This window comes from Notamacropus eugenii, chromosome 2 (genome assembly GCF_028372415.1).
Source record: "Notamacropus eugenii isolate mMacEug1 chromosome 2, mMacEug1.pri_v2, whole genome shotgun sequence".
Taxonomy (NCBI): domain Eukaryota; kingdom Metazoa; phylum Chordata; class Mammalia; order Diprotodontia; family Macropodidae; genus Notamacropus; species Notamacropus eugenii.
Window position 1 is genome coordinate 267762046 of NC_092873.1, and position 137211 is coordinate 267899256.

The window sequence follows — 137211 nt, forward strand, 5'->3', positions numbered from 1 at the left end:
ACATTTATTTAAACTTAGGTCTCACTGATTTCAAGCTCAGCACAAGTCTGGACCATTTAAATGCTTATTAAACATTTAACACTTAGTTAATTAAAAATTAGAAAGAGATACATTTATTGCAACAGAAGAAGAGAATACTAAAAAATTGGAATACACACAGTCTTCACACAGTTCCTTGTCATAGGAACTGACCTATTGGACATCATTTATTGGAATTATAGAATAAATTTGAAGGTAAACTACAATAACGTGTGTCTTCCACTGAATGTGAAAGTCACAAATCTAGACATGATGAAAGAGAATGAATGGAATGAGAAACTTTGGGGTTTTATTATCTATGACGAGGAGACGCTTCTGAGATGCAGAATTCTTCAAAGTCACTAGTGAAAGAGGTCCATTTTCATACTTTTGATAATAAAGAGAGTTAATATGCTAAAACACTCTCCACTTCTCTGAAGCTGTCCAGTTGTACTGTCTCTCCCATTCTCAAAAGCACGGTGTAGAATATGGAGTGATTTTAATTTTAAGGTAATTTAAAGAAATTTGTTTTACCAGAGTTTTGTGAGAAGCCTCACAATAAATGAAGATACTTTAAAATGCTGCAAGGTCAGCCTTGGGACTCACTACTCTAAGTGATTTTGTTGTTGTGTTTGTCCTTCGCTCTCGAAGAGGACCATGACATCAAGACGATGACATGACTTGCAGTTGACTTTGATGTGAGGGAGAGAGGGCTGAAGTGATTTTAAAATGAGGAGGTAACTGGACTGGACATTTCTCTACATGTTGTCAGTGCTAGCAGGGGACAGGAGGTGAGCTTTTTATTTTGTTTTGTTTTTAAGATTAATTATAGGTAGGGTTGTCATTGATGACGTTAAGATTTTGGGGGAGATTTGTGCTGTTGTAAAATGAGATTATAAATTATTTGGAATGTGAGGTCAATTTGATAAACTCATGAAGGGGAGGAAAGCCCCCTGTTGTCTGATGCTAGGTACTGCACCCTGATCAGTGCCTTGAATTTGTAGGATATATTGTTCTGTTTTTTTTTCTTTTCATTATTAAATTGTTCCATAGGAAAATGATCTTAAAGAAACAGTGGACCTTATAATAGAGTCTTTAATAGCAAGTTGTTGTTTCATCGGCATGATGGCTATGTGAATTATAAAGGGAATGAGACTGATATATGTCTGATACCTTCATTCCTTTCAAGGCTGAAACCCAGTAATCTGAAGAGGGTGGTGAACAGCTGGGTGGTGAGGCCTTTGGGGCAGGGGAGAAGGTTTCTGGGTTTATCTGTCTTTTGAGATTAGGGAAAGGACATTAGAAGACTAGGAATGGGGCGGAAGCTGGGAGTTGTTGCCAGGAGGCTGGGGGAATAAAAGGCAGACCCTACAACTTCTGGAAATGTCAGTGTTTATTAAACATTTAACACATTTGGGGAGTCTTAGGGGAAATATACAGAATGTAGAAAAACTCTAGGCATTCATTTCCCTGTGGCCGGGAGTGCATCCTATCTCTCTGTTCTTTTCTCTTTCCATTTTTGCTTCTGAGTTTAGTTTTCTAAAAGTCATTCCCCAAGGCCTTGGCTTAACTCATTCACCCTCCCTGCCCCCACCTCACTCCTCCACTTCCCCACTGCCTTCTCCATACAGAAGTCCAGCCCCAGAGCCTTGCTCCGAGGGGAAGAGGGAGGGCGCCTCCCCTGGGAACAGAGGACCTGGCTTGGGCCAGCCCACTGATTGACCTGGCTATCCCTTTATGGACTGAGGATAGAGTGGGGAGGGTTTAACACTGAACATTGGAAGCCTCATGACGTCATTTGTTCTCAGTCATGGTGGAGTGGGGAAGATGGGGTACTACAGGAGAGCAGAAGGGGTACAGATAAAAAATAGCAAATAGATTATTTTTTTTAAAAAAACCCTAAATCAACCCCCTAGGAAAGCTTGATCTAGGGTGTTAGCTGGGGATAGGGGATGGGGGACTAAAGAAAGGAGCTGGGTGATGTGTCTTGGAAAAGAGGGTAGAGGGAGAGGGGCTGGCTGAGTGGGAATGGGGGCCCCTCTCTTCTCAGCACCAAACACACAGCCATTATTAGGTTTGTAGATAGTGGGGAGGGGCAGGCACTGCTGGACTCCCTGAGAGCCAGAGTTGGAGGGAGAGAATGAGGTACCTGGGGACTATGGCTTGGAATGAAACTTACACCTTGGAGTGGGGTGGGGAGAGGAGAGGAGAGAGAGACTAGATAGAGATGGGGGCACTGGGCAGGGGTGGAGGGAACCTAGGCCCCCGTGTTCTGGCAGGGCCTGAGGGAGTGGTCACTTATCCGAGTCCAGGCCCATCATGGTCTTGAGGGCATTCTTGAGGCTGGTTCTACTGGGGGACTTGACCGCAGGCCGGAGCTCAGCACCCGACTCATCCCCTCGGAGCTCCATCTCAATGACCACTACTTGGGGGCCTTTGGAGGGCTCTGCCCCAGGCCCCCGGCCCCCTGCCCGGCCGGCTAACCGCTATTTCTTGTCTTTGCGAGACTCCCCCAGCCCCTTGGACTTCTTTTCACTAGCTGCTTTGGTGCTCCGGGTGTGGTCCAGCATGGCATACAGAACAGGTGTCTGCAATAGGATATATTGAACAGGAATCAGCTCTCCCCACCCCCATGACTGCCCCATTCCTTTCTTACACCTTCCTCTCTTCTTTCTCTCCTTATGGTCCCTTGCCCATCATTCCCTCCCTGATACCCCTCTCCCCCCAGGATCCTTGGAGTTTCCACTGACCTGCCGGCCTCGTTTAGAAGAATCCTTGCCAGGTTTGTGCAGTTTTCCTTTCTCCATGGCACTGCAATGAAGCGGGTGAGATAGCATTGTGACTGCTGTAGGGGAGGCCCTCCACTTGAGACTGGAGTCCCAGAGCTTCTGAGTTTTCCTTTCTCAGCTTCCTTTAACAAACCTCTCCCATCACCCTACCCCACTATGGCAGCCCTCCTTGACGGGCCTCAGGTCTTCTCACTGCCCCTTACCTGAGCCTTCTCTGCAGAGCGGCTTGCCTCCTCAGCCAACAGTACCGAATCAAGTAGAAGAGGAGTACCAGCAGCAGCACCAACCCTAGGACGCCTCCGATCACAGCACCCAGCACCACTCCATACCTGGTGGGCACTGAGCACCGGGGGAGAGAGAAGGAAGGTTGGGTGGGGCAGAGATCTTCTGCCTGCTGCCTCTTACTTCTTGAGAATCCAAATACTGCACCTCCCCCCATGATTAAGCCTCATTTTTGCAGTGTAAAAAGAGTAGGAGCCTTCTCCTTACAGCTTGTAATACCCAGATCAGCAGAGCACGAAGTGTACCTTTGCAGTTAGGCTCTCCTTGACTTTTTCTTTCCCTGCATCTCTGGGGTTCTTCTCCTCTCAGGCCTACATGAGGTACTACTCACCTCTTAGGCCCTGTGGACCATCATTCTAACTGATTCCCCAGTTTCCAGTCTTTTCTCTCTCTAATACATCCTGCAGAGCTGCCAAAAATAAATTTTCCTAATGTACCTATTATTCTCTTGTTCAAAAATTTTTGGTGGCCCCCCATTGCCTCCAGTACAAAGTAAAAATTCTTCAGCCAGGCAGTTAAATCTGAACCTACCCACCTTTCCAGCTTTCTTTCATATCAGTCCCCTCAAAAACTGTGTTCTAGCCAAACTGTCCCAGTGTTCCTGAATGTAATGCTCTTATCTTCTGCCTACATGAATTAGGACAAAGGCTCCACCATGCCTGGATGGCTCCTGGTGGGTGCTGCCAGCCAGATGCTTCCTCGCACTTCCTCTTATCTCCTTGGCTTCTTTCAAGGGTCAGCTCAAGAGCCAACTCTTCTTCTAGACCTTCTTTGACCCCTTTCTCTTTTGTTAATATTCCTCTCCCTCACTTTACTTTTATTATACTTGTTTGTGTATTTTTTGGGTGCTCCTAGTAGAGCTCAAACTCCTGGAGGATAGGAATTGTGCTTTTGGTTTTTGTCTTTATATCCCACTGTCTACCATGATGCCTAGTACAGAGCAGTAGTTTAGTAAAAGTTCATTAATCGAGCCCCATCCTTTTCTCTCTTACTCTGTATTCTCCCCATCCTCATACAACCCCCCTCTTCCATACCTTTGTCAAAGACATAAAGTGTGACCTGAGAAGTCTTGCCAACAATGTCAGGTGGGTTTTTGACATCACAGGTGAAGGTGCCATTGTCACTGTAGTCTAGATTGTGGATGACAATAGAGCCATCCTTCCACCGAGGGTCCCCAACCCACTGGATCCTCTCCTTGAAGGTACCCACTTCATCGATGTATGGCTGGCCTTTGGCGTAGTGAAAAATCTATGGTATGAAATTCAGATAGAAGTGGGTCTAGGGTTCTGGTACCCAGGAGGAGCACTGCCAAGATTGTATCTTCTCATCAATGACCTAATCTGGCAAAGGGACAGTGCTGGGGCAGAGTGGGATGGAAGGATAGTGGGAACAGGGAAGTTTGCCAGGAACGTGGGCACTTTGTCACAATGGCATCTAGGGGATGGACTGCCACCCACTGTTGCTATAATATCTCTGTCCCACTAAAATTAGGATTAGGGCCCCTAGCTATTTCACTTCAACCCAAATTTTATTTCTTCCTGCTCTTAGATCCCTCTCTTTCGAGTCTTATCAGCCTCCTGCCTTCCACTTTTTATTTGCTGGGTGGTACCCAGGCTCTCACCGAGATGGCATCCCGGCCTCCCTCAGGCTGGTAGCGCCAGGTGAAGGAGAGGTCATCGGAGATCCACTCGCTGGACCAGAAGGAACAGTGCAGTGTCACCTTGGAGCCTACTTCGCCATGGACCTCCCTGTCCGTATAAACCACAATAGCCTGGGCCGGGGACAACACTGAAAACACATGACCCCGCCCCAGTCAGAGCTGGTAGAGACCTTCCCTAAGTCCATGGTCAAGACAGGGAGTAATTAACATGAGACATGGGAAATCAGTGACCAGGGAACACATAAGGATGGAAAAAGTCAGGCCTGAGGAAATAGGAATGGCAGAAACATAAATTATCTGTTCCTACAGTCCTAAATCTCTGAGATCTCAACTGGATAACTCTACATAAGCTATGTATCTGTCTGTGCTTTTCTTTATTTACTATGGGTCAAAAGAAAGCAATCCAAATGAATCATTATAATCCTTTTCAAGAGATAAAGGATGGATTATGACTGCTTTCCTCTCTCTCTGTCTAGAGTCATATTTGCCTTTTTCCCTCCTCGCTCCATTTTTGTTGAGTCTAACTAAATGGGAGAGAAAAGCTAAAAATGGAAACTTATCCTCGATGAAAGTCAGAGCCATGTTGCCCCGATGTGGACGCTGTAGGACACAAACTTTCTAATATTCATCTACAGTAGTGTTTGCACCCAGCTGAAGGAACAGAGAAAGTGCAACAGCTCCTTTGCCTTTCCGAGGAAAACAATATCTTTGGCCTTGGATCTTTTAGGGACATCTTCTAGGTGTCTAGGCTAGGAGACCCTGAACCAAGCTCCCCTTCTGTCCAGGGAACTAGCTTTTGACATGTTAGCTAACTAGAGTCCAGAGAGGAAATCCATTAACTTCCTTTTTGCCTGCCTTGGACTCAGCATCTCGGGTGAAAGAAATGAAATGGGACCATTTGCTCTTGTCTCTCACTTAGCCCACCACCCAGCTGAGCAGAGACTTTTAGCCTGAGGGATGTTTAATCAGGACAAAGATGCCAACGTAGGCCCTGCTCTGTGTAGAACTCTTCTAAGACATCCAGCATTTTCCATCTGCCTTTGTAGATATGGAAACAAAAAACCAAATCCAGGTGCTCTGACTTGAAGTCTCTTTTAGGTACTGCACCTTTGCTTTCCCCCCTCCCTTAAAGCCCACTCTGGCCCTGTGCCTCCACCCAGGGCTGGCACAAGGGAGGTGCTGACAGGAATACTGTGTGTGGGCAGTACCCCAGGGGGTGATGGTGGCTGAAGGCCCCTTTGTTCCCTGTGCTGAATGATGGCGTGGGGTGGAGGTGGGGTGAGGGATTAACCAAGCACACAGTGCTCTATTGTCTGGCCCCAATGAGGGGCCTGGCATGGTTTGTGGACCCCCCCCACTTTCCCCAAACTTAAGTCCTCCACCTCAGCATATAGGAACACTATAGCCAGCCTCTGGTAGAACCTTGCACAATGGGGAAGTTCTTCCTCAGGTCCCAATTCTATCTCACCTTCATCAGTGTAGACCCTTGCCCCTCTGCTCACTCAACAAGAGGGTTGTTGTGAACAAAACACTTGTTAAATCTTGGAACTCCAAATAAAATCTTTATTATGATCACAATCATCTCCTCACCATCCCTATCTCTGCTACTCCCCACCATCAGCTTTTCCACCATGTTCCAAGATGTGAGACTCAGCACAACCTACTCAGGATGGCTGGAGTTCAAGGCTTCAGGTTCCTCAGAGACTGATGTTCTGATTTGCCCCCTTCCATCTTATTAATCTCTCCCCATTACCCACCCCCTTCTCCAGGCTCTGGGCCTCCAAGAATCCAAGGGATAGTCGTTCCTTTCCTTACCCACCCCCTATATGACAAGCCAAGGTGGGGGGAGGAAGAGAGGGGTGTCAGAATGCATAGAAAAGAAGACAACTCTATAAGAGCAGTCTAGAACCCGTATCTCTTCTAGCACACTCAGGCAAAGACAGGAGTCGTTCCTCCTAAGAACCTTGACAATTAATCAGTTCTAATATCTCTCCCCTGGGTCACACCTGACCTTTTCTCATGTGGACAGCTCTGAGGATACTTGTCAGAGTGTACTGAGGGGTGGGGGCGTCAGGCGCTGAGAGGGGGCTGGGAACCAGGCATTCTGATCTTGCTCTCTCCCTGACATCTGTCTCGGCAGACTCTCAGATCCAGTTCTGAGAGCAGCCTCTTTTCCCCTATCTGGGTTTCAGTACAGCCCAGTGAGCTCTGTATGAGCATCCATATATACCTACTCTCTCCCTCCAGACTATGTCTGTCCCCTCCCCACCCTTCTTCCCCACTCTGCCTTACACCACGTTCTTGTTCTTCTCTTGGAGATAGGGGTGGTGTGAGAAATAGGGAAATAAGGATATGAGGGCCTAAGGTAGGAAGGCTAGGAGATAATGGTGTAAGATACAAGGGCGTGTTTGAGGATGCCTTTGAATGTGTGTCTGCAGATGGAGGTATGGGGGTTGTGGGCGCATCTCCACTTACCCAGAAAGGAGAAGAACAGCAGAGTCAGGACGGGAATGGGGATGGCTGGGGAATCCCCAGGAGCCATGGCTGGGCCTGGGCCTGGGGTTGGGGCCAGGACGTCTGAGGGCCTGGGAAAGTCCTAGGAAGAACAAGAAACTGAGCAGGGTCTCCTGGAACCCGCTTAAAATCCCCTGGGGATCCAGCCTGGGTGGGGGGGCTGGCCTGAATCAGTGGCCAATTGCAGTATGGCATGTGCCATTGGGGGGTGGTGGGGAGGGAAAAGAGGAGGGGGCAGAGCTTAGGGTGGAGAAGGAGCATTGTGTGCCCTGGGTTGGGAGGGAGGGTGCATACTTCCCTACACAGACTGCTTTGTGTCAAATGGCCTCCCTTCTCCCCTATCTGGAATGTTAAGGGGGTGGTGGTGGTGGTGAAGTAGAGGTAGCAGCAGGGACAGGGGTAGAGACACACACAGTTCTTAGAGGAGGGACAATGAAACCCAAGTCCTAGGTCCCTGGGGAGCCTTTCTGAGGGGCTCTTCCCGTGTCCTCACCTTCCATCTATAAACTGGGGGATATGTGTGTATGCATATAAGAGTGAGGACATTTTAACCTAAAGATCTTTTAAGAAGATGCCTTTGTCTTAACTTCTTGGGAACTTTTGCAGCCATACAGACCTCTGGAAATGACTAGGTCCTTTAGGAGTTACTCATCCTCCTTGCTTCCAAGATAGCCTTTCTGAGCAGAAGGGGCATCTTCCTGGCTGGGGGCATCTCCTGGGGAGAACTCCTTTTCTTTTTTCTATTCCTCATGGCATATACCCTTCCCAATCAGGCAGCTCTTCCTTTGAGTAAACATCAGTGTTATATATTACCGCTGTTTTCTTTTCTTCTTTTAAATTCTTGTTGGCCATGACCTTGGGGGTTCTAACTCTTTAACCTCTCTTTATTCTTACCCCTTCTCCAGTTAGGCAGGGCCTCTCTAGTGTCAGAGAAGGTGCCATCCTATTTCCTTCCCACCTTTCCCATTTCTCTTTCTCTGCCTTATACCCTCCTTGTTCTTTTTCTAGGAGCAGGGAGTAGACAGTCAGGATAGAGTTGGGAATAGCTATGGGAATCCCAGGAGTCATGGCTAGGGCAAGGTTGAGGCCAGAAACACCTGAGGGCTTGGAAGAGTTTTGAGGGGACAAGACACAGAATAAGGGCTCCTGGAACCCTCTGGCCCCTAATCTTAGTGACTATGCTTACCCATCCTAATTCAGTTTGCTGCTACAGATGGAATTCCCCTCTCCTTGCTTTGTGGAGTCTTTTCAGTCAGTTTGTGATTGCTTCAACTCTCCCTACAACCTCTGGTTTGTGGCTGTGGCTTATTCCATGATGTATGTAAGGATATATTTGTTATTTAAGAGTTTTCAACTTCAAGTGCCATCCTTTTTAATACACACAAGATAATACAGCTAACCCATAGAAGACATCTATCTTATGTAGCTTTATGTATGTGTGTATAAATACACCTCTCCCCACACTCATACATCTCAGGTATGATACATTTGGTTGTTCAGTCATTTCCATCGTGTCTTTTTCTCTATGACCTCATTTTAGAGTTTTCTTGGCAATGATATTGGAGTGGTTTGCCAGATGTGACACAGATCCCAACTATCTCTAGGCTCTCTATCTCTCCCTTGAGTGGGGGCTGGTTGGATCACCCTACTTCTACCCACCCCAGAGAATTTGCATTGAGGCTATTACTCCAGCTCTCAGGTTCCTATGGGTAACCCTTTTGTAGGTTATTCCCACTAATTGTAGCTCATGAGCCTCCACTGGGGTATTTCCCATTCAATAAATCAGCCACTAAGATTTAATTGATTCTTTAAAAAAATTATTTTTAGGCTAGGCCTTCCTATTTTATTCAGGCTGAAAGATATGCAGTAGTCACTGATGAGTTTGATCCTACAGCTGAGCAGCATAAAAGTTTTGGCCTGCTATATTTCCATTCTGAGCTGTTTCATTCTTCCTTAGGCAGACTGGTTCCCTCTTCCCCCCTGTTCCAGGGGCTCCCCATACTGGTGCCAGACTTGGTGAGGATCTGGAAATCAGCTGATCAACTTTAGCCCTAGTAAGCTCAAAACTCCAGCCTCAGCCTCCCACACTAGCTGAGATTATAGGTATGTATCACTACTCAGTAATCTTAACTGAAATATTTACTGAAAATACAAAGCAGACAAATAGTATTTACATAACATTACACCCATGCGTGTCAATCACACTATCCTACCTATGCCTAGTATCTATGGGGAGAGTTAATATACATGCAAGGTTTTAAGTAGTATTACTTCCAAATAGCCAGCACAACTCACAACTCTGGAACTATGGACTTCAGTATCCTCTTCCTATCAAAGCAAATGAGATAATATTCGTAAATCGCTAAGCACAGTGCCTGACATATAGTAGGCACTTAAGGAATACTTATTCCTTTACCTTCCCTTATTCCCCCATCTCAGGGACTGTCAAAGTTCTTTGATGTGCATAGATTCTGTTTTATACAGGTGCTTCTGCTCCTAAGCAGAACTGATCTACATTGTGTTTAACTAACAACATCTTAGATTAGTCAATCCAATGGGCTGCCTCTCTGGCGCTCTGCTTCCAAGCTTCCCTCTGTTTAGCTTCTTCACAGCAGAAAATCATATTGGAGAATAGGGTATATTCTTTTATTCCTGAGGTGGCTTACTCCTAGGTAGTAACTGTAGAATCTGTCATTTTCAGCTTTGGAGATAGCTGATGCCTTTGACCAAAGTTCTGTTACGCTCTTTTAGGAAAAAGAAAAGACCATTATCCTGAAATTGGTAAGAAATCATCTTCTTTTCCTCCTCCTCTTCCTCCTCCTCCTTCTTCTCCTTTTTCTTCTTTTCTTCTTCCTCAACCTTCTCCTCCATTCCTTATTATTCTTCTCAGCAGCTGTTGACAGCACAGAGTACTCTAGCCTCTCACTGGTCAACTAATCTGCCTGACAAGTGACAGGAGAAAAATCTCTCACACTGTTCTGAAATCTGTTCTTTTACCTCTCACCTATTCTCTCTTCCCAAACCTGTTTGTTTGTTTAAAGCAGCTGGTTTTTCTCTAGGAAAAATCTCACTCATCAATCAATTTCTCATCTTCTGTCAAGAATCAAGTAAAGTACATTTGCTCATAATTACAGAATAGTTCTGGTATCCATATTTCCCTAGTTCTTAACCCAAAACTTCTCCACTTCTTCATCTACACACCACTAAAGCAGACCATGTTCTCTATTTGCTTCAGTGTTCCACTTTTCTCACTTGCAAATGAGCAACTGCCATCTCTGTCAGACTTGATTCAGTAACTGTCTTTCTTAGAACCCTGAGATGGACCTATGCCCCAGATAAGTAAGCTATCAATAACATATATGTGTATATGTGTGTGTGTGTGTATAAAAATGTGTGTGTGTGTTGTAGATAGATATACTAATGAGATATCCTGACCTCAAAGCTAGGAAGACCTGAGTTCAAGTTCCGTCTCTGAAATATACTGGCTGTGGGACTCTGGGCAAGTCATCTAGCCTCTCAGTGCTCCAAGTAACTCTCAAAGAGAAGATATTGACTTGTACTGACAGGCAAGATAGCCGAAGATCACATGGTCCCTGAGAGTACAAAGATGAGTATTTTGGCTCTTTCTGTGCAAGTTCTCTGGAGATCCACTGTGAAATTTATTTTTTGAACCCAAATGTAAAGCTTTACATTTTTCTCTATTGAACTCATCTTTATAGTTGGTCCAATGCTCCAGCTTGATGAAATTTTCTTTTGAATCTTGATTATTCTCCATCATGTCAGCTCTCTCTTTTGTGTCATCTGCAAATGATTGCAGATGGAAGCTAATTAGAGGTTGCTAATTATACTTGCTTCATCATGATGTTCTTGCACAGGACACATTATAGAAGTGATGTGTAATAATTATGATGATGAAAAAAATTTATTAAGCACTACGTACAAAGCTCTGTGCTAAGTATCGGAAATACATAAAAACAAAAGCTTTGTATGTAACATACAATATCAACATTTAAATGGCACTTTAAAGTTTGCAAAATGATACATATGTATGTATACACATATATGCATATATAGAGATTTTACATATACGTATATATGCCTGCATATAAATATATCATATAATCTCATTTGACCCTCACAACTCTGTGAAATAGGGGCTATTATTATCCCTATTTTAAGAAAGAGGACAGAGATTTCCTTGATATAGGGAACTCTCTGGTAAGAAAAGCTCCTTTATCAATGCAAGTTGGCACCTTCTCTGAAATTTATAACCTTAGAGGATAGCCTAGAGCACTGAGAGGTTGAGTGACTTGCCCAGGGTCATCTAGGTAATATATGGCAGAAGTAGTGGGTACAAGGCTAGCTCTATTTCCACCACACCAAGAAGCCTCACACACCCATTTTCAGATGAGGAAACTGAGGCTAAGAAAGGTTAAGTGACTTGTCCAGAGTCAAATAGCATTTAGTGTTTGTGGCAGTTTGAGGTCTTCCTGATTCCAAGCTCAATAGTCTTTCCATAGTTGCTGGGTTTTAGATTTTAGGTTAAGTTGTAAACACATGGTTCAGTTCCTACATCCACATATAGACCTAGGTTTGTTACTCTTCAGCTGCTCCAAACATTCCCACTTCAGATGATTTCCCTAACAGCTAAAATCTACATAGCATTTTAAGGTTTGAAAAACACTTTACTTATATTCTTTCATTAGTATTGGTATTTTTATCCCCATTCTACAGATGAAGAAACCTCTTTTTACTCAATAGCTGGGTTCTAGAGAATATTTTTGCTGTATTTAAGAGGCTTATCATTTAAATAATTCTATGGTTATTCCTTCTACAAAATAACTCCCCAATATAATTTATACAATTTTTCATTTTTACGTGCTAGTTAATAGGTTATAGTACATAAAAATCCAAATGTATACATTTTTGAAATCAACTTATTTTTCCCCAATTACATGTAAAAACAATTTTTAACATTGATTTTTTTTTAAGTTTTAAGTTTCCATTTCTATCCCATCCCATCCTCCCTCCCTGTGATGGTAAGCAATCTGATACAAGTTATATGTGTGTAATCATGTAAAACATTTCCATATTAGTCATTTTGTGCAAGAAAACTCAAACAAAAGAAAAAGAAAGGAAGAAAGACAAGAATAGTATGCTTTGGTCTGTATTCAGATGACATCAGTTTTTTCTCTGGAGATGGACAGCATTTTCCATCATGAGTCCTTTGGGATTGTTTTGGATAGCGTTATTAGTGAGAAAAGCTAAGTACAGGTTTTCACTGTGCAATATTGCTGTTACTGTATACAATATTCTCCTCGTTCTGCTTACTTCACTTTATATCTGTTCATGTAAGTCTTCCCAGTTTTTTTCTGAAATTGTCCTGTTTATCATTTCTTATAGCACGATATTCCATTGTAATCATATACCACAACTTGTTCAGTCATTCCCTAACTGATGGGAATTCCCTTAATGTACTGTTGTTAGCCACAACAAAAAGAGCTGCTATAAATATTTTTGTGCAAATAGGTTCTTTTCTCTTAAAAAAAAAAACAAAACCAAAAAAAACCCAAACCTCTTTGTGATATAGACCTAGCAGAAGTATTGCTAGATCAAATGGTACCCACAGCTTTATAGGCCTTGGGCATAGTTCCAAATTGCTCTCAAGAATGGTCAGATCAGTTTGCAACTCCACCACCAGTACATTAGTGTCCTAGTTTTCCCACATTCAACATTTATCATTTCCCTTTTTGTCATACTAGCCAATTTGATTGGTGAGGTAGTACCTCAGAATTGTTTTGCTTTGCATTTCTCTAATCAATAGTAATTTAGATCACCAAATATATCTTTTTAAAAGACCAAATTTGTAGGTAAGCCAAAGGGCAAAGGACAGAAACGTGGTTAATTGTCACATATGGGCAGGGTTTTGCTGGTAAATGTTTAATAACCAGCTCTCTAGGGAAAAAAATGTACATACATACACTTTTACGTTTAATATGAATTACTAATATTTTCTCCATCTCTTTCAAAAGTTTAAACAGTCTACAACATAATCAATCAAGACATGATTTGTAGTGTTTGCCTTTTTGAGGTGTAAATGCTCATACTGAAAATTTAATAATTGGCTCTGGATATCTGGTACAGCTGACTTCAGCACACCACTGCTTACATGCAAGCAGAGATTTAAGCTTTGTAAAGAGGCAAATGTATATCTGGAAAAGGATGTGGGCCAGTCATGTGAGAGTAAAAGATTATTAAAGCATAGAGTGTTCGCGAGTGTTTGTCCTTCGTTGCCAAAGAAGACCATGCCACCAGAGAAGCAATGACATGACTTGCGCTTGACTTTTGTTTTTTTGAGTGAGGGAGGACTGTGCAGGTCACCAGCCTCACTTCTCCTCCATAGCCAGCTGAATCCAGTGACCAGATATTCATCAAGATGACTGGAGATGACCCAGGATGAGGCAATTGGGGTTAAGTGACTTGCCCAAGGTCACACAGTTAGTGAGTGTTAAGTGTCTGAGGTGAGATTTGAACTCAGGTCCTCCTGACTCCTGCACTGGTGCTCTATCCACTGCACCACCTAGCTACTTCAAAACACACAGTACTGAGACTAGAAACCATGAAATGTTAAAAAAAAAAAAAAAAAAGACTTCCAGTACATTGAATAGCTCTGTTGTTGAGGATTTGTGAGAGAACACGGATGGGTTGCATTCTCTGAGGGAGATTGAGGGAGTACCCACATCAATGAGATTCACTGATATTTTTAACTATCACATTCATATAGCAGGGTTCATCATATTTTATGGAAATTACTTTGCTCATTTTCTTAAATGTCAGCTATTGGGGAATCTTGTGAAATTTTCAGGCTGAAATTCATCAAAACTGTGAGATTATCAGAACCTGGTAATCTCTCTGACATTTTGGGAAACACAGATGCATCATGGTGTTGATCATCTTCTTCCTCTTGATGTTCTCTTTTCTCTGTTTTCAGAACATCACTCTCTCCTCATATTTATCTTCTCTTACCTATCTGACTTCTTAGTTTTCTTTGTTGGATCTTCATCCAGGTCACACCTGCTAAGCATGGGTGTCCCACAAGGCTCTGTCCTGGGCCCTCTTCTCTTCTCCATTTGTACTATTTCATTTAGTGATCTCATCAGCTCCCATAGATTCAATTATCATCTCTATGCTAATGGTTCTCAAATCTTCTTATCCAACTCTAACCTCTCTCCTGATCCCCTCAGTGTCACATCTCCAACTGCCCCTTTGACCTCTCAATCTAGATGGTCTTTAGAAATCTTAAACTCAGCATATCCTAAACTGAACTCATTGTTTTTCTCCAAACTCTCCTCCCTTCCAATATTCCCTATTACTGTTGAGGGTACTACTGTCCTTCCAGTTCACCAAGCTTGCATATTAGGTATCATCCTTGATTTGTCAATATCTCTCACACCCTCTTATCCAATCTAATACCAAGGCCTGTCAATTTCACCTTTGCAACTTCTCTCCAACACTTCCCCTTTTGTACTCTGACATGGTCATAACCCTGGTGTAAGACATCATTATCTCACACTTGCACTATTTCAACAGCCTACTGATGGGTCTGCCTGCCTCATTCTCCCTACTCCACTCCATCCTCCATTCAGCAACCAAAGCGATTTTCCTAAAGAATAAGTTTGACCATGTCATCCTCCTACTCAGTAAACTACAGTGGCTTCCTATTACCTCCAGAATCAAAATACAAAATTCTTTCCATGGCATTCAAAGTCCTTCACAACCTAGCCCCTCTCCCCCCTCCCTTCTCTAGTATTCTTACACCTTCCTCTTCAATCCAGACATTGGTCTTCTTGATGTTCCTCAAACAATACACTCCATCTCTTGATGGGGCTTTTTCACAGGCTGTTCTCTATGTCTGGAATACCTGTCCTCACCTCTGTCTCAGGCTTTTCTTCAGATCCCAGCTAAAATCCCACCTTCTACAGGAAACCTTTCCCCATCCCTCTTAATTCTAGTGCCTTTCCTCTGTTATTTCCTATTATCCTGTAATAACTTGTTTATATGTAGTTGTTTGCATATTATCTCCTTCTTCAGATTGTGAACTTTTCCAGGAGCAGGGACTTTTTGTCTTTCTTTGTATCATCAGTATTTAGTACAATCCTCAGTATTTACTACACCTAGTAGGAGCTTAATAAATGCTTATTCACTAACTGGTGAAGTGAAAAGAGTGATGGCAGGTGAACTTGGGCTCCCAACTATACCACTTACTTTCTTTGTGACTCCAACAGGATCATTTACCCTAAGCATCTTAAATTTTCTCATCTCTAAAATAAGTGTCTAACTCTACCTTTGAAAGTTATTGTGAGGATCCAATGGTCTTCAATGTATTAATAGAAATATTCTTTCCTGATCAGAAGATTTGTGGACAACTGAGTTCAGTTTTGGGAGTCACATTTTAAGGAAGACATTAGCAAAATGGAGCAAATCCAGAAGTGGGTGACCTGGATGGTGAGAGGGACTTGAAACCATGTGATATGAAGAATGCTCACAAGAACAGAGGATGTTTTACCTGGTGAATAGAAAACAAGGGAGATGTTATAACTGTCTTCAGATATTTGAAGAGATTTCATTCAGCTCTTGAAATTTATGATTTTGTGCGGAATGTGATTTATTTTATGTAGCTCTAGAGGCCAGAACTGGGACTTAAGAGTAGAAATTACAGAGATGTGGACTTTAATTCATTATAAGGAAGTCCTTTCTAATTTTTAGAGCTATCTAAATATGTGTGTCAGCTGAAAAGGATTAGAGATCAGTCCAATCCTTTCATTTTACTGAAACTCAGGTTCAGAAAACTCAAGTGTTTTGCTCAGGGGGACATAGCTAGCTGGCAGAGCTGGGTCTCAGTTCAGGGAATATTCTTTCCACTTTGCCTTCTTTCTTTCTTTTCTCTCAACCTAAAGCTCAAAAATGTTGGACTTTGGGTGGTCCATTACATAATTCCCCCTTTCTCTCTTCCCCAGTTAAGGTAATGATTGAGTTAATGATTATCACCTTTTAGTTAATGATTATCACGTTTAGGTCTTTCCACCCATATACCACCACTGACATCTCCCTCATCCCCCAATACAAAATTGTCTTTATCTCACTAAAAGGTTCCTGTGCCTCTAGGCATCACCCACACAGTATAGAAACAAGGCACACAAGGAGGGTTTGGGACAGTGTGGAGTTCCATTTGAGGAGAAGCTATAATACACAGTAAGATGTGAAAAGCCATTAACTTAATGTCTGTGAAAGGTGGAAGCCCCAACATGATGATGTGCTAAAAAAATCATAACAGATACTGAATCATAACTCAGATACTGAGCCATAAACTTAGATACTGTGACTGTTACATGAAGAATACCCAACCTTAAGTGCCTGAGCATTTACTCAACAGGGCTGGGTTCTGGGTTCAATAGTCCTGGATGTCTGGTAACCTGGTTCAATACTAAGTATAAACTAAAATATCAGTCAAAATATTAACTAAGCAGAAAAACCCCAAATATCCACCAATCCACAATGAAGCACTCCTCCTTTGTCTGATTAATTACTACAGGGATCTGGGGAGATCTTCAAGGGGATCCACTAAATCACCTGGCAGCCACCCTGAATTGCCCCTGTATTCATCGCTATTGATTAAACTCATAACCAATCTGCAGTCTCTTGGCCTCTTCCTTTGGTATCAAACTCACCCCACAGTTATGGGGGAAGTACAGGGGATTCCAGCCAGGGGAATTCTGGACCTTACAGGCAGAATGGTGGGCATGTTGTTCAAGGGAAAGAGAAAGATGAAGGGAGAGGAGAGGAGCTATCTTGGGCAGGTGTTCTGCCCCTCTACTTCGCACTCTCCCCAATCTCCCCACCTTCCACCCTCAGTCTCATTCTAAGGTGAACTGGAGATGGATATCTCTTAATCAGGGGCCTTCAGCTGGCCCCATTCCTCCATCTCTGAGGAAATAGCTGATGGATGGGGAGGTCCCACCGGGAGAGCTCAGGCGTGGGCTGGGAGAAGAAACGGGGCTGAGTGAAGTGAGCGCGTGTACAGCGTGGGGTGGAAAGGGTTGTGGTGTACAGTTTGTCCTAATTACCTACAAGTGTTTTCTCCTGCCAGTGTGAGGCTGGGCAGAAAGCAGCTGCACTTACAGTGGATGCATGAAGGCGGGAAAGAAAGAAGGCAACAAATAAATGGAGTAGCCTGGAAGGGGGTGCAGAGGAAAGGAGACCGGAGGCATCCCGCGGGAGAAGCGCTGAGCCCAAGGCTTGAGTCTGGGCTGCACCGTGTGACCTTGGACAAGACATCTGACAGTACTAGCTGCTACAGTCACTGAGGCTGAGAATTTGATTTTACACATTTTACAGATAAGGAAACTGAGGCAGGCTGGTTCCGACTTGCGGCTGGTGCCCGGGGAAGAATCCGGTCTTCCTGACCTCGCTCCTGTACCCTACCCACCGCTCACCTAACGCCTCAGTTTCCCCACTTGGCACAGACGGCCTTTAAGCTCCAAGAGTCTTACGCCTATGCGCAGGAGACGCAGAATTCGTCCAGAAAGGTCCACGGCCCATTTTTAAGGAGGCGCAAGCGCCAGCTTGACCTTTGAACCTACCCTAAGGGCGGAGGGAGGACGAGGGAGCGACCCTGCAGGGCGGCAGAAAGAGAAGGCTACAGAGGTCACAAGCCCCTTGGAGGACGACCAGATCCCCACGTGACCAGGGCACGCCGAGCGCCGAGAGCGCGCAGCCGCGTTGGCGTCACTTCCGCCCAGTGGAGCTCTGCAAGATGGCTGCTCTGTTGCTGAGGTGACTTTGGCCTTGGGGTCTGGGAGCGGCGATTGCCGGGGAGGGAGGGGGTTGAGGAGGGGGTCGTCATGACCCCCGGGCGCCGCGTCGCTGTGTGAGTGGGTCGGAGAGGGAGGCGGGGCTGTGGGGGCTGCGTTCTTTTCCGTGGTCGGGTCCTTAGAAAGGGGCGAACAGGGCCCGGTGTGCGCGCCGACTCCCCCGCCCCCCGAGCGCGCTCCCGCGAGGTTCAAAGGTCACACCTGTCTTCCGCGCTGCCGCTACCCCAGCTCCCCCGAAATTTAGCCCGCGTTCTTGGCCGGGACCCCCCTTGCTTCCTTTCGTAATTAGCTTCGTATTAGACATAGCTGTGTACATAATTACCCTCCCCGTCCTCCGTGGCAGTGACTTTAGGGCAGGGGGCTCTTTGGTTTGTACGTTTGTGTCTCCGCTGGAGGCCTTTAATAAATGCTGAATAAATGCACAGCCACCGGAAAACCCGCAGAGGAGGAGGCTAGACAAAGCCCGGTGAAACTTTGGAGGAAGGAAGGAAGGTGGTGGCCGTCGGGGTTGAAGGTCATGCCCTATTGGAAGGGAGAACTTTGAGCAGGTGGGAGCAGAAGTCCGGGGGTGGGGGGAGGGGCGGCGAAAATCAGAATAGGAACAGTCCTTTAACTCAGCAAGCATGTTCAAATGATGACAGGTCTTATTTTGTGCACACTTTGAGAATATCCGAGGATCCAGGTGGAAGTAAGTCAGCTGACCTTGGTGCTTTCTGGGAAAGGGGTGGGGGGAGTTTGTAGTCATTTTCACGGAGGTGATGACGGAAGCCACGAGTGTGGATGACGTTGCCACGTTTTGGAAACATATGACCTTAGTGATAGCGTTGAAGGGCTGTTCAATCTCTTGATAACCTCAGATACTTTTTTCTTGGAGGCAGTTAGGGTTAAGTGACTTGACCAGAGTCACACAGCTAGGAAGTGTCAGAGGTCACATTTGAACTCAGGTCCTCCTGACTCCACCTGTAACTGCCCTTCCTCAAATGCTTTGAACATTTCCTTCCCACCTCGTAGTTCACTCAGTATAAAAACAATCATAAGGGTCTTTGATTTTTCTAAAAGAAGAAAAAAAGTATCTGTCCCTCCCTTTTTGCCCCTAGAAAATGACAGTCAGGTCTGCCAAAGATACCTATTTTGTGTGTGGTGGGTTGTTTCAGTGCTTGATTTGAGGTATGTAGCAGTTACCTAGTTTGCCACATTATTACCATGGAATTATGTTACTAATACTAGTACCAAGGAATTTTGACGAAATTGACACGTGGCCTTAATACACTGGTTAAATACTTAATAGACTGGTTAAATAAAAATGCAAGTTTTGTATCTTGATCCCCCTAGACTCTAGAGCTGGTTACAATGCTTCCAGGCAGTTCAGTTTGGACATTTCAGCCACAATATTTCAAAGCTGAAGCAGACCAGCAGCAGATATCTTCTGGCCATGTCATCCATCTTATGTAGTCCAGAGACCAAATAGAATTAATTCAGTGCCAATGATTTGTTTTCTATCATTTGACAATAAATTTCATGATGGCAGATAATGTGTCAATGTATAAACCTTTTATATAATCTCCAAAGTCAGGAGTGAGTCAATGCTTACATCATGGAAATATCAAAGATTGAAATCTGAAGACACAGAAAACACAAATGGGATGTGCTGATATTCATTTGGCATCACTAAAGAAACTAGATGATTAAAAGTTAAAAGATAGTAGTAATGGGAGGTAATAGAAGGTGAATAGAAAAGTGAGGCTTTCTTCTTTGTGTGCATGTGTGTGTTCGTCCTTCATTGCCAAAGAAGACCATGCCATCAGAGAAATGATGACATGACTTCCAGTTGACTTTGTTTTGAGTAAGGAAGGGCTGTGCAGGTCACCAGCCTCACTTCTCCTCCAGAGCCATCTGAATCCAGTGACCAGATATTCATCAGGATGACTGGAGATGACTCAGGATGAGGCAGTTGGGGTTAAGTGACTTGCCCAAGGTCACACAGCTAGTGAGTGTCAAGTGTCTGAGATGAGATTAGAACTCAGGTCCTCCTGACTCCTGCACTGGTGCTCTATCCACTGCACCACCTAGCTGCCCCTCTTTATTCTCTAAGAATAAGGACAAAGGTGCTAAAAGCTCTGAGTGAGCTGAGGCTGGTGAGATAAAACGAAGAACAACAAAAATGACCTGTGTTTTTCTTTTAGCTTTATTGGGGAAAATAGGCTCAGGGAAGGATAGAACTGTTTGTGATATATAGGAGAATAATCATGGATGACTAGAGAGGGGAAAGCATTCCAACTCTTAATATTGCTTCTGTTTTCTGTGCCAAGATCATTTGATTGGAGAGGAGAGCAAAAATGGTCAGTAGGCTGTTGAAACCCAAGATAAGGAAGGAAGATAGAGAACATCTAACCTTTGATGGGGTTCAGGTTACCATATTTAGATGAGATGTGATTGTTGAGCCATTGTTGGTGATCTTTGACAGATTGTGACTTGCCCAGGGAGGCATACTGTAGAATTGGAGGATAAATGTCCTCATTTTCAAAATAGGTCAGAGAATGGACTGTGCAAAGTATAGGGTAATGAGCATAATTTCATTTCCTAGCAAAATTGTAGAATATATTTTTACAGGGATGGTTAGTGAAAGGCAAGGGTCATAACAAAGAATCCATAGGGTTTCTTAAGAATTAAGAGATAATTGGTAACTTTGGAGTTGTTTCAGTTAAATGATAAGGTGAGAAGCCAGATTGCAGAGGGTTTAGAAGGGAGTGAGAAGAGAGGAAGTGGGGGTATTGAATGTGGATGGCTTTTTCGAGGAATTTGAGAAAAGATAAAGAGATAAAGAGATAGCTTGAGGGAATGGTAGCTTTTTTTTTTTTTAAGGAAGAGGGAAATGCAGATATATTTGAAGGCAATAGGGAATTTTTTTTTAAAAAAAAACAGGTCATGCCAGTAAAAACTTGTTTAAAAAAAAAAGAACAGGTCATGCAATACTAACCTAATTTCCTTTTTTAAAAGGGTTACTAGTAAGCAGATCTGGGGATTGGCATAGATCTAGTTTACCTAGATTTTAGTAAAGCTTTTGACAAAGTCATTCTATAAGGAAAAGATGGAGGGATGTGGGCTAGATGATAATATGATTAGATAGATGTGGAACTGATTAAAAATTTGTACCTAAAGAACAGTTTAGTTTAGTACTGTTTTTATTTTTAAATTGTTAAATAACAAAACAAGCATTTCCATATACAGAGCAGATTTTTAAAAGAGGACTTTACATGAAGCTACAAACCTTTATCACATACAGCTTTCTTTTCTTTTTAAGTATGTAGTAAATGCAGCATCTAATGTTCAAAGATGTCCTGTTATGATTCTTCTAGTCTTCCCTCTGTTCTCCTCTCTGCGTTTTAAGATGTTTAAGTGATGCTTTCTTTTTTTTCTTGACAATCCTACAACTAGATCTCCCACCTTCCTGACAAGTGAAATTTAAAAAAAAAGGAAAACAAAATCACAATAACAAAGAAGCATAGTCAAGAAAAATGAGTTCTCACAATGACTATGTCCAAAAAATGTATGTCTGATTCTTCACTTTGAGTCCATCACTTCTCTGTCACGAGTTTGATGGCGGGCTTGCCTCATTGGTTTTCCAGAATCATGACTTGTCATTTTATTGACCAGAATTTTTTGTTCTCTCAAGAGTTTTTAAAAAAAATAATATTATTATATAAATTGGTTCTTTGGGTTCTGCTCCTTTCACTGTGCATCTGTTCATGTCTTCTTAGGTTTCTTTTAAAACATTCCTTTCATCATTTCTTATGGCACAATAACATTACATTACATTCATATTCTATAATTTGTTCAGCCATTCTAATAGATGAATACTCCTTTAGTTTCCAGTTCTTTGCTGTGACAAAAAGAACTTCAAATGCTTTTGTACATGAGTCCTTTTCCTCTTTGTCCTTTTTGGGACATAAGCCTAGCTGATGATACTCTAGATTAAGGGGTGTGCACTCTTTTGTTACTTTTTGAACCAGAGTTCCAGATTATTTTCCAAAACAGTCCAAGCTGTATTTATGCAGTTGATTTTTTTAAAAACATCAGTAAAGGGGAAATTACTTTTATTCTCTTAATAAATTTCATTTTGTTAGATTTCTTCCATCATGCCAGCCTCTCTAGATCTTTTTGGCTACTTTTGGATATATCCAGCGTATTCTCCCTCTCTCCCAGGTTGGTATCATTTAGTCTTGGTAAGCATTACTTTTCTGTCTTGAACCAAAACATTAAGAAACATGTTAAGTAGGAGAGGGCCAAAGTATGCAGCATGGCCTTAAATATCTCCCTCCAGGCTGATATAGGTCCATTTAGTTCTTCTCTTGCCAAACTTCAGCCGGGATCACTGTTACTGTTTACTTCCTCCTTTCCAGTTCATGAGCTACTCAATACTCAAGGAAGCTAGGGAAAGTTGTTACAACTAGATTAACTGGATACATTATGTTGATTGGTTGTTGTCCTTCCATTTTTGAAGAGGACTAAAATGACATCACTCTACTAGAGTCAAGTTTCAATGTGTCTGACTGTGACTGATCAGACCAATACAAGCTCAGAATGCTCTCCCACAAGTCTGGCACAAATAGTCCATGTGAATATTTGGGGTGGATGCTCTAAATTTGCGCATTCTGAGTTTCCTTTGAGCTGTTTAAATTCTACTTTGCTCATAGAGCATAGCACTTTTTCTGATGTGGGCACACCATGCTGAGCAGTCCTGTGCCAGTGTCTCCCATGTCACACAATCAAGTTCAAAGTTGTTAAGAGAGCTTGAGAGTGTCCTTGTATCCCTTCTAATAACCACCATGTGAATTCTCCTTAAAACATTCTTTTTTGGCAAGTGTACATGTTGCATTTGAACAATGTGGCCAACCCATTGGAATTGTGCTCTCTGAAGCAGAGTTTGAATGCTTGGCATTTCAGCTCGAGCAAGGACTTCAGTGTCTGGTACCTTATCCTGCCAGGTGATCCTCAGAATCTTCCTAAGACAGTTCAGATGGAAGCCATTCACTTTCTTGGCATGTCCATGTTTCACAGGCATACAACAGTGATGTCAGCACAACGGCTCTGTAGACCTTCAGTTTGGTAGTCAGTCTAATACCTCTTCTCTCCCAAACTTTTCTTCAGAGCCTCCCAAACACTGAGCTAGCTCTAGCAATGTATGTATCAACTTCATTATCATTGTGTACATCCCTGGAAAGTACACTACCAAGGTAAATGAATTTATCCAGAGCATTTAGAACTTCTCCATTTGCTGTAACTGATGGTTCCACATGTGGACGTATCCCTTAAGTGAACCTTCGCTGCAATAAGTCAGTTATTCCTTTTATTTCTTCCTAATTGATGCTCTGTCTCATTGTTCGTAGAAGCTGTTCCAAATCTTCTCATCCCTCCAGTCCCACTCTTCTTCCTCTTGTTCCCTCCCCCCCAGCCTGAGGATTTTTACCTCTTACTTAACTGAAAAAAATGAAACTATTTGATGTGAGCTCTTTCTTCTTTGATTCTCTTCACCTCAAAACCCCTTGACATCATCTCCCACTCTTTCCTCCTTTCCACCTGTTTCTGAAAAAGATACTTGCCAAGGCCAGGTGCTCTACATGCTCTACAAGTGGACTTGATCCTTTATACTCCTGTCTTCTTCAGTAAGTTGCAGGTTCAGTTTTCCTCCCACCACTCACCCCCTTGAATCTTCAGCCTCTTCTTGTCAACTGATCCTTCCCTACGCCTTCAGATGTTTTTTCCATCCTTACAAAAGTTTTCTCCATCCTTACAAAATCTTCATTAGACACTACCATCTTTTCAAGTTATTTTCCTGTAGCTCTTCTCTTTTTTCCAGCCAAACTCCTTGGAAAAGTTATCTACTCACTGCTTCCACTTTCTTTCCTCATTCCTCACACCTTTGCAATCTGAGGTTATCAGTGATCTCTTATTAACAAATCTGATGGTCTTTCCTCAGTCCTAATCCTCAGCCTATATGCTGCATTTGACTCTGTTGACTGACCTCCTGGATACTCTCTCTCCTGTCTGAGTTTTTGTGACATTCTCTTAGTTGGCTTTTTACATAGATGAACTTGCGTTCTCACTTTCCTTTGCTGCTTATCATTCATATCATACCCCATAACAGTGGAATGTTCATCAAGGTTCTTTCTGGGCTGGATCCTCTTCTATTTTCTCTGTCTTGGTAACCTCATTAGCTTGGTAACCTGCAAAGGCAGATGACTCCCAGCCCTATGTATCTAGTGCTGGATAGTTGCCTATTGGATATTTTAGACTGGACAATTCATTTAAAATTTTCCGTCTTTTCCCCAAAACCCTCCCTACTCTCAGGCTTCCCTATTTTTGTCAAAGGAATCACCATTCTTCCATGTCAGGCTTGGAATCTCAGCGTTAACCTAGGCTCCTGACTCTTCCTCGCCTCATATATCCAATCAATTGCCAAATCTTGGACTCTTCTGCCTTCACATCTCCTTTTGCATCTGACTCATTTTATCTACTGACACAGCTACCGCTTAGTTCAGGCTCTCATCACTTCTTGTAACAGCTTCCATTTGGTGTCCTGCCTCAAGTCTTGCCCTCCTCTAGTCCATTCTACACACTGCCACTGCCCAGTGTCTCATATACAAGTGTAGCTGTTGTGACTCAGCCAACTCAGGTGGCTTTCTGTTGCCTCTTGAATAAAATATAAAGTCTTCTGTGTAGCATTTAAAGCTCTAAACAACCTGATTGCAGTGTACTTTTCCAGGCTCATTGGAGATAGTTTTGTCTACTGTACTCAGTGATGAAACCAATTGTCCACTTCTTTCTTTTCCTTACTGATGAGGCTTCCTTTTCTGACATGCCTTTGCATCTGCTGTCCTGTATGCCTGTAATGTATTCCCTCTGTAGCACACTCTCATAGAGTTCTCTTCCTTTATGGAAGGTACCACCTTCTGTATGAAATCTTTGTTGATCCTCCCCTCCTCTAAACTGCTAGTGTCCCTTCTCCAAAACTACCTTGTATTTAACTACATTTTGTTATGTATGTATTTTTTTCTTGACTGCTTCCCTTTTTTGATTAATTATTTTACTTTTAGTTTTTGACATTCACTTTTATAAGATTTGAATTCTACAATTTCCCCTCTCCCTCCACTCCCCCAAGATGGCATGCAATCTGATATAGGTTATACAAATGTGATTATATTAAATATATTTCCATGTTAGTCATGTTGTGAAAGAAGAATCAGAGCAAAAGAGAAAAAAACAACATAAGAAAGAGAAAGTAGTATACTTCAATCTGCATTCAGACTCTATAGTTTTCTCTGGATGTGGGTAGCATTTTCCATGCTCAGCCTTTTGGAATTGTCTAAGGTCCTTGCATTCCTCAGAAGAGCTAACTCTAACAAAGTCGGTCATTACAGTGTTGCTGTTACCATGCACAGTGTTCTCCTGGTTCTGCTCACTTCACTCAACATCAATTCATGCAAATCTTTTCAGATTTTTTCTGAAGTCTGCCTGCTCACCATTTCTTATGGAACAGTAGTATTCCATTACATTCATATACCACAACTTGTTCAGCCATTCCCAATTAATGGGCATCTCCCCAATTTCCAGTTCTTTGCTACCACAGAAAGAGCTGCTATAAACGTTTATACATGTTGGGTCCTTTTCCCTTTTTTATGATCTCTTTGAGAGTCCTAGTGGTGGTATTGCTGGATCAAAGGGTATGCATAGTTTTATAGCTCTTTGAGCATAGTTTTAAATTGTTCTCCAGAATGGTTGGATCATTTCACAACTCCACCAACGATGCATTGGTTATGTATGTATTTATTATCTTCATATTTATGTGATATTTGTTTTTATATGTACTTACTTTCAAATATAAGATCATGGGAAGTAAGGATTGTTTCATTCTTTGTTCTTGTATTAGAATTGCTTCATTCTTTGTTTTTTTATCTCCAGCACATAGCATAGGGGTTGATACATGCCAGACACTTGATAAATATTTGTTGATTGATTGTTTGAATAATTGTTTGAATAAGTAGTTGAGGGTTAAAGTTGCTCAACCAGTAAGTAATCCTTCTAGTCACACTAGATAGCAGGCCATAATTACTAATTTCAGCCAAAAGATATCTTGAGAAAAATAGGGACATGGATTTGTACTTATATTTCATGTGAAAATTAGTGGTTGTGAGGCTTTGTGTGACCAGTTGTTTCTGTAAGGGCCTTGTGGAAAGTTAACATTGCCATTTGTTTGGTGGAAACAATAGCACTAGACAGAGACAGCCATACATTCCAACCCACATCTGCAAACTCTCACTGGGTGACTGAGTGACCAGTCCCAGCTTGGTGTGAGGAATGCGTGCCCTGCAACTTCAGACTTACAATTACTTCAATTGATTTAAAAAGATTTGTTCCCACTTCTTTTTTCCTGAGAGTCTTTGGTGCATAATGTCATAATGTGCCCTTGTAGCTAGAGCAAAGGAAGATCTGGAGAAAGAGAAGTGTTCATTGGATTTTATTTTTCAAATTCTAATGTTGCAAGAGAATTAGGGAAATACTGGTGTATTAGATATTCATGGTGAGAGGGAAATAGGGCAATGTCAATTTTATTGGGAATCCTGTACTTTTTCCCCCATTATTCATGGTTAGTACTTGGACTTTACATCATTTTCACCTTGAAGTACTTTTCAAAGATGGCATATACTTTTGTGGCCAGAGTCAGGGTAAGAATCACATACCTTACTTAATGCTATACAAACATGAAATGAATTTTAATTTCTTACCTGCACATGTGATAATTTTGTAGTTTTTCTGGAGATGGTTTTATCCTTGGCCCAATAATAATAATACTTTAGTATAAGAATTGTTATTCTCATTTTGCATGTGAAGAAACAAACTCAGAGAATTGAAGTGACTTGTCCATCCATGGTCACTCATGTCATAAATGATAGAGCTGGGAACTCTCTGTGCTTGTGTATATAGAGGTAGCATGGGAGAGTGAACAGGATGCTGGGCTTGGTGTCAGGGAAATTTGGTTTCAGGTCTGACTTCTGACATTTACTGACTGTGATACCATGGCAAGTCACTTAACTTCTTTGCTTTCCTTTTCTATAAAATGAGGAGGATGGACCCTTTTAGCTTTTAATGTATTACCTTATAATCCTTTTGTTCTTTAAAAAAGTTTTATTGATGTTCCTTTTTTTTTACATTACTGTCACTCCTTCCCATCAGAAACCCTCCTTTGTCTCTAATAATTATAGTAAGCAAAGCAAATCTATATATTGAGTATGTCTGTTAAAGTACAACTCATTCCATGCCTCTAGTCTACCAACATTCTACCTAGAGAGTGGGATATATTTCACCATTAGTTTTCTGAATTTATGATTGATTATTACATTTGTTGATCAGAGGTCTGAAGTCTTTCAGGGCTGCTTTCCTTTATGTCATTTTGGTCATCTTATAGACTGTTCTTCTGGTTCTACTTTTTTCTGTATCACTTCATTTAAGTCTTCATGGTACAACAACATTCCATTACATTGAGTTTGTTTAGTTTAGCCACTCTCCCAATTGATGGGCACCCACTTCATTTCTTTGTTATTATGAAAACTACTGCTATAAATAATTTTACTGGAGAAGTAACCCCAGTATTAATCTGTAAATCTCAGAAATATGAGTATTCAGATAGAAAATTCATATTCACATTTTTTCTGTATTGGTAGAAGAAATCTTTTACACACATTCTTTCTTCCCCCAACCCAGTATTTCCCTAGGTATCCTTCTCTAGCAATCTCTTCCTAACCTTTTATCACATAGATTTTTATTTTTAATTTGTATGTATGTTGCATTACTCCCACTCTCCCACCTTCACCTAACAAACATTGCATTTTGGGTGCTATGAGAATTGAGATTTTGTTTTTAACATTAAAAGGATTGGAATTTAGGAGTACCTTGAAGGAACAACCTTCATCAATTAACACAGTATGATTTTTTTAAACCATAAGGCAAAGAAAATAGAGATAGTAGGATGAAAGTGTTTTGTGTCAGTTCACACTCTTGGTCCTTCTAGTGTTAAATATCCTTTTATTTCCCATAGTACTACATTAGGTACTGCAGAAAGGAAATATTCCATAAATACTTGTTGAAGTTGTTCCCCATCACACTCAGCTTGTTAGAGCCAAGCCATTTCTTGCTATTTTGTGCATATGTCTTATATGTATTGTTTTCCCCACTCAGCACGTCTTCTTTTCTACATCACCTTATTTAATACTTGACTCAAAATTTATCTCTTCAGTGAAGCTTTTCATGATTAATATCATGCACCCCATCTTATTCCTTTACTTTCTGTCTTAAGAATTCACTTGTGGTTTTGCACATATTGATGTTTATAATTATTCTCAAATTATTTAATGTTATATTAGAGGCTAACTCTTCTGTTTTCTTACTTCTTCTCCCTATGACCTAGTACAGTGTTGTGTGTTCTACAGGTGTTGAGCAAATCCTTTTGACTGATTGGTTATCTTTTATCTTGCAGATATGCTGGTCGTCGTTGCCTCCAGGCCCACCTGAGCCCCAGGCTCTGTGTCAGAAAGTAAGTGTTTGAGTCTTTAGGAGTTATCCCAGAAGAAAGAATGGATTGAAGCTAGTTAAATAATTATAAGAAGAGTTCAAATAATCACAGAATTTTGAAATTGGATGAAATGACAATATATATATGTATGTATACACACACACATACACATATATAACAAACTTTAAAATGTTATATAAATATGAAAGAGACTGAAGAAGATATTTAGTCAAACCCTTACTGAACAAGAATCTGTTTGACAGCATATCCAAAAAGTGGTTGTCCAGCTTTTACTCTCTTTGTATCTCAGTTTTTCTTGGATTTCAACTTCTTATTAATCACTTCTGTTCTTTTTCTAACGAACAAAGTTAGAAGTTTGCTTTTTAAGAATATTTCTTTAGTCTTTAATCAGTATCCCTCCTCATTTTTTCCACTGTATATGACATTATTGATTAGATTTTCTTAAACTTTGCTCTCTTGAATTCTGGCATTCTATAATAAAATAATGACTTATATTTCTGTAATACTTTTTGCAATTTTGCAAGTTACCACCAGTGAGATAGGCAGAGTTGGAAGTATTATAATTGTCATTATTACTCCCATTTTATACTTAAGGAAATGGAGACTCTAAATGGTTAAATATCTTGCCTAAAGTAATATAGTTTACAAGTGGTGAACTTGGCAATAAAAATCAGATTTACTTGAGTCTTAGTCTAGTGCTCTTCTTATTAACAGTGCCTGCTTCCTATTCTGGTATGTCCCTTTATTGTTTTTACTTTCTTAGTGCCTACTTCAATGACTTTTGCTCTTTTTATCCCTTAGCCCTGGACAATTCACAGGGCTCAGTCCTGGGCCTTCTACACTCATTTTCTCAGAGTGCATTCCTTTTCTTTTTTTAAAACAACATATTTTTTATTTGTAGTTTTTATTTATGTATTATCTACATTTTTCAATGTATCCTTCACCTCCTCCTCTGAAAGAGCCTTCTCTTGCAACAGAGAACAAATAAAAGAGGAAAAAAAAGTTCAGTAAAAAGGGCCAAAATATTGAAAAATATTATCCATAATTTTCCTTATCTATAGTCCCCTATCTCTGAGATTGTCCATAATGTTCCCTATTTGTAGTTCGCTGCCTCTGTAAAGAAGGGAGGGAGAGAGCCCATTATTTTTCTTGGCTGCAGCTATGATCTATATATCAGAGACTCCCAGAGTTTCATTTTTATCTCTGATCTTTCATCCTTCTTTGCTCTTACAGCTCCTACTATTCAAATCTACAACTAACTTGTTATTCTAGTGCCCCAGTCAAGTAGCCCAGAAGGTATCCTCAGTTTGTCATTTTTTTCTTTCTTTTTTCTTTTTTTCCCCTCAATTTGTCCTAAGAGAAATTCATTTGTGGTTGGACAGATCTTCACCTTAAGACACAGACCTTATGGAGGGAGAGACTCTCTAAGATACTGCAAGGGCTTCATGAGGAATGGAGTTGGGCTAATCCAGTCTCGAGAGGAACTCACTTAGAGAACCATTGCCTGGTAGCTTCCTATGTTAATTAATTCTTGCTAACCAGGTACTGAGGGCAGCTAGATGCTGTAGTGGATAGAGTGCCAGGTCTGCAGTTAGAAAGAATCATCTTCGTGTATTCGAATCAGCCACTTACTAGCTGTGTGACCCTGAGCAAGTCATTTAACCTTGTTTGCCTCCTTTTCCTCATTTTTAAAATGAGCTGGAGATGGAAATGGTAAACCACTCCATTATCTTTGCCAAGAAAACCCCAAATGGGATCATGAAGAGTAGGCTTGACTGAACAAAAACAACCAGGTGCTAAGGCCTCAGTATGAGGTGCTGGCAGTGTCTTTTAAAGTTTGGTACCCTAGGGCAAAATTCTTAGTCATCCTACTCTAGTTATGGCTCTGCTGCTATCTATCTATAGGATATTGTCATTTGTGTGTCCTAAATTCAATATGTCAAGAACTAAAATCGTTATCTCACATTTCCTCCCCAAACCAATATCTCTTCCCAACTTTAGTCAACTGCTATCAATTTCACCATCATTTTCTTAGTAATATGTAACATTAGCGTTATCTCAGACTTATCTTCAAATCACATAATTTCTCTGAGCCTTAGTTTCATCATTTGCAGAGGCTGAATTATAATAATTCTCCTGCTCTTTGTACCTCATAGGATTGTTTAGAGGACTGAATGAGGTAGTTGAATGTGCCTTGAAAATTGTAAAGCACTATACATATTCTGTTACTATTTATCTTACATAAGTAGTTAGCTGTTTTTTTTCCTGCCTGTTCTCTCCAGTTTCATCCTTCATTTCTTCTTTAGCCATTTTTTTACCTCCATCCTCTCCCTGTTATAATACATAATACACATTGTTGCCAGATTGATCTTATTAAAGCATTGCTTTAATTACAGTACTTCTCTGCTCTAACATCTATAGTGATGCTGCATTTGGGCCAAATCCAAATTCCTTTGTATGACATTCAGTTAGATCCACCTTACATAACCATATTTTCCATTCTAGTCGGTCTAGCCAGGAAGATTTTATTGGTCTTGTTGCTTCTTTCCTCCTTACCTTTAATCATATGGTTTCCTTAACTTAAAGTGTACTTTCTCTTCAGAAACTGCTTATTTCTGTATTATTTTTAAGACTCAGGTTATCAGGCTCAGCAATTCTTCTTTGACTAACCTCATCACTTGGAGAGGTAGCATGGTATTGTGGAGGGGATACTGGATATGGAGTCAGGATGACCAGGGTTTATGTATCGATCATTTCTGACACTGCTGGTATCACCACAGACAAGTCAGTTAATATCTCAGTCTGTTTCCTCATCTGCTTTACCTACTTTATAATGTAATGATGACCAAATTGGATGATATGTGTAATGTGCTTTGTAAACTTTGAAGGACTATATAAAAGTCAATTACTTTCACATAGTGATTGTTCACTTATTTTGAATTTACAGATACATGATAGGTCTTGACATCAAGAAGCTTACATTTTAATTGGTGGTAGGGGTGGGGGGGGGGTGGGGAGAAGTAACGTAAAAAAGACTTGAGAAGTAGAGAGTGGGAAAGTGGAGAAGCATGGAGAGTTTGGAGTGAGCAGGGCTGGCTTGAATACTTCCTCAGATGAAGGTTTGGGGTTGAAACTCACCAATGTATGCACACATGATTTCTGTGGTACTATTTCATTCTTGCTTATGCTGTGGAATTGTACTTTGTTCATGTATATATATCTGTCTCCTCTCTCCAACTAGATTTCTCTAGTAAAAATTCTTAAAGACTGGGGGAAAGGAGATGCATGTGTTCTACATCATACCCCATATAGTGCTGGGCATGCAAGCAATTGGTACATCCATCCAGTTGTTGAACAGATCTCACACTAAACCGAGTGAAGAAGAGAACTAGGGAAACTCTCAGAAATCATTAAACTGGATCTGATTCCTTATTTTTGAGACAAAAGTAAAAATATTTGGTAATGTATAAGCAATAGGTCCAGCTGTTGTTACTTGCCCTTTTGAGATCAGAGTCCTATTGTTGTCATAATGTAGTAGGCAATGTAAGGGTGGGTCGTTAGGAAATAGAAGATATATGAGTATGGAGATAGTGAGAAGGGAACATAAAGGGAACAGAGAGGCAAGGATAAAATTGGACTGTAGCCTGATGACTAAGTTCTGTAGCATCTGGAAGAGGGCATTTTAATCTATCAGACTCAGCACCCCACATTTAACTGAGTTAGATTGGGAGATGTTGGGTGGGATCTCCCTGGCAAAGAAATGTGTGGTATAGTTGTTTTAGAAAAAATTGTTCCATCTCTGAATATAGACTGTAAGTGGGTGCTTGCATCTGTGGACATCTGGAATAATACACAACCAATTCCTAATTACTCAGGTTATTTTTAGAGAATATTGATTTTTTTTTCTTTCCTCCCCAGAATCAGTAGTTTGGTCAGTTCTTTTGCTAAGTGGCAGGATCTTCAAATTAACTCTTTACAGAACTCCCCTGAATAATGAGTTAGGAGATCATTCAGAGGCCTTCTTCCAAGTAGGCTTTAGTTAATTATTTTTATTTCTTTCTAATTTCAGTAATTTTCTTTCTAGTTAATAATTATTTTTTAACTTCTTGAAATCTTATTTTCCCTGTCTCTTTCTTTGAATGTTGTATTTGTTCACACGCTGATGTATACTTCTCTGTTATCAGAAATACACAGACTTACATCTAAAGTGTTTTAGGTCTCCATCTGTCAGGAAACTCAAGGTTTTTTTCTTAGCTGCCTCTTTTTCTAGGATATGGCAACTAGTTCCCTCATTGCTGTGATTAACAACTTCTCACAGGATGTCTGGTTATTGAATACATAGAGAAAATTGTTTAGACTTGCTTCATTAATAGCGTTTACTGCCATATTTCTCATTCAGGGCTTAGCTTTTTTGTTCTTAACTATACTTCAGTACTAGTGACATGGATTTTCACATTTTGCACATTTTCTGCTCAAGTATTTTTAGGTCTGCATAATGATTACTTCTTTCACTTGAATTATAGAAAGAATTATAGAATTATAATTCAGAATTATAGAATTATAGAAAAAGAGAATTTCATACTTGGAAGAGACCTTGGCAGCCAACCCATGTTCCAACCCATGCTCTAAAAACAAAGTCTTCTAGCCTTTGCTTGAAGACCCTCAGTTTGGGGGAACCCCTCTATCTTCTGTTCCAATTTGGAGTAGTTCTGATTGTTAGGAAGTTTTTCCTTCAATCCTAAATTTATCTTTTTTTGTAATGTTAATGCATTTTTCTGAATTCTGCCTTTTGTGGCCAAATAGAACTAATCCTTCCATATGCTATCCTTTGAGGTACTTGAAGACAGTAGTCATATACTCCTGAGTATTCTCTTCTCCAGTTCCTTCAAATTATACTCATATGACATTGACCTGACCCTCTTGATTGTTTTCCTTAGAGTATACCCAGAACTGAACATAATATTCCAGTTGTAGTATGACCAAGGCAGTACAGCAGAACTGTCACTGCTTTATTCCTCATAATAATCACAAATATTGCATCACTTGTTTTGTCTGCCATAACACACCATTGATGCCTTTTAACCTTATGGAATGCTAATATTTCCAGATCTTTTTCAGGTAAATTACTGCCTAACCATGCTTGCTTCTTCTTGATGTAGGGTACCTAAGTTATACAGTGCATAGATTCCTGGACCTCAAGTCAGGAGCCTGAGTTCATCTGGCCTCAGAGACTTACTGTCTGTATCACCCTAGGCAAGTAATTTAATCTCTGTTGGCATCAGTTTCCTCATCTCTAAAATGGGGATAATAGTAACATTTACTTCCCATGGTTGTTGTGAGAGATTAAATGGGATAATAATTGTAAAGTGCTTAGCAGCTATAGTGCCTGGCACATAATAAGCACTATTTAAATGTTAGGTATAATAATTATCACTACTGCTACTTCTGCTACCTGTGAAATTGGTCTCTTGAGTCCAAAGGCAAGATTTCACATTTATCCTTGTTGAGTTTTATCTTAGATTTAGCCCTGGGTTCTAATCAGGATCTTTTTGGAGCCTATCACCTGTTATGCATAGCTGGCTTTGTGTTATCTGTACATTTAACCAAAGTATTGATAAAAAAAAAATGTTAAATAGCACAGATCTCTGAGGCATACTACTGGAGACTTCCAATGATATTCAACCAGTTCTGAATCCATCTCATTATCTCATCCAGCCCTCATCTCTCCGTTTTTTCCCCATGAAATAGCATGGAATACCTTAACTAACATTTTTGTTAAAATTTGGTTAAACTATAGCTACATTATTCTCCTGTTTTACCAGTTCTGTAACTTTTATCAAGAAGGAAATAAGATCTGGTGTGACCTAGTTTTGATTATATCATACTGGTTCTTTGTGATCACCACTTCTTTTTCTAGACGTCTGCTAACTTTCTATTTAACAATTTCTCCTAGAATTTTTCCCAGGGTTGAAATCAAATTCATTGACCGGTAGTTTGCAGAATCTACTCATTCTTAGGGATTCTCTTGGTTTATAAGTACTTGTTTGTCCATATTCCAGGTTAAAAATAAATAAATAAATAAGCTCCAAGATGGAATGAAATGGATAGAAAATAACACTTAATAATTTTTTGCTTCCTTAAAATAACGTCAGTACCATGAACATTGTGAATTATGGAGGATTCTTGCAGTTGTGTTGGTACACTGTAGTGAAAAGATTAATCTGTCCATTGTGGTTTTAAAAGATTGTAACTACCCTAATATCCATCAGAGGTGGGGGAGGAGAACAGAGAGATTTGGAGTTGGTTGGCTTGAGTGTTCAGAGAAGATGAGGAAGGAATTGTACTCCCTTCTTCCTCCTTGGGGCGAGTACAGAAGGGAAGTGAGAATGAGCTTTATATTTAGAGCAAGGGTTCTTGAATTTGTTGTTTGTTTTCTTAGTATTTTGAAAATTGTATTTCAGTATATTTGTTTTCCTTTGTAATACTGTGTATTTTATTTTATGCATTTAAAAACATTTCACTACAAAGAGGTCTGTGAAACAAGAAAGTTTAAGAATTTCTAGGATATGCTAATTAACTGGGACAGAATAAAACAATTAGATTTCTTGAATTATACAATAAAATTTTCAAGTTTTTTTCACCTTTAGAAAATTGTGTTCTGCTACTGCAATCATCTGTTTTACATGAATTGTTGTTGAGTTTACAATATTTTGATATATTCTTAAACTTCATCATGGAACTACACTTTTGTCACATTGATTATATGAAACACCTTTGACAGTCTATTTTTCCAAGTCTAGCTTTGATTATATCTTTTAGGTTCCCAGACCGTTGAACCCTCCTCTATCTGTTAACCTTTGATGACATATTTCATGGTATAAGCCCTTATTGTGATATCACATCTCCTTTGGAAATTTCTATAATTTCTGTAATTTTGCTTTTTATATTTATCAGAATTTATCACTCCTTCAGTTACATAAAAAAATCCCCCAAACAATTTTTTGGATGACTTATGGTATGATGAAGATATCATATAGAGTCACCTAGACTTCTTCTGACAACAGTTTTGGCATAGCTTTGAAAGAAAAAGTGAGTTTCAATAGCAAAAATTATCTTTTTTCATTGGGGCAAAAAAAAAAAAAAAAGACTATCTCTTTGTCTTACTCAGGCTGAAAGTTCAAGAGTGATTTGTGAGCCCATGACACTACTGATTCCTTTAACCTGTTTCCGTCCATAGGCAACCTGCTGGACAACCCCTCCCCAGTTGACTCTCTGGATCTCACCATATTGATGGTGAACTTAGTATGGACAGCTGATCAGCCTGCTGTAGCTTAGAGCTCCTAAGGTCAAGAGAGCCACCAGCCTCAGCCTTCCCAGGGACTGAGCTTATAGGGGTGTACTACTGTCCTAGGTCTTTTTTTCAATCTTTAGTATGAAAGTTTTTGCAATATCTTGCTTGTGACAAGAGGTCTTTTATTCATAGAAAAGATAAACAGCTGTTTTTGAAAACGGTCTTCTTGTTCTTCTTCCAGCATAAGAAGCATGCACCCTGATTTAGAGGAATCAGTAGCAGTTCTTTGGCAGTCAGGTCTCTTTGAAGGCCTTAGTTTGCCCTACTTGGTAATTAATTAGATAATGCACAAATAAGATAATGTCTATAAAGCATTTTGTAATGGAAAACAGTCTGCCAGAATTTAGGCTTAGATCAATGTTTTATACTACATTCCTTAATAAATTTAATATAAATATGACTTGAATATTAAAGATCATACCATTCAAAACTGAAAAAAAGCAGACCATATACCTTTTATAGTTATTGGTAGGAGATGTAGTGTTAATCAAACAAGAGATAGAGCTAGTTACGAAAGCAAATAATTTTGATTACCTGAAATTGAAAAGCTTCAGCACATATTAATGCATATAGGATAAGAAGGGAAGCAGTGGAATGGGAGAAAACTCCTCAGATTTCTCAGATAGGGTTTTAGTATCCAAGATATAAAGACAATAAATATTATGAAAAATCTATATATGTGTATATATCATGTGATATGTGTGTATAGAACAGGAATTGGCAAATTACAACTAAGGACCACATTTGATCTTTTACCTGTTTTTGTATGGCCTATGAGCTAAGAATGGTTTTTATGTTTTTAAATACAAATCATTCTTAGCTTTCAGGCCATAAAAAAACAGGTATTGGCCAGATTTGGCCCATCGACTGTAGTTTGCCAACTCCTGGTATAGAAAACCATTTCCTTGGTGATTAACAAACCCCCTCTACTTGGTCATGCCTTCCATGTCTGTGATTCTGAACCTTCAAGGAGGTTTCTCAGTTCCTTCTCTTACTGCTCATTCCCTTCAACCCAATCCTCCTGCCTCCCCAACCCCGCCAATAACTCATTCTAAAACTGTCATGCCCTTACACTGTGCTCATTGAAATGCCTGCTCCACAAGTAGCAAACTTACTTTCATCTTTCCCTTTTCCATTCTTTCTTCTGGCCCTCACTGAAAACTAACTCCCTCCTGATGACACAGGCTCCTTGGACTCCTTTTCCAGCACTGATTAGACTTTCACTTATTCCCCTGACTCACTGGACGAGTTGTAATGCCCTTTGCTCCCCCATTGCCCCCCCATTGCCTTTTCCTGTTTCTCCCTGTACCATTATTCATTAACTTCTCTTCCTTCACTTAATCCACATCTACTACTCAATCAAAAATCTGGTAGCTCTTATCTACCAACCTGCAGGGAACTTTACTTCCTACCTCAGTGAGTTCAGTGTCTGACTTACAGTCTTTTTCTCCTTCCTTGGGGAACTTCAATTTACATATTGATATTCCCTCAAATATCCTAACTTCTCAGTTCCTCAACTTACTTCCCTTGACCTCCTCACCCCCACTTCATTTACACACAGAGATGGTCGTAACCTTGATTTTTCTATCACCCACAAAAGTACCACTTCCACATACATGAACTCTCAAATTTCCTTATCTGATCACAGTCTATTGTCATTCTACCTCTCCTTCTGCCCTATTGTTTGACCACTATGTGATTGTGTAAGACCTCTTGCCCTGTTCTTATACAGGCCATCACCCCTGAATTGGCTATACTCTTCTCCCTTCCCCATCTTGATCCTTTGATCAACCAGTTCAGCTCTACATTGTTCTTTTCTTTTTAGTCCCTCATTGGATCACTGATTTTTTCTTACCGAGCCCCAGCTTTGGATTGCTCCCACCATCCACTGCCTCCATTCCTACTTACTTGCTACTGAATGAATCTGGACAAAATAAATAATCTGTGCTGACTGTCTTTCCTACAAATTTGTGATAAGTGATCTGAACTGGTTCCATACTAATGCCAAGACAGTGCTTTTATATCTCCCTAAATAATTCATCATGTTAGTTTTTCCATCCATTTCATCCTCCCTTAATTCTCCCATCATGCCCCCTCCCCTCACCTTCTCAACTCAGAACCTTGCCCCATATTTCACTGAAAAACTTGAGGCCTTTCTCCAAGAACACCTTCTCACTTCCTCTTAACTTCATGTCTCCCCATGTCTTCTGCCACTGTCTTCTCCTTCATCCTGTTTCCCATGCAAAGGTAGCTCTTCTCTTTTCCAAGGCAAACCCTCTACTTGTACAAGTGATCCCATTCCATTCCATTTTCTCCAGCAGATTGCCCCCTCTATTATCCCCACTCTCACTTATCTTGAATCTTGTGTCTACTAGCTGCTTCCTTACTCCCTAGAAATATGGCTATTATCTCCTTCATCCTCAAAAAATTTTCACTTGATCCATCTATTCCCTGTAGCTATCAGCCCACATCTCTCCTCCCTTTTATGATTAAACTCCTTGAAATATTCTTCGGTAATGGATATCTCCAGTTCCTTTCCTCACTCTTTTTAACTCTGCATTCTGGCTTCTGACCTCACATCATTCAACTGATCTACTCTCTACAAAGTTACCAATGATCTCTTAATTGCCAAATCTAATGGCCTTTCTCAGTTCTCATCTTTGTCTTCTCTGCAGCCTTTGACACTGTCAGTCATCTTTTCATTGATATCTTGTGCTCTCTAGTTTTCCATGACACTTTTTATCTTGGTTCTCCTCGTCCTTTTCTAATTGCTTCTCTGTCTCCTTTGCTAGATTTCCTTCTAGGTCATGTCTGCTAAAAGTGGGTGTCTCTTTGGGCTCTGTCTTGGTCCCTCTTCTTCCTCTGTACTCTTTCACTTAGTAATCTCTTCAACCCCCATGGATTCAGTTATTATCTCTTTGCTAATGATTCTCAGATTTACTTATCCTGGATAACCTCTCTCCTAATCTCCATACTCTAATCACCAAATGCCTTAAACTCAGCATGTCCAAAACTGAAGTCATCTTTCCCCCAAACCCTCCCTTCTTCCTAACTTCTTTATTACTGTAGAGGGCATCACCATTCTCCCAGTCATCCAGGCTATCAACCAGGGTTTTATTCTCTATCCCTCTCTCACCCTCCATATCCAATCTGTTGTCAAGGACTAATGATTTTATCTTAGTAACATCTCTCATGAATACTCCCTTCTGTATTCTGACACTGCCACCATATTTCTATAGGCCCTTAATAACCTCATACCTTGGTTATTGCAGTAAACTGCTGGTTGGCCTGCCTGACACAAATCCTCCCCCATTCTAGTCTATTGTCTAGTCAGCTGTCAAAGTAACTTTACTAAAGTACAGGTCTAGACGTGTTTCCTCCCTACCCTACCCCATTTAAATTCTAGTGGTTTTCTTTCATCTCCAAGATCCTCTGTTTGACCTTCAAAGCTTTTTATAACCCTACCTCCTCAATTTCACCTCTTCACCTCAGAAGTGGAATTTTATATCACATACAGTGGATTGGTTGATAAAATATGGGAATAATTGATTTTGGAGGAGTTGTCAGAGGATAGACACATTGTTACATTGTTAATGGAACTGTGAATTAGTACAGCCCAATCATTTTGGACAGCAGGTTGAAATTATGCCAATAAAGTGACTGATGTGTCCATTCTCTTTGACCAGAGATTCTCCTACAAGGCAATATCCCAAGGAGATCCTTGATAAGAAGAAAGTCCTCTTGTAAACCAGAATATTTCTGGTAGTACTTTTTGTGGTAGCAAAGAACTGGAAACAAACTAAATGCCCATTGACTGGGAAACAAACTGTGGTACTATAAGAAATGATGAATATAATGATGAATATAATGAATACAGAGAAGAATTGGAAGGAGTTTTATGAACTGATGCAGAATGAAGTAGGCAGAGCCAAGAAAACAAGATGCACCATGACTACAACAATGTAAAACTAATATTCAGCACCCACAAAACAATTAGTAGTGAATGTCACCAAATTACAAAAAACAAGCATGGCCCCAAAGAAGAGAAAGGAGAAAACACCTCCTCCTACTTCGTTGTAGAGGTAGGAGGTCCCAGGTGTGGAACATTGAATATGTTTTCATATTTTTTCAATGAACTGAATAGTTTTCCTATTTTTTTTCTCTTTTTCCTTTTTTTCCCCTTTAAAAAAATAGTTATATGAGATGATTCTCTGGACATTTGGGGTAGAAATACAGGGGAAATTTTAGACTACATAAAAACAAAATACTAGTAAAAATATATTTTTGAAAAGTAAAGTACTTTGTATTACTTAAAATACTGTATATGTCAACTATTTTTGTTATTATTTTAGTACACTTGTTTGGGCTTTTGGTTTATCTTAATGCTTTTGTCCACTTAATTGCTTCTTTTTTTATTCTAGTGCTATCCCTCTGGGAACAACAGCTAAAGAAGAGATGGACCAGTTCTGGAACAAGAACATCAATTCAAAGCGTCCTTTGTCACCTCACATCACCATTTACAGGTAGGAGGGAATTCTGAGATAGATTCTAAAAGTGATCGATCAAGGCTGCTTGGAATTAAGCCTTGCTTCTCCACATCACATGCTATACCAGGGCAAAACTAGGGAAGTCACCTCAACCACAATTATTAGCTTGAACACAGACATAAATGTTCTATATCCTCAGACCTTTTCCTATAGGAAATGAAATAAACACTCTCCCCAATTACTTTAGTTCTGTATCTCAGCTCTTATTCTTCAACTGGTCTTTCTCTCTTGATTTTCAGGGTCTTGCTAAGTAAAGATGGTTTTAATTGTGGACGGTTGTGATAGGAGGTCCTTGGAGTAGTAGGACTGAGGGGGTGTTAAAAGAAGGAAAAGTAGCTGAATTGCTTGATAGTAAAGCAGTTAGTCCTGTCCCCCTCATCCCCTTGGAACTAGATTACAATCTGGGATTTCTCTTTTTTCACTGGGTTCATGAATCACTAGACTCCCAAATCTTTTTTTTTTTTTTTTAGTATCTGTTGACATATTTTGCTTTTATGTCATCTCTGTTTCTCGTTGTATCTGTTCCTTATTCCCCTCTCTGAAAACTATCCATTATAACAAAGACTATTTTTAAAAGTTTAACAAAACTAAATCAGCACACTGGAAAATTGTCATTATCTGTAGTATCCACAACCGTGGTCCTCCAACTGCAAATAAGGAAGATGCCTTCTCACAGTTGGTTCTTTTTGGTCATTATAATTTCACAGCATTTAGTTTTGATTGTTGTGTTGCTAACTTACTGAGAACCTATATGTTCAGAGCTTTACTTCTTCATTTTGAGGTCACCTCAATGAGTGGAGCAAATTAATTATTTTTCAAGGAGTGGAGGGTGGCAGGGCCTGACGATGACTGATGTACTGTGATTGAAGGCTGTGGAGGTAAAAGAGATCAATCTTTAGTAGAGCTGCTTCTCTCTGCTGTTCCAGCAAGACCTCTAGGGCTATTGTAGCCTCCTTAATTAGCATTCTTGCCTGTGGAGCTGGCCATTCTTGAACCACCTCCACAAATACCTCAGCCCTTCAGATTGTCCTCGAGCCAGATTCCAGGAATAATTCTGGTTGGAGAAATAAGCCATTCTGCTCAAACAATATCAGGGTGACCTCAGTCTCTGTGTCTTAAGAGATCAGACACTCCTTTCTACCTCAAAAATAATAAAAGTTAGCTTTGAGGGGAGTGAACTTTGAAAACTCTCACATTGGTCTTGAACCTCTTTACAAGGCCCTTAAATTTTTCCCCAGAACAATCTCTCATATATAATGGCTTCAGGCTTGTGAGGTGCATCTGCCATTTACTGTTTGCTTCCATGGTTACAGGACCATAGGCATCTCTCTAAGTGAAGGAAATAGCAGGGGAGGTGGGGTGCTTCCACTGTTACCTGCCAGGCAAAGAGTGCTGTGATATTGAAAATCAGATTTGCCATTTGTCATTATTAATTATTACAGTTTGGAAGGGGAGCTTTGGGCAGTGAAAAATTAAAACACTATTCTTTGGTCTTTAAGGATTGAAGGATAAAGCTGTATGTATTTTTCATTAGGATTAAGGTATCAAGTTGAGAAAAATGACCATAACCAGTTGTTCAAAATGAGATAAGATAAAGACTTAGTTAAATTAACCTTAAGTTCCAAGTACCAGAATGATAAAGGGTTTTGAGAACAAAGGGTGAGTTATCTATTGAATAGCAAAAGATAGATACCTTTCCAGAGAAGAAATAGGTTGAATAAGTAACGGTGAATTGTTACTTATTCTGTCTTGTAGAGGAAGGACTTCGAATACCCATAAAAGATGAACTCATAGGCTAGGAAAGATTTTTTATATTCTCTTTTATTTTACTGTAAGTACTCATAAAGTTAGAAGGACACTAGGACACTAGAATCTAGTGAGTTCATTCTTAATTTATTCCTTTTTGACTGATTCAGTTCCATTTTTGCTTTTTATTTAGGGAGAAGGCTGCCAAGGGTTTGATGCTTCCTTCTGCTGGGGTTCTCTCAGTGTAATGGGTCATCATTTAGAGGCTCTCTTCATTGCTGTGTTTTGCTCTTGTTTTGCAGCTGGTCTCTACCTATGATGATGTCTATTACCCACCGAGGAACTGGTGTTGCTTTGAGCGCAGGTTTGTATTGAGTTTCTGAAGATCCATGGCTATCTTGATGGCTTCTGCCTCTGTCTCCTTTGTGTTTCAATATCCTTATTCAGAGAGAATGGTGAGACTTTTTGGCCCTGTGGTTAAATGTACTTTGTCATCCTCTCAGCTTTTATTATAACATTTAACTAGCTCCTTTGATACTTAAACATTAATGCCTTTGTATTGTGGAATATACTTAAGATCATAGAGTTTACAATAGCAAAAAAGCTTAGAAGTCATCAAATCTAACTTGTACATTTTGCATGTGAGGAAATTGAGGCCCAGATTGGTGAAGGGACTTTCCCCCAAATACACACAGGTCACAGAGAGCGACAGAGCCAGGGTTTAAACCTCAGCCCTGACTCCAAAGCCAGCATTTTTCCCCTTGTATCATGTGTCTTCACTCAAGAAAACCATCCTACAGAATTGGTAACAGATAGAGGAGAGGTGGTATCAGCCAAAAGTGTTTCCGATCATAGAGGGATTAGGAGTCAGAATATCTCCCCTGAGACACTTATTGATTTTATGCACTCAGCCAGGGACATCTTAGAGCAAAGGTGACATTTCTTATGTGTCTGCAAGAAGAATGGGCTTTGGCAACAGTTGTAAACTGAGAACTTTGAGGAGGTAAGGCCAAATGGGCTGTCTACAGAAAGATTTTCAATCAGAAGACTGCTGCAGTGAGGGCCTGGCAGCTATTCAGGTTAATGTTCCAAGATTTTTACTGACAGTATAAATGACTTGGTGACTTTGAACAGCATGCGCATCTCCCTCCTTTTCCTATTGCTAGATTCTTGATGTTTCTTAGTACTTCTGTCACCTTCTTCCCTTACAAAGAGTGTCACTGTCCTACCTCACCAAAGAGGAAGAAAACTTCTAGCCTAGAATTGGTATGTAAGCAGTAGCATTGCTGTAGCTGAAGGAAACTAGACTGAGCTTTTCTGGCTTCTTCTCTTGGGGTTCTTTAGCCTGGGAGCAGAGCCCATTCCTTATCTATCTCATCAGGCATCATTATTGGCCTGAGAGGCTCCAGCCCAGTCTGCATTGAGTAGAACAGATGGGCCCTATAGGAGCCCTCAGGGCCCAGCATGCAGCACTTTTCTCTACTGTTCTCTTGATCTGGAAATCTGCCTTTTGGTGCCAGCCAAAGCTATCAAGGGACTGGACAGGGCTGTTTCTTGTAACAGTTGTAGGTGAAAATGAAGAGGACTGTTTTTTTGTAGCCACTCCTTCTGCTTTCCTTTGCAGTCTTCAGGGGCTTTCTGGATTGCTTCAGACTCTCTGTTTAGAAGTCTTTATTGAAATGCTAACTGCTTTGCTGGCTACAGCTTGTGCCAGGGGAGTGACTGCCAAGCCATTCAAAGAAGTGAATGCTGAAACTACCTGCTGAGACTGACATTTCACTAGTATCCCAAGAGGACACAGTGTTTTATGTTAGTTAAGTCCAGATTGAGTACATATTCTTATTTGTCCCTTAATCAGTAGAGGGAAGCCTAAATCAAGGTATTAGTTCACCCCAGTCTTGATAAGATGGTTGATTGTCCCAGAATCCCTGTAGTTCTTTGTATGGAATACAGTACCTAGACTTTTGATATAATCAGAGATTTTATTTTGACATATTTCTTCTTCTGTGGACCTTGTTTCTTTATCGTAGCTTACTTCACTAGCATTGAATTGGAGACTTAAGTACCTTAACCTGATGCTCACAGTTGTCTTTACAGTGACTAAACTAGAATCACAGATCGTAAAGTTTGATGCTTCCCACTAGCATATGGGTAACATTCAGTAGAATACCATCTCTTGCTTCTTTCCTGATTCTGTCTACTATGCTGAAAGTTTGTTTCTCTTTAAATTTCCACTGAGAACTTTGACTGGATCTCTCTCTTGCCATTCTTTTTTGTATCTTCCTTGTTTGTGTACATGTTGTCAGCTGGGGTGGAAGATAAGGTTATAGAACCTGATTCATGATGTGAGACCTTAGTTCTTTGGAACCTCACTTTGCAATTCTGTGGTCTGTTAGATAGTTTAGAAATCTTAGTCATTCTAGACAGTGATTAATCTACTTGTACACCTCAGAAAGTGATTGGTCATGTCTGTAAAAGTCTTTTCCCATTTCATGATCGCCATGTCTTGGTTTTCTTGTACCAGTAAAAAGTGGGATAGGCTGAACACTTAATTTGGCATTAGAGAAGCAAACTATCTCTTGGAAATGCTTCACTTTACTTGGAAACACAGGTGCTCTGGACTCTGAGACTGATTGATTGGCAGAAAGTGAGCCAGTGAGATTGATGGGATTAATGCTGACAGCACTTTAGTAGAAAGAACAGTCAGGTGTTGTCGACTCAAAGCTTTAATTATCCTTTGGACAGCTTTGCTTGTTTTGATGTTTACAGTTCCATTGGCAGTAGGGTCTTCAAAGACTTGGAGGAGGTGATCTTGGTAAAATAGTCAGAAAGCCTCTGGAAATAGTTTAGGGACTTAATGACAACATCTCTTTTCGTGCTCTGCAAGTTCTGTCAATACCAGTTAACTGCAGTGGAGCCAGAGGGAGCTGGTCCTGGCAATTCATTGAAATGGCCATTTTCCTGTAGTGATTCGTCTGGGACAGCTGCAGCAGCATTATTTTCCTAATTTTAATCAAAATACTAAAGGAATCTCTAGAACATGGCAACTTAAGATTCAGTACTCAAATGGGATCTGCCTCTTAACTTCCCAACAGTGAGACTGAAAAGTGTTTTTCCCCTGCATTTATCCATATGTCTGCCCTTCTCAAGAGGAGGGAATTATGTGATCCTGTCAGTCTTTTGAAGTCAAGGTTGGACACTGAATTGATCAAAGTTCTGTCTTCTAGTGTTGTTTACCTTTACGTCATTCTGCTTATTATGAAAATTGTTCCCTTAGTTCTGTTCCTTTAATTCTTCATCAGTTCATACAAACCTTCTCAGTGTTCTTAGAATTCTTAATATTTGTTTATTATGGTGCAGTAAGTCTGTCATATTCATATACTGAATTTTGTTCATCCATTCCCCAGTTGATAAGCACCCACTTTGTTTTTTGGTTTTTTTGCCACTACAAAGAATGCAGCTACCATTATTTTTGGATATATAAGACCATTGCTTTTGTTTTTTACTTTCTCTGGTTACATGCCCAGTAGTGATCTTGGAGTCATACGGTCTATACAGTTTAGTAACTTTCCTAGTATAGTTTAAAATAGTTTTCTAGGATTGCTGGATTAATTTAGAACTCCACCAACAGTATATTAGTGTACTTCTCTCTCCTCAGCCCCTCCTACTTTACCATTTTCTTTCCTGTCATCTGTGCCAATCCAGTGGGTATGTAGGGTGTGTTCAGGGAGGACCAGTACCTTGGTGTGATGGCTGCTGAGCCCCTTTTGAACACTTTCCACCTTTGGTGTCCACCTGTTCTACCCAACTCTCACCTGTGGCTTCAGTAAGCTGCAGCATGTACAGAGGCCACACCCCGGTAAACCGTTTTGGCAGACAGGCCAAACCAAGTTGGCCCATTGGTGAGTTAGGGGGGCATCTACCCCAAGCATGTGAAGACTTCCTCTGGTGGAATGGGTGGATGAGAACAGTTTGTTCCAGTGGCCATGGAGGCAGCTGAAGCAGGAGATGTGGAGTGCTTAGAGCTTGGTTAGACACAAAGACACAAAGGTCATCCACTGAGCCAATGCCAGCCATCTTGACTCTGTCATGCCACTGGACTATGATGACTCTGGAGGAGAGAGTGAGACTGACAACTTCATGCAACTCTGCCTCACTTAAAACCAATTTACACATGAATCAAAAGACATCAACCATACCATCTTACTATTATGCCTCAAAGTCCTGTGGCAACAGGCAAGTGGTGAAGCAGTAGGTGCAGATACACTGGGAGCTGTAGTCACGACCCTCCACATAGGCAACCCAGGCCATAGGGTCGTTTCTCACTGGAACCAGCTGTAGGACTCAGCAGCCCTTTGGGTATCTGAGTAGCCTTTTAAGGATCTCACTGCTCACTTCGTGGTGTGAGAAAAGGGGCTGGAAAAGGTGTCCTAGAAATTGTTTGCTTACCCAACATTGGCCTGATTTCTGCGGTGGGCAGGGAATCCCACTATGCAGTTGAAACAAAAAAAAATGTACAAAATGTACAAAAACATCTGCAGAGATGATTCCACTCACCATCAGCACATGGAACGTGCTCATACTTACAGACAACACAAAATCCAGTAGACTTGAAAGAAGAACTGCTCTTGTTGCAAGAGAACTCAACAGGTATTGCCTCCAAATTGCAGCACTGAGTGAAACAAGGCTGGCAAATGAAGGCCAGCTTACTGAAGTTGGAGATTTTTTTTTTTTTTCTGGAGTGGTTGCAGTGAAGGGGAGCACTGTGAAGCTGACATAGGTTTTGCAATCAAGACTAATCTAGTCAGAAAGCTGGTATGCCTGCCAAAAAGGAATGAATGACAGGCTCATGACAATGTGATTGCCATTTGCAGGAAAATGCCATGCTACCATCATCATTGCCTATGCTCCCCCCCATGACAAATCCTGATGAGGTCAAAGAAAAATTTTATGAAGCCCTAGAGACCCTTATCATCAATGTGCCAAAAGAGGACAAACTTATAATTCTAGGTGACTTTAATGCTAGAGTAGGCTCAGACTACCAGACTTGGCTGGGAGTCCTAGGGAGGAATGGAGTTGGAAACAGCAACAGCAATGGTCATTTATTGCTGAAGATTTTTGCGTTGCCTGACCTTTTCATCACCAGTACTGTTTTCTGTTTACCTAAACTCAATAAAACTTCATGGATGCACCCTCACAGCAAACATTGGCATCTTAATAGACTATGTGATTGTAAGGAGAAGAGACAGACAAGATTTGAGAATGACAAAGGCAGTGTGTGGTGCAGAGTTCTGGACTGATCATAGACTTATCCTTTCCAAGCTAAATATTCTCATTCATCAAAAGTGCCACCCTCCCCAAGGCAAAATGAGTAGCAGAAGACTTAATGTCAACAAAGTAGAGCGCTTCTCTGAGCGTGAGCAGTTTGTTGCTAACTTGGAGCGAAAGTTGAGCCAACGCACAGTTAGCAACAGTGGAGCAGAAAAGGAGTGGGCAGCTTTCAGAGATTTAGTGTACAGCACTGCATTGCTCATCAGGGTCAGAACACTCACAAACACCAAGACTGGTTTGATGAAAATGATGGGGAAATTGAGAAGCTGCTAAACAAAAAACGAGAACTCCACAGGATTTACCAGCAGGATAGTTCATCCACCTGTAAGAAGGCAGCATTCAATTCCATCAAAGGAAAGTACAAGCAAAGCTTAGAGAGATACAGGATTCCTGGCTCAGTAAGAAGGCAGGTGAAATTCAGTTTTATGCTGATAGTAACAATCCAAAGCGCTTTTATGATTCCCTCAAAGTTATTTATGTACCAGAAACCTATGGTGCATCACAAATACTCAGTGCTGATGGAGCCACATTGATTAGTGATAAGGACATGATCCTAGAGAGATGTGCTGAACACTTACATAGTGTTCTCAACAGACCATCATCAGTCAATGCTGAGGCCACTGACCGTTTACCTCAGGTTGAAGTCAATCCCTCCTTAGCTGAACTTCCAACTGAAGAAGAGGTTTTTGAGGCCATTAGGCTCCTTTCATGTGGCAAAGCACCTGGTGCTGATTCTATTCCAGCTGAGATTTACAAGGTAGGGGGACCATTGCTCATGCAAAAGCTGACTGAAATATTCCAGGTTATATGGCAAGAGGAAGTTATCTCCCAAGAGTTCAAGGATGCCTCCATTGTCCATCTCTATAAAGGTAAAGGGAATCGATTGTCCTGCAACAATCACAGGGTGGTCTCTCTCTTAGTCATTACTGGCAAAATTCTTGCTAGAGTCCTTTTTGATAGACTGATCTTCACCTCGAAGATGGTAATATACCTGAGAGCCAGTGTGGCTTCAGAAAGGGCTGAGGAACAGTCAATATGGTGTTTGCTGCCCAACAACTCCAGGAGAAATGCCAGGAGCAGAACAGAGATCTGTACATGTTTGTAGGACTGACCAAGGCCTTTGACACTATTAGTCGTGAGGGCTTATGGAAAATTATGTCATTGGTTGCCCAGAGAAGTTCATCAGTATTGTACATCAATTTCATGATGGCATGTTTACCCGGGTTCTGGATAGTAGACAGTGGTCTCATGCCTTCCCAGTCACCAATGGAGTGAAGCAGGGCTGTGTGCTTGCTCCCATGCTTTTTAGCATGATGTTTTCAGCCAGGTTGTCAGATACTTTCAGTGAGGATGAACATGGCATCAAGGTCAGTTACCATACTGATGGTAAGTTCTTCAATATGAAAAGGCTACAAGCCAAAACCAAAGTAGAGGGAGTGTTGGTGCATGATTTTCTGTTTGCAGATGATAGTGCACTCAATGCAGCCTCTGAAGCTGTCATGCAACAAAGTATGGATCAATTTCTCTGCTGCCTTTGCTAATTTTGGCCTAATGATTAACCCCAAGGAAACACCAGCCACCACCACACCATCCATACATGGACCATTAGTTACAACAAATGGAGAAGTTTTGAATGCTGTGGATTAGTTCACTTACCTTGGTAGTGTACTTCCCAGGGTTGTACACATTGACAATGAAGTTGATACACTGCATTGCCAGAGCTAGCTCAGTGTTTGGGAGGCTCTGAAGAAAAGTCTGGGAGAGAAGAGATGTTAGACTGACTACCAAACTGAAGGTCTACAGAGCCATTGTGCTGACCTTATTGTTATATGCCTATGAAACAGGGACAGTCTATCAGTGCCATGCCAGGAAACTGAATCATTTCCATTTGAACTGTCTTAGGAAGATTCTGAGGATCACCTGGCAGGATGAGGTACCAGACACTGAGGTCCTTGTGTGAGCTGAACTGCCAAGCATTCAAACTGTCCTTCAGAGAACGCAACTCCGATGGGCTGGCCACGTTGTTCGAATGCAAAATGTACGCTTGCCAAAAAGACTATTTTATGGAGAACTCACATGGGGCAGGCAATCATATGGTGATCAGAAGAAATGATACAAGGACATTCTCAAGGTCTCTCTCAAAAACTTTGGATTTGACTGTGCAACATAGGAGACACTGGCACAGGACCACTCAGCGTGGCATGCCCACATCAGAAAGGGTGCTGTGCTCTATGAGCAAAGCAGAATTGAGACAGCACAAAGGAAACATAGGAAGTGCAAATTGGGAGTAACCACCCCAAGTATTCACACAGACTGTCTGTGCCTAGTCTATGGTAGAGCATTCCGAGCTCACATTGGTCTGATCAGCCACAGTTGGGCACACTGAAACTTCACTTTGTCTTGGTGATGTCATTTTCTTCCTCTTCGAGAACTAAGGACAACAACCAACCATCTGTGCCAATCCAGTGGGTATGAGGTAAAAACTTAAGAGTTGTTTTAATGTGTGATTTTCTTATTAGTGATTTATTCATTAGTCATTTCTTCATATTGATGATTTGTATTTTTTCTTCTGAGAACTATGTATTCCCATCCTTTTAGAGTTTGTCTGCTGGGATAATCAGAAGAGTATTAAAGAAAACTTAAATCTCATTTTTCTTACATATTTTTCTTTTTAAGAGGTCAGGCTCTGGCTTTGTCACCTTTGTTTGAAATAACAAGTAATCTCTTTTCTCCCAGTTCCCTCTTTTTTTCACTTTTTAAAAATGGATTTATTTTCAGTTTAAAATATTCAGTTCCACAAGCTTTTAAGTTCAAAATTTTCTCCTCTTCCCTCTACTTCCCCCCTCCTCAAGACAGCATGCAATCCAATATAGACTCTACATATACATTCACATTTTTCACATTAGTTATGTTGCAAAAAAAATTATAACCAATGGAATGAACTGCAAGAAAGAAGAAACAAAACCAAAAAGAGAGCAAATAGTATGCTTCAATCTGCATTCAGACTCCATAGTTCTTTCTCCAGGTAGCATTTTTCATTATGAGTCTCTCACTTGTCTCAGAAACTTGCACTGCTGAGAACATCCCCTTAATTTCCAATTCTTTGCACCACAAAAAGAGCTGCTATAAATATTTTTGTACATGTGGGTTTTTTTTCCATTTGTATGAACTCTTTGGGGTACAGCCCTAGAAGTGATATCTCTGGGTCAAAGCATATGCACATTTTTATAGCCCTTTGGGCATAGTTTCAAATTGCTCTCCAAAAGGGTTGAATCAGCTCACAGCTCCACCAATAATGTGTTAGTGTTCCAATTTTCCCACATCTTCTCCAGCATTTGTAATTTTCCTGTTTTGTCACATTAGTCTGTCTGACAGGTGTGATATGGTACCTTTGAGTTTGTTTTGATTTGCATTTCTCTAATCAATAGTGATTTAGAGCCCAGTCCCCCTTTTAAAGAACATTGTGGATAGGGCCAAATGGGACACAGCCATTTATTTTTTTGTTAATTATATCTAAGGAGGATGTGGGCAAGACCTTGGGGTCATATCTGTCTAGTAAACCCCACATTTCCTCATATAGCTTTTCTCTTGACTTCGAAATAATACAGTCACCCTATCATATAAGGTGTTTTTCATTAAAGACTAAAGATTTCATCCTTGTAACATCTTGATTTTGACACTCTGGAATCTTAGTCATCTTTTAAAAGTTTGATTAGAAAGGTACTACGATATAAAAACTGAAAAACTTTGAGATGAAAACTGTTTCTTCCCTCTAAGCTAAGTAGGTTCATTGGCAAAATTCACCAGTGTCTAGTGAGGCAGATCTGGTCTGAAGGAATTGTCTAGGCCTTAGACATCTTGACTTATAGGGATTGGTAGTGTTGTTACTCCAAGTGATACTAAGGTGAGGTAGCCAAATTGCTTCTTAGGCTCTGAGCTCCTTAAGAGTATCTGTTATTGGAACAACACAAGTGTTGACTTTAGGTTGCTACCCAGGATGTAGGTAACAACTAGACCTACTGTCATGTCTAGGAAATATATCCCCTGGATAGGTGGGGACAGTTTAGGTCTCAGATTTTTCATTTGGGCAACCACATTGCGAAGGTCAGTAGAGACACTTGTGGTTCAGATTCCATTTTTACCTTTGGATGTCTCTTCCTCCATTGATAAGGTGGGAATGGTTTTTATCTATTCATTTCACCTCTTTGAGAGCCCAGATCAAAATGGTTTTGTATCTGAGGACAGAATACCTAGAAAGCTCTTTTAAAATGGCTGCTAAGGCACTCCTTTAAAATAATTATAGTTAGCTTTTATTTATTTTTATTTTATTTTGCCCTTATAAATAATAAATTGTTTATAAATATATATTTATAAAAATTTATATATAAATATAAATTTATAAATTAAAAATATATTTATACATATATATAAAATATATATATATATATATATATATACACACACATTTATTTTCTTTTATTTCATTTATTTAGAAATAGCTAGCTTCAGAAAGTTGAAGAGCTCCTTGGGAGAGATTGTTTTTCCAGTCCTCACAGACAGGGAAGCTAAAACACAGAGAAGGTTCTAGTAGAGATGGAGCCAGAACTAAAATGGCCTTGACTCTGATAGGAACTTAATATTTGCCTTTTATCTGAATTCTCGAGTAAGAAATCTTATTATTCAATAATCTGCTCTGTTTTTGGCAGCCTCCATGAGAAAAATATTGACTTGTAGATTGGAGAAATGGGGGTGAGGCATAAACAATGTGAGGTGAGTGTGAGATGGGATGGGGGATGCAATTAGAGTGTGGAATATCTTCTGTAGTTGTCTTTTCTCATCTTAGAACTTATACATGTAGAACTGGCAGAGGATAAGAGTTTCTGCGTCAGAGCATGGGCAGTTATTTAGATTCATTAACTCTTGTTTAAGTTTCTTATGTCGGAAGAAAGAGTTGACTTGTCCTTGAATAATGGACATGTAAAAGAAACTCAAAAAGATATAATTATGCCTTTACATATTTTATGTGTATATGTATGTATTTCAAATATTAATGCTGCTTATGGCTTTAAAAAACAACATCAAAGCTACAAGGACTGGTTAAAGGATATCTACTGTTCATTTCTTATAGGAAAGCCATAGACCTTTCCATGTGTCATTGAAAGCTCATTTGATGTTGAGATTAAGTATTGCTCATATGAAATTCTTGTAAGAGAATTGCTCTTGTATCCAGCCTGGTGGTCTCTGGCACAGACTTGTGCAGCCAACTCAGACTCCAGCTTGCCTCGGTGCAGAGGCACAATCGGATTTGATTAGTTTAAGGGTAAATGCCTCATAGACCATGAAATCTGAATGGGTTCATTGAGCTGTGTGTGGCTGAATTCTTACAGATTTTCTGAAGGCCCTTGTAAGACTCAGTTGGTCTTTCAAATGTGCTTTATCTCTTTGTTGACATAATTTTTTGCCATGCTTATAAGTGAACTTCATTAGGGCAAAGCTGGTCAAGCAACTGAATGAAATCTTGGTGAGAAGTCTAGAAAATTGATGGTAGAAGGGGATGCCTGGGTGAGATTCTTGGATCAAATTCCCTGTTTTAACTAAATTGAATATTTGAATGTTACCAGTACTGCTACAGCAACACACACACACACACACACACACACACACTCACACACACATACACTCACACACACACACACAACTAGCAATTGTAAAACTATTTAGTTTATTTAATACTTCAATTTTCTCTTGGATTGTGTAATGAATGGTTGGAGGTACCCAGAGCATCTTTTATTTATCTTTATATTTTCCCCAGCTTCTAGCATTGTGCCTTACACATAATTTGTGCAAAGTAACTGTTGAATTAGTGGTGACTGTCAGGGCTATAAATCCTTTTACTTGGTACTTAGGGATTTAGCTATCTTGGTGCTTTCATTAACATGAAAATAACTCCCTTGTTCAGTGGTGCTGGGCTTGTGTCTGAGATCTCTACAAGGGAAGAGTATGAGTTATGTGTATTGGATGAAGGTGGTGAAATTGGAATAGAAAATCTTTCCCCTTTTATAGAGTGGAAAATGAAATCTTTTTCTCACTTGTCCCCAGATTGTGCCAAATGGGAGTGTCTTAAATTGTCTCTACATTGTTTAAGATGGTGGCTAATGGGAGTTTGTGAAGTGTTAGAGGAAAGCAGAAGGAATGACAACTTTCTAGTCTAGTGTCCTGAAGTGAGGGTATGTGAAGTTTTTGATAGGATAAAATTGTACATAACAGGTATATGACACTGTTTGTTATGCAGAATCCAGAAAAAGAAATTGTCCTTAGGCAGTTAGAAAATTTCTTTGAAGAGGAGGTCAATTTCCCCTTTCTAATTGTAGTTATAAAGACATTTTTTTTTCCAAGACATAACTGATTTATTTTTCTTGAAAATTTCTAGGAGGCATTGTGGATATAGTGGCTAGAGTGCTAGCCTTGGAACCAGGGAGACCTGAATTCAAGTCCCATCCCTGAAATATACTGTTTATGTGACCCTGAAGAGTCACCTAACTTCTCAGTGTTATAGAAAACCCTCTAAGGTTAGAAATTGCACAGGAGCTGCCAGCCTGCATTAGGAAAAGGAGTTTCCTCATCCAGGAGTGCCCTATGCCATTGAAATCATACGTTCTTTCTTTATCCTTTTTTTCCCCCTGTTTATTAAATCCTTTTCCCTAGATCTTTCTGCTCAATTTCTACTCCCACTTCCCCAGACTGCCTTGAAATACATCAGTTATGATAGAGAAAAGGGCTAGACACTACATTTAGAGGTCATCCTATTCCATTTTCTTTCCAGGAAGGCTGAACTTGAACAGCTGGGTAGTCTTAAAATTCTTCAGAGAAAAGATTCAGTACCCATTCAACTATGTCACAACTCTCTTGTGAGAAAGTCCCATGCCTACCTCATTCCTTTCCTGCCTTGATTCTGGTCATTTTCTCTTATCTTTAGTTGGTATAAAGAACAGTTGGATGCTGTACTTTTTACCTTTATTCAGGGTGATAAGCCTAAGCTCTTTTCTTGTGTGAGTTATAAAGTAAATGTAGACCCTCTCAAGATACAGACCTTTCAGTAAAGTCTGTGCTATGTACTAGAAATACAAAGTAAGAATAAATAGGCCACCCCTTTGAGCAATTTAAATTCTTCTGTGCAGATATGATATAGCTATAGATAAGTAATGATAATTTAAGGTAGGAGAGAGTACTAACAGCTTGAGTGGGGGGAGAGAGAGAGAGATAAAAGGACTTCCAGAAAAGGTGGCATCTGAGCTGAGCCTTGAAGGAAGATCCAGATTTTGAGAGTTAAGAGGTGAAGCAGTTATGTTTCATAATAAATGTTTGAAGAATCACATTGAAGTTGTATTGGATGTAACTGGCAAGAAATGATGGATTGCTTGACTTTCTCCCCAGGAGTATCTCTTTTTGGATTGGCAGCCTTGTTGCTCCCTGGGAATTTTGAGTCTCACTTGGATCTTGTAAAGTCCCTGTCCCTTGGACCAGCTCTGATCCACACGGCCAAGTTTGCTCTTGTCTTCCCGCTTATGTACCATACCTGGAATGGAATCAGACACTTGGTAAGTTTGGGTAGTCCGAGAGCCTGAAGAGATGGGGAAGCAAAATGCAGCCAATTGAGGAGTGGCCTAAATCTTGTCCCTCTTCCTCAGATGAGTCAATGGCAGCACAGAGAGCTTAAGTGATCAGTTTGAGGTCACATAGCTAATAAGTAGAAGAGCCTGAGATTTGGACCAGGTCTTTTGATTCCAAATCCAGTGTTGTTTCTGCTATGTCACACTACCTTTCTTTAACAGGGAAAGCCTGGCCTTAAGTGCTAGTGTCAGAGTTGTTCTGGGCTACACTTAGACACTTTAGATTTTAAGAGTGGACCTGCTTTTAACCCTTTGATTAAATGGTTACCACTTACCCAAGGACAGTTGAGAAGTAATGTCTTTAGTCTTGCTTATGGAGAGATTGAAGCCCAGCTTCTATTACTGTTGCTTCTGAGTAGGTCACTTTTGCTGTCTTCTCAAGTAATTCCCCTATTAATTTTTACTCTTTGTTGAAATCTTTAGTTCTTTCTTCCTTTTGACTTAAGACAAATGTAACCCCCATTGTTTTTCACTGTATATTACTGATTAGTTACTTTCTATAAGACTGAGTTTGTCTTGGTTTGTCCTCAGGAAACTACCGCTACATCTAAAGACAAGTATTATGTGGTAAAATTTCAGTCAGCCCAGAGGAGAGTTTTATAGAATTTGAGAAATGAGAGACTAAAGAGACTTCTTGTCAGGCTTTGGCCATCAGCCACTCCTGGAGGTTTTGCTCAGCTTGATTTGAAATGGTTTCCACTTTCCTTAGGGAGACCATTTCTGTTAATGACATGTTTTCCCACTGGGCCAGCTTTCTAGCAAAACTCAGCTGATCAGCCTTTTCTGCACATAGCCTAGAGGCCAGGGCTTGCAGATTTCCTCCTTTGGTCATAATATGTGAGAGCTGAAGAAAGCCCAAAGCTCACTTTTTGTCCTTGTTTCTGGCTTGTGAAAACCTCTGTAGACAGAGGTCAGGAGCCTAAGGGCTTTGCTTAAGTCTTTAAAAAACTATCCTTATTCTTGCTTTTGTCAGGTCCTAAGCTCTGCGGTCGGGACAGGATTTTCCTTTGCTGCTTCATAGCCTCACAGGCATTGTGCTCTGCTAATACATCCACATGAATGCAGTCCTCCTGCCCTCTTCTTCGTTCCTTTATCTGAGCTCTCTCCTCATCTCTATGAATGATCCCTCAGTACCTAGTGAGGCCAGTGCCCCAGTGAGCACCCTATGGCAGACCTGCACAAACTTGGTAGTAGGTAGGGGTCAAAATTAAAATAGGCTAAACTTCTTTGGACCACAGATGGGTTTTAAGCAGCTCACTTTCCAAGTAAAGATAACCAGAGGCAGATTAAGATGGTTGATTACCTCAAGTCACGTGACAAACAGGAGAGAGTGCCATGGCAAGCCGCCTGCCCAGTTACATGACGGGCAGAATAGTGACTAGGTCATAGACAAAGCACTTGTTGAATCTTTACTTTCTTTTACATCCTGTAAAGATTTCCTGCAGGCTGCCAAAAATACTTTGACCTGAGGGCTGTATATTGTGCAGGCATGCCCTAATGGTATATACTCTGAAGCTTCTTATCAACACCCTGTATTTGTTTTCATGCAAATGAGTGGTTCTGTTGTAGTCAGGCATTAAGTTGTTCAGCTTAGAACTAAGATCCTTAAGGTTGGCCCCTGTAGGTTTTTAAGGTGGCTTGCTAGAGGATGGGTAGGTTTCTGAGCATTCTAGGGGATGAGAAATGAACTCTGCTGTCTGGGTTTATGATATGTCATATTGGGCAGCTAGGTGGTGCAGTGGATAGAGCAGGAGTCAGGAGAACCTGAGTTCAAATCTCACCTCAGTCACTTGACACTCACTAGCTGTGTGACCTTGGGCAAGTCATTTAACCCCAATTGCCTCATCCTGGCTCATCTGTAGTCATCCTGATGAATATCTGGTCACTGGATTCAGGTGACTGGAGGAGAAGTGAGGCTGGTGACCTGCACACCCCTTCCCCACTCAAAACAAAGTTAAGTGCAAGTCATGTCATCATTTCTCTGGTGGTATGGTCTTCTTCGGCAACGAAGAATGAACACACACACACACACACACACACACACACACACACACACACACACATATCATATTGGAATGTAGGGGGTGTTAAGGAAGGACTAGGACCTCTGGTATTAGGACTTACCGAGACCTTTTCAGGCCTGACTTTGGAATGTCCACCTGATTCACCCAGCTCTCACCTGTGGCTCCAAGAAGCTATAGCATTTGCAGTGGCCACAGCTGGGTAAAACCACCTCAGCAGATAGGCAAAACCAGGTTGAGGTTAACTGACAGGCCTCAAACGCATCAGTGAATTAGGGGAATGTCTACCTCAAGCATGTGAAGGCCTCCCCCAGCAAAATGGGCAGATGAAAATAATTTATTCTAATGACCATGAAGGCAGCTGAAGCAGGCCCTGTGGAGTGCTTAGAGCTTGGTCAAACTTCGAAGGTGCCAAGGTTATTTACTATATCCTGGGCCATTTGTCCTGACTTTTGTCTTCTTGCTGGACCTAGATGACTCTGGGAAAGAAAGTGAGGTTGATAACTTTGTGTATCTCTGCCTCACTTGAATCCAGTTCACTCTGGAGTCAAGACGTCATCTAGTGATGTCATCAATCCTCTGAAAACGAAGATGAACAACAGTAATGGTATGGTCAGGACTCTATCTGCCTAAGGTTTCCACTTGGCCTCTTTTTGCCTAACTCAGCAGAATTTTATTCAGAAGTCGTTGCTTCTAACTGATGTTTTGATATGGCCAATTTTCAAAATTTTGATTTTACTAACCCTTCTGTTGTTTTTAAAATTATGATGTACTAATCCTTCTGATTGCTTAGTTTCTTTTTTTGTCTTTTTCTTTATAGATGTGGGACCTAGGGAAGGGCCTGAAGATTCCTCAGCTCTACCAGTCTGGAGTAGCTGTCTTGGTTCTCACTGTGTTGTCCTCTGTGGGACTAGCAGCTATGTGAGGGAATAAAGTATCTTCCATCTCCTCTGATGAAGGATGGGGTTTGCCTTCTCCCTTTCCTTCAGCCACCCTTTCCCTCAGGCCAGGTCAGAGCTCTTCTGTTTTGCTTAGATCTCAGTACGTTTGAAGAACTCCTTAGAGTCTGGGTCATGAGCATTGAAGCTGTGGGAGAAGTTCCAGTGTTCTCCTACCTAAAGAAAGCTGCATGATAAGGCTCCTAGACTCTTCCTGTTCTCCCCCTGCCCTCCCACCCCCTCCAACTACCTTTCTTGCCGTGGGTTTGTCCTCTTTCCTCAGGCCTCCTCAGCCTCTCTCCAAATTGGGCTTTGACTTGTGTTAAGGGTCAACTGTTGGCTGCCCAATCCTGAGACTGTAATAACAATGCCAGCTCTGTGGCCTCTGCCTTAGGGCTGGGGAGAAAGGCTTTGAGTGCCAGTGGCTGTGGGCTGCTGGCTTAAAGGACAAGGCTGCCCATTGGAAATGGCCCAGAGTCCTAAACCACCCACACTTTAAGAGAAAAGGGAACCAGCCTATCTGGGTGGGTGCAGGGAGAGAAGGAAGGGGAGGGTAGGTTGGCTCCCTGGAGGCTGCAGATGTTCTGTGGGGAGAGGGCAAACGGCTCTTCTGGCCCAGGAAAGGATTCAGAAGATTCTCAGTCAACACATTGGGAGTTCTCTCTTTCCTAGCACTTTGAGAAAAATAAACCTCTTAATTTCATATTTTCCAATAAAAATTCATTTGACATCTTTTTCTGTAATTAAATTTACCCACCCCATCTATTTTTCTCCTTGATATCTAGATAATAAGGAATAAGGGCTGGGCAAGTGCCAACAATCTCCACCCTCCAGCCAGGAAAGCATTTGTTCTGTGAAGAGTTTCACATTAAATGAAAAAAGGTACAGCATGATGTTAAATCTCTTGCTGAATCCAAGTATTGAAGGGGGACAGAAAAGAAACCCTGTTTGCTACAGGCTTCCAAACTCTGTTGAAGATTATGTTATCCCTCATGTTATTATTAAGAAAAGAGAGAAGTGGACAGGTGCCTGAGGGAAGTGGAGATCTCAGAGCACAGAACGTAAACTTTTGGGAGAAGAGAGGAGGAATTGAAGACCTAGGGAATTATAATGGGGAAATTTTCACCTTGTGTAGCTGGAAAGTCAGGCTCCTGTAGCCCTAGTACCATGAATTTTGAATATATTTTTATTTCATTAAATGTTTCCCAAATATATGTAAAAAAGTTTTTTTAAAAATTTTGAGTTCCAAATTCTCTCCTTCCCCTCTCCTTGAGAAGGCAATTTGATAGCAAATACACATGAAATCAAGCAAAATATATTTCCATATGTCATGTTGTAAAAGAAAACAAAAAATAAAAGTTAAAAAAAGTATGGTTCAATCTGTATTCAAAGTTATCAGTTCTCTTTCTGGTGATGGATAGTATTTTTAATCATGGATCCTTTAGAATTGTCTTGATCAGAGTAGCTAAGTTTTTCACAGTTGATCATCCTTCCAATATTGCTGTCACCATGTAGAAAAGTTCTGCTCATTTCACTTTGTAGTTCATAGAAGTCTTCTTGGTTTTTCTGAACCATTCTACTCATCATTTCTTATAGTATTGCATCACAATCATATACCACAACTTGTTTATCTATTCCCTAGCTGATGGGCATCCCCTCAATTTCCAATTCTTTGCCACTGCAGAAAAAGTAGCTCTAAATATTTTTGAATAAACAGATCCTTTCTCCTTTTCTTTGATCTCTGCTTATATTTTAAGAAGACTTTTTCTGATGACTACTAACTGGTCATGGGTGAGCTTTAGAAATATCCCATTTTTGATGCCTTACCAAGGGAGATTGGAGCTACAAGCCAAATAGGATATGGGGTGAGATATATCATTTAGTGTAATGTATGGCACATTGTGCATATTGCTTTGATAGGACTTCAAGGATCGTAATTAAGTGATATGTCTGAGGTAATATCAGTGGGATTGTGTTCCCTCAGCATTTTTATGTTTCAACTTTTTATGATGTCGACTCCTAAAAATCTGTCCTGAACCATTCTAGCTAGGACCTAATGAGATACTGTATCTTACTTACTAGCCAAACTATCATAGCAGAATGGGGAAGGCACTTTAACTTTTCCTCTAGCTTGAGTTATCCACTAGTGCCCTTGGCTCTTGTGGATTTTAATTTTCCATTTGATTGAGATGTCTCCAAAGAAATTAGGTAGATAGGCTGACCACATGGTGAATATAAGGACTCATCTTATATGGTAGCCCATATGCACTACTGGTAGTATCAAGGTGTCAAGAAAAAGACCCTTCTCACATTGGATGAATCTCCAGTGGTGAATTTATGAGAGCACATGGAGGGATTGTAATTTATTGTTAGAGGGAATGCCCACGTTGAGATTTACAGATTCATTGCATTATTTAACTTGGTGTGAGTTGAATAATTGTTACTTTGTTATTTGATATCTCCCCTTTTTCCATTTTTCTGAGCATTTAGTATTTGCATTATTTTATTCTGCCAAGTATTACTCTCATTTTCCTATATGTGTCCTATGTAGACCCTTAAATTTTAAGTTCTGCAAGGACAAAGTAAATGTTCTTACTATCTTCCCCCATGATTTAGTTACAAAGGTACATTATGAGTACTTTTATGGTATTAAATTGCCTGTTGACCTGAAGGCACACTTCAGGCTCTAAAGTTTTCCCTCTCAGTCCTCAGAACCTTGTCTGAGGTCAGTATGGTTAAATGATGTGATCCAGATCTTTGTTATTTGTGGGGGTTTTTTGTTTTGTTTTTTAATTCTTGAGCAACTGGACTTGTCTTTCCCTCTGGAATCTTGTGCTTCCCAAGCCTGGCCCAGTTAAAGGTAGAACCCTGTGCTCCTGAAGTTCCTTCCTTCTTCGCACCTGTATTAGCAATGGCAAATATAGAAGAATGGGAAGACCCAGATCAGAAGAAAAGTGAACATTTTATTTTTAAAATTTTCCTTTATCCACACCCCACATAAATTGGTTTGACAATCCTGAAGTAGAGTTAGGTTCACTCCATTATGTCCTTGGGACTTAATGGGGCTGGTACCTCTGTCTCCTGTGGAGGTTCCTCATTACTCTTTTCTACATTCCTCTCTTGGATTTCCTGACCCTCAGGCTTGTTACCACCATGGCAGGCCTCTGGTGTCATGGGACTGTTGGGTACAGTTTTTGAAGCTCTGGAGCAAGAGCAGGAGCATGAGCAGGGTCGGATTCTATTGGGGGGTGGAGGTGGGGCTGGGGAGGCATTGGGGAAGCCTCTTGAAGGTGGGGCATTTATGGCTGAAGAGGGATGCGGAATCTCTTGTACAGCCTTTGGAGTAGCAGTCTTCTCTGGAGGCTTTGGGCTCCTGTCCTTTCCACGTGGTCCTGGATCTTGGGGCTGTGGGATGACAATAGTTTGGTGGATCAGACATCCTGTAGTCAGTTATGGTCCATTGTAACCCACCCTCCTTTGAGATTAGACAAGCCCCTAGTATGGCTTCTACCACTATTTTAGCCTCCTCTCTGCCCCTCAAAGCTTCAAACTCATATTGACAACTATCTGTGTGACATTTCCACCTAAAAGTTATTGGTATCTCAAACTTGAGCTATCCAATGTCCAAATCATCTAAATTCCCAAGTATATTACTGTCTTCTGTATTTGAATGAACAGTAGGACCATCTATTCACCTTGGCTAAGAATCAATATTAAGATTTGAATTGGGTCTTAGATATCTTCTAGTACCACCCTTTCATTTTACAGGTGGGGAAACTGAGGTTCAGAGAAACCAGGTGACTTGCCCAAGATTAGCAAGCTAGTAAGTGGCAGAATTAGGACTTGAACTCGGGTCTTCAAAGGTTTGATTTTCTACTCCCTCACATTCTTCATTTCCATGATCACTCTATTTTGGGACCTCATTTAAAGGTTACAGAGCTAGTAAGTGGCAGAATCAGGGCTTGGACTCAGGTCTTATAAGGTTAGATTTTCTGCTTCCCCAATGTCTCATTTTCACAATCACTATTTTGGGACCTCAGAGTCTCCTGCAATAGCCTCCTTTCCTACTTTTTGTTTTTTTCCTTAATCCTTCACATGGCTGCCAGATTCATATTTCTAATGCACAGCTTCAATAATACTGCCTTTTCTCAAAAATCTTCAGTGATTCTCTCCCTACAGAATAAAACCAGATCGCTTATTTTGGCATTCATTGACCTCCAAACCAAATCTACCTTTCTAGTCTTTTTTTTTTTCTTTCACATTATCCTCTTTCATATACCCAACACAAGTCAAATGGGACAACTTAAGTCCCCTGAAACATAATCCTTGGCCTGGAGCTCTCCTCCCATATCTGCTCAAATATCTGTTCCTTAATGCCTAGTTCACTGCCTCTGAAGCTCTTTTCTTAAGAGGATTCCTCTCTACTGTGAACTCATAGCACTTTTTATCACGTTTATCTCATTACACTTTGTACATTACATTATTTTTCATGTCTCATCTCTCCAACTAAGCTAAGCTTCTGAAAGACTGTATATGGATATCCCCATGCCTAAAGCACAGTCAGTAGTAGTCAGCTTTGCTGCACTGAATTCGGAACTGGGCAGTAAATGAATAGGACTCGGACAAGGTGAAGCAGAGTTATCTAAAGGCTCCCCCTGCTGGGCCCAAGGATGTAAAAAAAGGATGGGTCAAGAAGAATCAGGGTATAAGTACATGACCCCGGATCACTGGACGCAGTCCGTTGGAGGCATTGAGCAGATCAGGATTTTTGTACACCCAGTTCATTAGTCGGTTGGCGGAAGCAGCGGAACGGGCAGTCAAGTTTATTCGAGCTGGTGGTATCTGCAGAGGCATTTGCCAGGTACCCATGAATGTGCCCCAGGGATTGGTCTGCAAGGAAAGGGACAAGGTTAGCCATTTGCTGTTACCTACACTCAGGGCTTTCCTCTGACAGCTCCTTCCCCTACCTTACCTCTTTAATCTCTTAGCACTAGAAAACCCCAGGTTAATGCCAGAAGACTGATGATGAAACATGCTACCTGCCTCCTTACAGATAATGAATGAACTTGATGCAGGATGAGACTTTTTTTTTTTGACATGGCCAACATAAGAATTTGTTTTTACTTGACAATGCATATTTGTTATAAGGGTTTTGTTTTCCAGTTGGGAGGGTGGGGAGAGTGAGGTGGGATGGAGAGAAACACTTATTAATAAATAGAAAAAAGTTAAGTTAAAATTTTAAAGAAAAAAGAAACCTTAGTTTCACTCTGGGTTGGATAACCCCTCACAGCATACATACACACTAATGGGGTCTGGCCAGTCTAATTCCTTCCTCTCTTTTGTGTCTAGTAGCTTAAGTTTAAATTCGAAGTGATTCAACATATTAGCAAGAACTCCCCACTATACCCTAAATCAGTGTCTTCATAAATACACATGCTTATACTCTTTATTGATTCTCCATTTTTTTTAGCCCTTAAGCTCTACGGAGGTCACTGGGGGTAGCCTTGATTATATTTACATTCTTTTGTTGTAACTAATTGAGGAGTTGGGGAGCACTCATTTTACTATGTAATTTAAAGACTCCGTCCTCAGGGTAATTGAAGAGGGTAGAAGGGCACTCTGCAGGAATAAGTTATCTTACCTTGGACCTGGGAACTGAAGGTAGCAGATGCCCACGGTTATCAGCGATGATCTGAGTGTAGCCATCATGAGTTTCAGGGCGCTAGAGGAAAGTCCAGGGAGTATGATAGTCAAAGAAGTAGAAAGTGAAAAAATGAAAATTGGCCAGAAGAGTTCACAAAAATTAAAGGTGAGGAAGAAGGACTTGAAGAGACATGAGGAGGGAATGATAAAGTCCTTGGGAAAGGGAATGAAGACATGATGAGGATAGGCATAAATTTAAGCACTAAGGAAGAAATGGGGAGGGAGAGAGGAGGAAGAAAAGATACCTTTTTGTCCTCTTTGGCTACGCACCAGTTCCGAAGAAGGTTTGGGGCAAAGGAATGTTCAAACTATGGAAAAATGTAAGTTTGTTGAGGTTATGAACTGTCTCATTTTTGAATTCTTAATTATATCCCTAGCGCTTTGTATAATATCTGGCAGACAGGCACTTGGTAAATGTTTGTTAATTGATTTGGTCATAGTACCCTATCCTGAGAACCCCCAGACCCAGAAAACACAGGGTACAGAGACCACTCTGGGACAAAAACCCTCACTGGAACTCCAAAAATCAAGGCATATAGCAGGCATCAACTCTTAAAAATTTAGAGGTGAGGTAACCCAATTCCTCCATTTTGTACCTAAGTAGTAAACTCAGGCATAAAACAAATGGTGTGCCCAGGATCACAGTAATAGAGCTGGGACCCAGGCCTCTAAACTTAACTCCTAGCAAAGTTCCTACCCCCTCCCCCTTAAACTGCAGAGAAGCCCTTGTGCCTATGGGGTAATCCTACATGCTCAGCCTTGAGAACTGAGACACTCTCCCAACTTGCCTCCAAACACCCACTGAGAGGGAGCAGCTAGAAGAGGTAAGGTGTCCGCAGACTTAGGAGTCCATCTGATGGATCTTTGGGGACATAATGAAGCCTCAGAGGAGGATCAGATTCCTATACGGTTACAAAGAGACAGGGAAGCAATGAAAGAAGAAAGTTTACCTGATTAGCACTGTAGTTAGAAGCCATGATCCTATGGTTGCTATTGTTTACATCTGTTACCTGGCAACCACAGAGAAGGCGTGCCTTCTGTTACCACCAATCCCTGGGGACTGGCCTTTCCTCTCACCTCAACTGTTCAATCCTTTAATTCCCCCCGCTCACCTCCCCCCTCCAGGAGTTAGACTCATATTAAACAGGGCACCAAGTGGTTGCTAAGTCCTTAAGGAGTTGAACATAAGGTGAACACAAACCCCTTTTTGGACTTACTCTTTATGTTTACATGTAACGGTTTTCATTCTGTGAATCTACCTTGCTCTTTCTAAGCCAGCTGTTCCTCTTGTCTGTGTTTTCTCTAGTGCCATCATCTCCACGTGATGAGGCTTAATTGGGCCTCTCACCAAGCTTTCTGTGGTCTTGTTTTTCCTTCCACTATTTCTTGCTGTTTTATGCTGATAATCTTTTTCTATTTTCTTAAATAATGTAACCCTCTTGCCAGCCTAGGAATCAAGATCCATGACTTCTAGGCACGTGAGGTTGAGACTAGTGAGGCCATCTTCTCTGTCTTATCCATTGTGGTTCATCAAGTCACTAGGACTTCAGAGAAGCCTTCCTGGGATCCCCAAAGAGCATCAAAAGGTGAATTCAGGGAGTGCCTGTCTAGCCCACTGCCCAGGTCCTCAAAGGTGCTGCCCTGGCTATGACAGCCTTCTCTGTGTGCCAGTAAAAGAAAGATGCTTAACATAGGATGGAAAACTGGAAGGAACTTTGACTTCTTCCCACCCCATAGTTAGTCCAACCTATTCTTATTACAAATGAGGAAACTGAAGCCCAGAAAGGTTGAAATCACACAGAGCACTTTTTTTTAAACTACTTGTTGACTATCTACCCCATCTCGAAAGTATTTTTGGGAATTGAGCTGTGTTTAGGGCCCCTAAAACTGACTGTCACAAATTATTTCATAGTTTTGGCTTCTGTGACCCCTTCTTATGTATAAGAATGTTTTCTTCTTAAAATTTTGTCACTGCAAATGTTATCTTTCCTCAGGAGAATATGTATTAGTTAATATTTTTGTTAGGTTTAAAAATTTCGTATATTTTAAACTTATTTTCCTTTCTCATAGAACAGAAGTTTCCAAATTTATTTGGCCTACTGCCCCCTTTAAAAAAAATTACTCAGCACCTCCCTGGAAATCTTTCTTTAATCGTTGTTTTTTTTTTTTTAATTTGCATCATTTCAAAAAATATATAATTTTTTTTTAAAAAATGACACTTCAATAATTTATTGTAAATTTCTGGATGTTTTCCTGAATTGAAATTTTGATGACACAATATTGTATCATATAACCATATAGTATTGTATTGTAAACAATACAATGTCATCATGCAGACATATTCCTGCTGTTGCATGCTGGACTTCCGAACAATGCGCAACATGCTTGCCTGCCAACACTTGCTTGTTAAGAGTTGTTGATCAACTTGATCACTGATCAGTTATAGCTTTCATTTTGTGTGTTTATTTGGAAAATAATGTAAGCACTACAACTTTAACTCTATTACACAACAGATAGAAACATGTGTGAATGGTTTTTCAAAATTTTCTTCTTTCCTTATGCTTCCACTGCCCCTTTATTTTTGTTCAGCACTCCCATCCAATTGCACAAGAGGCTACTACTGCCTCCCTGGATCATTCCAGCACCTCCCCCCCAGGAGTTGGTATTGCCCAATTTGGGAACTTTATTTCTTTTTTTAAAAATTAAATTATTTTATTTGTTTTCAGTGTTTGACAATCACTTCTTATCTTAGATTTTTTCCCCCTCCCTCCGCCCTCCCTGAGATGGTGTACAATCTTATATAGGTTCCACATGTACATTCCTATTAAATATGTGTTGCATAGAAGAATTAAAATGAATGAGAGAGACCATAAAACAAAACAAAATATAATACAAAAGAAAATGGTCTGCTTCTATCTCTGATCCAATTTCATAGTTCGTTCTCTGGATGTAGAAGGTGTTTTGCCTCAAGAGTCTATTGGAAATTTTTTTTAAGTCCATGCATTTCAGTGAAGTAGTAAGTCTATCAGAAAAATTCCTCTTACACTGTGGTTGTTGCTGTGTACTAAGTTCTGGTTCTGCTCCTTTCACTCATTATCAGTTCATGTAAGTCTTTCCAGGCCTCTCTGAAGTCTTCCTGTTCATTGTTTCTCATAGCACAATAGTATTCCATTACATTCATATACCACAACTTGTTCAGCCATTCCCCAATTGATGGGGATCCCCTTGATTTCCAGTTTTTGGCCACCACAAAGAGAGCTGCTATATATATTTTTGTACATGTGGGACCCTTTTCCATTTCTATGATCTCTTTGAGATATAGCCCTAGAAGTGGTATTGCTGGGTCAAAGGGTATGCACATTTTTGTAGCCCTTTGAGCATAGTTCCAAATTGCTCTCCAGAATGGCTGGATCAGCTCACAGCTCCACCAACAATGAATTAGTGTTCCAACTCTCCCACATTTTCTCCAGCATTAATCATCTTCCTGTTTTGTCATGTTAACCAATCTGATAGGTATAATGTGGTACCTCAGAGTTGTTTTGATTTGCATCTCTCTAATCAATAGTGATTTAGAGCATTTTTCCGTATGATTATAGATAGCTTTAATTTCTTCCTCTAAAAATTCCCTGTTCATATCCTTTGACCATTTATTGATTGGGGAATGACTTTTATTGTTGTGCATTTGACTCAGTTCTCTATATATTTTAGAAATGAGACCTTTATCACAGACACTAGTTACAAAAATTCCCAGTTTTCTGCTTTCCTCCTAATCTTGGTTGCATTGGGTTTGTTTGTACAAAAACTTTTCAATTTAACATAATCAAAATTATTCATTTCGCACTTCATAACGTTCTCTATCTCTTGTTTGGTCATAAATTTCTCCATTCTCCGAAAATCTGGCAAATACACTATGTTTTGCTCCCTTAATTTGTTTATAGTATCAATCTTTATACCTAGATCATGTATCCATTTGGACTTTATTCTGGTGTATGGTGTCAGGCATTGGTCTATGCCCAGTTTCTGCCATACTGTTATCTAGTTTTCCCAGCAATTTTTGTCAGACAGTGAGTTCTTTTTTTTTTCTTTTTTTTTTAAATTTATTTTTTATTTAACTTTTAACATTCATTTTCACAAAATTTTGGGTTCCAAATTTTCTCCCCTTTTGTCCCCTCCCCCCACCCCAAAACACCGAGCATTCTAATTGCCCCTGTCACCAATTTGCCCTCTCTTCTATCGTCCCCCTCTGCCCTTGTCTCCATCTTCTCTTTTGTCCTGTAGGGCCAAATAACTTTCTATACCCCTTTACCTGTATTTCTTGTTTCCTAGTAGCAAGAACAGTACTCGACAGTTGTTCCTAAAACTTTGAGTTCCAACTTCTCTTCCTCCCTCCCTCCCCACCCCTTCCCTGTGGAAGGCAAGCAATTCAATATAGGCCATATCTGTGTAGTTTTGCAAATGACTTCCATAACAGTCGTGTTGTATAAGACTAACTATATTTCCCTCCATCCTATCCTGTCCCCCATTACTTCTATTCTCTCTTTTGATTCCGTCCCTCCCCGTGCGTGTTGACCTCAAATTGCTCCCTCTTCCCCATGCCCTCCCTTCCATCATCCCCCCCCACCCTGCTTATCCCCTTCTCCCCCACTTTCCTGTATTGTAAGATAGGTTTTCATACCAAAATGAGCATGCATTTTATTCCTTCCTTTAGTGGGATGTGATGAGAGTAAACTTCATGTTTTTCTCTCACCTCCCCTCTTTATCCCTCCACTAATAAGTCTTTTGCTTGCCTCTTTTATGAGAGATAATTTGCCCCATTCCATTTCTCCCTTTCTCCTCCCAATATATTTCTCTCTCACCATTTAATTTCATTTTTTTAAGATATGATCCCATCCTCTTCAATTCACTCTGTGCTGTGTGTGTGTGTGTGTGTGTGTGTGTAATCCCACCCACTACCCAGATACTGAAAAGTTTCAAGAGGAATGTATACAGTTCAACTTTAGTAAGTCCCTTATGACTTCTCTTTGGTGTTTACCTTTTCATGCTTCTCTTCATTCTTTTGTTTGAAAGTCAAATTTTCTTTTCAGCTCTGGTCTTTTCATTAAGAATGCTTGAAAGTCCTCTATTTCATTGAAAGACCAGTTTTTCCCCTGAAGTATTATACTCAGTTTTGCTGGGTAGGTGATTCTTGGTTTTAGTCCTAGTTCCTTTGACTTCTGGAATATCCTATTCCATGCCCTTCGATCCCTTAATGTAGAAGCTGCTAGATCTTGTGTTATCCTGATTGTATTTCCACAGTACTTGAATTGTTTCTTTCTAGCTGCTTGCAATATTTTCTCCTTGACCTGGGAGCTCTGGAATTTGGCCACAATGTTCCTAGGAGTTTCTCTTTTTGGATCTTTTTCAGGCGGTGATCTGTGGATTCCTTGAATACTTATTTTGCCCTCTAGTTCTAAAATCTCAGGGCAGTTTTCCTTGATAATTTCATGAAAGATGATGTCTAGGCTCTTTTTTTGATCATGGCTTTCAGGTAGGCCCATAATTTTTAAGTTGTCTCTCCTGGATCTATTTTCCAGGTCAGTAGTTTTTCCAATGAGATATTTCACATTATCTTCCATTTTTTCATTCTTTTGGTTTTGTTTTGTGATTTCTTGGTTTCTCATAAAGAAATTGGCCTCCATCTGTTCCATTCTAGTTTTGAAAGAACCTCCTTTTCCATTTTCCATTTGGGTAATTCTGCTTTTGAAAGCATTCTTCTCCTCATTGGCTTTTTGAACCTCTTTTGCCAGTTGAGTTAGCCTATTTTTCAAGGTGTTATTTTCTTCAGCATTTTTTTGGGTCTCCTTTAGCAGGGTGTGGACCTGCTTTTCATGCTTTTCTTTCATCTCTCTCATTTCTCTTCCCAGTTTTTCCTCCACCTCTCTAACTTGATTTTCAAAATCCTTTTTGAGCTCTTCTATGGCCTGAGCCCATTGGGTGGGCTGGGATACAGAAGCCTTGACTGCTGTGTCTTTCCCCAATGGTAAGCATTGTTCTTCCTCATCAGAAAGGAAGGGAGGAAATACCTGTTCACCAAGAAAGTAACCTTCTATAGTCTTATTTTTTTTCCCTTTTCTGGGCATTTTCCCAGCCAGTGACTTGACCTTCTGAGTATTCTCTTCACACCCACTTTGCCTCCAGATCCACCCAGCCAGCACTTGGGGTCTGAGATTCAAATGCTGCTTCCCAGCCTCAGGGTTTTTGGCGGAGGCAGGGCTGCTATTCAGTGTGAGATTAAGTTCAGGTGCTCAGGTCAGGGCAGGGCCGCCTCACTGGCTCAGTTCCCTCAGGGGGTTTATGCAGAGACTTTCAACAATGGATCCAGGCTCCTGCCTACTTGGGGAGCCCTGGTCTTCTCCCGCCTCTGCTGCTGCCTCCCAAGGGGGCCTGAGTTATGGGGAGACCCCACTCCCCTCTCAGCAAGCTGAGAAGACCCTCTCACCAACCTTTGGGGCCCGTGGGTGGAGGGACCTGCGCAGCTGCTGGAGATTCCATCCCTGAAGCCTGCTCGGATCCACTCCTCTCGGTGCTATGCGGCCAAGGCAGGGCTGGGCTCAGTTGCAGGTCCAGGGTGACACGGACCTTTTGCGAGAGGTTTTCAGGGCTCTCTGGAACAGAACTCTCCTCCGCTCTGTTGTTCTGTGGCTTCTGCTGCTCCAGAATTTGTTGGGAGTTCTTCTTTACAGATATTTTATAGGCTGTGGGTTTGGAGCTAGCGTATGTGTGTCTTTCTACTCCACCATCTTGGCTCCGCTCCCCCCCCCCCCCTCGACAGTGAGTTCTTATCCCAGAAGCTGGGGTCCTTGGGTTTTTCAAACAGTAGATTCCTATATTCTTTGACTACTGTGTTTTGAGTTACCTAACCTATTCCACTGGTCTACCCCTCTGTTTCTTAGTGAGTACTAAGTGGTTTGATGACCACTGCTTTATAATATAATTGAGATATAGTAGGGCTAGGCCACCTTCTCTAACATTTCTTTTCATTAGTTCCCTTGATATTCTGGACCTTTTGTTCTTCCACATGAATTTTAATATTATTTTTTCTAGCTCTAGAAAATAATTATCTGGTAGTTTGTTTCTTATGGCATTGAATAAGTAAATTAATTAGGTAGAATTTTCATTTTTATTATATTAGCTCAGCCTACCCACGAGCAACTGATGTTTTTCCACATATTTAAATCTGACTTTATTTGTGTGAAAAGTGTTTTGTAATTGTGTTCATATAGTTCCTGGGTTTGTTTTGGCAGGTAGACTCCCAGATGTTTTATAATGTCTACCATAATTTTAAATGGGATTTATCTTTCTATCTCTTGCTATTGGGCTTTGTTGGTAACAATTTGGGAACTTTTGAAAGACTCTGAGTTCATTTCATGTATAAACTAAAGTGAAAAGGTTATGTGCACTTGTATTGGAAAGACTTAAATTCTCCCTTGAGAAAACAATACATTGTCATTCTCCTGACAAACGCCAAATATTTAGAGGTGGAATTGCCCATGTTAGTTGGCTGCTGTTCTGTATGAGGGGGCAGCTGGATGACACAGTCCATAGAGCCCTGGACCTGAAGTCAGGAAGACCTTAGTTCAAATGTGACCTCAGACGCTTACTAGCTATGTGATCCTGGGCAAGTCACTTAACCCCTGCCTGCATAAAACTGGAGAAGGAAACGACCACTCCAGTATCTTCACCAAGAAAACCCATGGACAGTATGACCCAAAGGGTCATGAAGAATTCAACACACCTAAACATGAAACAACATTCTGTGGGAGAAGTAGAATGGTTTGGTGAATCACTTTAAAGCCAGGGAATCCTGACTGTAATATACTGGCTATGTGACCCAGGGAACCTAGTCACTTGACCACTCAGGCAACTCCAAGACTATAAGTTGAAATTCTAAACTGTATTGGTAAAGGGATTTTCTTCAATTAGGAGTTCCCTACACCAATGAAATTATGAGTCCAGCCCTTATCTCTACTATTCTATCTATTATTGTAGTTTAATTGATTCATACATTCTTTTGCTTTCACTCAGCTGAGGATCCCCTCTTTCTCTTCAGCTTGATAGATTGTAACTTGCTAGTTAACATTGCATATTGGGAGACATTCTAATCCTATGTTCTCATTCTTCTCAACCATTTAAATATACCAGGTATTGACCTGGAGGCAGAGGCAAGATCACATCTTGCTCCTCACTAATCTTCATCTTGAAATCCCTGAAGAGGAGGGAGGAGGATTCCCTAACATATCTGTAATGGGATTTTTCCGGTACTAGAGAATAAAGCTAAGAAGCCTTCAATGAGAATACCCATCACTCCAATCTAGATGTAGATTTGGAGGATTACAACACCCAAGTTCCCATCTCTAACCCTCCCAAGGTCTTACTTGTCTGTCCAGAATATTCTTTAATAAATTTCATTTGGACCATGTAGGTTTTGTACATGGAGTTTTCTCCTTTTCTTTTCACCTAGTGTGAATACTGAGTTATCACATCATCCCTTGTATTCTAAGCCAGTTGCTTCTCTTGTCTTTGTCTTCTCTAGTGCTACGTTGTTTGTATGATGGGGCTTAATTGGGTTTCTCAGCTTTCTGTAATTTTTTTTTCTTTTGACTGCTTCTTGCTATTTAATACTCATAATTTTATTTTGTCCTCTTAAGCAAGAGTGGTATGAATGGCACTATACTTTTAAACTGGTATTGACCTTGGTGGTCATCTCTCCTTGGCAAGAGATCGAGTTCTTGCTGACTGGGGTGGTTTTTAAGCTCTTTTGATTTCCTTCCGGTGATGATTGATTTACATACACTAAAGCTGATTCATGCATTCTTTTACTATCACTCAGTTGAAGATTCCATCTTTCTCAAATAGTATTAATGTAGGAAATAGTATTAATTTGTGTACATGTTTGTTTTTTCATCCATTTCTAAGCTTTTAGCATCAAGATTGTGTTCAGGTCCTTTTGGAGTTCCTTTAATTTAATGCCATATGTATCATTTGTATTTTTTCTTCTAATTTGGTATTCATTTTTACATTTATTCTAACAAGAGTTGATAGTCTGCACATAGACAGCTAATCTGGAAATGATTCCCATGTTAGTAAATAGCCATTTCCTATCTGTTAAGATACAGTCAATTTAATTTTTTGTGTGGTGTTACTCAATACTCATTCACTATCTCCAAATCCTCTTCTTGAAGAAAATATTCATGATGTATAAGTATGTTTTCTTTTTAGCCTATTAGGCTCTTTTATTTCTTAATCCTGAATATATGTTCCAATATATTTTTCATTGTCATATCTTATGCCTACTTCTGTCACGAAGTCAACAAGAATTAAAGCATATGTTGAATTAATTTGAAGGATTTGACTGAGTTCTTTAAGTAGTATTTCCTATCTCATCCTCTGCAAGAAATGTAGAAGCATATTCTACAAATATCTTCATGATGGTCTTTTGCAAAATACTTCTCATAAAAAGCACTGCAATAAGAGATGACATCCTATAAAATTAGGTCTTTTTGTTTTCTTTAGAGATATGATAAAAACAACTCTGATAACTCCTTCATTTGATGTTTGAAGGATAACCTATGAGCCATCTTTCCATTTAGCTATTCTTTTGTCTTCTGGTTTCATTCAGAGGAAGAATGTCAATATTGATATGATTTAGTAATATGCTCATTCATTAATCATTGAAGATTTCCAACAGGCACGGTGTTTATAGGCCATCTAAAAATATGCTTCTCTGTCCCAATTCATTTTCCCCACCTTTACTATGGAAGAAAAAAGGAGTAGCTATATTCCTTCCTGTTCTCACTGATAGCCTAGTTTCTGGTAAATACCATTCCTAGGGAGAAAGACAGAGACAGAGAGAGAAACAGAAACAGACACACAGAGAGAGTGAGTGAGTTTTGGACAGGAAGCTGCTTGATAAGACTGGACGGAATAAGATTTTGACCACTGCCACAATTTTTTAAAATCTCATTTGATGGTGGGGCACACAGCCTTCTCTTGACTTTCCATTGCTTTCTCTTTGATGAAGTCTTTGACCTTCTCAAGGGTTGTCATAGATTAGACCTTGCACAGCCCAGGGAGGTTGTAGAAGGGGATTTTGGGAGGTGAATGGGTAAGCAAACACTTAAAAACCTCCCAGCCATTTTACTAATGGCTGATAAACCTCGTCATCACCAAAAAGTCTATTTCCTGTGTAATAACATCAATATGGAGGGTTATTAGTAAGCCAGGACGTTTTCTAGACAAGCAGGGTTGGGAGGGACCCATAGATATTTCTGTGTTTTGGTAATCCTGAGCCATACAATGCCCTGGATTCATTCAGAATCTAGCGACGAGATTTTTCATTGCTTAACTATTTGAAGTTAGATGTACATGGAATCTTTTGTGTCAAAAGCTATCAAGAGGATTGCTGTGTACTAGAAACTGAAATAGGACACCACCTACTGGGAAAAATTATAAACTGCTCTTCCTTGCTTGTTAATGGCTATCACTTTTCATCCTTTTTGGCAGACTTAGAAAAGGCAGGCCACAAGCTAGGGTTTGGCTGCTGTTGAGGAACTTCAGCTGTCACCTGGGATTCCTAGCAAATATGAATCAGTTCGTTATTAAGTTTATACTGTGGACTAGATAATGCTTACAGAAGCTTAAAAGTCAGGAAGACCTGCCACATGCTGGCTAAGTGACCCTGGAAAAGTCATTTAAACTTCTTTAGTTTAGAGCCCCCAAGCAATGTCTTAGACCTTAAGCCGTGAATGCTCTGCGGCTATGCGTGTATTCCTCACTGGGATCTCCCTGCACAAATCACTGGTCCAGTTAAAATGCAAAACAAAGTGCTCTGGGCTTGGTACTAGAGATACAAAAAAGGGTCTTCAAAAAACTTAAATTTTACTTCATTTGACAACAAATATAACCTCATAATGAAGCATGCTATCCAACTCCAGATAGAGAGGGGTAAACTGAGGTGTTTTGGGAGGTGTGGGGGTGTGGGAGAGAATAGCTAATGCAGGAAAATCTGTTTTGCTTAATTATGCATGTTTTGGGACTGAAAATGAAATTCAATTTAAAAAGCAACATGTATATTTTAAAGGAATAGCAAGTAGAACATAGTAGATTTGCAGTTTCATGGGCAATCGTCTTTTTTATTAAAATATGTCGTGGAAATACTTGTTTTATTTCATAAATTAAAAATAAAATAAAATAAGAACAAAACAAAAAACCAACAACACCATAGCACACACTAGGTGGCACAGTGGGTAGAATCCTAGACTTGGAGTCAGGAAGACCAGAGTTCAAATCCTATCTCAGATGCTAGCTGTATGACCCTGGGTGATTCGCTTAACCTCTATTTGCTTCTATTTCCTCATCTGTAAATTGGGGATAATATCACCTACCTCCAGGATTATTGAGAGGATCAAGTGAGAATGTTTGTAAAGGGCTTTGCCAACCTTAAAGCATGACGTAAATGCTAACTATTGTTATTATATAAGCTATATGCAAAATAGATCCCAGGGGGCTTTGGAGAACTAGGTCCTAGTAGCTGGGGGGCATCAGGAGAGACCTCAAGTATAAGGTGAACTAGAGATTCTAAGAGGCAAAGGTCAGGAGGGTGTGCATTCAGTCATGGGGAGACAGCCTGGGACAAGGCACAGAGAAGGGGAGGAAGTTGTATGTAAAGAGTAGCAAGGAGTCCATCTAGTTTAGCTAGTTTGGGGAGTCGTGTAGGATAAGGCTGGAGCTCGGAGTAACTGGCTTGTTTGTAAGGATGGGAGACACCTGGGTGTGTTTGCAGGCAGCTAGGTAGGAACAGCAGACAAGGGATACCCTTCATCAGAGCCTGGAATAAAAGAGAGAATGTCAAGGGCTTTTGAGCTGTGGTCTAGGGAGCTCATGGTGAATATCCTCTATGTAATTAATATTGCCTGGTGAACTGGGACAGCTCAATGGCACAGTGGAGAGAGCACTGGGCTTGGAATTAGGGAGAGTCATCTTCAGGAGTTGGAAGCTGGTCTCAGACATTTGCTAATTGTGTGTCTCTGGGCAAATCAATTAACCTTGTTTGGCTCAAGTTTTTCATCTGTAAAATAATCTGGAGAAGAAAATAGTGAGCCACTCCAGTATCTTTGCCAACAGAACTCCACATGAGTTATAAACAGTCAGACAACAATAATGGTAAACTGGTGAACAGGAAAGTAGAGGAGTTAGACATTTTATTCCCTAACCCATATTTGTATAGGTGAGACCACCCTGGGATTCACTCTTCTTTTGGGCTATGGTTTTTTTGTCCAGTTACTTCCTTGGCCTGTCTCCTGTGGGGCAGTTTCCTTTCCAACTCTGTCCTGTGGCAAAGGTATGTAGCCACTGGCTGACCATCCAAACCAGCATATCTACAACTGTTATTGCTTCATTTTAATGCTCAGAAAAACTCTAGTGAATGTGTTTTCTCTGTTCTGGGAAGCTGTTAAAATAAACCTATAATTGTTCTCTCTTGTCTGAATATGAGCCCCAAAACCAACAGAACAGGAAATACAATAGACCAGCTCTTCTCCCTTCAGTTTTTCCTAATCACCTTATTTAATATATTCAAACATAACTTGTTCAATCATTGGTATGTACAATTTGTCAATTCTCTTTTTAAAGAACAATTGAGCAAAATGAAATTATAGTTTATTGTGAGACAACAAGTTTCACACATATACAAATAGTCTCTCTCCCCAAATTTTTTCTTTTAAATAAAAACAAAACCCCCAAACCATCAACTTCCTGAACACAGAAAAAAAAAAAGAAATGGGGGAGGAGGGAGAAGAAAATCCTTTTATCTTTGGTCTTTTAACAATCTTTTACAAATTATATATTTTATAGCTAAGTAGAGATACACAAAAAAGTTATTGAAATGTTCACAATTAGATTGCATTTTTGTTAATTTTTTAAAATTTAATTTTAATTATTTAAATAAATATTTAAAATAATTTTAATTTTAAAATTAAAAAAATTTTTTAAAAGAAAGTTTAGTTACCTCCCTACCTTGCTATCATAAGAAACATGGTTATACAACAATGATATCCAAAGTAGGACACACCCATTTGAGATCATGGAACCATGGCTGGTTTGAATTCCCCTCCCTTCCTTCCCCCCAAGTAATACGTAGAGAAACATAAGTAAATTAAAAATTCAAACAGATTTTCCTTTTTGAAGTACTTTTTAGAAAAAAAATGTCTTACAAAATGTTGGTTCTGTTTTTTTCTTCCCTGTTGGAAACTCTTTTTGTGGTCAGTTTTATTCATCTATAATGTCATTTCCACTGATAAAATTGTATCTGTTTCTGATGTTGAACCATTTGATGGTAACAAGGAGTTGGGTGACAAGAATTTTCTTTTCTGGATCTTCACTAGATGTGACTGTAACATCTGCATCTCCACTGATGTTGCTTTCCAAGATGGTAGCTTTGGACATTACTCTGGAAGCAATAGCATTCTCAAGGCTCAAAGTCCTGGGGGCCAGGGGGAAAGGAAAAGAGTGGCCAAGCAGGTGATAGTGGTTTGACATGCTTAATGCATGCTTTTTCCTGTCTCTCAAAGAGGGTGCTGACTTGTATGATCTATAATGCCGTGGCTTAGGACTTCCTGTGGGTTTGTTTTGTTTTTTGCCTTTCTTTGTAAATGCTAGATTTAGACTGACACATAGTGATAAATTCCTGTTGACTGACTAGACTCAAGCCATTGTGGCAGCTTCCTCATTTTCTTTATCTTCAGCTCTTTCCACCCTCCTGCTTCTTTTTCTCACAAATCGTTGCTCCAAAATTTTATAGGAAGTGAAAAATTACCATTCTGGTTCACACTGATTTTTCTTTGTTTTGATTTTTGTCTCATATTACTTTTTTCCTGACCTTCTCTACAATAAACATTTTCTCTTGATCCTTAAGTATCACCAGCAATTGATCTGAAATAGACAAAAAGAGAGGTATTTCTCCTGGGAAATGGAAAGTCTATCGTCTGGCCTCTTTCCAAAAGGCATTTATGATTGAGAGTCCTGGGTGATCCCAGGTTGAAGAGAGAGCAGGACCAAGAAGAAACAACTTTCATTCTCATTCCAGGATCATAAGATTTTGAACTGAAAGCATCTTAGTGTCATCTGATTCAGCCTATTTATTTTATTGATAAGGAAAGCGAGGTTCACAGAAGTGAAATGATTCGCTCAGGGTCAGACAGGTCTTAGTGGACAGAACTAGAATTTGCACTCAGGTATCACTTTATCCAGTGTTCTTTCCAGTATACCATATTTGGTGTTTGCTTTCCTTCCAAGAGTCTGATCCATACCCTACCAACTTAAGTGTACTTAGGGAGTAATTCTTTCCATCTCTATTAAATGACCTATCTTTATTCTTTCTCTCTTTCTCTCCAGTGTTCTCTGTATGCCACTGGCATTCAGTAAACCATTGTCTTGCTGACCTGCAAACAGTTGCCTGTAAACTAGTTATTAATAATTCCATTGTACTCTATTTTGTTCTCCATTTTTTTTCCTTCTAATCCAGGACTCCCCCTAGTGAATAACAGGGGGAAAAACATCTTTTTCTGGTCTCCAAATAAAGAAATCTCTCAGGGTTGACCTTGAAAATTTTTACTTCAATTAAATTCAGTAACATGGTTCAGAGAAATGTTGGGGAGGAGGTGGTGGAAGATAATGAGCATTTAAATAGCAAAAAGTTAAGAACATAGTTAAGTTTGAGGGAGGAGAGGAAGAGAGTTTCTAGGGACAAGAAATTGTTCAACTCTTTTTTGAGGCAGGAATTTCAGCTTCAAATTAGTGGAGGACAATAAGGAAGCCAAGAAAGGGACAAGCTGTAGTAAGTTATCAGTGGCAAGATTTGAACCCAGGTCCTGTGACTAGATAGCCTGTGCTTCTGCCATGGTCCAAAGGCAAACATTAGTACCTCCTATCTATTCAGTCATTTCCAGCTCTTTGTGAGCCCATTTGGGGTTTTCTCTGCAAAGATACTGGAGTGGTTTGTCTTTTCCTTTTCCATCTCATTTTATAGATGAGAAAAATGAGGCAAACAGGATTAAATGACTTGCCCAGGATCACACAGCTGTCTAAGGCCAGATTTAAATTCAGGAAGATGAGTCTGACTCCTGATCTGGCATTCTATTCACTGTGCCACCTAGCAGTCCTATCTTATAGTGATTTTGTGTTTTATCCTATCATAACTTCTAGGATAAAATATAAAATCCTCTATCTGTTATTTAAAGCACTTTATAATATAGCTCTAACTTTCTTTCCTGGGCTTTTTTCATATTACTCTCCTTTGAAAGAAGGTAACATATAGGAACCTTTTAAACAAAAGACCAGATTTTTTATTTCATTATGTAACAGGGATGGTTTGATCAATGAAACCCAGGACTTGAAGCAAATATTCCCCACCTGGTTTGAGTCCTTAGACCAGAAGTTCTTTACCTTTTTTGTGTCATGGATACTGTTGGCAGTCTAGTAAAGCCAAGGTACTCAGAATAATGTTTATTGCCTAAATTCATAATTGTTCTTTTAAAAAATTTCCTAAATAGACCTGGACAGCTTGCCTTGTTAGAAAATCCTTATGGCTTCAAGGATCATTCCCCGTCATAACAGAGAGAAGTGCCAGCTTCTCTTTAAGCTCAGGAGAAAGCTATCTCTAGGGTTAATTCCTAAGGACTCCATAAAGGGAGAAGACGACTTCCAAAGTGAGGGGCTGGGAGATACTTCTTAGACATACACAGTCTCTACACATGAACCTCGCTAAGATGGCACTTTGAATTTGAACCAACTCTCCTTAGGCTTCTGATGTATGCAAGGAAAGAATGTGCCCTGGGTTTGGGGAAAATGCTTATACCAACTGGTCTTGCTATATCTTCTTGATATGGATTGATTCTCTGTTGTCTATGCTAATTTTGGCCTGACAACCAACACCAAGAAAACAGAGGCTCTCCACCAGCTACCACCACACTATCCGTGTGTGGAACCATTGGTTACAGCAAATAGAGAAGTTTGGAAGGCAGTGGATAAACTCGTTGAACTTGGATACTTTTTAGGGATGTATTCATTGATGATGAGGTTGACACATACACTGCCAGAGCTAGCTTAGTGTTTGGGAGACTCTGAAGGAAAGTGTGAGAGAGAAGAGGTATTAGACTGCCTACCAAACTGAAGGTCTGCAGAACCTCTGTGCTGACATCATTGTTGTATGCCTGTGAAGCCTGGACAGTCTATCAGTGCCATACCAAGAAAATGAATTGCTTCCATCTGAACTGTCTTAGGAAGATTCTAAGATTACCTGGCAGGATAAAGTACCAGACACTGAGATGCTTTCTTGATTTGAACTGCCAAGCACTCAAACTCTACTGTAGAGAGCACAACTCTGGTGGACTGGCCATGGTGTTTGAATATCAACTTATGCTTGCCTACAAGACTATTTTATAGAGAAATCACACAAGGCAAGAGTTCACATGAAGGTCAGAAGGAGAGATACAGGAACACTCTCAAGGCCTCTCTAAAGAATTTTGAAATCAATTGTGAGACATGAGAGACGCTGGCACAGGAGTGCCCAGCATGGTGTTACCACATCAAAGAAGGTGTTATGTGCTATAAGTAAAGCGGAATTGTAGTAGCTCAAAAGAAATATGAGATGTGCAAATTTAGAGACATCTCCATTCCAAATGTTCATATGGACCATTTGTGCCTGACCTGACACAGAGCCTTCTGATTGTGGCTAATCAGCCATAGTTGGACACACTGTACATTGACCCTAATATAGTGATATCTTTTTGGTCCTCTTCAAGTTTGAAGGACAGCAACCATCTTCTTAGCTAATCTCTTTTCTAAAACTTAATGGAGTTCAATTGATTTATTGATAATGGTCTACTGTTGGGGGCTCAGTAACTACAGTACTAGAAACCCTAACCCCTCAGTTATCCCTAGAACCCTGAAGGGAGTAGTAATCATTACCCTCTGGGGACCCAGTTGGTAGAGAGGACCAGAGAGGGCACTATAATTGGCACAGGGAACTCTCTAAGAGTTCGCACACCTCTATCAGTGCCCATCAGCAACTTACAGCCTTAAGAGAATCACCTAGAAGCACTTAAAGGTTAGATGACTTGCCTGATGTCACATAGTCAGTGTGTGTGAATTCAGGTATTCCTAATTCTGAGGTTAGCTCTCTATCCACCCCACCATGCTGCAACCTCTGCAATAAATTTACAGAGCAAAAAAATCAACCATTAGAGTAGGGGTTCCCACATTTCTGCATCATGGACCCCTTTGTAGTCTAGTTAAATCTGCTGTTCCCATCTCAGAATAATGTTTTTAAAGACATAAACTATATAGGATTACTAGGAAGCCCATTGTATTGAAAACACGGGAAAAAAAAAAGAGAAGTAAAAACAAGTTCATGGACCCCAGGTTAAGAAAACCTTGTTATAGAACATGGGAATCTCCTATACTGTCACTTATCGAGCCATGAATGGCTGACAGATTTCTGAGCTAACATCCTGGTCTCCTTATGAAGATGCCTTTCTCTAGTTCCATCTCCCTCATCTTCTGATTAATTTTTATTTCAAAACTAGCCCACTCCTCTGGTCCCTGTTTATTTATAAGATGTAGACAACCTGATTCTCTTGTTATATTTCTGTTCTAGTCCTATTGCTGGATCAACCCACTTCCTGAGGTTGATAAATCAGTTTGCTTTCCCTACTAAGAAAGATTTTGGTCCCTTATAGGTTTACAAAACCACATGCAGTAACATACAACATCAAGATTACTTCTTCACAAGAATTCACCCCACTGTTATTAGAGGAGTTGCTACTCGAATGTTAGCTGTAAACCTCACTCCACTATAGCAGTTCTAGACAAAGGGCAGTGGGGAATGGAGTGGCCATAGTTCCTAGAATCTGTGGTACCAAGGGGTAATGACTCACTGGGAGAAGTCCAGAATTCTATTTCCCAGGAGACTGTGATTCCTCTGGTACTGGTTGATTGCATCATGGTGAGAGGATGTGAGGAGGACTCTGGGAAGGAGAGAGAAGCTGGTAGTTGAGATCTGAGGGAGGGGGTGTCTAAGACTTCAGTGACAGTATAGAGTATTTCAGGAGTCCTGATATATTCCTGAGGCCCCAAGAACAAGGAAAAATGGATGCTGAGAGTGGAAAGGTACATCGATGCATCATCCTACCAGGAGAAACAGTTCTTAATATGCCAAGTTTGTATACAATTAATGCTTCTATTCATATTCTGTTCTAGAAAGAAAACTTTATTTCAGAGCAATGAAGAGTTCACATCTCACCTTCCTTATGTCTTCTTCCTCCCTCCTACCTCCTTCCCCCACCCCCACCCCCACCCAGTGCCTTCCCTCTTAAATTACCAGGCTCTTTGTAGATTCCTGAAGCTTTTTTTCCTCCAGGTATCTAATCTCCCTTCAAAACATCAAGGCACCATCAAAGAGAGACAGGAGAGAGCATGTACCGGGGAAGCAAAACCATCCCCACTACCACCTTGGCCACCATTTCCCCTCAGACTCTGACAGAGCCAGCCCAGGACCCTGAGCCCAAGAGCCTTGAGAATAGCAGCTATCTCCCAAGCCACCAGACCTGCTTGAAGGTCATCCCCCCATAGCCATTATAGAGGAGAGAAATCACTGTGAAGAGATGCCCCACCACCTCATCACCACCAGCAACAGTTGCTAACCAACTGCCACCAAGAGGCAGATAAGCAAAAGGAGTGGCAGCATTTCACAGACCACCAGTCTTGCTTCTAGCCCAGTCATCATCTGGGGAAGCACCTGCTGAGAAGAAGGGGCCAGCTGTCCTTACCACCTGTTAGCCAACTGCTAATCCAAAGGGCAGGCAGAGCAGCCTACCTAAAGCAGTAAGGCACCCCAAGGGAGACACAGAAAACCTCCTGGCATGGGCCAGTCAAGTCAAGCCCCTACTACCCCCTTGACCACTGTCTCCCTAATGGGCATAGCCTAAGAACCCAGTTCTTAGGAGTAGCCCAGTGCCCAGAAATCATCATGGAAGCAACACCAATGGAGAAGTGAGCTGGTAATTGCTTGTGCAACCGAGAAATGAAAATTCAAAGTCTTTGGCCCTATCGAACGGTTCAACAGCAGAAACTGATATGATCTTATCAGTGGAAAGGACATTTAAGAAGAAGAAGAAGAAGCATTCACATCTACTTTGCCACTACATTCTAAGGTCCATGGGGCTTTTCCATCCAGCTTTCAGCTGAAACCTTCTCTGTATGTTTTCTCTTTCATCACAACGTGAGCTCCTTGGAAGTAGGGACTGTCTTGCTTTTCTATTTGTATCTCCTGCACTTAGCACAATGCTTTGCACATAGTAAGCACTTAATAAATGCTTCATTCATTCATTTTAGCTCCTGGCACAGATTCTGCCATTAGAGCTGCTGTTCTATTCCCATTGCCAATGGAATATCCCAAGTCTTTTGGCCTTGCAAAGTTTGCAAGGTCTTCTCCTGGTCATGGTGGGAGAGAGGGGCACAGGAGGGAAGGAGATTTCTCTTCCTCCCCTACCAGTGCCCTCTCAGGACACTGGCTGAAGTTTCACCACTAAGATGGCCTGCTCTTCGAATGCTAGATTCTGCAACAGCTTGCTATTTTTAATCTAAGCCCCACAGAACATGGTAGACTCTTCAACCAATCCTTACACACTTTCTGTGTGGTCATTTCATTTCATCCAGTAGCTAGAAGCATTCTTTTTCTTCCCAACTTGATTCATGAAGTTGTCGATTCAATGGAGAGGTCTAAGCCTTGTTCACACCTAATTTATACCCCCCTGACGGACGGACGGGCTTTTGGGTTGATTGGGGTGGAGACCCATCCTTACACTTTGCTTTTCCAAAGAGCCTCCTTTATAATAAGCATGATCAAAGCCCTGTTTCTTTGTCCAGGTTCCCATCTCTTTCTGCCTTCCCCTTTCATTTTGAGAAACTTTCATTTGAACACACATGCCTAGTCTAGGAAGGAGCAGAATTTTACATGATTCTCTTTACTTGCTTTTGGAAAGACCAGAAACGTTTGTATTAGATATGAGCTGCATGTTTACACACAAATGCGTGTTTTAACAGCTTTCTGTAAAAGCTAACAGTGTCTTTATTTATTCTTACAGAATTAGCCAGTGCCTTACTCAAGTCTTCCCCCGACATCCCCGCCCCCCACCTTCTGCTACTTTGTTATGCTCAGGAAGCTGTTTTAGTATTTTAGTGAACCAGGAAAGGGCCTGCTTTCTGACCAAAACCTTCTCAGTGTAGAACTGGTAAAGTTAATAGAGTTATTTTGCAAAGATAGTGCATTGCAACCCCAGGAGATGGCACCTCCCACAGAGATGTTGCTATGGAAATTGGGTGTGTGGGTGGGAAATGTAGAGATGCAGGCTCATGGGCATTATCCAGAGTTCCCTAAGTTTCAAGTGCTTTTTGACCTTGAAGGAACTTATTTCCACTGAGAAGCCATGTGGAGGCTCAGATGGGGAAGCACAGCTACACACAAATCCTTTCTTGAGTGTAGCCACTCCAAGTCCTTGCTGATTCTGGAAGCTCCAGCAGGGAGCTTGCAATGGGTGCATTGGCTTCCGGTAGCTGAAAGCAGAAAAGAAAGAAAGCAAAACTCGAGTGGAAGTCGACTGGAAAAGCAAAGTCCAGGCCGCAGCTCTTTGCTCCCTGACCTTGCTTCCTTGGAATATGGCTGGGGAAGTTACTGTCTGACCATTTTTCCTTTTGCTTTACCCTGTGGATCTGAAAGGGGTGGGGAAGACAGAATGGACCTGGTCATCCCCCTTCCAGCCCCTCCCCTGCCATGCAATTCCTATTGTAGTCTTCTGTATACTTAGTTTTCATGCTTGGGTTTTATGCTATTTGATAATGTTTATTAAAGTACTTCACCATTATATATGACGTGTATCCAAATAAAGTACATCATTTGGGATTGAGAGAAATGAAGTTATCCCAAGGGAAAAGTGATTTTTTCCCAGTTCAGCACGGGTTGGCGTAGAATCAATTAGAAAGACAGTTTATAAACCCAGAGTCTGTTTATAAACCTTGAGAAAGGTCACCAGGAAACAAGCTTGTGAGCAGGAAGTTGTGGTTGTGTCCAAGTGACCCTTCTGGCATACACAGCCCTGTCTGGCATTAGATAGCCTCATAAATGCACACAGGGCCCAAAAGGACTCTCCCATTATAATATAAAGTAACTTCTTTCAAAACCCTTTCCCTTAGTTTTCTGGTGGGTCTTCACCTTCCCCAGGTAGTCCTCTAGATATCCAGGGTAGCTAGAGCTGACTCCTTGCCTTCAGGTGCAACCTTATTTTCCCATGGATTCATATAGTATTTAGGTTAAAAAACCTGGTTAAGGTTTTCCTCATAGGAGTATAAGGCTATTATAGGGAAGCGATCCCATTTTAAATTCCAAACCTCATAGTCCACATAACTTACAGTTCTAACGTAGGGCTAGGTTGCTGTATGCTCCTTGGCTCCAGTTCCTGTCTAGTCCAGAAAATCTTTCTCAGTATCGCAGACACTTGATCTAGGACTTCTGACAGGGTTCCTCTCCTCCAGGAAATCTCAGGCTGCTCTGCCAGCACCACCTCTGGGGTAGAAAGGGTCCCTGTGGATTAAGGGACACTGTGCAGATAGGTACATTTCTAGACCCAAGTCTTCCATTTGTCTCTCTCCAGCACTTATTTTTTTAAAGGTCTACCCAAGGGTGTGAATCATGGCAACAGAGATTTAGAGCTGAAAGGAACCTTAAGAAGCCATCCTAGCCGAATGCCCTTATTTTCCAGAAAAAGGAAACTGAGACCTAGAGAGGTTAAGTGATTTGTTTGTGGTCACATAGCTTAAAAAGTGCCAGAGGTGAGATTTGAACCTGGGCCTTATTTCCTACTCTAACAAGCTGGCAGCCACACCAAGCTGATCCTAATTAACATGTCCAGCAATATTGAAGACAACATAGGCATCCCATACAAGGCAGGGGTGGGGGTGGGGGTGGGAGTGGGGGGGTCATAGACCAGCACAAGGAACGTTGGTATCTTGCATAGGAAGAGGTCTTCAGGGCCAGAGCAAAGACTTCACACCTTAAACTTGTTAACAAGCAGTTAACTTTTTCCAAGCTCCTCCAGAGCCACTTTCTAGCATTAGTTAACTGTACAGTGGTATAAGGCGAGGATCTAAGTAATACTTGGTGCCTAAAGTGGATTTGGATCACTTATAATGATATCATCAAGTGACTTAATTGTATAGTGTCATAGCTGATGGTGGATATCGGTCTGGTCCTTTAAACAAAGCCAGGTGCTGAGTCATTCACTCAGACAATGGATTAATTGCCAGCAGCTGGGGGCAGTGTCAGTTCAAAAAAAGCTGGACTCTGACTCCACTCATTGGAGTTGTAATTATATAACTTCAGGTGTCATCTATACTTCTCTATCCTTAGAAATCCTCATGCCTACACTTAGCTATTTTTGTTACACCGCTGCCCCTCCCCCCAAGAAGCATAATCTTAGATAAAGGGAGTTATGGATGATTTAAATCGTGGGCTAGGCCGGGGGGGGGGGGGGGGGGGGGGGGGGGGGGGGAACCTTTGACCTCAAGGTCACAGGTGACACTCTAGGTCCTCAAATGAGACCCTTTAACTGAATTCACACTTCACAGAACAAATAATAAATAAAAATCCTTAATAAAAAGATTTGTTCTGTGAAGTATGGATTCAGCCAAAGGGTCTCATTTGAGGACCTAGAGGGCCACATGAGACCTCAAGGCCACAGATTCCCCATCCCCAGAAGAGGTAGAGGGACATCATCAAGTGATACGCCAATAAACATTTATTAAGCACCTACTGTGTGCCAGGCCATGAGAAAGATTTCTGGGTCCTCTAATCCAGCAATATCAGAGAACTTACTCTGAGCTGAAGGCAAACCTGAACAGTTTCACAGATTTTGTCAAAAGCCTGCCCCTGGCAAAAATATTCATGAACCAGCATTTTGCAGTTACTTCACTGATCCACTCCTGTGCTCTCATATCTCCATCCCTGCTCTCTGATTCCAGAGAGTGTACACATTCCCCTTACTAGATAGGGCTTTACAGCTGACTGCTTTCAGCTACTGGCTAGTCCAGCAGAAGGGGCAAGTGTATGTGCTTCACAGATAGAATTTACCGCAGGAGATAAATTCATAATAAAATGTTTCTTTCCCTGAGGCTGTTTCAATGTATATCTGGATTTGGGGCAACAACTTCAGATCAACAGCATCATGTTTTGGGATTTTTTTCAATGTGTGAAATACATGTGTAGGTGTATGTATGTATGTAGGTGATATAGAGTAGCCATCTCAATTATATGAGATGGTTAATTTATTTATACATTTATATTTGTATATACATGCATATAGACATATAGGTACATAAAGAGATACACACATACATACGATTGACACTGAATCACAAGATCTCAAGAATTGACTTAGCCAGTCCAGCCTAAAGATCTCTCCATACATTGGAGGTAGATGAGTTCAAAAGAAGTATCTCACTATCATCTAAGTCAGCTCATTGGACTTTTGGAAAGTTCTAATTAGAAAATATTTCCTAACGTAGAGAAAAGCTGTTTCTCTGATTTTTTTGTTCCTACCTATTGCTTCTAGTTCTTCTTTCAGGGGCCAAATGGAACAATTATGATTGCTCTTTCAAATGGCAGACCTTTAGATATTTGAAGATAGCTTACACGTTCCCCCTAAGTCCTTCCTTCTCCAGGGTAAGCATCCCTAATTACTTCCACCAGTTTTCGTATAACACTTTTGAGACCATTCTGTTTCCTCCTTTCTAGGAAGGATAAGAATTCCAGTTTATTAACATTCTCCTTGAAATGTTAAGCCCAGGATTGAGCATATTCCAATAGATGTAGCTTTGTAAAGAACAGTGAGACCATCATCTTCCTTGACTGGTAATTTACTTCACCATTTGGCATGTGAGAGGCATTATAGTATAGTGGTGAGATCTCTGAACATAATGAAAGACCTGAGTTTTCATCCCATTACCAAAACTTCTGAGCTGAACTTCTGTGAACAAATCTCTTCATTTATGAGTTGAATTAGATAACTTCTGTGCTCCCTTCCCACTCTTGAGATTCTATGGTTTTATAATACACCCTAATATTGTGTTAACTTTTTGAGTTTCCATGTCATACTAGTGACTCATGTTGAGCTTGGAAATCTAGAAAATTCCCCAGGCCTTTTTCATATGAACTATTTATTGAGACACATTTTCCCCATCATATACTGACTGTTTGAACCAAAGTATAGGCCTTTATATTTATCCCTATTAAGTTTCATCTTAGATTGAGCTTCATTCTAGCTTGTTAAAATCTTTTTGGCTCCTGCTTCTGGTTGGATATCCCTTCTAGATATAGGTTATTTAGAAATTTGATAAGTATGCCATTAATGCCTTCCTCCAAGTCATTGATTTTTTTTTTTTTAAAGCACCAAGGTTTATATCCAAGAGGAATCCATTAGAGACCATCCTCCAATCTGAGGGAGAAAGCAGTTCTCACCTTTGCAGCTCCCTCACCTCTGCCAAGTCTGATTTGTAGGGCATTAGACTGGACGTGAAGGCTGGAAATATTGAAACTACCCAGACTAGACTGTAAATTATTTAACAGACTGCTTTTTTATTCCTTTTAGAAGGGAATGATTTCTGGGCAGGGGAGTGCCAAGAAATGTATTTGGAAATGAAGGTGATGTAAAAACAAAAGATACAAATAAAAAATTCATAAAAAGATTGATTGACCCCAGTAAAATTATGCAAGGTCAGTCTGTTCTTTAGATAAGAATATGTACCAGAATATATTCCACAAAGCATTCCCACAGGGAATGCTTCCTCTCTCTCTTCAATGGTATGTCCTAGATATACATGCAGCTAGCTAACTCTCACTCAAGGAACAGTAATCAATCAATACTATAGAGTACGTCAACTGACTCCCCTATGGCTCCACTCAATATTCCTGTAACTTTCCAAACTAAAATATCCTTCCCTGATCACCATTGCTTTGTATTTTGTCTCCTTTTCCTAGAATGTAAGGTCCTTAAGAGCCAAGACTTTTACTTTTGTCATCTTCTGAGGACATGACACTTTGATGATCAACTCATTTTCAAGCCAGCATACCCACCCGCTCTGAGAGTTCTTGCCATTTTTGCAACCCCTTTCTTCATCCTTCACAGAATACAAATTCCCACTCTAAGGATAACCCAACCTATCTGCTGTGTTTTCTAGAATGCCTGCCCCATAGGTAACAAATAAATTTCTTCTTAAAACTTTCCACTCTTGCTCCCTCCATCTTCTTGTGCTCAGTGAAACCTGACTTCTTTCTGAAAAGAGAGCTTCCTGGCTCTCCCTTCCAGAACTAATTGCACTTTCACTCATTACTCACCACTCACCCACCCACCCTAATTTAGTATGTGGCTGTTTGAGAGACATAATATCTAGGTAAGTTAATCATTTTATTAGTAAGGCCAATACATCCATTAATAAAAGGATGGCCATTTGTCTGTCTCTCTTAGACTAAAAGACAATCATGTCAGTGGGCTTACAGTTTATATGCCCTCCAAAGAGTAGGTGTTCCCCTCCAGTAGGTGGGAATCAATCCTGATTGGTTAACAATTAATGAGAAAATAAATATTGCAATGAGGGGCTGCACCTGAACTTGGATTATGCCATCCATTCTAAATTCCTCCCAGCCTTGGGCAATCTATTTATTTATTCTCTACCAAAGCCTGAGGTAAAGTCTGAACAAGAAAGTCCAATCTCATTATCAGCAATGTCTTTCAAAAGACTGAACTTTTCAAAATCAGGACTTTAGAAAAAGGAGGAAACTCTGAATCTCCCCAAATCACTGGTCATTGATAATCATTTCTCTCAAGTGGTTGTGGTAGGGAAGTTAAGATGTCTCTTGGTCCCTATTGTCCCTTTCAGACTCTCATCACTCAGTAATGAATCTCTCTTCTCTTTTGAGGTTTATTTAATCCATATTTATTATTCAATCAAGATTCTGGTAGCTGTAGTCTGCAGATTTCCAGGACATTCTTCTTCCTTCCTTAGTAACTTCAGTGTCTGGCTTACAATCTTTCCTTTCTAATTTCTGTCCTCTTACTAGGGTACTCCGAAATACATATTGATACACCCTACAATATCCTAATCTCCCAATTTCTCAACTTGTTTACTTGTCCAACTGCACCATAAGTACACGTAGCAATGGTAATATCCTTGATCTTGCCATCACCCATAAACAATCCATGTCCACATTCATGAACTCTGAAATCCCTCTAGCTGATCATAATCCTTTGTGATTCCACCTCTTCCATCACTTTGCAGTTCTTAGACTGTCACTCTGTACACAGCCTATATTAATTTTCCTTCCCTATCTTGACCCCCAAGTGATCCAGTTCAGCTCTGTGTCCTTTTCCCCTGCCTCTGTATAGTATTGCTGATCCTGCCCTGCCCAGCTTCAGCTTTGGATTGCTCCCATCATCCATAACCATCACTTTATTTCACCTACTGCCTAACAAAGTTGCAGAGAATCATGTTGGCTAGGTTCACTACAAGTTTATGTTACATAATCTCAACTGGGCCTTCACTTCATCAAGGAAATTTTTTTTTATGCTTCCCTATTTCAGTATCCCACTTACTACAGTAGCTTTTCCAAAGCTTTTCATCTCATTTCTAACCTCCCATAGCTCTCCTTACCCCGATCCTCTCAATTGAAATCTTGCTTTATATATCATTGAAAATTTTTAGGATATTAGAGGAACATAGTAACATATTACCTATCAGATGTAGGGATAGGAGAAGAATTAGTGAATGAACATGAGATAGAGGGCATTGTGAGATGTAAAAAGGGTAATTTTGATTATATTAAATTAAAAAGGGATTGAACAAATAATACCAATACAGCCAAGATTAGAAGGAAAGCAGATGACTGGGGGGAAATTGTATAGACAGTTTCTCAGATTAATGTCTCATATCTCAAATATATAGAGAACTTTGTCAAATTTATAGGAATATGGATCATTTCCCAATCGATAAGTGGTCAAAGGATATGAATAGGCAGTTTTCAATGAAGAAGTCAAAACTGTATATCACCATATGAAATAATGCTCTAAATCATTATTAGAGAAATGCAAATTAAACGACTTTGAGATATCATCTCATACCTGTCAGATTGGTTAAAATTATAGAAGGGGAAAATAACAAATATTGGCAGGGATGTGGAAAAATTGGAACATTAATATATTGTTGGGGAACTGTGAACTTATCCAGCTGTTTTGAAGAACAATCTGGAATTATGCCCAAAGAGTTACAAAACTATATGTATACCTTTTGACCCAAAAATAACACTACTGGGTCTGTTTCCCAAGATAATCAGGGAAAAAAAGAAAAGAACCTATATGTTCTAAAATATTTATAGCAACTCTCTTTATGGTGGCAAAGAACTGGAAATCGAGAAGATGCCCATCAATTGGGGAATAGCTGAACAAGTTGTGGTATATGATTGTGATAGAATACTGCTGTACGATAAGGGCTGATGAGCTGGTTGATTTTAGAAAAGCAAGGAAAGACTTGCATGAAATAATGAAAAATAAATTGAGCAGAATCGAGAACTGTTGTATACTGTAACAGTAATATTGTTTGAAAAACAACTGTGAATAACTAAGTTATTCTGAGTATTTATAATAAATACTCAAATCAACTTAAAAAGGACTCGTAAAGGAAGATGCTATCTACCTCGAAATAAAGAATGATAAACAAAAGTATGCATAGCATGGTTTGAATATGTCTAAACTAATTATACATTAATGGATATATTTACATGATATACTATATAGTGCATATGTATTCTATAATATTGTGTATTGTATTATATATACATATATATCTCTATCTGTGTCAAATGATGGCCTTCTCAGGGCAATGTGGGGAAGGAGACACTTCAGAATTTAAAATATAACCCCCTAGAAGGAAAAAAAAAATTTAAAACTAAAATAAAAAACCCAGGAAATAAAAGAAAAGAAAATTTGAAGCTATTGATGATGGAGAGCTCCCTTTTCTCCCCTATTCCTCATTTTACATCACTCACAGACCTGCCATTTTATCCCATTTTAAATAAAGAGGTAGGCTTTCTTCTCACCAAGGCAAATCTCTTTACATGCACAAGCAATACCATCCCATCTTATCTTCTCTAGAACATTGGTCCCTTTATTATTCTCAGTCTCTCACTTCAATCCCTGTTTACTGACTGCTTCCGTATTGTCTAAAAATAGGTCCATGTCTTCCCTGTTCTCATAAAAGCCCCTCACTTGTTCTAGCTCCACTAGCTTCCTATATTTCTCCTCCCTTTTATGACTGAATTCCTTAAGAAGGCCATTTATAATCCATGCCTCTACATCTTTTCTTCTCATTCTCTTCTTAATTATCTACAGTCTGGCTTCTGACTGAAACTGCTCCCTCCAAAGTTCCTCATGATCTCTTAATTGCTGAATCAAATGACTCTTCTCACTCTTCATTATTCTTGACATCTCTGCAGTCTTTTACACTCTTCTCCTTAATGTTCCCTTCTCTCTAGACTTTTGATTCTCCTGTCTGACCAGTCCTTCTCTGTCTCCTTTGTAGAATCTTTGCTGTTCCCCCAAAGCTTTGTTCTGGGCCCCTTTCTCTTTCTAAAATATTTTATGTGGTGATCTCATCAGCTTCCATTGTTTCAATTATTATCTCTGTGCAGATGACTTTCAGATCTACTTTTTCCAGCCCTAACTGCTCTCCCAAATGCCAGTCTCATTTCTAGCTATCTTTTAAAAATCTCAAACTGGATACCTTGTAGCCATCAATATGTCCAAATCTGAACTCATTTTCTTTCCCTACAAATTCTCCCCTTTTCTTAACTTCCCTATTACTGCAGAGAGCACCACTATTTTATCATCACTCAGACTCAAAAGCTACGTGTCATCCCAGGGATTAGACAAAAATCTAATTCATTTAGGGGATAGAAGGAGGTGATTGCCTTTAGGTGGGTCAGTATTCTGATCACTATTCTTACCTAAACAAGACAGACTCCTTGTTAAGTTTCTGGTTGTCACCCTTAATCCAGTCACCTAATAAAAAGCCCTTTTTCCTTTTGGCCAGACCTAGTTGACCTTTCCAAGAGGGTTTCCCAGGAGTCTTAAAAGGACTCTAAAAGAAAAATATTCTCTCTTATTATTTCTAAAGAAATTTAAAAGGAGATTTTAAATATTTTAACATGCTGAATAGGTATTTCAACTTCATCTTGGCTCTACATTATCTGAGAAGCTCTCTCAAGTTCTGTCTTCTGGCAAGCCAGGTCAAGGGTTGGGTTCCTCTTCCTGTTCATTTTGTGGTCATCCTTTTCAAATAGTGAAAAACACAAACAACCCAGAAGTGACTGAAAGAGTTATTAGCTTCAGACCTCTCCAACTCACAAAATGGCCCCCAAAACTAGAAATATCCATCTCATTATTACTGTTTGGTCACAAATGCTCAAGCAAGGAAACAGAAAGTAGAAGAGGAAGCCAAGTACCAAATGGATACCTGGGAATTCCAAAAGAGATAGAGATAGAATGGATGGGGAGGAGAGGGAGATAGAAAAAAAGGGAGACAGCCAGACAGCCAGGTAGTCAAACAGCCAAACAACCAGAGAGATGGGGGAAGAGAGAGGTGGGAGACAGAGACAGAAACAGAAGAGGCAGAGAGAGAAAAAACTGTCTCTCCTTTTAAAATAATGAAGCAGTACACCTTCCTCACTGTCAGACAGGTAGAAAGAGTAGTGACGGAAAACCATGCACCCACTCAGGGTTTGCTGCATTCTTACAAAGTGCCAAGATAGAGCATAGGTGGCCTACCAGGAACAACTCAGGATCCTACAGATAGGAAAGAAAAATGGAGCTCACCTGTTTGCTGCTATCACACTATGATTATAACTAGAGTACAGTTCATGATGCCATGACTATACATGTTGCAGTTTGAGAACAGGGATGCTGCTAATTCTCAACCTACAATGTACACAGATAATAAATATTTTTTTATGTTTGATCAATTAGAATGGGACTTAAGGGGGCTGCTGAGCATTACTTTGTATCAGGATGAATCTGGTACCACCACCTCCCTCCTATTATATGTCCCAGGAGAGTAAGGAAAACCTAAATCACAAGATTTCAAAGTTGGAAGTTATCTTAGAGATCATCTATCCCACCCTATACCTGACCAGGAGTCCTCTCTCTAATTCCCCTGATAAGCAATCACCAAATTTTGACATGAGCCTCCCTCCCATAAGAGAGAATTTACTACTTCCCAAGATGACTTATTTTACCTTAAGATAAGACCTGAGTATTAGGATGTTTCCCTTACATCAAATCTAAATCTCTCTCTCCAAAACTTTCATTCATTTCTTCTAGTTTTGCCCTCTGGATCCAAGGATATGGAAATGAAGGTATTGCAGACCTCTACCTAAAAGGCTCTAACCATGAGGTTTACTCCTGTGGTCTAAAATAAGTATGGAAGAGACTGGAGTTTTATAGATTGGATTCCTGTCTGGAAAAGATGGAATAATCCTGAGAACCAAGACAATGAATGACTTACCAAAAAGTGGAGAATACCCTAGCCTACAGGGGATGGTTGATAGTAATTTTTAAGTATGAGGTGTGTAGCAAAGACAGCCCCTCATGAGCACAACATGTAGCAGGTTTAGGGGTCTGGGGCTTAACCACACTCAGGAGTCACCGACCTTCTCCCTGTTATTTGAGTTACTACCATATATTTAATTTATTAATTTGGAGCTCTACAGTGATTTAATGATATATTGGATAATTTATTTCCCATCAATAAATTTGCAGTGTCTTCCCATTAACTTATTATCTTAACCCCCACTCTAATTGAACAAATATTAATTATTCAATGAACTAAAAAAAATGGATTTTCCTGTTAGTAAATTCTCTTATGTATCTATATTTAAATGACTACCATATAACTACTAATGAATGGAATTGCAATAATTACTGTCTTATTAGTATTTCCTTATATGTCTCCATTTAAATGCCTAAATATATAATTATTAACAAATTGAATCTACAATAAGCATAAAGACAAATACACACACATATAAACTATTTACAATATTTTAGCTCAGACTAATATCACCACTTATGTTAAAATTATATCTTGGTCTGGTTCCCCCGCCTACCACTCCACCCTTTCTAGTTAGTATAGTAAGTTTATAAGTAGCCAATCTAAAGTAACAATAACAAAATGTAAGATTGCAAAGAGAAATTTAGAAGTCACTGTAGACTGTTTCATAGATCAAAGCATAATTTGCAAACAGTATAATTTTAACTAAAACTCATATTCTGAGACTATGTGCTAAATCCAGGGAAGCCACTAGACTTTTATGTCTTGGCCTTTTGGTGCTATGATCTGTAAACCTCAGATAAACTCCAGACATGCACAGTAAGACAACAGAACACCAGATGTTGTTGATAACTTTGACGTGATATGGGTATGTTAATGAAATAGCCCCCAGGTTAAGTTGTTAAGATGAGTTAGTTGGTCTCCCACCAAAATCCCATAAAAATGAGGCATCAAACTCCTGTCTCCTGAGCTCTTTTGTATCTCCATGTGAATCCATGTTGCTGAGTGCTCCCAACTCCAATCCATGATTACAAGAGTGACTCTCTCTGCCCTCTTCCTCCCCATTCTCTTCCCCCAGATGCCTGTTTTACTCCACAACCTCATCCCCATTCCCAACAAGTCTACCTTGGTACCCTCCCCTTTGCCCTTGTACCCTCTCTGCCTTACTAAAGTGTGATTGAACATGAGGTCCACAACACTCTTGAGTATATCCTGTAGCAAATTAAAATGTAGTTGGGAAACACTGAACATAAACAGTATGTGGTTTTCTAAGTCACTATGTAGTGCACAGGGATCCTTATTATAGTTCAATGATTCCCATTTTTATTTGAGTTTAATACTACTAAGTCACACCATATTTAAGGGGAAAGTTCATGAGGACCCCCAAAGAGAAAAGAACTTCCAAAAAAAAGAATTCCAAGAGCTGTGAGTTAACATGACTCTTCCCTTCATTGGAATATAAGCTCTATAAGGGCAGGAACTGTCTTTCTTTTAGTACTTGGCATAGTGGCACATAGTAATTTCTTAATAAGTAAATCACTTAATAAATGCTTGTTGCAGACCTGTTGACTTTTCACCAAAAGGCTGCAAAGCTGCCTCAGTGCCCAGCCAAGGAAACAAACCTGGGAAGCTCTTCAGATCCCAGGTCTCAGGTCACTATTTGTTAAGAGATAAAGAGTGCTTCCTGTTGGTGGAACTATGAACTGATCCAGCCCTTTTGGAGAACAATCTGGAGTTGTGCCCAAAGAGTTACAAAACTGTATGTCTACCCTTCGACCCAGAAATACCACTATTAGGTCTGTTTCCCAAGTTGATCAGGGAAAAAGGAAAAGAATCTATGTGTTCTAAAATATTTATAGCAACTCTCCTTGTGGTGGCCAAGAACTGGAAATCGAGGGGATGCCCATCAGTTGAGTAATGGCTGAACAAGTTGTGGCTTATCATTATGGTAGAATACTACCATGCTGTAAGAAATGATGAGCAGGTTGATTTTTTTTAAAAAACATGGAAAGATTTGCATGAAATAACAAAGAGTGAAATGAGCAGAACCGAGAGAACTGTTGTATATAGTAACAGCTGTATTGCACAATAGTCTGTGAATGACTATGGTATTCTGAGTACTATAAATATTCAAGTTGTGGTAATTTTTTTTATAGACACAAAGAGATACATTGTAAATGACTATAATATTCTGAGTACTATTTGTTGTGTTTGTCCTTCATTGTCGAAGAGGACCATGACATCAAGATGATGACATGACTTGCAGGTGACTTAAAGGAGAGAAGAGGGCAGGAGGGGAGGGAAGACGGGGGGGGGGGAGAGGAGAGGAGAAAGGCTACTCACTCATAGGTTGTATTTGTCCTTCATTCTTGAAGAGGACCATGACATCAAGATAATGACATGACTAGCAATTGACTTTGATTTGAGTGAGGGAGGGCTCTGCAAGGTCACCAACCTCATTTTCTTCTGATGATATTCTGAGTACTATAAATTCTCAAGTCAACTGCAAAGGACCCATGAAGGAAGATATCCCAGAAGAAGAACTCAAGAGAATGAATTGATAAATAGAAGTATGCATACTATGGTATGTAACAACAAATAAATAATATTTTAAAAAATTTTAAAGTGCTATGATGATTCAAGAATATCAGGGCTTTATCTAGCAGGAGAGAAGAAAGGCACGGAACAGGACTGAGCCTTCCCAGCAGATAATGAAGTGTAGATTGTTCCCTAAAGAGACTCAGGTTTATGAGGAAACGTTATGTGCTGATAATTATCACTTTGCCTTCTGTTGGTGAAAGTCTCAGGTTTAAGGGTTACTGTTGGCTCACCTTTTAAAAGAAATTCCACGCCCCCTTTCTCTCACCTCATGGTGGGGCTTGTGCTGCACAGAATGAACATGGAGTTATCTCTTCCCTGCCTGGGAGATGGGCGCCCAAACTCACCTGACCTTGAAGAGAGACTAAAATTTGGAGAAGCTACAGAAAGAAAACAGAGGTAATCTTCAGTTTGAGGCATTTGGGATCCACATTTTGTAGAAGAGAAGAGGGAGGAGAAGGGAAAAACAAAGTGGGAAAATATGTGGCTGTTTCCAATCCTCTATCACAAGGAAGACTTTGATGGATGATTTTCCCAAAAATTTGCTGAATGGTTGATTAGACTACTGTGCAATCAAGTTGTATTTGATAATGTGACTTTTGCAGATAGAAATTCAATTCTCTTCTGTTTCATTGGGATAAATAGTAAAGAAATTATGTATTTTTGAGTATTTAGCTTATAAACTTCAAGATGCTAAAACCACTAAGATCTCCATTTGTCCCTGTAAAATATCATGTAGGCAGGGATTATATTTGCAATTGGGTCACATAATATTGTATTTCTGCTTTAGGAAGTAATAATTATGTTCAAAAATTATGTTCTCTTCCATATAAACAGGAAATTTATATCTTTGTTGAAATGTATTTTATCTCTTTTATATTTATGCTGACAATGTTTAAATCTGTGGATTGAATGACCTTAAGTAGCAGAAATACATACTTGGCAAATAATTTGGAGGCTTGTATGAAACAAAGCTTTCTAGTACTGTCTAATTCATTCGATGTTTTTTGGGTAAGTGAAAGGTTAATCTGACAATGTTTTCTAGCTGTTGTTTGTTTGTATAAAGAGGATACATAAAAACTGGTGATTTACATTAAGCTAAAATGTTTATGTTGAATGTGAAACTTAATTCTTTTGGTACCATAAGAGGGCAGTGCTGTGATCACAGATTCATTTCTCTAAACACTTCTGTTGTAACTGGATTACTTAAACAAGGTATTAAGTTTTGTCCAAGCATGAAAAGTATCATTGCCATTCTTTTTGTATCTATTAAACAATTACCACAACTAAGAAACAGCAATAACCACAACAAACCCCCATAGCAAAAGAATGTATGTGGGGCTGGGACTCTCATACTTAGATGGTACCCTAGAGTTACCCCCCCCCCTTTTTTTTTTAACTGCCCAGTGACTTATAAAAGTTTTTCTTGTGATTTCTTGAGACCTAGAGTAGATTCCCTTAGGTGATAAAGGACTCTCCAAAAAAGCCATCTCCACAATGGCCTGCCCACCTTAACTGTTGAAAACTTTGCTGCAAGTTGTAAGAATCATGGATCAGAATCATGGTGGTTGAAAGGCTTAGAATGTTTGAGGAAAAACTGAGTGCCCAAGCCCAAATCAAGGGCCCAAAAGATCTATTGAAAACCTTTCTGTTTCCATTCCCAGAAATCTCTTTAAGCTTAGAAAAGCAAAGGTAGAACCAATGTGAAACAAGTACAAGAATTATTCATACATGCTATTGAATTGCAACCAACATTCGGTTGGTTGAGAGATCTTGCCAGGTGTTTTTGGACAAAGGATAAACTCTGGGACCCAGATACATAACATATCAGGGAGATTGAGTCTTGAGGCTGACTTTCCAACTCCTTTGTCAAGCACCACTTGACTTAGTCATTCCAATGGATTTAATTGTGTGTAGTCCTCACAACTGCCCATTGTGGACACAACAGCCCTCCAGCTGTAATATGCCTACTTATTGACTCTTGAAATGGTTTGGTAGTTGGGTCTGTAGTATGATGAGACTTCAGTTGGAAAAGTGGGATCAATGAAGTGCGGGGGGAGATGTTATTGCAATACATATGCATATGTACCCAACACTCATTTCTTTGTGACCCACATTTATGTAAGCACTCACCCATCATCATCATCATGAAAATAAATGGGACAGTCAGGTGGACCCTCTCACTAGATTTATGATGACTATATCTGGAAGTCTGCAAATTGTTCCATGGGTTCATGAAATGAAAAATTTGGAATAGAAAATGCTGAATTCCTGTGAACCCAAATCATGGCCTCCCTCTCACTGCTACCACAGATTGCCCTGTCTGCTGGCTACTACTATACGCAACCCATAGACTCAGTAGTCCGGCATCTGTAAATATCTGGCAAATAGACTAGTGGGTTCCTTTTCCTATGAGTAAGATGTAATGCATGGGTGTATGTTAAATTGTGTTGATCTTTTGGTCATATCTGTGTGAAGGCAACAGAAGCCTCTATTATCAAGGGGTTAATGAAGTCTATACTATCTACTGGAATTTTCTCTGGGTCTAGATTTCATCTCTTCCTGGACTAAACTGGGAGGAGGGCTCAGCAGGCTACACTAATTTTGGAAGTTATAGCTGCTACCCCAGTTTGTGGGGTGTGTACCATTTCCCTCATCCTTTGAACGTGCCTAATAAAAGGTCCTGTTGTCTCTGACTTTGACCTATTGTCTAATTCTATTTGTAAGATACCATCCCTTTGTTAAATGAACAGTCTGGTTGCAGAAGAACATTTGTGTGTAGAATACTGATAAAACCAGCCTGAGAGAAACAGCTCCCCGGATAAAAATTCTTGAAAAGAGCAACAAACTGTACTGAGGATTTGAAAGAAAACTGCCTCTTCTAATAAATGTACTGAGAAGACCTTTGTGAAGGCAGAACACTGAGGTATCAATAGCTGCAGAACATTGTGGTCCACCAGCTCATTTCCATATGACTGTTTTGCAGAGTTCTGAAGGTTATAAATGAGAAACTGTAAATCAAGTAACTGTTCATGTGCTAATTAATGATTATATGAGGAATGTGGGATTTTTGAGTTTCATGGGTGGTGACTGATGAGGAGACTTGATTCAAGGCATTGGAAACCAGAGCGGGTAGGAAAGTACCGAATGAGGATAGATGTCAAAAAGGAAGCTGAGCACACGGGGATGTGGGGACTTGGGGGAGAATCTTCTTACAGAAGACAGAAAACATGAGCTGATAGGAAATAGCTGACAAGCAGGTTCTACAGCTGTTTTGCTGACTGGAAGAGGCATTGCTTTGTTGATAGATGATTGGCTGGAGAAAGCAAAGCCAGCGGACTAGGCTCTAGGCCTGTTGGAAGATTACCAGAAAATGACTTGCTGTTGCATAGTCTGGACTTACTGACATCAAGAGCTAACTACAGCTTGAGAGAGGGGAAATCTTTCAAGGGTGCTTATGTTAATCTTTACAATCCTTTGTAGCTAAAGATAGGGGGAAAGAAGACGAGAAAAGACAGATTTTATAGCAATTTTGAGCTATGCTGATGTATTTTACTAAAAGAGCATATCACTTTTTTAGCACCTTGATAAGGGGGAAAAGGGGAGTATGTGTAAGAAGGGCTTGAATTCTTAACACTGCTCCAGTGTCCTGAGAGTAGCAAAGTGGTTTTGCTTGGCAAGAAAGTTGAGGATCTGAATGGGAACATATAGCAGAGAGGTGGTTTTGCTCAGCGCATGATTTGTACAGCACACTGTTCTCTAATGAGACCATCAAGGCCTACTGTCAAGGGCTGTGAGTTGCCCTAGGGCCGTGGATTATAATCTCCCTACTCACTTGTCTCCCTGATAGAGTTCTGTGTGTGCCTCCTCTCCCTTATGAATACAGTATGGATTTGAGGATGAACCAAGTTTATGGGGAGAATGATATATTCTTTTTATTACTGGTTTTGCCTTCTGTTAAATAAATGTTATTGATCTTTCTTTTGCTTTCTTATTTAGTAAATGCTTCATATTTGGGAGTTAGTGATTTTGTATAAATGGGAAGCAAACAGAAGGTGGCTCAGGACCTATAGTGGCAAGTAGGAGGAATGCATCTCCCCTTTTTCCACCTCTCCTTGTACTCTACACACACTAATTTTACCTCTTAAGACCCTGAGAAAGTTTCAGTTATAGAAGCTACATGGTCATGTCGGCGGGCAGCCTCCCATCTTGGCACCCTGTTGCATCCCAAAACTACCATAATGAGGGCAGGTAGAGGGTAAACAAGATGAAAAAGAGAGAGGGAGAGACAGAAAGACAGAGAAAGACAGAGACAGATATAGAGAGACAGAGAAGAGATCAGAGAGACACAGAGAGGGAGAGACAGAGAGAAAGAAGAGAGGGAGGGAAAGAGACAGAAAGCTGAAGCTTGAGTGCCACATGTGAAATATGTTTTAGTACCAGCAGAGGACCCAGTAAGGAATCCTTTTGCAGAGAGATGACCATTGAGTCCCTCAAGAATAGGTAAAAGCTTTATTTCATACTATTTGCCTTAATCTCCTCTATTGTCTGGTTCCTGGATTACCGTTTCTGTACTTCTGTATTTCATCTCATTCCTAGGCACTTCCTACAGGTTGCTTCTCATGCCTAGAATACCTATGTTAGCTATTGTTAGCTAGAATGGACTAGTTATTCATGGCTGCATTTTAAAATTTCTTCACAAAATGTTCAGCCCAGCTTGGGTGCTACTAATTTTTTAATCCACCCAGCTGACTGTGTTCTCTGCCTGGAGTATTTTCTCTGGATTCCTACATCATCTCTAGTGTATTCTACCTTGTATTATACTTATTTGTCTAAGTGATGTATCTGTCCCCCCCCCCCCCCCACCCTATAGACTATAAATTCCTTGAAAACAGGGATTTGACTAAGTCTAGCACTTGTTTCTATTTTTAAAAAATCTACAAGACAGAGATGAATGGACCTTACTTTAAAATGATAATAATAATGATAATAGTTAACATTCATATAGTACTCACTATGTAAAAGGAATTGCTCAAAGCAATTTACAGTTATCTCATTTGATCCTCACAACAACCCTGGGAGGTAGGTGCTATTCTAAAACTGAGGAAAATGAGGCAAACAGAGATTAAATGATTTACCAAGAGTCACACACAGCTAGGTTATATTTCAGCTCAGTTCTATTGTGCCACCTGGTTGCCCCTGTAAATTATATATAAATCCAAGAGCAAGCACTGCTTGTAATGGAGAAAAGTTAAAGGTCTTTCCAGTAAGATCAAGCATAAAGTAAAGACATCCATTATAATTATTACTATTTAACATGATACTTGAAATGCCAGCTATATTAATAAGACATGAAAGAAACATTGGAGATATAAGCATAAGCAAAGTGGAAACAACACTATTGATTTCTGGAGATGATACAATGATTTACTTAGAAAACTAATGAGTTAACAAAATTATTTGAAATAATAAATTCAACAAATTTCTGATTTAGTCACTGTGAAAAAGTACTTGTATTTTATATTCTTTATTATTCTGTAATCATGTGCTTTTAAATTTTAATTATTAAATTAGTTTTAGGCAGGTTTTATGGTTTACAAGAGCCTACCACATTTTTTTTTAAATGAAAAAATCTTGAACCTTCTGGATCAAGCCAAATCTAAGCTTAGTTCACGGTATGGTGTTGATTTGAAATGGAGTTACTTGGGAGTTTAAGTGCTAGTTTAGAAAGCAAAGCCACAAACTCCAGATAACCACTGATACAAAGAAACAATGACCTAAGGGAGAAAGCACCTTCAAGGAACAGGACTCCTGGCAGCAGAGAAGAGAGCTGACTATGGACTCAACAGAAAGTTTGTTGATTCAAACTGGGAAAAGGAGAAACCCTGGAAACTCCATTAGTTAATCAGCCCTTCTGAAAAAAATGCCACACACAGGTAGAGATTAATGAGAATCCTACAAAGAGAATAAGGACATCTGACCTCTATATTACCAGAAGTTGAGTTGCCCTTTTTTTGCTAATCATCAAGAATTTGGTAATTTTCAAAACTGTGCTTCTTATCTGTAGCTCTTTCTTTCCTTTCATTTGTTTGTTGTTGTTGGTTTTTTTTTTTTACTGTCCGTTTCATTGTGTTCGTCCTTCGTTGCCAAATAAGACCATGCCATCAGAGAAAAGATGACATGACTTGCATTTGACTTGGTTTTGAGTGAGGGAGAGCTGTGCAGGTCACCAGCCTCACCTCCTTCAGAGTCATCTGAATTCAGAGACCTGATATTCCTCAGGATGACTGGGAGACCTGGGGCCCTTTAGGCCAAGGTTTTTGCAGGCACTCACTTAGGGTGAGGCAACGCCCATTCTTTGAATAGGCCTGTTTAGAAGTAGCTAGGGCATGGCCCCTTTAATGAGACCAAGAAAAAGAAAGACAACAGGCTGGGTGGGAAACTGAGTGAGAGTGATTATCAAATAGTACCTGCTGTCCATTTCATAAACATATTAGTTCCTCTCTTTTCCTTCTTTTGGTTTTCTTTCTTTTTTGGCAATCCCATCCTTAGCTTGCCACTTTTCCCTCACTTCTATTCCACAATAAGAAAAAAATTAAAGCAATGTCTTTGTAACCCTTATTACCTTAAATTTCTACATTAGCTGTGCCTGAAAATGTATGTGTATCCTACATACATGCCTCACTATCATTGTATTCTATGTTGGGACCTTCTCTTCCCCTGGATGGTATTCCTATTTGTGGGGAAATGTACCACAGGTTTATTGAGGACATATTTTATAGCTACTGCTTTTTTCTATAGGGCAATTGGGTGACTCAGTGAATAGAGTGTCAGGCCTCGAGTCAGAAAGACTCATCTTCCTGAGTTCAAATCTGGCCTCAGATACTTACTAGCTGTGTGACCCTGGGCAAGTCACTTCACCCTGTTTGCCTCAATTCTTCATTTGTAAAATGAGCTGGAGAAGGCAATGGCAAACTACCCCAAGTAGGAACTGGAGTCACAAAGAGTCAGACATGACTGAAATGACTCAAAAAAACCCCAAAATTTCTTTTGTCCCATCTCAGTAAATGCCTTTGCTAAGAATTAATTGTATCTAATGGCAGACTGATGGTGAGAAGCACAAATGACTTATAGCTGAGCTATAAGTATTGAAATACAACCCCACAGAGTTACCCTTACAACTATGAGGTAGCCACACTCTGGGGAAATATCTTGTCAGTATTGATGCAAGTTGAGAAGTACCTCCCAGAAAGGTGTCTAGCACATTCAAACAGACAAACAGCAAAATTATGGATAGCTACAATTAAAATATACCAACAGTACACAAATATTCAGTAATTACCTTATACATTAACAAATGTATGCCATTACATACAAGACACCTCTTATATGAATATTGTCATCTGGCTATACATGTTAACACTTCTTAATTTTCCCTATAGTATGGTAGTCTGGTCACATTTGGGTCAAATAGACCCAGGTCTCTTGTTACCCGCTGATCTTTATTTACCCCTGAACCTGAACTAGTTCATAGTGTGTGCTGATCATAATCATCAGAACTATATAGACCAATATCCCTAAACCTGAACTCAAGAAGGGTCCAAGTCACCCAGCATTATCATTATGCTCTGTGGAAAGTTGCTCTAGGAAGTTGAAGTTCTAAGCAGGAATGCTACTTGCCTCTGGGTTTATTCCAATCTCTCCTTCTATTTGGTCTGTCTCTTGGTAGTACACTGAGGCTTCTTCGCTTGAAATATCTGTTTCTGAAGCATTATCTAGTTTAAATAACCTTTGAAAAATTTTTGATTGAGATCTGCTGAGTTAAGTGCCCATCAGTACCCTCCTGATTATCAAGGAGTTCAAGTCATTCTCCTATACAAGATAAGTGGCCAGGAGGAATTGTTTTCACATGAGTCCTGCCAGGAGTATTCTATAAATGTGCAAATTGTCTAGTCTTTCTACAACTTAATTGATCCATGGAACTAAAGGATACACACCATTGACATAGTTTCCTGTTCTCCTAAATATAAGAACCCAGCACACAAAAGGGTTGATAGTTCTTTAGACTTCGTCCATACTACTAACTGGTCTGGACCACCTTGACAAATGTAGAGGCAGGGAAGCTGTGTTCTATGGAATCTATGCTGTATCTTTACTGAATATCTTTCCCAGGCTACTGTTAGATAAACTTCCTTTCATTATGTGATAGATGGTCTGCAAGTGTCTCGTTTTATTCTAATCCTGAACCTGAACCACCTGACTAGCCCATCAGTCCTGGACCAAAATATGGAACTAATTGTGATTAAAAGCAGTGGAAATGGAGCTGAAGAAATTGACCAGGACAGGACAGAAGTGCCCAGGACGGGTAAGTGGCAGAGGCAAAGCCTCCTGCCAAGGACTTCTGTGAATGAGAAAGAATTGTCTAGAGAGCTGCTCCACCGGCAGTTCAAGGCAAGCCCTCCCTTAATGAGTTTCTTTCCTCACTGTTTGCAGTTGTGATGGAGTTAGACTTACAATAGTTTTTATACTTATGAGTGTTTTCTATGATTAACTCATCTTTCCAGTTTTGTTCTAAGTCCACGTTCTGCCCCTCCCCCCTTGACCTGCTGTGCTTTTGGGGGTGGGGGGGCTGGAGTACCTTGCTTGGTCTCACCCTAGATTCCCTGGATTCTTAGGCTGACCTCTATCTCTTGGGGCTCAGCCCTCCTGGAAGCCCTCTTGAAGTTCAGATGGTCAGGGCTCTCTCAGGACAGAACACCAGGGAGCTAGGAAGCCCAAGCTCCTGGGCACCCTCTGTGGAGCACAGATGAACTGGTTGCTGCAGCTCTGCACAAGGGGTCATGTCACGGGGTTTTAAACTCCCTGGAGTTTTCTTCTAGAGGAAAAGGCTCCAAACCTGCTGCCTCCAAGTAGAGCTGTACAGGCTACATGTGCCTTTGGACTATTATTTGCTTGTTTCCAGGAGGCCATGCATTTTTTTTCCTTTTGCCTATGTTGGTGACAGCTGTGCTAGTGGTCCCTTTATATTCCCCTGTGAGCTGCTGGCTGACTTTCTTGCAGTGCTGGGTTGGAAGAATTCACTTCAGTTTCTCATGAAGTCACCTAGGCACTCATCTTAGAATCCTTGTTCACTTAAGATCATGAAAGAATCAATGCAAAAGAAACAGAGGTATCATGTGCTCATGGATCCATGGGGGCTGTAGCAGGTAATGCAACCTACTGTACCTACCTACCCTACCTGGTAGCTCAAAATCACCCCACTCACTCAAAGCCACCAAGGAAAACAATGAGAAATCATCAAGAATATCCCATTTGTATCTATACTTGATTCTAGCTTAGCAACTCCTGGGTCATCTGTCTTCCTACTCTGCCACCAATTTGAAGATTTTTTTGTCATCTCACAGTATAGCCCCTGGGGCATCATAGTTACTTGGGCTGAAACAGGTGGAGAATATCTATACACACTTGAAGGACTATCCTCTCCCTCTCCCCCTCCATTGGCCATTCTACCCCATTGCATTTGCCAAGTGCTTTGCAATGGATCTGTGAAAGACCAGTTCCCTTATATTGAAATATTTATTTTGTCTTTGTAAACAGTATTAACTATAGGCTTTGCTATTTTGGTTGTACTTATTGGAAATAAAATGATAATTGAGGGGGAACATGGCCAGAGAACAGAGAGAGATACATCTCACACTGATGTGCTTTATGAGTGCACTGCCCCTGGCTGAAGGCTTGAAACTAAAAAAGGAGATAGATTTACAGACCTTTCAATTCAGCTTCCCAAAATAGAAGAACATTTCCATCAAGAAATCTAAAGTCAATGAACCAATAAGAGTATGAAAGGGGGCAGATAAGTGTGGTTGCATAACACCGTTCAAAACACCACACTACCATTTCTAAAAGTGGGAACTTATCTAGAAGGCAGATTTTTTTTTCTATCTGGGAGAGATGTGCTATGATTAGCTCCATTTTACAGCTGAGGAAACCGAGGCAAATGGTGTTTGAGTCACTTGTCCAGGGTCACACAGCTAATAAGGGAGGCCAGATTTGAATTTAGGTCTTCCTAGCTTCAAGCAGTCAATCCACTGCTACAACTAGCTACCTAAAAACAGACCCTTGGGTGAACAACTCAACTGTTTATGCAGGAAAGAAACCAGGTGCAAAAACAATCCTCTGGCCACCTGAGAGGGCTTGTGATTGATTGAGGAAGGTGATGCTAAGCAAAGCCAGGCAGAAAGGGATGAGCAAAACCATGAAGACAACCAAGACAGCGCCCACGCCCGCTGCCCAGAAAAGTATGTTTAGTGATTGGGCATATTCCAGTTGAGAAATGATACAAAGCTGTTTGTTACCCATAACATTTGTCCGCACAGGTGTCCTGGATCTATGACACTAATACGGGCAGGGTTGCTAGTCAATTGATGGTTCAAGCAAGCATTATTACATATCTACTATGTGCCAGGAGATCTGCTGTGCTGGGTGTTATGGGTACAGAGACAAAAATGAAAAGGTCCCTCCCCCTTTTGCATCCTATAGGGAGAGACAACATCTATGAAAGTAAGTGTAGGCAAAATATATTAAAAATGTGCGTAATGTAATTTTCTGGTGCAGGGAGGCCCTAAAAGCTGAAAAGGCTACATGTAAGAGGTGGTCTGTGAGCTGAGGGCTTTGAAGAGGTGGTAGTGAGATTCCCAGACAGCCTGGGAAAAGACTTTTGGCTTCTGCTGAACTGGCTTCTCTGGATGGAATCTCTTGTGGTTTCCGTAAGGAGAGAGGTATGGAATAACTAGAGGGAAAGAAACTCTGAAGTTCTTTCCCAGATATTCCAAACTGAATGGATTAGTGAATATAGAATTGGAGGCTGAAGCATTAGCAATGGGTCTATGTCTGCCGAGACAACCTACCAAAAGTCAGTTAAGAGTTACTGTATATGAGAGCTGTGAACCTCTTAACAGAAAGGGATCCCTGGGAAACCTCCACCCTACCTCCACATCCTCAAAGCACCTAGAGTGTCCACGTGGAGATGAGGGGATGTGTTTGGGGAACATATACCCTCACCAGCTCTACACAGGGATCAGGGTAGACTTAGGGACAACCTTTAGCCAAGCTGGGTAGAAGAAGGCTTAGGCGGATAAGTTGGAAACCTTCTTTGTTGAGTGTCCAACCCATCTCAGCCATAGGGCTCAGATCTGATGACCCCAGCTTACCGAAGTCAACCGAAGTTATCCAGGATGGGCTTCTTCCTTAATATGTGAGGTCATAGGCTGTATTCTAAAGCACAGTCTATTATTCTGGGCAGTAGGAAGTGGAATTTTCAAGAGAACTTGGCCTGAGTCTTTAGCAACTTCTGTTCTATCCTCAGCCATCAGAGAGGCTTACTTAGTCTTCTGAATTTCCCTTCTGGAATCTCTCTGAAGAAGGAGGGTGAGCAATGTGTCCTGCTCTCATGCCTGTTCACTCTTTTATTAAGTATGAAGGAGTTTTCTCTGCTGTTGTTGCTCCTTTGTTCTCCAGGAGGACCATCGGATCAGGAAGGTGATGCCTTGACTTGCAGTGAATTGGATTGAAGTGAGGGAAGGCTGTGCAAAGCCACCAGCCTCACCTTCTCCTCCAGAGCCACCTGGGTCCAGTGGCAAGATATAGATCAGGATGACTGGAGACGGCCCAGATGCAGTGGGAGACTGTCCTTTTTAAGCTAAAGTCTTTCTGACTTCTCACTTTGACTGAGGCAAAGCCCATTCATTGATTAAGTCCAGGTAAGAAATGAGCCAAGGAATGGCTTCTTTTATCTAATTTTAAAAAATCAATCTGGGAAGACTCAAGGTTTCTGGTCAAAATAGAATATTACAATTTACATTCACTCTGAGCCATCAGGACCCAAACAATGACCACTAAGTGGGCTTGGACTGGATCTATTTTTGACCTGTCAATGAAAGCCTGAGTGAATTTGATTTAAGGCATGATCTTTAAGAAAGAAATCTAGCCATAAACCCCAAGATGTCTTGCTAAGTTCCAGCCATCAAAATTTATATTCTTTTGGACAGAGCACCTGCAGTAAAGGATATGATACCCTTTGTGGACAGAGGGAAAGGAAAGATGGAAGGGAAGGAAAAGAAGGGAATGTAGGGGAAGGGAAGGGAAGAGAAAGGAAGGGAAGAAGGAAGGAAGCAAAGAAGGAAGGAAGGAAGGAAGGAAGGAAGGAAGGAAGGAAGGAAGGAAGGAAGGAAGGAAGGAAGGAAGGAAAGAAGAAAGGAATGAACTGCATTGCCCAACCCAGTTGGATCCCCAGTGGGGCAGCTGGGACTACTCACAGGTTGTCTGTCCTTTGTTCTCGAAGGACCCTTATATCAGGGAGGTAATGCTATGACTTGCAAGTGAATTGGACTTAAGTGAGGCTGGGCTGTGCAAAGTTACTAGCCTCACTTTCTCCTCTGGAGCCATCTGTGTCCAGTGGCAAGATATGGATCAGGATAACTGGGAATGGTCCCTACTTTCCCTGATAGATGGGCTATGCACCAGCTGGTATATAAAAACTGAAACCTCCCAGTGCTGAGGTCAAGTGAGGCAGCTGAGGCATATTTGAGGTAGGTAGGGAGTGGTGAAAGGACGCCGTGAGAAGAGAAATGGAAGACCAATTGTGGTTTTTACTAATTAATATGCATGGGAAAGTGCTAGTTAGTAACTGGTTTGAGACTCTCCTATATGGACCTGGGGAAGAAAGTCAGAGGACAACCAATGGACCTAAGCCTCTTCAGGATCTCAGGGACCTCTCTGGTTTGGTGGTATGAACAATGTGTCTGAAAAGCATCCCAGCAAATTTACCAAGGATTATTAATTTTTTAAAGAGAGGAAGGAGAGTAATGGAGAACTCTCTAGACATCAGAGCACGGACAATTTGCTCTGTCTGATACTTGAACCATGTGAAGTCTTAAGGAGGCTGCTTCAGAGCCCTGTTTCACACCCCTCCACGGAGAGAGTGCAGAAGTATCCCATGACTGTTTGCTGTTTATTGTGTAGTGATGAAAAACCTTTTTATATGCTGCTGAACCAGAAGAGAGTATGAATACAGAAGAATGAAACAGATAAGCCCTCTCCCCGTCTCACTCTTTCTTAGTGGCAAATGGAGCAAGAACTTTGTGTTACGGGTAGTTAGTCTGGCTGTGCAGTAGGTAGAGTGCTGGGCCTGGAGTCAAGAAGACCTGAGTTCAAATGTGGCCTTGAACACCTACTGGCTGCATGACCCCAGGGGGGAGTCACCTAACTTTTGCTTGCCTCAGTTTCCCCATTTGTAAAACAGAGATAATAACAACACTCCTATCTCCCAATGGAATCATGAGATAACAGTTATAAAGTGCTTAGTGTCTAGCAGTACTATGTTAACTATTATTATTATTTATTAAGCTTTCAGGTGAGAGATTATTTCTTCTACTACGAGGTGGTGGCAGCAGGGTGGCACCAGCAGTGCTATCTCCCCACCCAGCTGCCATGTGACTACGAATACTTGGCCCTGCTATGTCTTCTTTTCTTTGTTGTGTTTATATTTTATTAATTTTGTGGAATGGGTGCTAGAGATGAAACAAATTAGGTTACAAACTTGTGAGTTTTGAAATAGAGGAAGGACCACCAGAGGTCCAGAAACTGAAGACTGTAATAGAGGCTGCCAGTGGTTACCTCAGCCAAACCTGGTGAAGAGTCAGCCCTGAGGAGGGACCTGCTTGGCCCAAGGCTGCAGGAAACCATCCCAGCAACTAAGATACCATGTGTGCAAATTAGGGAGAGAATGAATGGTCCATTGGCTAAGCCACACCCAGATGTGAACGGTGGTCAGGATAATCTTTTGTAAACAGCACTTGAAGTCTGATCCTACTCCTGGGACTGCAGAAGTGGTAATAATAATAATAATAAATTATTTTATAATTTTATAACAATATTATGATTTTATAATAATTAATATATATGGTAGAGAAGAGTCTAATGATGGTAGAGTGGTTTAATGATGTAGACACTCTATCTCAAAGGCTTCATGATATTAAAGCTATAGTGTTACCTGAGGAAGGAGTGAAGGCCTTTTCTGACTCCTAGGGAGCTAGGCTACAAGCCAAAGGCCATACAGCTGAGAGCTTGGGATGTCCACTAGTTAGAACAGTGGCAGTAAACTTTGTGAACTTTGTTTCACTAAATCAGCCTTCTCTACCTTAGAAGGATGGAGATGACTGGAAGGAAGGGCAGATGGTTAATTGTTGCTTGTTCTTCATTGTAGAAAAGGACCATGACATCAGGAAGATGATGCCATGACTTGCAAGTGAATTGGGTTTGAGTGATGGAGGCCTGTGCAAGGTCACCAGCCTCACTTTCTCCTCTGGAGTCATAGGGGGTCCAGTGGCAAGATATTCATCAGAATGACTGGAGATGACCCAGGGTACAGTGGAAGACCTCGGCCTTCGTAAGCTAAGGTTTCCCCCAAGGCTCAGTTTGTCTAAAGCAGCACCCATTCAGTGATTAAGGCTAGTTAAGAAAATCAGTTAGTTAATGCAGGACTATAAGAAGTGGTGGAAGCCAAGAAGAAGAACTCAAGCTCTTTTATCTGTTTGGAGACAGAACTTGTAAATTTGATTATATGGTACTTCTGAAGTGAGGCCCATAATTTTATTGGAGGGAAATCAATGAGGTCTTTTTGGATATGAGAGAATGGCTTCAGATAATATAATGTTAATGGAATTTATGTTAATGGGAGTTAAAGATCTTCCCTACCCATTAATAGGCCTCACTAGAGCCTATGGGGGAGAGACTTGTTAAAAGGGAAAGTTTGCTTATGGGGATGTTTGTTTGCTTGAAGGTTTTTACACCTTTTGTTAATTAGGCCCTGAAGCCCGAGGGTTGTGATGCCTTCTGGCTCTGAGAAGTCTGTATATGCTCTGAGGTGAGGTTTGTTTTGGGGCTCACTCTTTGGAAGGAGGTTCGTGTGCTAGATGAGACTCTGGAGAGCTGCTAAGGAGCTTCCCACTTCCCCCGTTTTGAAAAGCCAGATGTTGGTGCTTCTTTCTCTGGTAACTATGTATATATGCAATGGTCAGACAGTTGGATATGTTTGTTGATCTGTAATGTATGTATTGCTTATGGTCAGACAGTGAGAAGCCCTGTCTGTTGGTCTTTATTTCTCTGCTTGTACTTTCTCTGTTGGTGAATGTAATGAAAGTAGATTGTTGACCCCCTTTTAAGTTGCTTTCCTTAGAAAAGCAGATCTAAGAACCTGTGCCAGCAAGTCATCCTGGATGTGTGTCAGGGTGCTTGTTGTTACAAGTACCCTGTCCCATTGTGTATAGAATGCAATTTAACTTCTGGGTCACGTGACCAATAAGATAGAGGACTAGATATTTTCTCTGATCCTCTTGATCTTGCAAAATAGAAGTTATGTGCTCCAAATAAGGCAATTTCAACTGTCTTCATGATTTAGGGAACCAAGAACCAAAGAAGGCAAAAATTCCATGACCTAACTTGCTTAACTTGCATTCAATGAGCCCCTCCCCCCCATCCCACACAAACTCTTGGTAGTAAGACTGCACTAACTCTACCATAGGGTTGAAATAGAATGCAACCCCACCTTGATTCTCCTTCCTCTTTCTGGTGCTTGAAGATCCATTTCTAAACTGGAGAAATTTGCTAAGGCCTTCATAGTCAGTATCCCAGCAGAGAACTGCATGTGAGTGAAGGAGCAGAGGAATACGGCACACGTGTCTAGGCTTGTAATACAGTTCAACCCCAAGCCTGATGCCTCCATTCTCAGTACCATGGAAATCCATAATCTAAACAGTAGAAATTTGCCTAGGCTGCAATAGCAATGGGAAGCAGCACTCTGTATTCTTGAGCTAGTGAACCGAAAAACAGAGGGAACGGGGCAGGATACCTCCTGTCGGGAGGGAGTAGGTGAGGCATTGTGTGGTACTGGACTAAGCTTGAGGGAAAGAGCCCATCATCCAATTGGGGTCAATTCTATCCCCTCTGAAGCCACTTCAGGCTGAGACCTAGGCTGATGATCTATAAATTGCCCAGTGTGGGAGGAGGAAAACCAATGTACACATAACAGAAAACATCAGTTTCATATGCAATGCCTTTCCTTATACTATGTATATGAAAATACCCATTTTATTTGAGGTTTGTTAAATTCAGAATAATGAGAGAGAAAGACAGAGAGAGAGAGGAGAGAGAGAGAGAGAGAGAGAGAGAGAGAGAGAGAGAGAGAGAGAGAGAGAGAGAGAGAGAAGGAGGGAGGGAGGGAGAGAGAGAGAGAGAAACAGTGGGCAGAGCCAAGATGACAGAGTAAAAGCTGGGAGCTGCTACAGCTCTCCCCCCAAACCCTTCAAAAAACCTGTAAAAAATGACTCTAAACAAATTGTAGAGCAGTAGAAGTCACAAAATGACAGACTGAAGCAAATTTCCAACCCAAGACAATCTGGAAAGTCCCAGGTAGGGAGCAGAGTGCAGTTCATGCTGATGCTGACAGAACAGGAGCAGGTCTTAGAGGACTGAATCTCTGGTGGTTGCTGTGGATTCCTGATTTCTCAACACACAAACATTAAAAACAGCTTCAAAAGTCAGTGGAAAGGGTCTCTCAACTGGCTGAGAGGGGATCATGGTCTGGTCCCAGCCACTACTGAAATGGAGACTGCTTCTGGAGCCATCCACTTAGCAAAGCTCAAAAGTCAAGTAATTGACTGGGAAAATGAGCAAATGGGGGGAGGGAGGAACAGACTATAGAGTGTTACTTTCTTGGTGAAGAGGTATTTTCATAAGTCAGTGGAGATGAGGAAGATCAAAACATACATCAGAAGACAAAAAAGTCAAAGCTCCTGCATCCAAAGCCTCTAAGAAAAATATGAATTGGTCTCAGGACATGGAAGAGCTCAAAAAGGATTTTGAAAATCAAGTAAGAGAAAGTAGAACACAGAGAGGGGGGCACAGGGTGAGCTGAATATGAAGGGATGATATCACAAAAAGAAAACTGAGTATTGATAAAGAGAATGATAGAGGTGGAATGTAATAAATCATCTCACACAAAAGAGGCAAGAAAAACCTTTTACAATGGAGGAGAAGAAGGGGAAGGTGAGAGGGAATAAGTGAGCCTTCCTTTCATCAGATTTGGCTTCAGGAAGGAATAACATACACACTCAATTTGGTATGGAAGTTTATCTTACCCTAGAGGAAAGCAGGGGGGAAGGGGATAAGAGAGGGGGGATAATAGAGAGGACAGCACATTGGGGGAAGGGGTAGTCAGAAGTAAACACTCTGGTAGAGGGACAGATCAAAGGAGAGAACTGAATAAATGGAGGGTGGGACAGGGTAGAGGGAACTATAGCTAGTCTTTCACAACATCATTGTTATGGAGGTGTTTTGCATGACTACATATGTATAACCTTTATCAAATTGCTTACCTTCTCAATGAGGGTGGGTAGGGAGAGGGGACGGGAGAAAATGTGGAACTCAGAGCTTTAAAAATGAATGTTAGAGGTTATTTTTATATGCAACTGGGAAATAAGATATATAAACAATGGGGTATAGAAATCTATCTTACCATACAGTAAAATAGAAGGGAAGGGGGATGGGAAGGGTGATAGAAGGGAGGGCAGATTGGAGGAAAGGGCGATCAGAATACGTGCTGTCCTGGGGTGAGCGTGAGGGAGAGATGGGGAGAAAATCTGGAATTCAACATTTTGTAGAAGTGGATGTTGAAACTGAAAATAAATAAATTTATATGGAAAAAGGAAGGAAGGAAGTAAAGAAGGAAAGAAGAAATTTACCATCAGGCCAGTGAAAAAAACAAAAACAAACAATAAGAACAACAAACCTTTTGTTCATAGCACTAGATATTGTGGACCAAGCCTAAATCTGACTTAGTCAATCTGCTTCAAGGTCTTTTCTGTCCGAGGTTTTTCTTCTCAAACTTTAAAAAAATATAACAGGCAGGGAACTTCCAAGCAATAGCTGCCTGAATGGAAGCAGGCAACTCAGTTCCCATAAATCTGCCCCTCAAAAACTAAAGATTGCACCAGACTAACTCTCAATGAGAAACCACAGTAAATGGCTCTTCTTCCCTCTCAGAACTGCATAAAAAGTCAGCTAGAAGAACAAAAACATTAGGAAAAAGCATTATGTTAAAGCAGGCCAAGAAGAGGGAAGCATTCCAGTATGACCAGAATCAAAGAAAAAAATATTAATATTGTACTCTGCATTTTTAGACACAAGTCTTCCAGAAATTTTTTTAACTTAACAGTAATAAAAATTCAAGCTTTTTTTACCTTAGTAAGAAATATCCAAATTGATATACAGTAGTTCCCCTTATGATCTTGTACATCACTCTGTCCCAAGACAATTTAAGGTAACATTTTTAGGAATCTTGTACAAAAAGATGTCACAATATGTTTTAACATTTTACTCCATCTCATAGGACGATAGGAGCTTAAGCTTCCCTTAAAACTATTAAATTACTTTCTTGACCTAATCTCCAGAAGTTTTATAATGAAGAATGTTCCTGACAGACAGGTGATGAACTCAAGGTGTAGAAAAAAACACATATTTTTGGATATAGACACCATATGGATTTGTTTTATACAAATTTGTTACAAGGGGTTTCTTTTTTTCTCCCTAGTTTTAATTGGGGGAGGATTTAAGGAGGCGGGGGGTGGGGGGGGGAAGGGATTATCTAGGGCACGTAGGTGTCAAGGTGCTTCAGATACTTTCTAGCTATGTGACCCTGGGCAAGTCACTTCACCCTGTTTGCCTCAGTTTCCTCATCTGCAAAATAAGCTGAAGAAGGAAATGGCAAATCACTCCGTTATCTTTGCCAAGAAAACCCCAAATGGAGTCATGAAGAGTCAGACATGACTGAACAAAAAAGGGGGTTATTAATAATAGTAATGCCAAAAAGTGGTGCCATTGACAAAAATTTTAATGTATAGAAAAAATAGAAGGAAGTTCAGAAGGAAGCACATACAAGCAGTAAAGTTTTGAAAGCAACATGTTGGGTTTATTATATTTTTTAAAAAGGTAGTATGAAATGGAGATTTATTTCATATACAATCTTTTTGTTTTTCTCTGTGTATACAATAGTACTGTTTTTTGTTGTTTAATCTGAGGTTTAAAAAAATTAAAATAAAATGCAACAGACCCTCATGAACCTTAAAAGTCCAATTAAAAGTATTTTAATAATTGAAGTTGAAAAGTATATAATGTAAGAATTTTTTAAAAGGATAAAAATACATCTGCCATCCTACAATCACTAAATTAAGAACTGAAGGATTTGACTGGCAGGGAGTTGGAGTTTAGGGAAAAACTCCCTTCTTTTCAACCTTCTCGGACTCAAGCTAATCCTTTTATAATTCAAAAGATTAGAAATTTAAAGTACCAAGTGGAGGTGCACTAAAGAGGACCCTTTGTGGACACAACAAACAGAATAGCCCCACCTCTCTTGCAGACAGCTCTCACCACCTAAGGTCTAAGAGGAGAGAAATCATTTCCCTACTTAGGCACCCCTGTCTCCTGAGGGCTTAACTTTTTAAAACCCCTGAGGACAAAGGTAATTTGTTTGCTGAGGCAATCACTTTGTTCCCTTCTCATTCAGTTAGGAACTCATTGAAATGTTATGAAGGGATTGTCTAGTGAGGTCTCACTTTTACTGTTTAAGCCCTTGTACCATATGTGTTCAGAGTCAATGGACTCTGCTTAGAACACTTATCTCAAGAGACCAGAGAATAGCAATGCTCCCTCAATCTACTGGCCCCCGTTTCCAGTCCGGTCCCACCCCACTCCATCCCAAATATCAAGGAGATCAACTGCCATGGAGATGCAACCTGGGGTAGAATGGAATATTCTTGCCACCAAAGTCCTTGACATAGTCCAGTGGTTCAACATCAGGCATGGATGTAGCTTTGTTAGTGCAAATAACATTAAAGTAGATACATTATCATATACTTTGCTGTTATGCTTAAGGATCATGGGACCTTTACATCTGATTTAGAGTTGAATTTTCCTATAATGTGCTGTTAGAATGTGGGTTCCCAGAGAATAAAGGACTGTCTTGCTCTTTTATTTATATTCCCAGGGCTTAGTAGAATAGTGTTTTGTACAGAATAAATACTTTTTCATTTATTCACATTAAAATTTCATCATCTATGATTAAATCCTGTGCCTAAATCAACTAAGTTGAGAGAAATGAGAATCACATACCCCTCTCCCATATATACATACACTGATGTTTGTATTATTATGAAAATCTCTCAATATTTCTTATTGCATTGATTTTATGCATTTTTGCTTTATCGACCAACCCTTGCTGCTATGACACCTGCATGTAATATGTCCTGAGTGTGATTTAGATTTGTGGTCACTAGAGAGTTTTCCAGACTTTGGAACTATAGAAAAGTATGCTTGGATACATCCCAGCAGATTTGATGGAAAAAATATATGTTCAATAGGAAGGAGGTGGGGCTCAGAGTTCAAGGACTTTTCATTGATCTAATCACAGAAAAGAAACTTTATAAAGCAATATTAATCTAATTATAAAACTGTGGTCCTTCCAGGTGATCCCTTCATGAGGTACAAATGTGTTCCTTGAGTGAATCCCACACCCTGAGGATGAAGAATGATAGACCTTGCCTCTGAGTGAGCTTTTAATCATTTGTTGTGTTGTTATGTGTACTTCCTTCTTGAAGGAGACCATGACATCAGGAAGAAGATGCTGTGACTCAAGTAAATTGGATTTAAGTGAGGAAGGACTATGCCTCACTTTCTCCTCTGGAGCCATCTGGGTTCAGTGTCGAGATACAGATCAGGAAGACTGGAGACGGCCCTCAATCATTTGGTTTAGTGAATTCAAGAAAGAGAAGACCCAAGGTCTTGCGAAGAAATAGAGAAACCATATGCAACTAGAGAAAAAACAACTCCAAGAGTGGGAGCCAAGACAACCACCACAAAGAAAGAGAGAAGTACGAAAGACTGAGGCTCCTTAGGCAAATAGGGCATGTGGTATGCTGTCAGAAACTTTGTTGTGCTAGGGAAACTGAAAGGCTACAACGTTTCTGGAAGTTACCTTGGATCTCTTTTCTCTCTTGGAAATCCAAAGCCTTTTTTTATGCCAGGGAAAGGTGTTTATTTACCCTTATTTATTTTTATTTTCTTTTTACAAAGGGTTAACCACTGGATTTTGCTAGTCTGTGTGTACTTATTATTTTCTTTTTATTTAAAAAAGGGGGAAGTACTCCCAGAGAAGGGGAACAAATAGATTTAACCTTGAGGTATTTTGTCAGGTGCTGTCTTTGGCTGGGGGAATCAGTTTTTAAAAATTGTATTACAGACAGAAGAAGGAGGAGAATTTCATGCTAGAAATCTACAGAAGAAATTCATGCTAGTAGCAACATAGTTTCAAAGATAACTACCACAAAGGTAGTTTTTTCCTAAAGGAAAAAAAATCCACATGTGCTATTAATATCACCCAAAAGAAAGACAAGTGGAAAAAACATGCTCAACCACCGGTTCATATGCCAGCTGTGAGGTAGGTAAAAGAACAGAGATTAAACAGCGTAATAAATACCTCCCAGTCCAACGGCTTGGAGGATGTTCTCTGATAAAACTCATTCTAAAGGAGCATTAACAGAACACTTAGGTATGGACCAATGCTTATGATGTCATCCTTTTTCAAAATGTTGGTTAGTTTTCCTGAACTGTTTTTTGCCTTATTTTAATCTTTGTTATGGAGGGGGGAGAGATAAAATATGGAAAATATGGATGATTTTAAAAAGATATCAATAACTTTTTTTTTTCCTGGAAAATAGCACCCAGTCTTGTAGTCTGGAGTTAAAAGAACAGTTAATGGAAACTGCAGTCATTTCATAGGAGAAGTAGAAGACAGCAAACATTGGCCAGTCCCTGGTTACAGAGGAGGAAGAAAGGAGGCATCTAGCTGGGGATGCCAAGGCAAAATGGAACAGGCCTTTTCTCAAAAAAGTACTAATGCTTGCAAAAAGATTGATTTGAGACAGTTGTGATTTTGGAGGTGGAGTGTAGTAGGAGCAGCGGTCTCAAAAGTACTTGCCCTCCCACCCCTCAGCTTCCCTCCTCCTTTCCCCGAAAGCATGTAACTAGGAGTTCACTAGTACTTAATCTTCTTGAGTTCTGGAAAATCAGGAGACCATGTTTGGAGGCTAAGCCTATTCCTTTCTTAAGGAAGAGGAAAACAGCTACCCTAAAGACGATTACATCAAAAGAAAAATGGTATCCACCTCCACTGAGAGAACTGGTGAACTTTGAATGCAGATTGAAGCATAGTGTTTTTACTTTATTTTTTTCTTGAGTTGTTTTTTTTTTTTTTGATCTGTGTTATCCTTTTGCAGCACAGCTAATATGGAAATATATTTTTCATGACTTCACATGTATACTCGATATCAAATTGCTTGCTTTCTCAGGGAGGGGGAGAGAGATTTTGAAACTCAAAATGTTAAAAATGAATGTTAAAATTACATGTAATTGGGAAATATTTAATAAAATAAATTTAATTTTAAAAAGATGATTACATCAGAAAAAGTACAGGCACCCTGAGGGTCGTGGTGAGACGCTTTGGAGGGACATTGACGATGACATCGACAATGATGATCACTATCCTGTATTTGAGGCAAGGAGGCTGCCCAAGGTCCCTTCCCTAGTCCAAACCAAGGGCTTCATCCTTGACGACACAGGAGAACTGTTTTGCAAAGCAGTCAGGAACCCTGACCCCAAAATCACTAAACTGCATATATAGCTAAGAGGGCTATCCGAAAAATATCATAGAGTGGAAAGAACTCGTGTACAAAAATAATTAGAACACTTTTTTATTATGATACTCACAGGTTTGCAGAGTAGGTGAATACGACCCAGGGTAGCACTTTGTAGATCTCCACTCCTAAAACTTTTCCTCGTTAATCCAGACGGCTGAGTATCTCTTTAATAGTTTAATGAAGCACACAGTTCAAAGCAAAGGCAAAATTACAGCAGTAACTCTAAAACATTTCTCTCCCCCAGAGTTGGAAAGTGCTCTAATAATGAAGCAAACACATAGTGAAGCCCCAAATAAATGAAAACTATTTACTAAGCGCCTACTATGTGTCAGGAACTGTGTTGGGGATAAAACTACAAGCTATATAGGTCCTGTCTTCCAAGCATCTCATTTTGTACCCCTTCCTTGTATCCATAGCGCATCCCATTTTACAGCCGCCCCTATGCCACTTCCTACAGATGCCTGGGTCTAGCCTTCCGGCTTTGGCCTGAAATGGGCATATGCCATGCTAGGTTTAACTGCTGGCATCACTCCTCAGCCTTGCATTCGCTATGATTTCTGGACCCGCCAATTAGTTCAGAAACCTTCGTCCTCCCGCGCTTTAATGAACGAGGCAATGCCGAGGAGACCAGCAGTTCCTAGACCCGGCCTTCAGCAACCTCAGATTCTGCTCTCCACCTCGGTTTACCTCCCTAGCCCCCAGGAGAGTGACTTCTTGGTATTCAACTCCCACACCTTCCCTTTCCTTTTAAAATTTGTCTTTTCTCCTTTCCTTTAACTACTTTCGCTTTTGTATTTGCGCAAATGCACGAAACTGAACTTGGGTTTTGGTAGTAGACTGCCTGCCTCATGAAAGCCATTATTAAAAAGCTATTCTATTTCCCTGACCGGGAATCGAACCCGGGCCGCGGCGGTGAAAGCGCCGAATCCTAGCCACTAGACCACCAGGGAAGTCGCAAAACTTTCTCATTTAATCTATTTGTTTTTTGTTTACGTTTTTTTCTCTTCAAATATCCTATTCATTTTTGTATCAGTCTCTTCAGTTCCTTCAAGAAAGCGACAGAGCAACGCAGTCGGGCAGAGTACACATTACTCAGTCCTGATGGATCTTCACTTCAAGGTAAAATAGAGCTGTGCGTTTCCTGAGCTCTTCTCGGGCCAAAGACTAGGGACTTAACCATCCGCTTCCTTCTTGTGTTCTTGTTGACATTTTTGTAGTCCCTACCATTGTATTGATCCTCCACATTGATTCTCCTGGTCCTGAACTTTGAATCTGTTCATACAACACTTCCTTGGTTTCTCAGGAATTCTGCAAGTCGGTCAGTTCTTAAACGGCCATCATGGCACTCTGTTTAATCCACATACACCATCATCTGTCCAGTCATTTCCCAAACTATGGTCAAGGGACCCCCAGCCTCTTTGTTATTGTCCTTACCTCCCTTCACAGCCGCGGAATATTGCGATCTCTGCGTACCCGGCTTTTCTTAGTGACCTTTCATCATCTCAGCCTTAGGGAGTTTTCTCTCTTAACCCCAAATGGTTTTCCAGAAAGGTGGGACGAAGTCCCCGCTGCATTAACAATGTAAGGACTCTTTTCTTCCTTCGCCATTTTCCTGGGAAACTCAGAAGGCTCGTTTCAAAGTGTCTTTCTCCTCTTAAGGCTAAGCTGGAGTGTTTCTATGGCTGTTAGAATCCCGAGTTGCTCCTTGCTTGAGTGGTCCGAGAAAGTAGCAGGAAATGCACTAAACCAGGGTGGTTTTTGTTTTTTAGTGTGGTGTCTACAGAAATAAAAAAGCTTTCCCTGACCGGGAATCGAACCCGGGCCGCGGCGGTGAAAGCGCCGAATCCTAGCCACTAGACCACCAGGGAACTCGCCGATGGTTGATCACATCAGCTGTCACCACTCTGACGTCTACTATTCACACTTGCTTTGTACTTTGCGTAAATGTTTTGTACATGTTCTGTCTCCCTAGCTCCCCGAGCACTACTAAACCCCAGGGAAAGAGAGGCAGGTGAGTTCCTCCGCCTCTGACCGCAGCTTCACCCAGAGATGTGTCTGACAGAAGCAAAGCCTGTAAGGCTGCCGCAACAAATTTGCTGCTCAGGCTGCCCCGGAGGACCGGAGCTCCGACGTGCAAGGCTAAAGGGTGCTGAGCTCTGGGCCTCCCAGCCCGTTAGTGGCGGGCTTCCCATCCCACAGCTGTTCCCTCCCTTGCGTTGGCTTCTCCTCGTTGCGGTCACACCTGTTGCACCGTCCCAAGAGCAGCGATTTCTCCACCCTATAGGCTTCGAAGGCCCCAGAGGAAGGAACCAAAGCAGTCTCCGGCAGCTCCCACCAGCTGGCACCACTGGAGCCACCTAGAATGAGAGAATTCTTGGCTCCCAATTATACATAGCCCTCTCAGATAGAATTCACCTAGGATATTAACTCAGAATATGTTGAATTGGTCTTTCCCTAGGGCTATTTTAATGTACACGGTGTCCTGTGTAGTTAAGGTTTAATAATTTAAAATTGTGCTAAGGCTTTTGAGACACCCTCTATATCTGGGTTTAGATCCCGGGAAATGGGTACATCCAGCTTTGGATGTGATATGGACGGGAGGGAAGTGTGCACAGGGTGGGATGTTGGCTAGGAGTTGGACTGACATTGAAATCACCAAGTCTCACCAGTTGAATGGAACTTGGTCAAGGATTTAGCCAGTCCAGCCAGTACTTTAGCATCTCTTCATAGGAAGCTTCAAGTGAGAGGAACCCCACTATAGTCTGAACTCATTTTGAAAAGTTCTCATTTTAAGAATTTTTTCCTTTACATTAAGAGAATCTGCTCTGAATCTTGCATCCATTTCTACTTCCCTCTGGGGTCAAATAGAGAAATTCTGATAATGCCTCTTTTCAAGGGGCAGTCTTTCAGACACTCAAAGAAAGCTGTTCTATTTGGTCTTTAGTCTATTTAGTCCTTAGTCTTCCGATTTCCAGGGTAAAAATACCCAGTTATTTCCATCAATTTTCATATGACAGGGTTTTGAATTCTCTTTTTTTTTTTCTGGGAGGGGACAAATTCCAGACTGACAAATTATCTACCTAAAACATTAGGCCAAAAACTGAGCACAATCCAATACACTGGTTTTCCAGGTCAGAAAACAGGGAGACTATTACTTCCTATAATCTAGGCACTAAATTTCATTATGGGGAGTATGAGAGGCAGTAGTGCGTAGTGGGAAAATCGCTGGTCTCTAGAGAGACCTGTATTTGCATCCCAGCTCCAATACTTTTAAGCTGAATGTCCAGGAACAAGTCACTTGATCTCTTCATTTTATGGATTAAATTAAACAGCATCTGTGCTCTCTTCCCACTCTGAGATTTATATGATTTTTATAAAGCTGTTTAAGAGTGTATGGGGGGAGAGTTGTCCACTATGTGTAATGTCAATTAGAGTTAAAGATCTTCCCTGCCCATTAATAGGCCGCAGGTACCTTTTGTTAATTGCTAAAGAGGCACTGGGTCAAGAAAGTAGTGCCCTCCAGCTCTGAAAACTGTGTGTGTACATACATACATATATATGTGTATGTGTATATATATATATATATATAAATATGTATGTATGTATGTATGTATATACTCTGAGGTGAGGTTTTGCCTTGGGGGCTTACTCTTTAGAAGAAGGTTCATGTGTCAGATGAGACTCTGGGTAGCAGTTAAGGAACTGCCTTCCCCCTCCCTTTGAAAATCCAGGTGTTGGTGCTTCTCTCTCTGGTAAATATGTATGTATGTAACGATCAGACAGTTGGATCTGTCTGTTGATCTCTGATGTATGTATTGCTTATGGTCAAACAGAAGTTAGTCTGCTACTCTATTTCTCTGCTTGTATTTTTTCCGTTGGTATATGTGATTAAAGAAGATTATTGACTCCTCAAAAGTTACTTTCCTTTTAGAAAAGCAGATCTAAGAACCTGTGCAGCAGGCCCTCTTGTGTATGCTGGGGTGCTTGCTGTTACACTGTTACAGTAATGACTCCAATGCAGCTTGCCCTCTAATAAAACTGGGGGAAATTTTTTTCCACATGCATTATTTGTCCATTTTTTTCCACCATCATATATTTCTTTGGTTGGTTATTTTAACCTAAATTTAGGCCTTTATATTTACCCCTATTGTTTTACCTGAATTAAGACTAAGCTTCATTCTACCTTCCCAAGGTCTTTGGTTCCTGACTCTGGTTACGTAACATATTGGCTATCACTTCTAGCTTCATGTAATTCAGAAATTTGGTAAGTATCCCACTGCTGTCTTCACCAAATCATCAATTTTTGTTTATGAAAAGGAACAAGACTATATCACAGAAGCATCCATGAGTGACCATACTTCAAACTGAAGGAGGAGGGAGTTCTCTCTTTTAAGAACCTCCTCACCCCCAAACTCTGCTATGTCTGCTTTGTAGGGCATTGTATTCTGGGGCATGAAGTACTAAGGCAGAACTCTGTCAACAACACTCAAAAGCAGGCAGGGTTCACCTATCCCATCCAGGTGTAGCCTCTCTCCCCTGGTTCGACATTGAGGTTGCTATTATGAGTAAACCAAAGAAACACTGAACACTATAAAACAATATTCTGGAGCGAGAAACACATGAATAACAAGTCCAAATAGAGAAGGGTAAGGAGGTGGGAGGGGGAAGAGGTATGTAAAACCACAAGGATTATGATTGAAATGAAGCAAGCCCTCCAAAATGGAATAGCTGGGGAGGAGAGAATGGCAAGAAGTGAGACCTTCAAAGAGATATATGGAAATCTTACCCAAGAATTGAATGCCCTAAAAATTTGAGTCAAATAGAAAACAACTCAATGAGACAAGAAGAAATACTAAAGCAAAATAAAAAGACTGAACAAGAAAATGTAAGAAATATAATATTGAAAACAACTGGCCTGAAAAATTGGCCAAGAAAAGACAATTTAAGAATTATTGGACTCTCTGAAAGTCATGACTGCAATAATAACAAAAAGCTTGAAAACAGTATTTTAAGAAACCACAAATAAAAACTGACCAGAACTCTTAGAACCAAAGGGCAAAGTGAAAATGAAAAGAACCCATCTGTAATAGAACCAGAGTATCCCTCATTTCCTCACAACAGCCATTAAGTTCTCCTAAAATCATCACTGGAAAATCTCGTTATCCTGCAATATTGAATCAGCCTTGGTACTCACAACTCATCAGAATCCTCTGTCCTTCTGATTGGAAACTCTGACTAGAGGGCAGAGGTATGGGACCTGGGACTCTGTTTAAGTAAGAGGGCCAGCACAATCTTCTCCCCATTTCCCAACAGCTTTTGGATTGCTTTTGGACTTCATCATGCCCTGCCCCAGGGATCTTCTCCTCCCTCACACACACCCTTTTGAACTTCTTTTTATGAGTTGTCTTCCCCCGTAAGATTGTAAGCTCATTGAGGTCAGGGACTGTCTTTTTTATTTGTATTTGTATCCCCAGGACTTGGCACAGTGCCTGGCACATAGTAAACAGTAAAAATTTGCTGAATATGAACTAAATAAAAATCTAAAAATAAACACTAAAAAGACAAAGCTATGTCTAGGACCTGATTGATTCCTGCTTTCCTTGGTTCAGCTTCCTGGACACCTAAGGACATAAAAAGTGCCACTCACATGGAGCCAGTGCCCCTTCACCTTGGGGAATGTTTGAAGACCACATACTTTGCCCTGCTGACCAAATAAATTTCTGTATGGAGATGGAGGACTGGGGAGGGGAAGGAGGAGAGAGACACACCCTTAGAAGCAGATTTACACTGTATCTTTGTGACATATACTTGCTATGTTAGGATTAACAAGTGTCTGCTTGCTGTGTTCAGTGACTTTCCAGTGTCTCATTTCATCCATAATAGAACGTTAAGTAATGGAATACTGTATTCAGGCTCATTCCTAACACCACTTATTTACTTCTTAAAAAAAAAAAAAAGCCCACCTCCTCCACCTCACCCAATGAAAACTCCCAGGAAATTCATAGTCAAAATCAAGAGTTCCAAAGTCAAAGAGAAAATCCTACAATCAGCCAAAAAGATAGAGTTTGGGTACCAAGGAGTCACAGTCCGGATCATAAAGATATAGTAAATAAAACCATAAAGGAGATGAAAGTTTAGAATAATGATATTCCAAAAGGCGAAATCAAGAATAAGTTATCTGACAAAGTAAATAAAATTCTGGGGTGGAGTGTTTGGGGAGCAAATGAACCTTTAATAAAATAGAGACTTTTACTAATTGCAATGCAATAAGAAGTATAGTCATTAAAAAGCCCTTAAGAATAAAAAAGTAATTGGCGACTAAATAACATAATTCAAAGAACAATTTGAAAAACAAGAAAAAATTTCATCAAAGAAAATGACATCAATGAGCAAACACACCAAAACTAAGGAATGCAGCTAAAGCAGTTCTTAGAGGAAAAAAGAAGGAAAAAACAAATCAAAGAACTGGGCCCACTATGGGAAAAGAAATTTTAACATAAATAAATAAAAACATCTAATCAAATATCAAAGTACAAATCCTGAAAATTAAAGAAGAAAGTGATAAAATTTAAGGGAAATAACTATTGATTGATAAACAAAAGTAAGAGCAGAGTTTTTTTCTTTTCAAATAAAAAAGCTGAATGGTTAGTTAATACAATTTTCTCAATAATAAAAGAAAACTAAAAATTTGAGGAAATTGTCAGAAAATATTCTACCCAATTATACACTAACAAAACTATTGATTTAGAGGACAGAAATATAAAAAGCTTAGATTAACAGAATAACTTAGAGAAAGAAATTGAACAAGCAACAAATGAATTTCCAAAGCAAAAAATTCCAGGACCAGATGGAATTACAAATGAATTTTACCAAACATTGAAAGAACGACTAATTCTAATACTGCATAAACTATTTACAATAATAAGAAAATAAAATTTCCTCCATATCTTTACAAATATGACATGGATTAATATTTAAAGCGAAAGAAAAAAGAGAAATAAAAAAACCAGACCAATATCCCTATTAAAAATTGATGCAAACATTTAAAATGGAACAACAGCAAGTAAACTGCAGAAAAAAATTTTTTTTTAAATGTCTGCACTACTACCAGACTGTGTTTTTACTAAGCATGTAGGGTTGGTTCAAAATGTGGAATACTGTGAATATAATAAGCCATACAAGTAATGTAAACTACAAAAAATTATGATTTTATGAATAGATGCTGAAAATACTTTTGACAATATCCAGCACGCATTTCTATTTAAAATTCTGGAAGGAGTTAGAACAAAGAAACCTTTCCTTAATATAACAAATATATATCTAAATCTAAGAGCAAACGTTATATACAGTGGAGAAAAGTTCCAGACCTATCCAAAAAGATCAGAGGTAAAGCAAGGATACCCCTTATCATCATTACTATTTATTATCTGGCTAGGAATGCTAGTGGTAGTAATAGACAAGAAGGAGAAAGCATGGGTAAAGAATAGACAAAGTGGAAAAAAACCTATATAATGACTTACTTTGAAAACGCTAAAAAGCTGACCAAAATTTGCTGAAGCATTTCAGCAAAGCTACATGCTATAAAATAAATCCACATAAATCTACATTCCTGGATGTCACTTAAAAAAATTCAGAACAAGGGGCTAGAAAGAATAATTCCGTTCAAAGTAACTACAAAAGCTATAAAATAGGTTGGACTTCATCTACCAGAAGGCACCTAACAACTCCATGAATCTAACTGCAAACTACTTTTTACAAAAATACAAACCCAAATATTTATAAAACATTAATCACTCATGGATAGGTCAAACCAATATAATAAAAATGACAATATTACTTAAATTAACTTGGTTATTAAGTGCTGCACCAGCCAAGCTGACAAAGGAATATTTTAAAGAGCTGGAAAAATAATGACAAAATTTCAATGGAGGAACAGAAGATCCAAAATCTCAAGGATAATAATGAAAAAAGAAGTGGGAAAGAAGGAGATCTTGCAGTAAGTGTCTTTCAGTTGTGTTCGACTCTTCATGACTGTTTTGAGGTTTTCTTGGCAAAGATACTGGAACGACTCGGCTTGCCGTTTCCTTCTGCAGTTCACTTTACAGATGAAGAAACTGTGGCAAAGAGGGTTAAGAGATTCGCCCTGGTGAGTGTTTGAGGTCTGATTTAAACGCAGGTCTTCCTGACTCCGGGTCCTGGCACTCGATCCACAGCGCCACCTAGCTGTCCCTATCGGTACATCTCTACGAGTACACAGCAGATTTCAAACTGTCCTGGAAAGAAGTAATCATTCAAATGATTTGGTACTAGTTTAAAAAAGGGGAGAGAGAGAGAGGTTGATCAGTGGAACAGACTGGGTACGCAACGCACTGAAGCGAACAAACACGATAGCGTGACGTTCAATAAACACAAAAGACCCCACGTATGAGGGAAAGAGGGGAAGTCAATATTTGACAAAAACCCAAAGATTACACTAATTCCTCACCCCACATATAGCAAGGTAAAAACTCCAAAGGGCTTGCGTGGCACAGACATGAAAAGTCACATCGTAAACAAATAAGAGGAGCAAATAAATCACCTTTCAGATGAATGTATAGAGAAGAGTTCATAAGTAAACAAATGATAGACAGGAGCAAAAAAACATAAAAGAAGATGGAATTTATGATTTTGACTATATGAAATTTAATTTTTTCTGAAACAAATAGTTAAACTGAAAATCTTCCCTCCGGCTCCATCATCCCACTGAGCATGTTCTCTCTAAAAGTCACCCATAATCTCTTAATCATTGAATCTAACAGCCGTTTCTTAAGCCCTCGTTTCTCTCTTTACCTTTGTACGTCACCATTGATGGGCATTTTCTCTTGGATACCCCTTCGTCTCTGGGCTTTGATGACATTACTCTCTCTTGCTTCTTTTGCTTTTCTGAGCATTCCTTCCAGGGTCTTGTGCTGGACTTCTTCCACATCACATCCACTAACCACGGGGGACCCTCAAGGCTCTCTCCTGGAACCTCTTCTCTTCTCCTTCTATAACATTTTACTTGAAAATCTTGCCATTTTCCATGGGTTCCATTGTCAGCTCTATGATGATGATTCTCAGGTCTACTTAATCAGCCCTAGCTTCTCTCCAGACCTCCAGTCTCTCATCTCCAACCGACTATGAACATGCAGAACAGTATGTCCTTTGGATAGCCTAAATTCAACATGTCCAAACACTAATTATCTTTCCCCTCAAAGCCTCCCCTTTCCCAATCTCTCTATTACTGTGCAGGACACCACAAACTCAGTCATCAAGTCTCCTAACACCTAGGTTAGGAAATCCCTCTCATTACCTCCATATCCAATCAACTGCCAAGTTATGTTCAATTCAACTCCCTGACTACTCCTACGCAGTATCCCTCTTCTCTCCTCTGACGCTGCCATGACCCTAGGGCAGGTCTCATGTCCTCAAGCCTGCAATATTGCAATAGCCCACTGATGGGTCATCCTGCTCTCTCTCTTCCCACTCAAGGTCATCCTCTACCTAGCTAGTCAACTGACTTTTCTGAAGCTCATTTCTAACCATGTCACCTCCCTGTTCAATCACCATCTGTTGTCTCCAAGAACAAATATAAAATTGTCAGTTTGACTAAGACTTTCCTAACCAACCTGACCCTCTCCTACCTTTCCAATCTTCTTACCCCTCACACCGTCACACCTATTTTTGATCCAGTGACACAGGCAGAAACCAAGGCTCCTGACTTGAGGCATTTTTCCGGGCTATTCTCCAGGCCTGGAACTTTCTCCCTCTTTATCTCTGTCTCCTGGCTTCCCAGGCTTCCTTCAAATAGGAGTTTAAACCATCAATCAATCAATCAATCAATCAAAATCACACCCTATGCAAGATGTCTTCCCAATTCCTCTTTAATCTCAATGGTTTTCCTCTGAGATTTCCTCCAATTGACCCAGTAGATATTTTATTTATCCATAGTTTGCGTATAATCTCCTCCATTAGAGTGGGAGCTCCTTGAAAGCTGAGATTGTTGCTTTGTATCCCAGTGCTTAGCACAGTGCCTAACACAGTGCCTGCTTGGCATACGGTAGAAACTTAATAATCTCGTGTGGATTTGAATCAACCCAAGAAGCATTAATTAATTAATCGGCAAGGCCGGGTGGGGGTGGGGGGAGAGAACACTTTACAATTTGACTACCAGGTGGTTTTGTCAGAGCTTGAATGTTTCCATGTGTTTGAATGGGGCAGGAATGACTGGATTGAAGGAGGGCAAATGCTCCAATTTTCAAAGGGGGGGGGGTGGTGGGAGGGAGTAAGGAACAGGGTCTGCAAACTACATGCCCATGAGTTTCACTTCTACTCTAGAAAAATTCTAGGATGGACTAGAACTCTAAAATGGGATAGAAAAGGGAAGTAGTGATCACAAAGAACCAGCATGACTTCATCAAGAAGAGATCATGTCAGACTAACCTCCTTTGCTTTTTTTTTTTTTTTTTTTTTTTTGGTCATAAGTAACATAGTGCCGTATCTTACTTTGTACAGCATCTTAATTCACATAAGTTATTGGAGACAAAACAATAAATGGGCATTGTGTGAATAGAGTCAGTCAAGAAGCATTCAGGATGGATGGATGGATGTGTGTGCAGGTGTGTATAGGTCTATATCGACCACGGGAGGAGGGCCAAGACAGACGGTCCACGGTTACAGCACGGCCAGTCTTCAGGCCATCAACATCCGCTGACTTTTCCCATTGTTTCGGGGAAAGCTTCTAGACACTTTATAATGGGTTAATTGGGCAAGACTGAAAATCAACTGAATGTGAACAAAGTTTAAGAGACAGGACACACTTCTGACCATCCCTCCCCACGTAGATGCCAGCAGGGAAGGACTGAAGCTTAAATAAGACCCCATGATAGAGGGGAACAGGGCAGCAATTGCTAGGAACCCAGTCCAAATTCTCGTCCAAATCACATTCCCTGGTCCCTGGAAAAGGACAAATAATGCATTTTGGCCCACAGTAAATGCTAAGAAAGAAACTTATGTCATTATCTTTCTCAGGTTAGTGAGGGTTGCAGGTGCTAGTACAGCACCCTTGGCACCTGAGATGGGGTGGAGATTCGAAGGTCTCCAACTACCATCTATCTCTACTCTGGCCAAAGGTTTTCTCTAGGTCTGCTCCAATCACTTTATCGAGCTGTGAGGGTCGATGGTTCCCAGTCACTACATTTTCTGAGACTACACCTGGGTGCTTTGATCCTGGTCAGTGGAAGTAGGGTAGGATGGATATTTCCCAAATCCCCTCTCTTGCTACTAGGCTCACAATTCCTGCAGAGCCAGAGAACAGATCCTGCCTTTTGGCAGGTTGCCCCTGCAGACCTAGACCCATTTGCTTAAAGCCTCAGCCTCCACTTTACTTGCATTAAGTCATTCAGGTAGGAATAGCTGGAAAAGGAAGTTCGCAGTTTCTTTGTCCCCATGTACTCCTCACCTCTCTCTTGGGGAAGCTGCAAGAAATTCCATCCAGCCGAATAGAAAAGCCTTTTCCCAGGTTGCCTTCCCCACCCACCATGCCACTGTCCCCCCTCCCCCCAGGCCTGGAAGGCACTCCTTCCTCCCTCATTCACCCCCACCTCTTCCAGGCCCTAGGTTCCTTCAGAGCTCACTTCAAATGCCACCTCAACTATGCAGCCTTTCCTGATCCCCAGCTTTGAGGGTGTCCCTGAACCTGAAAATCATGCGTTGATTAATTAATTAATTAATGTGTTTTGTGCCGAATTATTTTTGCGCACACGTTGTCTCCCCCTAAGGAATGGATGCACCTCGGGGCATGGAGCATTTCATCTTTCTTTGCATCCAGAAGACCTTGCACAATGCTGGCACATGGTGGACATTAAACGAACGCTTGTCGATGGATCCATCGATTGATTGAGCAACAACTGCCTGCCCCAGGAAGTAGCCCAGATGCAGGGCACCTGAGCAAACAAAGGCCAAGCCTGGAGAGCAGCTTTTTGTCTCTTCTGAACTGGAACAAAGACAGTGCCTAAATAAATCTCCAGTTGGCCCTCCTGCTTTCCAAAGCAAGGAGTGCACAGGCTTTCTCTGGTCTAGTTCCTGCCTTTGCTCATTAGTTTCTGCCTGGCTTCGCCCAGCATCGCCTACCTGTGCCAGTCACAAAGCCAGGGGATCAGTTCATGTGACAGTGTGGCACTGGACAGATTCTTCATTCTGTTTTCTACGCACAACTAAGCTGCTTGTGCAAACGGCTGTTTAAGGAAATGTGCTACTTGTCTATAGGCAAGGAAAAGCACTCTGCAGGGGAGGGGACACTCTTAAGGACTCAGTCATCCCAGACCCCTAACCCTCTTTTGACTTATTGGATTGCAAGCAGAGACAAATAAATGCTGTTTGATTTCCACAATTTATTCCAAGACCATCTTTCTCTACAAAAACAAGGGAAGTATGTCACAGAAGAAGCCATATAAAAATACATGTAACACAACATATTCCTAAGAACAGGGGTGGGGACACCTGTGCGGGCAATGCTTGTCTGGGGAAGAAGGGACGGTTAAGGGGGAAAAGTCGAAGAAGGAGTGCTTATTTCCAGGACCCACTGAGAACAGGAGTCCCCATGAAAACATGTGGGTCTAAGGCCTAAGAGCCCAGAAGGGAAGGGACCAAAGTCTGGAGGAAGAAGCAGGGTCCAGAGAAAAGGCCTTAGAGGCCCAGCCCCAGGGTCCTCCACTGGGGAGTCGTGACATCAATCCACCTCTTCGATGGTGGGTCCGGGGGTGGGGTTGGCCCGCCGGGCCTCGGTCCCACAGCTGCTCCCTGCGCCGGGTGCCCCGGGGGCCCGGTAGAGCTGGGCAATGATGGGGTGGCACAGGTGCTCCAGCTCCTTCTTCTGGTGTTCATACTCCTCCTTGTCTGCCAGCTGGTTACCCTCCAACCAGGAGAGGACCTCCTGGCACTTCTGCAGCACCTTTCTCCTGTCCTCTTCCTGGATCTTGTCCCGAAGGCCGTCCTCTTGCACCGCGCTCTGGAGGTGGAAGACGTAGGCCTCCAGGGAGTTCTTGGCCGCTACCTTGTCCCGCTGAGCCTCATCCTCCGCCTTGTACCTCTCGGCCTCCCGCACCATCCTCTCCACCTCCTCCTTGCTGAGCCGGCCCTTGTCGTTGGTGATGGTGATCCTGTTGGCCTTGCCCGTGCTCTTGTCCGTGGCCGAGACGTTCAAGATGCCATTGGCGTCCACATCGAAGGTGACCTCGACCTGCGGGACTCCCCGCGGCACAGGGGGGATGCCAGACAGCTCAAAGCGCCCCAGCAGGTTGTTGTCCCGGGTCATGGCCCGCTCCCCCTCGTACACCTGGATCAGGACGCCCGGCTGGTTGTCGGCGTAGGTGGTGAAGGTCTGCGTCTGCTTGGTGGGGATGGTGGAGTTTCTGTGGATCAGGGTGGTCATCACCCCGCCCGCGGTCTCCAGGCCCAGGGACAGGGGAGCCACGTCGAGCAGCAGCAGGTCCTGCACCTTCTCCGACTTCTCCCCCATCAGCACGGCCGCCTGCACCGCCGCCCCGTAGGCCACGGCTTCGTCGGGGTTGATGCTCTTGTTCAGCTCTTTGCCGTGGAAGAAGTCCTGCAGCAGCTTCTGCACCTTGGGGATGCGCGTGGAGCCCCCCACCAGCACGACGTCGTGGATCTGGCCCTTGTCCATTTTGGCGTCCCGCAGGGCCTTCTCCACGGGCTCCAAGGTTCCCCGGAAGAGGTCGGAGCACAGCTCCTCGAAGCGGGCTCGGGTGATGCTCGTGTAGAAGTCCACCCCCTCGTACAGGGAGTCGATCTCCAGGTTGGCCTGGGTGCTGGAGGACAGCGTGCGCTTGGCCCGCTCACAGGCTGTCCTCAGCCTCCTCAGGGCCCGCTTGTTCTGACTCAGGTCCTTCCTGTGTTTGCGCTGGAACTCTTGCACAAAGTGGCTCACCAACCGGTTGTCAAAGTCCTCCCCGCCCAGGTGGGTGTCCCCGGCTGTGGCCTTCACCTCAAAGACGCCGTCGTCGATGGTGAGGATGGACACGTCGAAGGTGCCGCCCCCCAGGTCGAAGATGAGCACGTTGCGCTCCCCCCTGCCCGACCTGTCCAGCCCGTAGGCGATGGCCGCCGCCGTGGGCTCGTTGATGATCCTCAGCACGTTGAGCCCCGCGATGGCCCCCGCGTCCTTGGTGGCCTGGCGCTGCGAGTCGTTGAAGTAGGCCGGCACGGTGATGACCGCGTTGCTCACCGGGTGCCCCAGGTAGGCCTCGGCCGTCTCCTTCATCTTGCTCAGCACCATGGAGGAGATCTCCTCCGGGTAGAAGGCCTTGCTCTCGCCTTTGTAGGACACCCGCACCTTGGGCTTCCCGCCCTCACTCACCACCTGGAAGGGCCAGTGTTTCATGTCCGACTGCACCACCTCGTCCGAGAACTTGCGCCCGATCAACCGCTTGGCGTCAAAGACGGTGTTCTGCGGGTTCATGGCCACCTGGTTTTGGGCTGCATCGCCCACCAGCCGCTCGCTCTCCGTAAAGGCCACGTAGCTCGGCGTGGTACGGTTGCCCTGGTCGTTGGCGATGATCTCCACCCGGCCGTGCTGGAACACGGCCACGCACGAGTAGGTCGTGCCCAGGTCGATGCCGATCGCCGTTCCCTGGGGGGTACCCATGGCTCGGGGACACCTGCCCTCCTTCTTCCCTCCGGCACTGGACTGGGACGAGCTGCCTCCGCGGGGCTCTGCGGGGCTCCTGGCACAGCCGCCGGACACCAAGAAGGCAGGCAACCGGGCTCGAGAGGCCGGTGCGGGGTGCTGGGCTCACACAGGGCGGGAGAGTTCCTCCGACTCTGGTTCTCCTGGTCTTCGGTGGGTGTCTCTGCTCACTGACCGACGGACGGAAGCTGCTGCTGGTGCTAGTGCTAGTGCTGGTGCTGGTACCTCTGCTGCTGCTGAGAGTGGGTCCTGGTTCTCCGGCGGGTCTGCGGCTCGATCTCGGATCCTGCTGCTCTCGGTGCCCTTTCTCAGCTGGGATGGATGTGCTGGGCTCTGCTCGGGGCTGGCCTCTTTATCTGGTGGCCCGGGACCCGCCTCCTCTCTCCGCCTCGGCCTGCGAACTTTCGGGCACATTCTCGGGGAGCCCGGAGTCCCGGAGAAAGGCTCTGGAGGAGCCCTCCCCTCCGCCCGACGGAGACCAATGGGAAGCGGGGACTCGGCTCCTCCAGAACCTTCGCGGAGGTTGGGGAACCCGGGAACCGGGAACTGGTCTGGGGTTAACGGATCGCAGGTTCCTGGGCGCAGGGACTGCCCCGGAGCCCGGGAGCCCGGGAGCCCAGAAGGCCAGGCCAGCTGGCTGGAGCTCCCGGAGTGTTGCCCTCCGAGAGTGGGCCCCGCCAGAGCTCCAGCCTGCCTTCAGGCCCGCGTCCGAATCCTTGGCCGCAGCATGGAAGCTTTGGAGCCCCTGGGTCCGGGTGAACCTTTACCCAGAGGAGGCCACCGGGAGCCTACGAAGCAGTCGCATTGGTGGTTCAGTGGTAGAATTCTCGCCTGCCACGCGGGAGGCCCGGGTTCGATTCCCGGCCAATGCAACGCCTTGCATTTTTGTTTTTCCTTTTCCTTTTTCTTTTTGGCGTGGCTTGGCCTCCCCCGTTTTGACACCGGACATCTCCCTGATCTCACATTCTTGAAGTTTCGCAAACCATTCGTACACTTCTCCGTGTAGGACGCCACGAGCGCTTTTCCACCACATCCCCGTATGGTTTCTCACTCGCTCCCTTGCCCAGCTTCTCAGAGGAAAAAAGGGCTTCCCTCTTACACCGCAAGCCAGGCAGCTTTCAGTGGGAACTTGGCACCCACACAACGGCAAAGGTTCTTCGGTGGACCTCTGACCAGGGTCCCCTGAAGATGACTTACTTACTTACACCTTAGTCCTGATCCTCGGGGATCTTGCGGGGTGCTTCGGGAGAAGGCAGCAAAACATGTTTCCCTGACCGGGAATCGAACCCGGGCCGCGGCGGTGAGAGCGCCGAATCCTAACCACTAGACCACCAGGGAACCCGTGTGTACCTTTCCACTCAGCACCCACACAGCTGACATGCACCAGCCGTCTGCCCGTCAAACTGCTCCGAGCCCCAATCCCAGGCGCCCAACCCCCGGGCCTCTTCCCGCGCCCTCTGCCTTCCTTTTCCTCCTCCACTTACCCTCCACTTCAGTCGCCAACCCCTTCACCGGACAGTGGTTCCCTTCTGAACACCCAAAGCCCTCACCTCGCTTAAGAGGAACGCCACGGACCAACGGGAAAAAGGAGAAACAGCCCCCCAAGGAGCCAAAGAGAGAGCCACGACGAGACCCCGTCACAGGCTCAGCGGAGGGCCACCCCCGCCACCCCCGCCACCCCCTCCTCCAACGGCTGAGAGAAAACGAACAGGAGAGCCTCTGCGGCAAACAGAAAGAAAAAGCTCACTCTCACCTCCCCGTCGGGGAATCGAACCCCGGTCTCCCGCGTGACAGGCGGGGATACTCACCACTATACTAACGAGGACGGCGACGGGTCGACTTCCTTCCCGCGCCCACCCATACATTCGCCACCCGATCACGCTGCCTTCCCCAACTTACGTCTCCTCTCTCTCTAGGCATCCCTGCTGCCGACCACCGTCCAAGCTGAAGAGCCAGCCCAAGCCCCAGCCCCAACCCCGGCAGCCCCCGCGCGGCTATCCCACGCTCGGGCTTCTCCCCCACGCACAGGCCACACACACACGCAGGAGTCCTGGGTAGGTGCTTGCCTGGGTGCGCGGAACAATCGATGAGAAGGCGCCCAGGCAGAGCGAACGAACGTCGCAATCCAGGCCAGAACTGAAGGGCAGAGACCAGCACCGTAAGACCCTTCCACGAAGATGGATGTTGGAGAACTGCTGGCATGAAGCCGTGCTTTGGAAGAAAGACTGAACTTGTATTGAAGTTCTGGACCTCTTTACCCCTCAGGTTGAAAGCCTGTACCAGAAGGTCACTTACAAGCAATCATACATCATA

At 41.2% G+C, this 137211-nt stretch overlaps 4 protein-coding genes, 1 long non-coding RNA gene and 5 other non-coding genes across 12 annotated transcripts; 2 read left to right on the top strand and 8 right to left on the bottom strand.

Annotated features, from left to right (window-relative positions):
* Positions 1-1393: 1393 nt before the first annotated feature.
* Positions 1394-7397, bottom strand: MPZ (myelin protein zero). The gene is made up of 6 exons (XM_072644018.1): positions 7225-7397; positions 4711-4877; positions 4124-4337; positions 3011-3146; positions 2769-2829; positions 1394-2606 (listed from the first exon to the last, which is right to left on the bottom strand). The coding sequence occupies exons 1-6, from the start codon at positions 7289-7291 to the stop codon at positions 2505-2507; spliced, it is 747 nt and encodes a 248-aa protein (XP_072500119.1). The 5' UTR covers positions 7292-7397; the 3' UTR covers positions 1394-2504.
* A 9887-nt stretch (positions 7398-17284) lies between these two features.
* On the top strand, positions 17285-59705 carry SDHC (succinate dehydrogenase complex subunit C). 3 transcript variants are annotated; one of them, XM_072644020.1, is made up of 6 exons: positions 17285-18096; positions 28666-28722; positions 40495-40596; positions 42669-42730; positions 55132-55295; positions 58209-59705. In XM_072644020.1, the coding sequence occupies exons 1-6, from the start codon at positions 18077-18079 to the stop codon at positions 58311-58313; spliced, it is 510 nt and encodes a 169-aa protein (XP_072500121.1). In that variant the 5' UTR covers positions 17285-18076; the 3' UTR covers positions 58314-59705. The 3 variants fall into 3 exon arrangements, with proteins under 3 accessions (XP_072500121.1, XP_072500122.1, XP_072500123.1); XM_072644021.1 differs by lacking the exon at positions 17285-18096 and adding an exon at positions 18332-18682; XM_072644022.1 differs by lacking the exons at positions 17285-18096; positions 28666-28722 and adding an exon at positions 33882-33975.
* Positions 59706-61269: 1564 nt separating this feature from the next.
* On the bottom strand, positions 61270-65056 carry CFAP126 (cilia and flagella associated protein 126). The gene is made up of 5 exons (XM_072644019.1): positions 64980-65056; positions 64275-64337; positions 63968-64048; positions 63040-63216; positions 61270-61731 (listed from the first exon to the last, which is right to left on the bottom strand). The coding sequence occupies exons 1-5, from the start codon at positions 65004-65006 to the stop codon at positions 61360-61362; spliced, it is 720 nt and encodes a 239-aa protein (XP_072500120.1). The 5' UTR covers positions 65007-65056; the 3' UTR covers positions 61270-61359.
* Positions 65057-84073: 19017 nt separating this feature from the next.
* LOC140527237 (uncharacterized) lies at positions 84074-105191 on the bottom strand. The gene is made up of 3 exons (XR_011974724.1): positions 105049-105191; positions 85531-85702; positions 84074-84678 (listed from the first exon to the last, which is right to left on the bottom strand). It is a non-coding gene; the product is annotated as an uncharacterized lncRNA (long non-coding RNA).
* A 15860-nt stretch (positions 105192-121051) lies between these two features.
* Positions 121052-121123, bottom strand: TRNAE-UUC (transfer RNA glutamic acid (anticodon UUC)). The gene has a single exon. It is a non-coding gene; the product is annotated as a tRNA-Glu (tRNA).
* Positions 121124-121969: 846 nt separating this feature from the next.
* On the bottom strand, positions 121970-122041 carry TRNAE-UUC (transfer RNA glutamic acid (anticodon UUC)). Its single transcript has one exon. It is a non-coding gene; the product is annotated as a tRNA-Glu (tRNA).
* Positions 122042-132563: 10522 nt separating this feature from the next.
* Positions 132564-135609, bottom strand: HSPA6 (heat shock protein family A (Hsp70) member 6). The gene has a single exon (XM_072644017.1). It carries the CDS (start codon positions 134854-134856, stop codon positions 132922-132924), a length of 1935 nt encoding a protein of 644 aa, XP_072500118.1. The 5' UTR covers positions 134857-135609; the 3' UTR covers positions 132564-132921.
* A 90-nt stretch (positions 135610-135699) lies between these two features.
* On the top strand, positions 135700-135770 carry TRNAG-GCC (transfer RNA glycine (anticodon GCC)). The gene has a single exon. It is a non-coding gene; the product is annotated as a tRNA-Gly (tRNA).
* A 394-nt stretch (positions 135771-136164) lies between these two features.
* TRNAE-CUC (transfer RNA glutamic acid (anticodon CUC)) lies at positions 136165-136236 on the bottom strand. The gene has a single exon. It is a non-coding gene; the product is annotated as a tRNA-Glu (tRNA).
* Positions 136237-136651: 415 nt separating this feature from the next.
* On the bottom strand, positions 136652-136723 carry TRNAD-GUC (transfer RNA aspartic acid (anticodon GUC)). Its single transcript has one exon. It is a non-coding gene; the product is annotated as a tRNA-Asp (tRNA).
* Between the last annotated feature and the right edge of the window lie 488 nt (positions 136724-137211).

Bases quoted from the DNA above. Each gene is read 5' to 3' on its own strand.
- MPZ (XM_072644018.1), bottom strand. From the start codon at position 7,291: ATGGCTCCTGGGGATTCCCCAGCCATCCCCATTCCCGTCCTGACTCTG. The intron at 4,878-7,224 runs GTAAGTGGAGAT...ATGTGTTTTCAG, and splicing joins GCTGTTCTTCTCCTTTCTGG to TGTTGTCCCCGGCCCAGGCT. The intron at 2,830-3,010 runs GTAAGGGGCAGT...GCTTCATTGCAG, and splicing joins GCTCTGCAGAGAAGGCTCAG to TGCCATGGAGAAAGGAAAAC.
- SDHC (XM_072644020.1), top strand. From the start codon at position 18,077: ATGGCTGCTCTGTTGCTGAG. The intron at 40,597-42,668 runs GTAGGAGGGAAT...CTTGTTTTGCAG, and splicing joins CCTCACATCACCATTTACAG to CTGGTCTCTACCTATGATGA. The intron at 55,296-58,208 runs GTAAGTTTGGGT...TTTTCTTTATAG, and splicing joins GGAATGGAATCAGACACTTG to ATGTGGGACCTAGGGAAGGG.
- CFAP126 (XM_072644019.1), bottom strand. From the start codon at position 65,006: ATGGCTTCTAACTACAGTGCTAATCAG. The intron at 64,049-64,274 runs GTATCTTTTCTT...ACTTTCCTCTAG, and splicing joins TAGCCAAAGAGGACAAAAAG to CGCCCTGAAACTCATGATGG. The intron at 63,217-63,967 runs GTAAGATAACTT...CTTTCCTTGCAG, and splicing joins CTTCAGTTCCCAGGTCCAAG to ACCAATCCCTGGGGCACATT.
- HSPA6 (XM_072644017.1), bottom strand. From the start codon at position 134,856: ATGGGTACCCCCCAGGGAACGGCGATCGGCATCGACCTGGGCACGACC.